Below are 109,403 nucleotides of genomic sequence, written 5' to 3'. Positions count from 1 at the left end.
ACACCAGCCCACCAGCCTTCATATTTCTATACACGTTTACTTTTTTTTTTTTTTTAAGTCACTTCTTTTGCTGACCTCCCCAAGCAGGGACAGCTACATATTGATGAGGCCCAGTACAAAATGCAAACATAGAAGAACCCCTTGCTTAAAAATGAAGAACTCCAAAGGGACTTCCCTGGTGGTCCAGTGGTTAAGAATCTGCCTTCCAATGCAAGGGACACAAGTTCCATCCCTTGTCGGGGACGGGCCTTCCCTGGTGGCTCAGACGGTAAAGCGTCTGCCCGCAATGCGGGAGACCCGGGTTCAATTCCTGGGTCGAGAAGATCCCCTGGAGAAGGAAATGGCAATCCACTCCAGCACTCTTGCCTGGAAAATCCCATGGACGGAGGAGCCTGATAGGCTACAGCCCATGGGGTCGCAAAGAGTCGGACACGACTGAGCGACTTCACTTTCACTAAGGTCCCACATGCTGTAGGGCAACTGAGTCCCCATGCCACAACTACTGAGCCTCTGAGCACTCCGGAGCCCATGAGCCACGTGAAAGATTCCGCATGCCACAGTTAAGACCTGATGAAGCCAAATAAATTAGTAAATTAAGAGTTCCAAACCAGGGACAGCAGGACATTCAGTGAGGTACAGAGCCCCGCTTAGTGCACAGGGGCCCGGCTGTGGGCCCACCCGCCCCAGCGCACCTCAGCCTCGCTCTCTGGACCCCACCTCTTGCCACCTCATCCTCCTTTCATATTCTCACAAGGTCCACCTCTGAGGTCTTCACCCCAGGCTTTTGCAAAGGCTGTTCTCCCTGCCCTGAACACTTTTCTCAACAATTCTCTCATGAGGTCCTTCTCATTGTTGAGCTCTCAGCTGGAACGCCACCTCCTCAGGGGGATGCGTCCCTCATCCCCCAGCCTCACGGGGCCCCCACCCTTAGCTCTGCATCATAGCTGCTGTTTATCCCTTCCTAGCAGGCATCTATCTATGCCCTCAAGTGTAACTTGTCAGCTTACTGTTTACTACCTAGCCTCCCCGGGAGATCCCCAGGGCAGGGCCGTGTCTGTCCTGTCCAGCACTGAGTCCTAAGGGCCCAGTCCAGTGCTTTGGCCATGGCAGATGTTCAGTAGCTATTTGGAAAACAGTGAATGAATAAATGAATGGACACAGACACCCTTCTACCCCATCTCCCCGCTACGTTGCCTCTCCCTCTGCCTCTGCACCCCAGAGAAGCACAGGAGTGCTCCCTGAATGTCCTGGTGCTCCGGATATCCCAACACAGAGAGCTGAGAGACTGAGGGGGGCAAGCGGATCCTGAGGCCTTGAGATGGGGACAGACAGAAGAGGCAAGGCCCGGAGGCAGGGAGGAGAGGGGAAGAGGAGGAAAAGTGCAAAGAGAAAGGAAATGGAGCCAGAGGAAGGAGAGACAGGCACACAAAGAGGGGCGAACGAGTTGGCTGGGCTCGGAGATAATTCCGTTTCTCCTCTTTATTTGTGAAACTAATAATTACTATTAATACCTGGCCCCTCCCTGGCCCTTTCATCCAGGCTGGTGGGGAAATTTCAAAGATGAAAGTCCAGGGAGAGGGAGGTGGTGCTCTCAGAGGCAGATACCAAGGCTTCACAAGCACTAATTAAACTTGGCAGCCCCTTCCAGGTGGGAGCACTCCCTGGGCCTGGCCCGCCTCCCCTCCTCTGCAGGAGGCTCACTAACTGCAGCAGGGGGGTGGGGCGGTCAGCAGAGACAGTCGTGGGGGAGGTGCCAGAAAGAGGAACCTCACACCAGGTGGCACTGAAACCCAGGAGCCCGGCCCCCAACTGAAATTACAGCCCCATCCCAGAAGCCGCCCTCCCCCCTAGCCCGGGACCAGGGTCTGTGTCCCCGGGGCCATCTGCCAGATGGTGGTGGGGGAAGCGCTCCTGGGAAGGAAGGTCTCAGCAGACAAAGAGGCAGAGTCAGCAAGTCCGGCTCCTCCACGTGGCCCCAGGGCCACCTGAATCCTGGTCTTTCACATCCTCAGGGGCCATTTCCTTGCACCACCCTCACAGAGGCCGCCCCTCTCCACCAGTCATCAATACATCCAGAAGGCTGCCCATCACACCTGAAGCCATGGGGCTTTCCTCACAGTCTCCCATTATTGAGCTGCCTGGACTTTGGGCTGAGTGAGCTCATCCAGTCCCTTGACATTAAGTTCAATCTAGGGACTTCCCTGGTGGTCCAGTGTTTAAGACTCCATGCTCCCAAAGCAGGGGATCCAGGTTCAATTCCTGGTCAGGGAACTAGATCCCACATGCTGCAACTAAGAGTGTGCGTGCTGCAACAAAGACAGATCCCAAGCACTGCAACTAAGTCTAGGTGCAGCCAAATAAATAAATATTTTTAAACTAATAAGTAATAAGCACAATATACAGACTCCTGACTGACTCACTGGAAAAGACCCTGATGCCAGGAAAGATTGAAGGCAGGAGGAGGAGAAGGGGGTGACAGGATGAGATGGTTGGATGGCATCACTGATTCAAGGGACATGACTTTGAGCAAACTCCTGGAGATACTGAAGGACAGGGAAGCCTGGTGTGCTGCAGTCCATGCGATCACAAAGAGTCGGACGCTATCTAGCGACTGAACAATGAACAACAGAGGCTCTGGAGATTATTTCAGCGGCCTCAACCTTTCCAACGAGCCCCAACTGCCTGCCCCATCTTTCTACTAGGATTTCACAGGGATGGCTTCAAAAATAACAGAGCCTGACCTTGTTTCCCATCTTCCACCCAGCTCAGGCCCTCCCCCAGGCTCTCCCACCTTGGGAAATGGCCCCACTGTCCACCCGTTGCTCATGCTTGGAACCTGGAATCATCCTCACCCCTGCATGCAATCCATCTGAAAATCCTGCTGATTCTACTTCCAAAGTACCTCTCAAACCTAGACACTGTCCTCCACCTTTGCAGCTGCCAGCATGCTCTGAGCCACCATCTTCTCTCACCTGTGTGGTCATCTTCACCCGAATCCTAAACAAAGCCAGAGTGGACTTTGAAACGCAAATCACACTGTGCAAGCCCTACTTAAAGCTCCTCTCCCTTCTTACGGTATGTAGATGATAATACACACCCCTCACCAGAGTCGTCAGACACCCTCTCCCCCCACCCCCCAACTCCGCCCCAGGGATGACCTCCCCTCCCTCCCCTCTCCCCCCAAGCCCCCCATCTCCCTGCAGTCGCTCAACACTTTTCCGCCTTGGCAGCTTTTGCATGAGCTGTAGCCTCTGCTTCAACTGTTTCTCTGCCCGCCTCATGGTTGCACCTTCTGACCCTGAGTCCTGTTGCTGCCCTTCTAAGACTGAGGCTCCCTCACCAACCCCCCAACCTTCTTGGGTCTGCTTATCAGCTGGCTAACTCCGGCTGTCTCCCTGACAGCCTCCATGTCTGTTACCAGTTGCTTTATTGTTCACCAATGCCCAGCACGGTGCCTGGCACATGGTAGTAGGTGTTCAACAAACATGCTAAATGGATAAATGCCCAGGATTCGTATCCCGGTACCACCAACCCATTGGACTCTGTTCTTCCATTCAGAGTGACTCAGAGCAAGTCCTTCACCAGTGGGTCCTGCCACGTGGCTGGTATCTGTCCTAGGACGCCTGGTGGCAATCACTATTTACTCCACTTTGAACCAGCCAAGTGACCTTGGGCATGGCACTAACCTTCTTCTGTCTCAGTTCCACTTTGGAGAAGTAATAGTCTGAGCTCCTGAGCTGTGACAAGGCCCTAAGGGAGAATGTACACCAAAGCCGAATCACAGCCGTGTCCCAAGTAGATATCCTGACAAACGTGAAGATTTACACACACGCTGACTTACGTTTACACTCCCCAAGCAAGCTCGGGGCTCGGATATTACAAAGCTTACCGCCGCCCCACTCCTCACTCCAGTGTACCAGCCCCAGCCAAAGCCTTTCTGTCCCCCCAGAGGCCTGGTGATCGGGCGCCATCTAGTGGACACCCAGGGGAAAGACATCATTCCAGCCCTCTGCAGTCCTCACGGTGGGCGGGGCAGCTCCCTGGGACCCCACCCTGACCATCCTCAGTTCAGTTCAGTTCAGTCGCTCCGTCGTGTCCGACTCTTTGTGACCCCATGAATTGCATCACGCCAGGCCTCCCTGTCCATCACCAACTCCTGGAGCTCACTCAAACTCATGTCCATTGAGCTAGTGATGCCATCCAGCCGTCTCATCCTCTGTCGTCCCCTTTTCCTCCTGCCCTCAATCCCTCCCAGCATCAGCGTCTTTTCTAATGAGTCAACTCTTCGCATGAGGTGGCCAAAGTACTGGAGTTTCAGCTTTAGCATCATTCCTTCCAAAGAAATCCCAGGACTGATCTCCTTTAGAACGGACTGGTTGGATCTCCTGCAGTCCAAGGGACTCTCAAGAGTCTTCTCCAACACCACATCTCAAAAGCATCAATTCTTCGGTGCTCAGCCTTCTTCACAGTCCAACTCTCACATCCATACAGGACTACTGGAAAAACCACAGCCTTGACTAGACAGACCTTTGTTGGCAAAGTAATGTCTCTGCTTTTTAATATGCTATCTAGGTTGGTCATAACTTTCCTCCAAGGAGTAAGCATCTTTTAATTCATGGCTGCAATCACCATCTGCAGTGATTTTGGAGCCCCAAAAAATAAAGTCTGACACTGTTTCCACTGTTTCCCCATCTATTTCCCATGAAGTGATGGGACCAGATGCCATGATCTCAGTTTTCTGAATGTTGAGCTTTAAGCCAACTTTTTCACTCTCCTCTTTCACTTTCATCAAGAGGCTTTTGAGTTCCTCTTCACTTTCTGCCATAAGAGTGGCGTCATCTGCATATCTGAGGTTATTCATATTTCTCCCGGCAATCTTGATTCCAGCTTGTGCTTCTTCCAGTCCAGAGTTTCTCATGATGTACTCTGCATACAAGTTAAATAAGCAGGGTGACAATATACAGCCTTGATGTACTCCTTTTCCTATTTGGAACCAGTCTGTTGTTCCATGTCCAGTTCTAACTGTTGCTTCCTGACCTGCATACAGGTTTCTCAAGAGGCAGGTCAGGTGGTCTGGTATTCCCATCTCTTTCAGAATTTTCCACAGTTTATTGTGATCCACACAGTCAAAGGCTTTGGCATAGTCAATAAAGCAGAAATAGATGCTTTTCTGGAACTCTCTTGCTTTTTCCATGATCCAGCGGATGTTGGCAATTTGATCTCTGGTTCCTCTGCCTTTTCTAAAACCAGCTCGAACATCTGGCGGTTTACGGTTCACGTATTGCTGAAGCCTAGCTTGAAGAATTTTGAGCTTTACTTTACTAGCGTGTGAGAGGAGTGCAATTGTGCGGTAGTTTGAGCATTCTTTGGCACTGCCTTTCTTTGGGACCATCCTCACCCAGCAGAAATGGCTAGGCCTAGGAGTGGAGGAGCTGCTCATTGCCCGTCAAGGCCCTCAGCCTCTCCCCAACAGCACAGAGGCCTAACCCCGAAGCCCTGAGGGCCCACCTCCCCACACTTCAAGCTTCCCACAGGCTGTTATCTCAGCCTGGGAGCTCTCCCCACCTTCTTCTTTCTGTCTTGGCTGACCCTTGCTCGTCCTCTGCACCCCTACTCTAGGCACCTGCCTGGAGGCCCCTGACCAAGCCAGAGCTGCCCCCGGGGACCCCATAGGCCCCCTCACCGCCTGTTGCTAAACCTGATGCACACACTGTTGTTTCTTGCCCGTATTTATCCTTTGTTGTTACTGTTCAGTCGCTCAGTCGTGTCTGACCCTTTGTGACCCCATGGATTGCAGCACACCAGGCCTCCCTGTCCATCACCAACTCCCGGAGCTTGCTCAAACTCATGTCCATTGAGCTAGTGATGCCATCCAACCATCTCATCCTCTGTTGCCCCCTTCTCCTCCTGCCCTCAATCTTTCCCAGCATCATGGTCTTTTCAAATGAGTTAGTTCTTCGCATCAGGTGGCCAAAGTATTGGAGCTTCAGCTTCAGCATCAGTCCTGCCAATGAATATTCAGGATTGATTTCCTTTAAGATTGGCTGGTTTGATCTCCTCGCTGTCCAAAGGACTCTCAAGAGTCTTCTCCAACACCATAGTTCAAAAGCATCAGTTCTTCGGTCCTCAGCCTTCTTTATGGTCCAACTCTCACATCTATATTCCTCCTTAGACAAAGACTTTTTTTTAGCATTTGTTTTGTACAATATTTTTTTCTGTGCTGTGGGAACCTTAATTCTCTGACTAGGGATCAAACCCACGCCCCCTGCAGTGGAATCATGGAGTCCTAACCAATGAACCCCCTGGGAAGTCCTAGACAAAGACAATGATAGCAGACCCTGTAACTCTCCCCTCTGTATGCTAAGTACTGGCAGAGTTCAGTCCCATAAGCTCAGGTGAGTTCTGTAAAAATCCAAAGCAGGTGGGTCACAACCGGTGGAAGATGGAAACTGAGGGTTTCCAGGAAGGATTCAGGGTGCTGCTTCAGGCTGGGCCCCATCTTTGAGCCCCAGCTCCCACTGAGCTGCAGTTACTCTCTGACGTCCGGCAATGTTTCTCTGGTGAGCTAACACTCCCTCTCTGGGCCACAGCTTCCTCTGCCCACTATCCCCCTTGCTCCCTCCAGCAGAACTTCCCTCCAAAGAATGAAGCCCATGGGCAAATTAAAATACACTCTGCTGCGAAGAAAGGGAAGCAGGGGGGCTTCCAGGTTGTGCTCCAGGGTGCAGGAATAGGCTTGGATTTCTCGAGGTTAATTCCCAGTTCCTCTTTCATCCACTCGACAAATACGTTAAAAAAAAAAAAAAAAGCCTGGATCTGAGATTAAAAGTATTGGGGCTCTGGAGTCAGACTGTCTGGGCCGCAGTCCCAGTACCACTGTTGACGGCTGTTGGCTGCTAACTAGTTTCCTTAGCTGTAAAATGAGGGGACAAACATTGCTGCTTCGCAGAGTTATCGGGAGGATTCAATGAGAATATACATGCAAGTCATGGGCACGGGGTCTGACTTTAGTGCGTCTTTGATGGAAGGGCTTGGTGCCGCCGTCATTCATGGAATAGCTGCAGTGCTGGGTCACTGGTCTCACGCTGCCTTTCTCCTCCACCTGGCACCCAGGGCCTCCCTTGGCCCAGCACTCTGCTCCCTATGGGCCCTAGGCAGCCCCTCCCCAGCGCCCCCGTCGACAGAACACCTACAGCGGAACCCTTCTCTGAAAGCGCTCGTCTTGCCCTGGGATGTCTGCTCTCCTCTGAGGACAACGCATTCCCCTGCAGGCCTCCCAGTGGCTTTCTCTTCTACAGCCTGGGGACAGGAGAGAAAAGGGAAGAGGGGAGAGAGAAACCACGGGCTGTTCTCCCTGCTCTTCATTGTCCCTTTCAGGCCGTTCTCTGTCCCTCCTCCCCAAAGGATGCCCGTTTTGAATCCTGTCTCCGCACTGCAGCACCCAGGCCTCCACCTCGGGGCAGACGTCTTCCACCCTCTGGGCCACAGCCTCCCGTCTCTGAGGGCTTGCCCCTGGCCGCGGTACCACCCTCAACCAGTTTGTTCCTGTTGTAGTTCCTGGTTATTCCAATATTCACAGAGATGCTGCTGCCATCACCCAGGCCTCTGGTCCCTTGACCTGTCCCTAAGGATATTATCCCCTCCGCCCCAATGTCAACCACTCACTGCCAAGGTCTGAAACTCCGCCCCAAACTGTTATCTCAATCTCATGCCCCCCGCACCCCCATCCTTGACCTCCATCTCAAAGTATCAGCTGGTACCTGGACTTCAGCCCTCCCTTGCCCCATTGGGCCCTCAAATCCATTTTTCCCACCATCTTCCTGCTGTCCCTCACCCCTGATGCTCTCTCTACCCCAGTTACCCCAGTTTTAGCACCTGCTCAGTGGCAGTCACAGTTTTGATACATTCACCTTCCAATCCCCTGTTCCTCTCCCAAGTTGTCTTCTCTTGGCAAAACTGCAACCCCAGTGAAATCCAACCCTCTGCTGACCCTTTGCCTACATCCAAGCAGCTGAACATGGCTGAGAAAACATCGAGTGGACCTTTAAGCAAGGCCCAGAATCACCCTCTCTTCCCTCTAGTTCTTGGTGAAGTTTCAAACCTTCTCTCACCACCAAACTTCAATATTCGCCCACCCCCAGCCTCACATCTGTTCTCGCCCCACTTCCCTGACTAGAACATTGTCAGGCTCCACTCCCACGTGCTCACCCTCCAGCCCCACCCCTCTCCCCGTTTGCACAGATCGGCTATCCACGCTCCTCTCTAAAGCTGCTACCTCCATCTGTGCACTAGAGTCGGTCACCTCTTCCTACTCAGGGACACAGCTCCATCAGCTTTTTCCACTCTCTACTAGACCATTCCCACTGGCATACAAATATCTGTTACTGATATTTTTCTGTTTTATTAAAGTAGGAAGAAGAAAAAGAACCTCTTGATCCTGCTTGTTCATTCTGCCCTTCGGCACACCTTCGCAGTAAAATTTAAGCACCGTCTGTACCTCCGTCTCTTTCTTTCTTCAATCAACTCCATTCAAGCTTTTGCACTCCCCTCCTCTGCCCCTGCCACACACACCCTGACCACTCGCCAAGGTCCCCAGTGGCCTCCGAGCTGCTACACCAGTGGTCACTCTCGGTCCACATCTCCCTCAACCTCTCTTCATGTGGACATAGCCCCCACTCCCTCCTCCTGGCCTCCCTTCCCTCTCCCGGCTTTCTGGGCATTCCCTGGCTGGGTTTTCCTCCCATCTCACTGCTCCCTGCTGCTTCTTCCTTGGCTATCTCTTTCCCTCATCCCCACACTTTGAAGTTCAGTCCCTGGATCTCTTCTCTATCTACACTCAGCTCCTGAGTGGTCACAAACAGTCTCATAATTTTAAATATCATCAGGATGCAGAAGACTCCCAAATGTACACCTCCATCCGAAAGCCTTGCCTAAATTCCAGACTCATCTACCCCCAAAACTTTCTTGACATCTCCACTTAAGATATATAACAAACATCTCAAACTCAGGCCTAAGACTGAACACCTAATATTCCTCCCAAAATTTACTCCACCCTCAGCCTCCCCAGGACTTCCCAAGTGGCGCAGTAGTAAAGAATCCACCTGGCAATGCAGGAGATGCAAGAGATGTGGATTTGATCCCTGGGTCAGGAAGATTTGCTGGAGAAGGAAATAGCAACCTGCTCCAGTATTCTTGCCTGGAAAATCCCATGGATGAAGGAGTCCGGCGGGCTACACTCTACGGGGTCACAGAGAGTCGGACACGACTGAGCCACGGAGCATGTGTGCATGCAGCCTCCCTATCCCAGCTGATGGCGACTCTGTCCTTCCAGTTCCTCCAGCCTTAAACGCTGGAGGCAGCTTTGCCAGCCCTTTCTCTCATGGCCCGGGTTTCATCTGCCAGGGAATCCTGTTGGATCCCCTTTCAAAATATAACCAAATTTTGAGCACTTCCTTCTATCTCAACTAATGCCACTTTGGTCTCACCGACCAACCATGTTTCACCTCTTAACCGCGACCCCTGCTTCCACTGTAGTCCCTCACGCCACCCCACTGAGAGACTAGCCTCCACAGAGCATCCATGCTGATCCTATTAAAACATGAGTCACATTCCATCACTTCTCTGCCCAAAACCTTCCAGTGCTTTTACTCAGAGCAAAAGCCAAAATCCTTACAATGACCTAAAGGCCTATATAATCTGCCCCTGCCACTCATTCTCTTTTCTTTTTCTAAGTTTTTTAAAAAAAATTTTGGCTGTGCTGGGTCTTCATAGCTGTGCAAGGGCTTTCTCTAGTTGTGGTGAGTGGGGGGTTACTGTTCGTTGAGGTGTGGGGGCTGCTTTTGTTGCAGGAGCACAGGTTCCAGGCGTGGGGGCCTCAGTAGCTGCGGCGTGCAGACTTACTGGTTGTGGCGCATGGGCTTTGTCCTCCCATGGCATGTGAACCTTCCCGGACCAGGGGGCCAATGTCCCCTGCATCCACAGGCAGATTCTTACCCCAGGACCGCCTGGGAGGTCCCTCCACCATTTTTTTCCTCATCGTTACATTGTTACACCTCCACCTCCCCTCACTCATTCACTCCAAATCCAGCCGCCTGGCCCTGCTCGTCCTTCAGTACGTCACTGGTACTTCTCTACCTCTGGGTCTTTGTACACACTGCTCCCTCTGCCAGTAATGATCTTCCCTTAGTTTACTGATGATAAAGGGAAGGCCTGCCCCTGTCCTCCTTCATGCTTCTGCTCAAATCTCTCAACGAGGCTACTCTGCCCTCTCTCTCTCTCTTTTTTTTAAATATTTTTAAAATTAATTTTACTTATTCAGCTGTGCCAGGTCTTAGTCACAGCGTGTGGGATCTAGTTCCCTGACCAGGGATTGAACCCAGGCCCCCTGCGTTGGGAGCATGGAGTATTTAGCCACTGGACCACCTGGGAAGTCAGTGGCTCTCTATTTAATTCTGCAAATGCCCCATCCGCTTTCCTACCTGTCCCACCCCCTTTCCTCAGACACCTTGACACACTTTTCCTTGCTGGACTTCTTTTTTCATAGTGCTGGTTATCTTCTAACACAACAGAAAATTACCTTAGACAGTATGTCTGCCTTTCCTGCCAGAAGGTGAACTCCAAGATAGAATGGATCATTATCTAGAACAGGACGAGATACATACTACGTGATCAATAAGCATTCATCGAACGCATGAATCAGCAAGGGAGGTGCTGGCAGACATAGCCCCTGTGCTCACAGTATTGACGGCACGTGGGGTGGGCTGGGATGGGGAAAACAGACACGGCAGAAGGGAGGTGAGAGCCCTCAGACAGTGGCTCCAGACATTCCTCCAGCCTGACCTCCTGTCCGTCTGCCCTCACACACAACAGCCTAGCTGTTTTTAAATCTTCAACTCTCGAAATGCTTCCCACCCCAGGACCTTTTCTTATACTGGGGTCCATGCTCAGGCCATTCTTCCTGCCTTCATTTAGGTAATTCCTACTCTGTTCTCAAGTCTTACCTTAGAGCCATTATTGCTGTGTTTCAGAGCTTGGCACTAAGTCCCCTATAAAAATATGTCTCAGTATACATTTCTTTTTTAAAAAATACTGTTATTATCCCACTCCACAGATGACAAAGCTGAAGCCCAGAGAGGTTACAGTTTTTGCCCAAGGACCCACAACCAATAACTCTCTGTTGAAGTAATAAACATGTTGATTATAAAATGACAGTGGAATCTGAAAACAGTGACTTTGAAGGCTTCTGGCACTTTCCTGTGGAAAGATTTGTCCTGAGGTGACTGTGGGCTGCCTCTAGCCACAATATGAAGCCGTGCTCCCTTCATCAAGCCTTCCCTCACTGAGGTTTAGAGATCTGTTTGTTCAGTACATCTCTTTTATTTGTCTATTTGGCTGCATTGTGTCTTAGTTGCAGCATGCAGGATCTTGCGTTGCAGGGCACAAACTTTCTAGTTGTGGCACAAAAGCTCAGTAGCTGTGCTGCACAGGTTTAGTTCATCCCCGGCAGATGGGATCTTAGTTGCCTGACCAGTGATCGAACCCATGTCCCCTGCATTGTAAGGCAAATTCTTAGCCACTGGACCACCAGGGACATGCTTAAGACAACTCTATCCAAAGCAGAAACTTACTCAATAATGCTCCAGTCTCTGCTAACATACCTCCTCCACTGGGGAACTCAATACCACAGAACAAAATGGTTCTTTCTTTCCAAGGATATAAACAGACAAATCACAAAAGAGATGCAAATGTGCAAAACAATCCATAAAGACGTGTCTGACTTTACTAATTACAGAAGAAATACAATACAGTAAGGAGGTAGATTTAGAGTCTCAGTTTAACAGAAGTGAAAATTGATAACAACTTTCTGGAGGGCAGTTTAGCTACAAATATCAAAACTTAAAGTACATACTGCCTTTGACTGCTGGCAGTTTACGCCGACGAAAGAATATCACAAGTGTGTTCATGACACTTCTATTTATATTTCAAAATTCTGGAAATAAATGTCCTACAATACATAACTGGTTAGATAAATAGTGGGACAGCTATAGAGAGGAATATCATATGGTAGTTAAAAAAAAATGTGATACAGGGATTCATGAAAGTGAAAGTCGCTCAGTCGTATCCGACTCTTTGCAACCCCATTAACTATACAGTCCATGGAATTCTCCAGGCCAGAATACTGGAGTGGATAGCCCTTCCCTTCTCCAGGAGATCTTCCCAAGGTTTCCCTCATTGTAGGTGGATTCTTTACCAGCTGAGCCACCAGGGAAGCCCAAGAATACTGGAGTGGGAAGCCTAATCCTTCTCCAAGGGATCTTCCTAACCCAGGAATCAAACCAGGGTCTCCTGCATTGCAGGCCAATTCTTTACCAACTGAGCTACAGAGAAGACCTACAGCGATTCCTGGTTGCTTGCAAAGAAGAGAACTGGGTTTCTCAGGACAGGAGAGGAGTAGGGTTTTTCTTAAGCAAAGGGAGAAGAGTTTAATATTCAAATTAGGCATAAAGTTGTAGCAGCCTGAATGCAGGGAAACCACAGGCCCCTGGGATGTTAACAGCAGGTAATGTCACCTCCTGAGAATGGAGGGAGTATTTCTAGACCTGAAGACAGAGAAGGGGTATCCCACAGAATCCCAAGTCACAGGACCCAGCCAGCTTGCAGACAGAGACCAGGGAAATAAGTCTGCCCTCTGCTTCTCCCTTCCGGTCTCTTCTGAGTTCTAACCAGAACCAGAGGGCAGGGACATAGTCTGAGGTTTTCAGGACAGCTCAGCCCCCTGGGCCCTAGGACAGAGTGGAGAGGGCGATGCCAGGGGAAGAGCTCTGGTATGTTTAATTTTTTAATTTGTATGAATGCACTTAATATTCAAAATAATAAATGAAATATTAAATATCTGTGAAAAAATGTTGTAGATCTCTATTTGTTGTTATGGGAGGATGTCCACAATGTTGAGAGAGAAAAAAAAGTCACCACATGGCATACAGAACACAATTTCATTTACATAAGACTGTATATTATAGGTACAGATACAAGTAAACAAAATTATTTCTGGAATGATCCTCCAGTTTGATAATAGTGATATCTAGAGAAGAAAGAATTTAGAGATGATTTTTACTTTTTGCTATTTCTTTTCTGCAGTGTGAGGATTGTTTATAATGAGCATGCTTTTTTAATACTATCAGGGAAAAATGTTGTAAAGTTATTTTCTTTTAAAAAAGAAGTACCTCCATACACACTACTGTATATAAAATAGATAACTAATAAGGACCTACTATCTGGCACAGCAGAGTCTACTCAATACTCTGCAATGGGCTATATGGGAAAAGAATCTAAAAAAGAGTGGACACATGTATTTGTATAACAGATTCAGTTTGTTGTACACCTGAAACTAACACAACATTGTAAATCAATTATACCCCAATTTTTTTTTTTTTTTTAAATGTGCCTCTTCTGTATGCTTGGATTGGCCAAAACATTTGTTCAGGTTTTTCCACAGTATCTTACAGAAAAACCTGAACTAATGTTTTGGCCAATCCGTGTGCAGAGATGGTGTTTGGAAAGAACACACACCAAGGTATTAACAGTGGTGGATAAGACTGTCGTTTCTTTTTTTCTTCTTGCTCGCCACTCTGAATATTTCTATTCTATGGTTTTCTTTAATTAATTACTTTTCATAGAGGGGAAAGAGGGCATTACATTTTTAAAAAGAAGTTCTTCCCTGGGCTTTCCTCCAGTGGCTAAGAGGAACTGCCAATACGGGTTTGACCCCTGGTGCAGGAAGATTCCACATGCAGCAGAGCCACTCAGCTGGTGTACCGCAACTACCGAAGGCCGAGCACCCTAGAGCCTGCGCTCCTCAGGAAGAGAAGCCACCGCAATGAAAAGCCCGCACACCAAAACTATAGAGCTGGCCTGCTCACTGCAACTAGAGAAAGCCCATGTGCAGCAACGAAAACCCAGTGCAGCCAGAAACAAATAAATAAATTAAAAAAAAGCTCTTCCTGAAATCAAGCCCAAGTTGTTCAATGGCATCAATTACAGTACACAAAGAGCCACGTGCTATGTTACTAATTGCTATTTTGTTAAAAAATTATATATATATTTCTCTATGTAGGCTTTATATGTACATGTATGTATTGATATATTAATATACACACACCTCTGCATATATACACACACACAGAGCACAACCCATGGCCTACTTTTTGTCCCTTCTTCATGTCTTCATTCCAATCCTTCAGGGTCCTTCAATGGTGTTATTAGAGGGATATATGGAAGTTGTTATTAAACACAGACTTTGAAGTCAGAATTCCAAATTGCCCACAAATGTGTATTTTCAGTTAAAATCGCCTTCTTTAAACGTAAGGCTGGACACTATAAACTCTTAGAGGAAAACATAGGCAGAACATGGGCATAAATCACAGCAATACTTTTTGGATCTGTCTCCTAGAATAATGAAAATAAAAGCAAAAATTTAAAAATGGCACCTCCTTAAATTCAGTCTTCTGCATAGCAAAAGAAACCATTCACAAAATGAAAAGACAGCTGATACAATGGGAGAGAACACTTGCAAATGAAGTAACCAACAAGGAATTATGTCAAAAAAAACCCACAACCCAATCAAAAAATGGGCAGAAGATCTAAATAGACATTTCCCCAAAGAAGCCATATAGAAGGCCAAAAAGCACATAAAAAGATGCTCAACATCACTAATTATCAGAGAAATGCAAATCAAAACTATAATGATGTATCACTTCACATTGGTCAGAATGGCCATCATCAAACAATAAATGCTGGAGAGGGTGTGGAGAAAGGGGGACCGTCCCACACTGTTGGTGGGAACATAAATTGGTGCAGCCACTATGGAGAACAGTATGGCCGTTCCTTAAAAAACTAAAACCAGAGCTGTCATATGACCCAGCAGTGCCTCTCCTGTGCATGTATCTGGAGAAAGCTAGAGTTCAAAAGGATGCATGCAGCTCAGTGTTCACTGCAGCACTGTTTACCACAGCCAAGATGTGGAAGCCTCTCAAATATCCATTGACAGGGGAATGAATAAAGAAGTAGTAGGGCTTCCCTGGCAGCTCAGTGATAAAGAATCCACCTGCCAATGCAGGGGACACTGGTTCGATCCCTGATTCGGGAAGAGCCCATGTGCCATGAAGCAACTAAGCCCATGTGCCACAACTATTTTGCCTGTGCTCCAGAGCCCAGGAGCCACATCTACTGAAGCTCATGCCCGCTAGAGCCTGTGCGCCCCAGCAAGAGAAGCCACCACAATGAGAAACCCGAGCACTGAAGCTAGAGAGCAGCCCCTGCTCAACACAACTAGAGAAAAGCCTGCACAGCCACAAAGACCCAGCACAGCCAAAAATATATACATAAAAATTATTTTAAAATGATAATCTTAATAAAAAGTGGTAAATATACACACTGGAGTATTACTTGACCATGAAAAAGAATGAAATAATGCCATCTGCATGGACTGCGTGGATGACCTGAAAATCATCATATTAAGTGAACTGTGAACTTCCAGATGTTCAAGTAGGTTTTAGAAAAGGCAGAGGAACCAGAGATCAAATTGCCAACATCAGCTGGATCATGGAAAAAGCAAGAAAGTTCCAGAAAAACATCTATTTCTGCTTTATTGACTATGCCAAAGCCTTTGACTGTGTGGATCACAATAAACTGTGGAAAATTCTGAAAGAGATGGGAATACCAGACCACCTGACCTGCCTCTTGAGAAATTTGTATGCAGGTCAGGAAGCAACAGTTAGAACTGGACATGGAACAACAGACTGGTTCCAAATAGGAAAAGGAGTACGTCAAGGCTGTATATTGTCACCCTGCTTATTTAACTTGTATACAGAGTACATCATGAGAAACTCTGGGCTGGAAGAAGCACAAGCTGGAATCAAGATTGCCAGGAGAAATATCAATAACTTCAGATATGCAGATGACACCACCCTATGGCAGAAAGTGAAGAAGAACTAAAGGGCCTCTTGATGAAAGTTAAAGTGGAGAGTGAAAAAGTTGGCTTAAAGCTCAACATTCAGAAAACGAAGATCATGGCATCCAGTCCCATCACTTCATGGGAAATAGATGGGGAAACAGTGGAAACAGTGGCTGACTTTATTTTTCTGCGCTCCAAAATCACTGCAGATGGTGACTGCAGCCATGAAATTAAGACGCTTACTCCTTGGAAGGAAAGTTATAATCAACGTAGATAGCATATTCAAAAGCAGAGACATTACTTTGCCAACAAAGGTCCTTCTAGTCAAGGCTATGGTTTTTCCAGTAGTCATGTATGGATGTGAGAGTTGGACTGTGAAGAAAGCTGAGTGCTGAAGAATTGATGCTTTTGAACTGTGGTGTTGGAGAAGACTCTTGAGAGTCCCTTGGACTGCAAGGAGATCCAACCAGTCCATCCTGAAGGAGATCAGTCCTGGGTGTTCATTAGAAGGACTGATGTTGAAGCTGAAACTCCAGTACTTTGGCCACCTGATGGGAAGAGCTGACTCACTGGAAAAGACCCTGATGCTGGGAAAGATTGAGGGTAGTAGGAGAAGGGGATGACAGAGGATGAGATGGCTGGATGGCATCACCGACTCAACAGACATGGGTTTGGGTGGACTCTGGGAGTTGGTGATGGACAGGGAGGCCTGGCGTGCTGCAGTTCATGGGGTTGCAAAGAGTTGGGCATGACCGAGCAACTGAACTGAAGTAAATCACAGACAAATATCATATGATATTATTCATATGTGGAATCTAATTTTTTAAGGTGCTATGACTCCTTTTATTTAAAAACATTTATTTATTTGGCTGTGTCAGGTCTTAGTCGGAGAAGGCAATGGCACCCCACTCCAGTACTCTTGCCTGGAAAATCCCATGGATGGAGGAGCCTGGTGGGCTGCAGTCCATGGGGTCGCACAGAGTCGGACACGACTGAAGTGACTTAGCAGCAGGTCTTAGTAGCAGTATGCAGGCTCTTCACTGGGTCATGGGCCACACGGCTCTCTAGTTGTGGCAAGCTCTGGAGTTGTGGCATTCAGACTTTGTTTCCCTGAAGCATGTGGGATCTTAGTTCCCCCACAAGGGATGGAACTTGAATCCCCTGCATTGAAAGGCAGATTCTTAACCACTGAACTACCGGGGAAAGTTGCTAATTTTTTTAAAGAAATGATACAAATGAACTTATTTACAAAACAGCAACAGACTTACAGATATCAAAAACACACTTATAGGGACTTCCTGGTGGCACAGTGTATAGAAATCCACCTGCTAAAGCAGGGGATGCAGCTTCCATCCCTGATCCGGGAAGATTCCACATTCCTAGAGGCAACTAAGCCAGTGCAGCACAACTACTGAGCCCCAGTTCTAGGGCCTGTGCTCCTCAAGAAGAGCAACCACTGCAATGAGAAGCCCACACTCTGCAAGGAACTGTGGCCCCCACTTTCGGAAACTAGAGAAAGCCCTCATAAAACAATGAAGACCCAGCGCTGCCAAAAATTAAGTAATAAATACATAAAATTATTTTCAAAAAGCCAAACTTCTGGTCACCAAAGGGAAAACGTGGTTGAGGGGGGCGGCGGTGGATAAGTGAGGTTTGCGATTAAGGTACACACAATAATACATGGGAGGAGGGCATGGCAACCCACTCAAGTACTCTTGAGGGGAAAATCACATGGACAGAGAAGCCTGGTGAGCTACGGGCAGTGGGGCTGCAGAGCTCGCAGGCACTACTATATATAAGATAAGTAAAAAACAAACAACAATGACCTACTGAATAGAAAAGGGAACTCTACTAAGTATTCTGATAACCTATATGAGGAAAAGAATTTGGAAAAGAATGAATATATGTATAACTGAATGACTTTGCTGGACACCTGAAACTAACACAACACTGTAATACCCCCCCAAAACCCCAAAATCTATACTCCAATAAAATGTTTGTAAAAATCTCTTTCTTTAAAAGAAAAGTCAAATAGTATCTATTTAATAGTATCTATCTGTACAAAAAGATCTTCACGACCCAGATTATCACGATGGTGTGATCACTCACCTAGAGCCAGACATCCTGGAATGTGAAGTCAAGTGGGCCTTCGAAAGCATCACTATGAACAAAACTAGTGGAAGCGATTGAATTCCAGTTGAGCTATTCCAAATCCTGAAAGATGATGCTGTGAAAGTGCTGCACTCAATATGCCAGCAAATTTGGAAAACTCAGCAGTGGCCACAGGACTGGAAAAGGTCAGTTTTTATTCCAATCCCAAAGAAAGGCAATGCCAAAGAATGCTCAAACTACTGCACAATTGCACTCATCTCACACGCTAGTAAAGTAATGCTCAAAATTCTCCAAGCCAGGCTTCAGCAATATGTGAACCGTGAACTTCCTGATGTTCAAGCTGGTTTTGAAAAGGCAGAGGAACCAGAGATCAAATTGCCAACATCCGCTGGATCATGGAAAAAGCAAGAGAGTTCCAGAAAAACACCTATTTCTGCTTTATTGACTATGCCAAAGCCTTTGACTGTGTGGATCACAATAAACTGTGGAAAATCCTGAAAGAGATGGGAATACCAGACCACCTGACCTGCCTCTTGAGAAACCTGTATGCAGGTCAGGAAGCAACAGTTAGAACTGGACATGGAACAACAGACTGGTTCCAAATAGGAAAAGGAGTTCATCAAGGCTGTATATTGTCACTCCATTTATTTAACTTATATGCAGAGTACATCATGAGAAACGCTGGACTGGAAGAAACACAAGCTGGAATCAAGACTGCCGGGAGAAATATCAATAACCTCAGATATGCAGATGATACCACCCTTATGGCAGAAAGTGAAGAGGAACTAAAAAGCCTCTTGATGAAAGTGAAAGTGGAGAGTGAAAAAGTTGGCTTAAAGCTCAACATTCAGAAAACGAAGATCATGGCATCCGGTCCCATCACTTCATGGAAAATAGATGGGGAAACAGTGGAAACAGTGTCAGACTTTATTTTGGGGGGCTCCAAAATCACGCAGATGGTGACTGCAGCCATGAAATTAAAAGACGCTTACTCCGTGGAAGGAAAGTTATGACCAACCTAGATAGCATATTAAAAAGCAGAGACATTACTTTGCCAACAAAGGTTCGTCTAGTCAAGGCTACAGTTTTTCTTGTGGTCATGTATGGATGTGAGAGTTGGACTGTGAAGAAGGCTGAGTGCCGAAGAATTGATGCTTTTGAACTGTGGTGTTGGAGAAGACTCTTGAGAGTCCCTTGGACTGCAAGGAGATCCAACCAGTCCATCCTGAAGGAGATCAGCCCTGGGATTTCTTTGGAAGGAATGATGCTAAAGCTGAAACTCCAATACTTTGGCCACTTCATGCGAAGAGTTGACTCATTGGAAAAGACTCTGATGCTGGGAGGGATTGGGGGCAAGAGGAGAAGGGGACGACAGAGGATGAGATGGCTGGATGGCATCACTGACTCGATGGACGTGAGTCTCAGTGAACTCCAGAAGTTGGTGATGGACAGGGAGGCCTGGTGTGCTGCGATTCATGGGGGTCGCAAAGAGTTGGACACGACTGAGCGACTGATGTGATCTGATCTGATCTGTTATTGTGGTGAGGATCAAATGAAGCAATGCATATGAATATAGGCTGGCATAAAATGACAAATATTGAATAATTTATTCTTATTTTGCCAAGTATTCAGTAGTTAGAAGGGCTTTCCTGGTGGCTCAGACTGTAGAGAATCTGCCTGCAATGCAGGAGACAGACGTTCGATCCCTGGATCAGGAAGATCCCCTGGAGAAGAGAATGGCAGGCAACCCACTCCAGTATCCGTGCCTGGAGGATTCCATGGACAGAGAAACCTGGAGGGCTACAGTCGAAGGGATTGCAGAGTCAGAGACGACAGACGAATGACAAATTGCCATTTACCTCCGCACCGCGAGGGGAGCTGCCGCCCTCAGGCTAAGCAGGCTCCGGGGTCAGCGTGGTGGAAGTTGGTCTAGCCGCGGTCACCGCCATCTTAGAACACAGGCCTTCCACACCCACGGCGTGTGGCTGCTTCCTTCAGTCTTAGAAGCAGGCCGCTCGTCAAGATACCCAGGCCCTTACCTCCTCAGGCGCTCCCTTCAGTAAGCCGTGTTCTCCAGGCGTTTTAATGTCCTTGGAAACGCTAAAATCGGCGTCTTCCGGGAGCTGTCCTCGCCCCGTGACCTCAGACGTGCACTTCCGGGACAAGAGCGTGACCCGTCGCCCCGCCCCCTTCCGCCCTCTCTTTCCGGTGGCGGAGTCTGGAGAAGACGCGCAGGTAGGATCCCTGGACAAGGAAAATCGGCTGGCATCCTGCGGCCCGGGGGCTCATCGGGGCCGAGGGCTTGGGGCTGAGGTCTTTCTGCGGGAGACAAACCTAGTGCCGGGCGAGAGGAGCACGGCGGGCTGACCCAGACTCTGTTTCGCGCCCTGTCTCGGGAGGCGGCGGTGTTGATTTAGGAAAAAACCTGTTAAGTGTGGGTGAGTTCGGATCTAGCCTTGAAGGCGTAGGCCCCGCGCCACGACCACAACTACCTTAACCGGCAGCACACCGTAGTTTGGAAGGGTCGGGTAATAAGTTGGTCTGATGTGAGTTCCCACCTTAACCGGTTATTTCCTGGGCAGTCTCATCCCGGGCCTCTGATCTCTGAAGTTGTCGAATCTGGAAAGTAGAAATAATCGTCTCATGAATCCCGTGGGGATGTAGTGAGGATTCAAGAAGGGAATACAGAGGAAACGGCCTTTCGTTAGGTGCTTCCTAAGTCAGAGTGACTGCTGAGTCGGGCACATTGCAATTTTTGTGCAGGTCTCTCAGAGCCAGTAAATGAGGCTAGGGATTGCACATCGTTGTTTGCTGAACACCTATCACGCGCCTGTGCCCTGAAGCCAGAGATGAGGAGCACTCTGCTCTTGGCAGGGTGGGTTGGGAGTCACCTGGGAGCCCTGATTGCTGCTCCTGGCGGCCTGGAGTGGGAGAGCCAGAGCTCTTCAGTGTCCTGCTCACCTTTCTCGGGGAAGAAGTATTCCCAGAGTTGTAAACACCTGGGGTTTTGTTGTTAAGGTTGGAATTTTTTTTCTTCTCCTTAAGAAATGGCACCTCGCAAGGGGAAGGAAAAGAAGGAAGAACAGGTCATCAGCCTCGGCCCTCAGGTGGCTGAAGGAGAAAATGTATTTGGTGTCTGCCACATCTTTGCGTCCTTCAATGACACTTTTGTGCACGTCACCGATCTTTCTGGCAAGTGAGTTAACCCCCGTGGGGAGGCACAGGACCCAGATAGCAAGGGCTGGGGTTAGAAATGACCAGGGAACTGAGTAGCACTTTAAGGGGATCTCTGGAAATAATTTTTATTAAAGATGTTCAGATAAGGATATGTGCTTGGTTGATTAGTGCACAGATACTGTAATCTAGGTGCTGGGGTTCTAAGAGAAAAGGAGCTACATTTTTTGCCTTTACAGTCTGTGGACTTCTTATGTAAAATGAGGAGGAATTACTCCTATTACTCGAGTAATAAGATTAAAGCTAAGAGTAAAGTGTTGATGCAGTGTTAAGCTGGGATCTGTGAACACCATCACTGCAGAACCTAGGGCGGTCTTGTGGGATCAGGATGCTTGTTCAGATTGACCTTCATCCTCGGCCCTTCCTGGGCAGTAGTGCTCTGTATCTTTAGGGTGTGATATGCACTCTGAATCCTTGATGGGTAAGAAAGAAAGGATCCTGTGCTTTGTTCCCAGGGAAACCATCTGCCGTGTAACTGGTGGGATGAAGGTGAAGGCTGACCGAGATGAGTCCTCTCCATATGCTGCCATGTTGGCTGCCCAGGATGTAGCCCAGAGATGCAAGGAGCTGGGCATCACTGCCCTCCACATCAAACTCCGGGCCACAGGAGGAAATAGGTAAGGCTGGGAGGATAGTGAGGCCACTGAGCTTGGGCAAGGCATCGTAGGTACCTATGTAAATAATATGGGCATACCTCAGAGATACTGTGGGTTTGGTTCCAGACACCACTGCAATAAAAACAGTATCTCAGTAAGAATGAGCAACACTGTTTTCTCAGTGTGTATAAGAGTTAGGTTTACACTATATTGTAGCCTATTGTGTGTGCAGTAGCATCCTGTCTTTTTAAAAAAATGCAGCATACCTTAATTTTAAAATACTTTATTGCTTTAAAAAAAATGTAACTGGGACTTTTTAAAAAGGGCATGATTTGTGAAGCACAATTAAATGAGGTGTGCCTGTAATTGGTTTCTGCACTCACCCTGCCCCAACTTACTGTGTTAATTGAGCATACACAGCATATGAAGTGCTATGTTACAAGTACTAGAAGAGAGTGATAGGGAAAACAGTTATTGTTTCCATCCTCTGTGGCTCTCAGTCTGGCAGAGTTAGGCTTTAAACAATATAGAGCAGGGGAGCGTATGGTTCCTTTTTGCAGCAAATGTTGGGAAGCAGAAATGTGTCAGGGCTGGGTTGATAATAGAATTTAAATGAAGACCTAATGTGATATTAGGAATTGGTCCAGTGAAGGGAGGACAGAGGAGAGTATTACAGCCAGGGACAACTGGAAGGAAAAGGTCTTGGAGTGGAAATGAGCTTGGGACATCTCTGGGCATGAAAACTTTTTAATAGTAATGATTTGAGTTTGAGGTTGGTTGGTTTGTTAAAGATGGCCGCTGTGTGAGACCAGATAGGAAGTTGTTAAGTGATCCACTGATCTTGGGAGGGTGGGAAAGGACAGATCACCAAAAAGACTTAGAATCACAGCATGTGACGAAAGGGAGCACTTATGTTTGGCAGAATACTGTAAAGCAGTTATCCTTCCATTGCAAATAAATATTTTTAAAAGAGGGCACTTCCTTAAACAGGCTGCAGGCAGAGCAAAATACAAACTATGGCCCATGGTGTGGGGGAGGTATGCAACAAATAATGACTTGGCCAAAAGCTTTTCTTAATTTCGATATTCGTTTTCTAGGACCAAGACTCCTGGACCAGGGGCCCAGTCAGCGCTCAGAGCCCTCGCCCGCTCAGGGATGAAGATTGGGCGGATTGGTGAGTACCCCTCTTTGGCTGATGCTTGGTTTTGTTTCAGGTGTGACCCCAGAAAGCATGCGGTCTGTGCAGTGGACATAGGCCCTGGTCTGCTAACTTTTGGCAGTTAGATTTGTTAATGGGCTGTGCAAGAGGTACCGAGTGACATAAACTCTCTACGTGAACACTCATGCCACCTTGACCTGAATGTCCTGCATTGGAACAGCACTGTCTCATTTCTGTACTTCTGTGCCTGATAGTGGCTGGTGGAACTAATGGGAGATAAATTGTCCTTTCTATTGTTTTCAAGGGAGTTGTGTTCAATATTTTGGGGGGCTGACTACTGTGTATTAGTAGAGCGGGCTAGTCATTGTGACAAAAATATATGGAGGGGGCAGTGGCTCCCATGGTTAAGAATCACAGCAGTTCTCTATACTTGCATAGCGTTTATACCCTCGTGTCTGGCCGTTTATAGCTCTTAGAAAGATGTTAGCCCTTCCCTGCTGTTTCTGTGATAGCGTGTACTGATCCCTCGACCTGATGGTCCATCTCTCTCTCAAGATTTTTTTCAAAACATTTTCAATCTTCTTTTACCTATTAAAAAGGAGCTGTTCTTCAGTTTGAGAGGATTTTTCCACTAGAGTCAGTGGGCTAGGTATCAGAAACCTGGATTTGTCACCTCCCTCTGACATCCTATTCAAGTTGCCTACTCTGTCTGAGCTTCAGTTTCCCCTTCATGGAATTTGAGTTCAAACTACATGAGAAGTTTTGAGGAGGCAGCTCGTGGGTCAGCTGGACCCATCTGCTACATACTGAGGACTTAACTTGGGAAGCAGTAGGATCCACTGCTGATCTGTTTGACCACTGGCCTCGGGCAGCCTGCGCCCCTTCCCATCCAGCTCCAGACAATGATGTTTTCTCTTCTCCCTACAGAGGATGTCACCCCCATCCCCTCCGACAGCACCCGCAGGAAGGGGGGTCGCCGTGGTCGCCGTCTGTGAACAGGACTTCTCAAATTATTGCTTTCTGTTAATAAATTGCTTTGATGTAAGCTGTTTTTGACTCCAGTCATCTCTCCTTTATGTAGGGGCCATTGCTCGGGGGTACTTGATTCCTTTTTCCTGTCTGTGTTTAACCAGGGTATGGGGCTGTCTTGAGGTCACGGGTGCATTGATAAACCAGCAGCCATTTAATAGATACATTGCTTCAGAGAATGTATATAACCTGTCAAAGAGGAACATGAAGTGTTGATCCAGCCCCTGCCCTGGGACAGGGTGAGCCTGTGTTCTGTGAACTGGTTTCCTGAGAGGAGGAGCGGAAGGAGAGGTGAAATTCTGGTGCTACAGTTGGGTCTTCTCAACACTACTGTTTGTGACATTAGTTGCCTCAGTCATCTAAAGAGACCAAGGCCTTGGAGACCTTGTTTTGAAAGTGGAGATGTTGATTCCAAAAATGGACCAATTCTTAAAGAGCGGGAGTGGAGTGGAAACTGTTGAGCCCAGTGTAGCCTGAGCAGAAGAGCCTTCCAGACAGCCATATATAAACACGTGTGGGTGGGTACTCACCCCCCACACCTTCTGTGCAAGAAAGGGAGTGCACTGTCTTGTATCTTTCTTTTTCTCACTTGGCAGATCTAGGAGGCTGTTCCACATCAGTACATAAAGTACATAAAGATTCAGTCACCCACAAATACACACCAAGCCCTATTTTCATCAGTGATAAAAAAGTTTGTGCTTTCCGGAAGCCTGCATCCAACTCCAAGGACCCAGTGGCACCAGATGGTCCTGAGTGTTCTGCAGAGGATTAGCCCAGGGCCCTGGGATGGTGACTTCTACTCGGAGGCAAGACAATGACGTAACACTTTGAGGGTTCATCCCAGCAGACGTGTTTCAGTACTTCATTCCTTTTTATTGCTGTTTAGCATCCATTTCCCAGGTATACATCTGTTCACAACTCCCATCCCACTTGGAAGAGCCCTGAAGAGGTGAGTCTTGCCATGGCTCCTACCAACTTACTGTGTGTGATGGATTAGCCATAAAAGAGTCTGTTCATCATCTTTAAAATGACTAATTACAACACAAAGTATAAATGAGTCCATGCTGATTCAGGTGATTTTAAGATGAAGGCATAAATCTTACAAAAACTAAAAATAGTTGCTCCCCGTTCCAGGAATTGAACTTACCTGTGGGCTAGGCTTAGTGACTCACTTTCCAAAGAGTGGAACATGGAAGATGTTAGCTTTGGAGAGATGAACTATTAAGGGTTGCTGAACACTTGGATAAATCATGTTTCTAGTACTCTGACTTGACAAGATGATGAATACTTCAACTGAAGTTTAAATTTCTGAAAACCCATAATCTAGTTAGAGGGCATTCTACAACATATCAACATTTAAATTGTCAAAAGTTAAACCAGGACTCAAGACCAGAAGAGCTGAAGGAGGTGGAATAAGGCATTGGATCCTGGACCTGAAAGGGCATTAGTGTAAAAACTAATAAAATATTAACCTGGGGACTTCGCTTGTCCAGTGCTTAAGAATCTGCCTTCTGATGCAGGGGAGGCAGGTTTGATCCTGGTTCAGAGAACTAAGATCCTGCATGCTGCAGGGCAACAAACCCCATGTGCTCTAGAGCCCATGCTCTGCAACAGGAAGGCCAAACACCCTGCAATGAAGAGCCGGACACCACAGTGAAGGCCAGTGTGGCCAAAAAAAAAATCTGAATCTGCAGTCCAATTAGTAGTAATGTACCTGTGCTCCTTAGTTTTGACAAGTGAATTGTTAAAAATGTAAGATACTAGCATTCAGTTCAGTCAGTTCAGTTGCTCAGTCGTGTCGGACTCTTTGCGACCCCATGAATCGCAGCATGCCAGGCCTCCCTGTCCATCACCAACTCCCGGAGTTGACTAAGATTCACGTCCATCGAGTCAGTGATGCCATCCAGCCATCTCATCCTCTGTCATCCCCTTCTCCTCCTGCCCCCAATCCCTCCCAGCATCAGAGTTGGAAACCAAATGAGTGATATACAGAAAGGTCATATCTTGCAACTTTTTGGTAAATCTAAAAGTATCCCTAAAACATTGCAGGGATGGGGGGAAATGAGGGTGCTTTTCTACTGTTGTTCTGGTTTCGAAGGCAGGGCATGGTACACAGACCTGCAAGAGGCAGGTATTCCAGGGTGGAAATCCCAGTTCCCCAGATTTGGACTCAACCTTGGGCAAGTTATTTAACCTCTCAGCCCTTTAGTGAAAATTCCTATGATAATGGCAGCCTCATAGTGCATCACAAGAAAGATTAAAGCGTTTAATCTGGCACTGAAGAAACTGCTCCTATTCTTAATGCCTGTTCAGTTCTGCCAGGCATCATGAATGACAGCTGGCTGGAATCCTGGTGGGAAGATGCTGGCGCTCACTGAAGCGTTCTTTTTATTTCCTGTGATGGGACTTTGCAACTTGTCCTGCTGTTTCCTGGTAACCAGGGATGTAATCAGGAATTTTTGAAAGCAGTTCATTTCTAGGTTTTGTTTGCAAGTTGCAAAGAGCTAGTTGGTGCAGTCCAGGTTGGAATGTAAGTGGCCTATTGGCCACTGAGGTGGACAGGGCAGGACTTGGCCTGTTGCCCACCTGAGACTGCAGACCATGGAAGCCCAGCCACTGACTGTAAGTGCAGCCTCAGTCAGGGCCATAGAGATGGTCCCTACTTCTCACTCCTTTCTCATACCTGAGCTCCTGCAACAGTCTTTCTCCTAACAGGTCTTCCTGTCTTCCCTCTGTTCTTTGGTCGTAAGTCAAGCAGAGACATTACTTTGTCAACAAAGGTCCATCTAGTCAAGGCTATGGTTTTTCCAGTAGTCATGTATGGATGTGAGAGTTGGACTATAAAGAAAGCTGAGCACTGAAGAATTGATGCTTTTGAATTGTGGTGCTGGAGAAGACTCTTGAGAGTCCCTTGGACTGCAAGGAGATCCAACCAGTCCATCCTAAAGGAGATCAGTCCTGAGTGTTCATTGGAAGGACTGATGTTGAAGCTGCAACTCCAATACTTTGGCCACCTGATGCAAAGAGCTGATTCATTTGAAAAGACCCTGATGCTGGGAAAGATTGAGGGCAGGAGGAGAAGGGGATGACAGGATGAGATGGTTGGATGGCATTACTGACTCAATGGACATGAGTTTGGGTAAACTCCGGGAGTTGGTGATGGACAGGGGGGCCTGGCATGCTGTGGTTCATGGGGTCACAAAGAGTTGGACATGACTGAGCGACTGAACTGAACTGAAGTCATGTCCAACTCTTTGTGACCCCATAGACCAGGGCCTGCCAGGCTCCTCTGTCCATGGAATTTCCCAGGCAGGAATACTGGAGTGGGCTGCCATTTCCTTCTCTAGGGCCTCTTCTCGACTCAGGGATCAAACCCACATCTCCTGCGTTGGCAGATGGATTCCTTACCACTGAGCCACCAAGGAAGCCCTGTCTTCCCTCTGGCCCATGCCTATGCCTAGGCCACACTACAACTGTGTGATCTAAAATTAATTGGATCCTGTCACACATACCCCTGCTATTTTATCCATGCCTCACTCTTATCTTCAGTCTAGAATCCAGTCTCCATGAATCTCCAGTATTTTGTCTAACCCTGCCATACCCTTCACCCTCTCTGTCCAAACCAAATCCAGTTCCTTTCACTTTGCCAATTCTCCATGCCTTCAGTCTGACTCCTTCAGTATCTTCTCTCCCCTTGGCCTCACTACCTACCACTTACCTGTTGGAATCAGTTTTTCATCACTCTCTCAAAGTTATCTTCTGGGATGTCCCTCAAGGTGCTTCTCCACTCACTTCCCCCATCACTCTTACTCCCCTCGTGGTACCACTAGTCTCCCTGTATCCTAATAGCATATTGCCCTGCTAATCTGCTAGCTCTGAGGGCAGAGAATGTCTTGTACAGTGTCTGCCAGCCCAGCTCCCAGTCTGCAAAAATAGGGGCTCTATAAAGACTTGTTCGATGAATCATTGAAAGAACTGCCTTCACCTTCTGTAGTTTAGTCAGTTGAAGGACTTTTCTAATAGATTCTAGATACGTTGCAACAAACATGCATTCTTGGGTTCTAAGAAAGTTAAGGAAATTCCCAGGAGCATTGAAGAAATGGGAAAGAAAAGGACATCAAGATAAAATGCTTTAGGGAGCTGAGAGCTATAGGAAAGAAAGCTGGGGTAACCCTTGGGGCAAATACTGGAGTTAGTGCCGGGAGGTTAAGTAAGTTTAATCCCCTAAGGGCTCTGCTCTCAGCCCCAACCACAGCCCCAAGGTGAGGGAACTGAACTTAACTTTCATATTAACCCAGAAACCCTCATTTCAGAGCTAATGTGGTCACAGGTGGGAGTGTCTCTGGGCTCTTTGTAGAAGAGCAAGTCCTCTTTGGAGAAAGTGAAAGTGTTAGTCACTGTCATGTCCAACTCTCGTGGCACCACCTGCCAGCCTCCTCTGTCCATGGGATTCTCCAGGCAAGATACTGGAGTGGGTTGCCATTCCCTTCTCCAGGGGATCTTCCCGACCCAGGGATCAAACCCAGGTCTCCCACATGGCAGGCATATTCTATACTGTCTGAGCCACCAGGAAAGCCACCTACAATTGAGGTCTTGACAGTTGTTTTTTTCTTCCAGTTAACTCCATTGACCTGGGTGATGGTGTCATGGCTCCCTTTTGCCCAGGGGAATACTATCAAGGCAATTCTCAGTCTCTTGATGAAAGATCTGGGAAACCTTTCGCAAAACATGGCCTCAGGGGGAGCATTGCTGACCTTAAGTGGTCCAAAGAGAAGATGTATAAGGAACTTCAAATAAGTTAAGTTCTGTCTTGGTGCATGTAGTCCTAAGGTGGTGGAACTTGGCCAGTGGGTAGGTAGGAGTTGTAGAGAGATTTAAGCATCAGATAAAGGAGAGTTTTCTAAAAGAGAGCCGCTAAGAGGAAATAAAACTCCTTCCTAATCATTGGAGGCATACAAGCGTAAGCCAGGCCCCCACAGGCTAGCGAATCAGAATCAGTGTGGCAGAGACAGTTGTTTCCTAGTGCTCCTTCATCTTCTGTTATGAATAGTAGCAGCCTCAGTGTTTAGCTGGATGCATGGTTGATCAGAATAGAGATCACTTTTCCTAACTATAGTCACCAGGCTATATATTACAGCCCCAGGACTTATAAGAAAATTCTTAAATAATGTCTAGATACTTGCTTTCAGATCTTTGCCGGAACTTGTCACCTGATCAAACAGACCTTCCTTGATCATCACAGATCAATTAATGTTTCTTCCCCTGCCCCACCTCTAGTCATCATTCTCAAGCTGTTTACCTACCACATGCATAGCACTTAACCCGAGTGAAAAAGTTGGCTTAAAGCTCAACATTCAGAAAATGAAGATCATGGCATCCGGTCCCATCACTTCTTGGGAAATAGATGGGGAAACAGTGGAAACTGTCAGACTTTATTTTTCTGGGCTCCAACATCACTACAGATGATGACTGCAGCCATGAAATTAAAAGACGCTTACTCCTTGGAAGGAAAGTTATGACCAACCTAGATAGCATATTCAAAAGCAGAGACATTACTTTGCCAATAAAGGTCCGTCTAGTCAAGGCGATGGTTTTTCCTGTGGTCATGTATGGATGTGAGAGTTGGACTGTGAAGAAGTCTGAGTGCCGAAGAATTGATGCTTTTGAACTGTGGTGTTGGAGAAGACTCTTGAGAGTCCCTTGGACTGCAAGGAGATCCAACCAGTCCATTCTGAAGGAGATCAACCCTGGGATTTCTTTGGAAGGACTGATGTTGAAGCTGAAACTCCAGTACTTTGGCCACCTCATGCGAAGAGTTGGAAAAGACTCTGATGCTGGGAGGGATTGGGGGCAGGAGGAGAAGGGGACGACAGAGGATGAGATGGCTGGATGGCATCACTGACTCGATAGACATGAGTCTGAGTGAATTCCGGGAGTTGGTGATGGACAGGGAGGCCTGGCGTGCTTCGATTCATGGGGTCGCAGAGTCGGACACAACTGAGCAACTGAACTGAACTGAACTAAACCCTAGTGTGGAGTCTGTGACTCTTGAGTCCTGTGGTTCTCAACCTTGAGTGTGCATCACATTCAGTAGATCTGGGATGGAGGCCTGAGGACATGTATTTCTAACAAGTCCCCAAGCAGTGCTGACATCAGTGGTCTGGAGACCACGCTTGGAGAACCAGTGGACGTGTCTGTTTAGGTCACTGCTGTATCCCAGCACCAGGAGCTCTACGTTAAGTTGTGGTGTTTTCTACATGTTTGTGGACTCATTTTGCAGATATCGCATTCAAATAGATTTAAGGCAAGTACTCTTATCCACATTTGACCTACAGAGAACCTGAGTGTCAGAGAAATTGAGTTGTCCAGGGGCACATAGCTAGAAAGGGTCAGAGCAGAGATTCGAACCTATGCTTGTCTGAAACCACAGAGTGTGCCCTCCTCAATCACTGTGCTGGCACACCCTTGGTGGGCTCCAGCTCAGTACAGTCTGGTTGAGGATTAGGAAGAGGAGGACCCTCCCTGTCCTTGCATGAGATTGGGAAGTAGAAGGCAGCAGGGGGCCGCTCCTGAAGGAGCCCGGCGTCTGTCGCGTTCTCAGCCACCGTGTACTGGTGGCCACCAGGTGGCAGCAGCATACAGACGGCATGGCGGGGTCTGGGTTCTGCCGCCCTTAACTTCTGTGGCCCTAGATGTTTCCCCTTTCTCATGGTCTTTGGTTTCCCCATCTTCACAGATAGAAGATTAGATCTCTGTAATATCTAAAGAACCCTTGCAGCTCAAATACCATCTATAAGAGACAGGTGCAGCCACTGGAAGTCAAATGCCCCCAAACCAAATATACTGTTTCTCTTCTCCCACACTGAGAAATACCCTCAAACCGGAATTCCATCACTAACAACCCCCCCCGCCCCGCCGACTGCTGCAAACCCCCACTATACTATCACTGTCCAGAAGAAATATGCAAGCCACAAAACTTAGCCACATAATTTCAAATTTCCTAGTAGCTTATTAATAAATATAAAAAGTGACATTAATTATAATATATTTTACTTAACCCAATATATCCAGTGATTATATCAATGTATAATCAATATGGAAAGTTATTACCAAGATAGTTTATATTTTCTTTCTGAGCTACACCTTGAAATCCAGTGTGTATTTGTCTCAATTCAGACTAGCCATGTTTCAAGGCTTCACCTGCGACATGTGGCTAGTGGCTGCCCTGGTAGACAGTATAGTCCTAGGATATTAATGACAAATATTTATTGAGGTATGCACTATACTGTCTTATATACATTTCTCAGTCCTCATAACACCCTATGAAATAGGCAAGATTACTATCAGTCTAATTTTGTAGATAATGAAACTGAAGTTCAGGGAGGCTTTTTGGCCAAGATCACAGAGTAGGTCAGCAGAAGAGTCTGGATTTGAACTTGGCTCTGTCTGGTGCCAGAGTGTGGCTCTTTATCTTGACATAATCCTCCTGGTAGGAGATGTTTAGGATATGCAGTCGATGGGACCCACTGACTGGGATTCCAAATCTAGGGAATGCAAAAGCCTGGGAGCCAATAAGAAGGCCTGTGAGGGCAGTAGATGAGAGGCCTTGAAGCTACCGTTCTCCCACCCTGAGTTATGTGTTTGGCAACGTTGAGCTTGCCCAGCTAACAGCCAGTGACTCTGTCAAGAGGAAATCATGATCTTAGGAAGATCATGTCAGTGTAATGAATAACTGAGCTTGCCAAAAAAAAAAAAATCTGGTATCAGGAGAAAGTGAAGACTGAGAAATGCAGGAATAAGCTGCAGGGAGTGTGGGAGAGGGTAGAATTTCAAGGGACGGGGCTAGGCCCAAAGTGTGGAAGTTATAGGGAGCAAGTTGTAACTCTGCCTCAGGAAAAATAACAATGACAGTGTCAGTAGCTAGATTTATTAAGCACTTACTAAGCAACTTAGACGTAGCACCTTATTTAACCCTCATCATACTAGGAGGTAGGTACTACTGTTCTACCATTTTGCACGTGAAGAAACTGAGGCACAGGGTGCTTGTAGGAGCAGAGTTGAGATCAGCCAACTAGTGTCGACACTGCACTGCCACACCATCCACTGCCTCAAATGGGCTGCTCATGGAGGTGCGGAGCCCACTGTCTCTGGAGGCATTTCAGCAGACCACCAGAGATGTGAGGAAATGCTCAAACAAGGATCATGCCTGAGCGGGACAGAACTAGTGAACTGATAGTGAAGCTTGTCTGGAGAGTAACGGAGGTAGTACAATTGCCCACAAAGATTGGGAAGGAATCCTGTCTTTCTAATCCATTACCTTGCGAACAGGGGCTATAGGAGGCACGACCGTCACTAAGATTGGTCACAGCGAGTAAGGGGTCTGTGGGAAGCAGCATGGCAGAGTAGTTAAGAGAATGGTCTCTGTTGATAGCTTAAACCTGGGTTCAGATCTTGGGTGTCCCACTTGCTGGCACTTAGCTAGTATTTGTACAACTCACCTAATCTTCCTGAGACTCACAGGGCTATTGTGACAGTAAAATGAGGAAACACACAGAATAGTTTATACTCAGAGATGAGACAAGCTCTGCCAAGGCAGGAAAGTCAGGAGCCAAGGCCTTGGTGTAATTCAGAAAGCTTCACTTTGCCCTCAAACCCAGTGGACAGGACTGATGCTGGCAGCATTTGCAAAATGAGCTGCCAGGGTGAGGAGGCAGGTCTGAGAGGAGAGCAGGAAAAGAGAGGCGGCAGGGAGTTGGTGCCTAGGAGGAGGAACACTCCAGGACCACTCCTGCCTGGTGGGGAGGCTGGTCAGCCGAGTGACACTGCTGGGCAGGGTGGCCCTATGGAAGCGCCAAGGACTCGCTGTGCGGGAGCCCAGCAGAGCCGCCGCTCTGCAGCATCACCGGTCCCTCCCCCCTGCTCCTGAGGTGCTCCCTTCTGGACAACAGGTTCAGACACCATGACCTGTATCCTCTTCCAGAGGCTACCCTCACCTCTCTGCTCCGCCTCCCGTGCTGGTTTCACTTCTTCCCTCCCAGACACCTCCCAACCCAATTCTCAGACCTGCTTTTGTCAAGATCTCCCATGCCTTCCGGGTGGCCCAGTCCAGTGGGCCTTTCCCTCAGCAGTGTTTGACACAGCTGACACTCCTTCACTCCCCTGTTGGGATCTGTGATCACACCCTCTCCCTATTTCCCTTCTGCTCCCTGACCACCCCTCTGCACTGTTCAGAGCTGCTCCTCATCCCATCTCTACACATCAAGGGTCTCCAGAGCTCAGCCCTGTCCCCTGGTATAAAACTGTCTGCAAGCCAATCATTTACAAACATGTATACTCACTCCAAGTTTCAGTCTGGGACGGTCAGTCATCGATGATGTCTCCACATGGGTGTCACACAGGCTATAGCCACAACAAAACTCTAGGGTCTTTCTATCCCAGAATGAGTTCTCCTGTCTCCTCCATCCCAGTGAATGCCACCATCCAGTGTATAGCTCTAAACCCGGACACCATCTTTGACTTCACTCCCACAGCAAGTCCTGACATTTCTACTTTTCAAAACAGCTATCGAATCCATCTGCTTCTCCTTGTCTCCACACCGTCTCTCACTTAAACGATTTTACCCCTAACTGATCTCCAGACTCCCACTCCTGCCCCTGGGAAATCTGTATGCCATACATCATTAAAAAACATAAACCAGCCCCAGCCCATCCCTGCTTGACACTCTTCACCAGCTTCCCATTTTCTTGGAATAATACCTAAGCTGCAGCCCAGCCTGTCCCTTCAACAGCATCCGAAACCACCCTCCCCCTCACTCACTAGGCTCAGACGCACTGCACTTCTTTCTGTTCCTCAAATGTGCCAAGGACTTCTTGTTTCTGGAAAAGACATCATCTCCGCTGCCCAAGCCAAAAAGCTCAGCAACATCTTGGTCTCACCCCTCTATCCATATTCAGTTTGGTCTGAGTCCTGTGGATTTTCCTCCTGACATTTTTATTCTTCCTCACCTTTCCTGCAATGCTTCCAGCCGTGGCCCCCAACAGGCCTGCCTCTCCAGCTTGACTTTTCACCACAGCTTCCTGACTGATCTCCCTGCCTCCAGCCTCAGCTGTGACCTGACCCCTAATCCCAGCCTCAGCCACTGTAGCCCAGTCTCTGACCGAGACTGGGGATCATTCGTCGCCAGGTGTCTCCATATGCCCCTGTGTCCTGGTGAGTGGTGCAGAACTGGTGCTTGATACATATTTGCTGGATGAATGAATCCTAGGAGAGGGCTTGATCAGTCTTGCTCAGTTGTACTAGCTGAGATCACATGTCCAAGGGCCATACTATTAACTTACCTGCCATACTATTAACTTACCTACCAGACAGCAGCTGGGAGAAGAGTCGGGGAGTCCCAGATCCTAAATTGGTTGTAGGACATCTGACCTAGGGCAAATCAAATCCTCTCCTCACTCAATTGTCCCTTCAGTACAATGGGAAGGAGCAGAGCAACTAGTCTCTTTCTCCCAGAAACACTGTGAAGTGAGCAGAAGTGAAGTGAAAGTCGCTCAGTCGTGTCTGACTCTTTGCGACCCCATGGACTATACAGTCCATGGAATTCTCCAGGCCAGCATACTGGAGTGGGTAGCAATTCTGTTCTCCAGGCATCTTCCCAACCCAGGGATCAAACCCAGGTCTCCCACATTGCAGGCGGATTCAAGGCCATTTGTTACAAAATGTTTCCTCACTCTGGTCTCCTTGGACCTTCACAGCAGTCCCAAGAGGTAGTGGGGACCATCTGCCCCTATTGTACTGACTTTCAACACAGCCTGAACCACCCTTTTAAACCGCAATTTGGATAATGACACCTTTTGCTCAAAGCCTTCCCATGGTGCTTTTTTCTTTCTTTTCTTTTTTTTGGCATGCAGGATCTTATTTCCCCATCCAGGGATCAAACCCACGCTCCCTTCAGTGGAAGCATAGTCTTAACCACTAGACCACCAGGTAAGTCCCAAAGCCTTCCCAAAGCTCTTGATTTTACTCAGAGTAAAAGCCAAGGTTGTGACCATGGCCACAAGATCTGGCCCAAGACCTCGTTTACCTCGTGTCCTGTCATGCCCCGCCTCAGTGGCTCCACTCCAACCGCTCTGGCCTCCTTGCTGTTCCTCAGCCAGGTGCATCCCCACGCTGGGATCTTTGTCCTGGCCGTTCCTTCTGTCCAGGGAATCCCTCCCTCAGACATGGCCTAGGTTAACCACCTCATCTTCAAGCCTGTGCCCAAACCTCGCCCTGTCAGTGAGGCCCAGCCCAACACCCTATAAAGTACTACCACTTGCCCCCATCCTGCAGTGTAGTAATACCTTTTGTTTCCCCATCTCTGCCATTACTCTTTAACAAACATGCTTACTTGTTTGTTTCCAACTAGAATGCAAACTCCGTAAGGGCAAGGATACTGTCTGCTTCATTCATTGACATAGCCCAAGGACCTGGCACGGAGTAGATGGGCAATAAATAATTGTTGAATGTGTAAATGAGCAAGTGAGAGGAGTAAAGTAAAGGGCTTGCCCAGGCCAGGCGTGACAGGTACAGGACTGTAGCGTGGGCCTGCTCCTTCCCCATAGAGAGGACCTTTTCTGGCCTCTTGTTCATGGCCAAGATGTGCTAGGATCCAAGGGGCCCCAACACAGAAAGGATGGCCTGGCCATGTGGGGTGGTGGACAGGGCTGGGCCTACACTGCCTACCTACCACCTAGGGTGGCTCTTTCCTCTCCCAGGACTTGGGGACCAAGAAGGAACACAAGATGGTTAGAGGTCCTGAGGGATTCCACCTCCTGGCTCACCCAAGTGAACTGGCAGGAACTCACACCTCTGGGGCCTGGAGTGCCCAGACCGAGGGAGAACAGGCATCTCAACCTAGACCAGCTCAACAGGGGCACCATAGGAGGAGACCCACAGGATGATCCTGGTGTGGGGATAAGGGCCCCTCTGGCTTTGTTGTGCAGCTCCAGATCTCTGGGAACAGTCCCAGATTCAGCAAGTTTGCAGAGGGGCTTCCCTGGTGGTTCAGGGGTAAATAATCCACCTGCCAATGCAGGAGACATGGGGATATCCCACATGCTGTGAAGCAGCTAAGCTCATGTACCGCAACTACTGATTCTGTGCTCAAGAGCCCAGGAGCTACAACTGCGAGCCCACGTGCTGCAACTGCTGACGCCCTAATGCCAGCACTCTGCAACAAGAGAAATTACCGCAGTGTACCACAATGTTACTTCTGCTTGCTGCAATTAGAGAAAAGTCCACGCAGCAATGAAGACCCACTGCAACCAAAAATAAATAAAATTATTTTTTAAAAGTTTGCAGAAAAAAATTCATCACTGAACTACTTAATGCTTATGGCACACTTAATCTCTACATCAGGCATATGTATATTAATTCATTCAATTATCCCCAAAAGCCAATGGTTTAAGTTAGTATCTATTAGTATGCCCATTTTACAGATGAGGAAACTGAGGCACGGAGGAGTTAAGTCATTTGCTCAAAATGACACATCCTGACATCCTGTAGTAGTGGAGCTGGAATTTTTTTAAAAAATATTTATTTGGCCAAGACAAGTCTTACTTGCAGCCCAAGGGATCTTTAGCTATGGCATGTGGGATTTAATTTCCTGACAGGGATCGAATCCAGGCCCCATGCATTGGAAGCACAGAGTCCCAACGACTGAACCACCAAGGAAGTCCTTGGAATTTTTTTCTAATCAATACAAAACTTTGGATAATTTCTGAGAAATTTCAAGGAGGACTACAACATACATTTTTTGCTTATGCTGTGGAAGAGCCCACTGTCAGTGTAATAATATGTCAAGGGAACAGTGGTGGAAATATAGTGTCTTCTGAGCAGCTAGCACAGTTTTTATATAGGAGGAGATTGGATTTGTACACAATTGCTTTTAATTTTTTCCCAACCATTTATTATTCAAAATTTCAAACATAGAGATGTTTATATATTGCACTTAGATTCACCTATTGTTAATTTTATCTATTATCTTTTTCCCTGAGCTATTTTGAAAATAACTTGCAAACCACATTTCATGTCACCTCCAAGTACTTCATTCAGAGTCTTCAGCCTCTAAAAATATTTTTTTCTAGCAGACTAAAATTGCATTATTGCACCTAAGAAAAGCAATAATAATCCCCAAGTATCAGCTAAAATTCAGTCTATATTCAAATTTTCCCAGCTTCACAAAAATATCTCTTACAGCTTTTTTTCCCAACCAAAATCTTGTCAGAATATACAAATTGCATTTGGTTATTATGTTTCTTTAATCTTTTAAAATACAGAACCCTCTCCACACCCACACAGGCGTCTTTTTTCATGACATTGACTCTTCCTTGGGCACTGTTGTTCTTTGGTGACTGAATTCTTCTGTTTATTCATAGTTTTATTTCATTTGTTCTTCTGTGTCTGGTAAATTAGAATTTAGGTCTAATGGCAGGTTCAGTTTAATGATATTTTTAGCAAAGATACTTCCCAACTGATGCTGAGTATCTTACCTCTTTAGGAAACACAAAATGTCACAGTGCTCTGCGATCGGTGATGCTAAAAGTCCGATCATGTGGTGGCAACCGCAGGACTGCCCCATTGTAGGGCGGCTTTTCCTGTAAACAACCAGCGAGGACTCTGGACAGGTACCGTGGCAGGTGGATATCCTGTGTCCCCCAGCCCTTTGTCTCATGATTTTGGCATCCATTGGTGGTTAACTATTACACTGGAGATTACAAACAGGTGATTTTCTAATTCTGTCTTCTCTTTTACATTAGTTAGCTTGCATTCTTCTGTAAAGAAAAAAAAAAAGAAAGAAAAACTCCTTATAAACTGGGATTGAACTATATAGTTCCTTTTGAAGAAGCAAGGTAAATTATTCTTATTGATGCTGGAATTGTCTCATATTCGGCTGGCAGGTGCTCTTTCAAGTTGGCTCCAGGGTCCTTCTGACAAACACCAGTGGTCCTTGAGCACTTCTTTGCTTTCTGAGGGAAAAAAAAAAAAGATGCTTGCGACCTCACCTGTGTTTCCCTTCCTCAGCCCTGGGATCCACCATTTTGGCACTGGGATGTTATTCCAAGAAGTTAGCCTCAGAACTCTTTTGTTTAGACCAGATCCAGGTCTGTGTGACCTTGGGCCTGTTCCTTTCCCCTTTCCGAGTCAGACTTTCTTCATGTGAACAGTGGGGGAGCTGAATCCTGCCTTAACCCTGGGTCCCTCTCAGAGTGTGGCAGACACCAAGGCTTGCTGCTTCCTGTCGTTCTGTCTCCATCTCCAGCAAGAGAATGGGTAGGACAGGACTCCTCCACTGGGCAGTGGGGCCTGTGTGACACCTGAGACCTCTTACCCTACTAGAAGAAGAGAAGGGAACCATCATCCTGTCCACTCTTATAGCTGGAATCATCTCCAGCCTCTTGTGGGCGAGGACAGGATGACCTTTGGGGTCACCCTGAACTTTGTCCGAAAGCTGCTTCGCAAGGAAAAGGTGTTTTTTAAGATTGCCATTTTGTTATCACAGTCAACTCAGAATCAACTGACTTTGATGTTAAACGGAGTTTTACTCTGTATCAAAGTTATAAATTCACATATTTAAATAATCAAATCCTTCTAAAAGGCTGGCTGCAAAAAGCGGAAGTTCCTTACCTTCCTTTCCCCACCACTTTAGAATGTTTTTAGCCTCTATGTCTCTCAATAACTTCTGGTACTGTTACTTCAGATTCTTTCAGTTTTAAACATGATCTGGTTGGCTTCTCACTGTGGACACAAGACCAAGATTTAGTCCTCTTTCCTTCTCTTCTAAGTCACTTTTCCTATCCTCTCATCCTTCCCAAATGCCTCTACTGTATGTTTAGTTAGATCAGTATTCAAAGTTCGTCACATTATGACAGTAAATGCCATTTATAGCTGTGCTGTGTAGTATGGTGTGATGACTATTCATTTCCTATAGTTTTTTGTTTTCCCCAAAATTAATAATTGTCTTGGTACAACTTAGCAACTAAACAATAGCAACAAAAAATACTTGTCTTGGTTTTTTTTCATTTGCTTAATTTTCTGTGAAATTTATCATAATTCAACCTCATTCTCTTCAAAAAATGATCTAAATCATCTCTCAGTATATTCAGATCTATCAGCTGTCTATTAATTTTATCTTATTGAAGAAATGTCTTTCAGAGCTTGTGGACCTGATCCAGTACGAATCTATTGCTTTTCTCTTGGGATTTCTCTGTGCCATCGTTCTGGGGAATCCCCGTTCCCTTTTGTGAGTTGAATTTCAGCTTCCTGTATTTCAAGTCTTCCTTTATTTTTAGTGAAGACCTTCATTTTGGCAGAGCATACATTCGTGAAGCTTTCTGAGGAAGAAAAAATTTTGAGATAATGAATGTCTGAAAATATCTTTACGATACCTTCATACCTACTTAATAATTTGGCTCAGTAAATATTCTAGGATGGAAATAATTTTCTCATAGAATTTTGAAGGTGTTGCTCCATTATCTTCTGGTTTCCAGGGTTGCTCTTAAGTCCAAAGTCATTCTGATTCCTGGTCCTTTGTATCTGTCTTGTTTCTTTCTGTGAAATTTTCTCTTTGTCTTTATTTTTCTATAACTTCACTTGATGTACCTTGGTGTGAAATTATCTTCATACTTTGGTATTCACTAGGTCCTTTCAGTTTGGGAATTTGTCTTTGAGTTCTGGACAATTGTACCGAATTTTTCCACTGATTTTTTTTTCACCTTTGTTTTCTCTGTTCCCTATTTCTGGAACATTGATATTTGGCTATTGGGCATCCTGGATTGGTCTTTGATTCTTTTTTCTCCCAAATTCTTTTTATCTTGGTGGTCTACTTTCAGGGAGATTAAAAAACTATCTTTACCTACTGATTGTTTAATATCTACCCTTGTACTTTTAATCTTTAAGGTATGTTTGTTGTCATCATGGTTCTAACAGTACATTTATCTTTATAGCATCCTATTCTTATTTCATGGGTGCAGTATCTCCCTTATCTCCCTAAAGCTGTTAATATCTATTTGTTTCCTCCATGGTTCCTTTTTGAGATTTGGTTATTTGTTTTGTTCACTCTCTTTTGTGTTAGAGGTTTTCTTCAGATGTCCCAAGAGCCTTGATTGTCTAGAAAATCAAGTGGAAGCTGTGACTAATGTGAAGGGCTTATTGGCTGAGGTCTTCCCTGTAGGGTTATTTGGCTGGGTTATTTCATCATTGAACCCCAGTATCAGAATCTTTAGTTCATTCCTTGTGGAGCTCTCCAGAGAAGGATTCTCTCATTTATTGCCCAGAAAAAGAAGGTCTGGCTTCTGGCATTCTGGAAACTGGGTCGGAGAGAAGGCTGGGACTCATCTTCAGAGCTGGGCCCATGCCCTGCACTGTGCCTGGGGATAAACTTCCAGCCCTCTTTCAGGGAGGGAGGAGTAGTTGGGGAGGGACAGGCCATGGACAGTGTGTCTAGTCCTCAATTCCTGAACCTGTTCTACCACATAAACTGGTGGATTCCCAGCTTTTCTAGCTGCAGGTTTAGAATTAACCTTTCTTGGGTCTGTTAATGACTACTCCTCATCCATTTGCTTTCCAGCTTCTAAAATTCTGCTGTTTTCTCCTTTTCTTTCTGTCCTTACAGATCTACACTTAAAAAAAAAAAGAAAAAAAGAAACTTTTTGTCATTTTAGTGACAGAAGCCAAGTGAAAGAGGAAGCAAACATATAATGTGTTTTAACCATCATTACCAAGAAATCTTTTTTTAAATTGAACTATCAATTTCACATTCCATAATATTCAGGCTTTTAAAATGGTACAGATCAGTGGTCTTCCTATGTATCCACAAAGTTGTGCAACCAGCATCACTGTCTAATTCCAGAATATTTTCATCACCCTGAAAGGATATCCCATACCCATCAGCAATCATTCCCCATCCCCTTTCCCCTGGCAACTGTTGATCTACCTTCTGTTTCTATGGCTTGACTAGACACTTCATATAAATGGAATAGTACAAGATGTGGCCTTTTGTGTCTGGCTTATTTCACTTATCATGATTTTTTAAAATATATATCATGATAATTTAATGGCATTATTAAAGTGTATACAATCCAAATTTAAACACTTAGCATCTAATCTCAGTTTCACTTGAAATAGATAAGCGAATTTTATTTATGTATCAATACTTCTTACTCTTTGATGATTTAGAACAGAATTTTCTAAAACAACTTTTGTCAAACTTTGTCTCTCTTCAGATGTTTGGTCAAATTCACTTAGCATGATGCTTTCAAAATTAATTTTGTGGCATGAATCAGTACTTCATTCCTTTTTTTTTTTTAAAATAAGACTTGTATTGAGACATTAATTCTTCTTTATGGCTAAATAATGTTCCATTGTATGGATATACCACATTTTGTTTACTCATCAGTTGATGAATATTTGGGTTGTTTTTGCTTTGGGGCTATTATGAATAATGATGCTATGACCATTTGTGTATAAGTTTTTCTATGGATACATGCTTTAATCTGTCTTGTGTAGATATCCAGGAGTGGAATTACTGGATCATATGTAACTCCATATTTAACTTCTTGAGAAATCGCCAAATTGTTTTCCAAAGTGGCTGCACCATAGTACATTCCTGCCAGCAATATCTGAGTTCCAATTCCTTCACATCCTTGTCAACACTTGTAATTATTTGTCTTTTGATTACAGCCATCATAGTGGATGTGAAGTGGTACCCCATTGTGGCCTCAATCTTCATTTCCCTAATGACTAATGATGTGGAGCATCTTTTCTTGTGCTTATTGACCTTAAATTTGCTGAAAATTTAAACATACACACAAAAGACATAAAGATTAATAAAACAAATATGGTCTATAAGACACAGATAGTGAGAAATAAAATCATGCCAACAGTTAAACCTCCCCTGGGTACCCTTTCCCAGACCCTCTTCCTTCCCTCCCTGTAGAGGTCTCCACTGTCAGGAATTTGAATGACATAATTTGAGCATTAGGAAGCAGAAGGGTGGAATGGTTAAAATCAAGAGATGGATGCATGATTCTGGGCAAACATGTAGCCTCTCAAAACCTCAGTGTCTCTATCTATAAATGGAGATAATAAAATAAAACAGCCCTTAAAATGTCACTGTAAAGATTAAATGAAACAAAGCATGCAAAACGATTAGCACAGTGCCGGCTCAAAGGAGGGCTGGGTAAGTGCTGGCAAATATTAGTACCAGAGCCTTAGAACCAGGGACTCGGGTTCATAAAATGCTTATATTAGCAGACAGCAGAGAGAACACTGAATCCAGCTTTCCTCCCCTGGCTCTGAGATGACATAACTGAGGCCCTGAGAGAAGGAAAGGAATTTGTCTAAGTTCACAAAAGGGGGGCAGCCCCTTTATGTACCCACTCATCTACAGGTGAGAGGGGAGACAAAAAGAATTTTCGGCTTTTTTTTTTTGCTTGCTTCAAAGTGATTTCCTATCTAGGGAGTGAACAGTTACCCGTTTCTTGAAACCTCCAAAGAGCCTTATGAATCCACAGGTCTGCCCAGAAACAAGTGACGCGGGCCCTGTGCAGCCAATGGAAACATGCTGGCCTTTTCACCTGCCTCAGGGGGGGCTCCCCCTACTCATCCTGTCCCATTAAAGGCAACTTGCTGAAGTGAGGGTATTTCCAGCTTTGTGGCTTTCACTTCCACTTGTACCAGGTGGGCGGAGTGGCCTCCTGTAGACGAATCAGATTCCTCCTCAGCCCCAACTTCAAGAGGTGAGCACGGGGCTCAGCATCCCAGATACGCAGGCAGCGGCAGCAGCAGCAGGAGTGGGAAAGACCAGAGGTCAGAAGCATGGAAGACCAGCGTGACCTCATCTCCAACCATGAGCAGCTGCCCATGCTGGGCCAGCGCCCCGGAGCCCAGGAGAGGTATGTGTGAGCAGTAGGAGAGAGCAGCCAAATCTTGGACTGCACAGACGTACGTGCACAGGCGCTACAGAAGGAGCACTAGACCGGGAGTCGGACGAGTCATGAACTTAGGCTCTGACTCCCACACTACCTGGGTGGTCTGGGGCAAGTCTCTGGCCGTCTGGCTTCAGTTCTCCCACCTGTGAAATGAACGAGTTCCTCTAGGGCAGGGGTTTTAACTTTCTTTGCATCACATACTTCTCTTCTGAAAATCAGAAAGCTCTGTACTCATTCCCTACAGTTTCCCACAGTATCAGGAGCTTCCCAGAGTCCCTTGAAGCTGGGCCATGAGCCCTAGATTAGAATTTTGAAAATATTATGGATCCTGGATGGAGAAGCAGATTTTCTAAAAGAGAATGGCAGAAGCAGTTCATCATAGAGGAGTTTCCTCCTAGTTATCATAAGTTGGTGTATGTGTTTATATCTAGGGAATTATAGTTGCAGGTGTCTGTAGAGTAGATGAAGATGTTTGCTATCACAGGAGGGAATGAGAGATGTTGGAGGAGGGTCAAAAAAGGGTGAGGTGGGGGGCTCTGGCTAAATTTCTAGAAGGGGCTGTGGGTTGATCTGGGTGATGCCCTGCCCATGCCCCTCTCCCTTGCAGTAAGGGGCCAGCACAGCCATCCAGAGGACCCTTTCCCAGATCCTTATCCATCTGTTTCCCTGAAAAAAACATGGGGAATGGTTAGAATACAGCTACCCCAATGTCCCTGCCCCCCCCCCCGATAATTTGCATATTACAGAGACTTGTTGTGATGTCAGCAGTTGCCAGGCAGAAAGGGGTTTGGGAGAGACTCTCAGAGATGTCATGAGGAACTTCATACTGTGGGACATGTAACTAGAGATAGACCATTAGTGTCTGGCCTGTGAAAACCCTGGGGAATCCCATGGCTAGGAGAGCCAGCTCTTGTGAGGGCTGGATTCTGGTTGAGGTTCTGCAACTGTCATGTATGACTTGTATAAATCACAGTTTCTCTCTGGGTCTCAGTAGTAGCAGCAGCAATAATAACAACAGTGGTTATAATAATAGTTCCTATTCACTGTACACTTGTTACCAATCCTCAGTCCCTGTTAGATATTAGTATGATTAGTTTTGTGGTGGGCATATAACTAAATGCTAAACTCAATCATAATTCTTTTACTAACTCTTTAAGTTGGGTACTTTTATTATTTCCCTTTTTACATAAGAGAAAATGGAGACTCGTATTAACAAGTGAGTCACCAAAGTTATTGCAGCTAATGAATCCTGGAGCCAGAATTTGAACCCAGGACTAGTCTGATATTAAAATTTGAGTTTGTCTACCATCTGACCCCCTTCTAGAGGCACAGTTTGCAGGGAGGGGAAATGGGTCCCCTCTGAGCACAGGCCACCCAGTGAGTTGCAGAGCCAGCGTGGGCTCAGTGAGCAGAAAGGGTGCCCCCTTGTCAAATCCTTGTCTGGTTTTCCCTCAGTTCAATCACTGCTTCTAAAAACTGTCCTGGCCTGTTTTGGACCCTTTTGTGAACATTTCTGCCTGGCAACATTTGTACCATGATTCCTCCCAGTTCTGGTTGGCTCCTGACTTTGGCCAATTACTTATTCAAGAAAGAGGCAGTAGAAAGGAGGAAGTGACAAGAGTTGGCACTCATCCAGAACCAGGAGACAGGCCATCAAGATGCATGAAGAAGAAGGAAACCAGATGCTAAAGTTAATTATTAACTCCCTTGAGATTGGTGCTCAGTGTTACAGACTACTAACTAGGTGCTAGGTACGGAGTCAAGAGCTTTATCCTGATCTCATTTTATATAACAACCCTTTGAGTAAGATATTCTTACCTCACGTTACTAAGAGAGGTTGAGTGACTTGCCCCTGTTCCCTGAGCTAAGGGAATGACAGAACCAGGATTACAATCCAGGTTACAGGGTCTCGTCTTTATTATGACTCTCTAGATTCTTAGACCTTATGAGAAACTGAGGTTCAGAGAAGAGACAGTGGGAGGCACAGCTGGGACTCAACTTGGGTGTGGGGTCACTGAAGAGGTGAGGTCATAGAACTTGAACTCAGGAAGAACCAAGCTTGGGTGGACTTTTCACCACTTCAGAGACCAGGCCGCCCCTCTTCCTTGGGAAGGCCAAAAAGTAGGATTTGTTTTCCCCTCCTTTCTGGTTTTCTCCTTTTCTCCACACAGGAATTTTACATTCTCCTTTCAGAGTAATAATCCCCTGGACTGGGCCTTGGTCCAGAAATCACAGAGGACTGGCGAGCAGAGAGGCAATAAGAATGAGCCATGTTTGTGATGTCATGAATTACTAGGCAGCAGGGTCTTCCTGGGGTTTCCTCAGCTGTCCTTGCTGGTTCCCTCGAGAAGACAAGGCCCTCGTTCTTGGCTCTTCCCCACACAGGGGCAGCTCCAGGGTTTCTACCTGGGAGGGCTATAGGGGCAGCAGTGGCTGGAGGTAGGGGGTCAGGAGGATATCGTCAAGCTGTAAGTTCATAGGCACTTATTTGTGCTTAAAGCGTGTGTTTGTTAGGGGCAGCTGAGGGCAAGGGCTGGAACTGTGGGGGCACATTCCCCCATTCCCAGCCAGTCCCCAGGGCAGTCACTTCTGTGGACTCTCCTCTGACCTATGTCCCCCTCCTCCCCTCCACAGCAAGTGCAGTCGTGGAGCCCTGTACACGGGCTTTTCCGTCTTGGTGGCTCTGCTCCTGGCTGGCCAGGCCACCACTGCCTACTTCCTGTACCAGCAGCAGGGCCGGCTGGACAAGCTGACGGTCACCTCCCAGAACCTGCAGCTGGAGAACCTGCGCATGAAGCTTCCCAAGCGTGCGTGCCCTGCCTCTGTCCTGACAAGCCCCCTGCCCCTCACCTCAGAGAACCCTCATTCCCGCCCCAGCTGGGCCCCCTGTCCTCGCCCTCTGGTCTGGAATTCCAGCCCCTCATCTGGGTCTGAGCTCTCGGTCCCCGTGTCTGAGTACCCTCTTCCCTGGGCACTGGGGCCATACTCATGCTGTGCCTTCTGCCCCTACAGCTGCCAAGCCTATGAGCCAGATGCGGATGGCCACTCCCATGCTGATGCGGGCGCTGCCCATGGCAGGCCCAGAGGTAAGGCCAACCCCAGGGCAGGAGAGGGAAGCTTACTCCGCCTGGAGAGGGCAAGTGCCAAGGGACAGGGGAGGACACCTGGCTCAGGAACAGCACAGCTGGAGAGGGGGACCTGGCTGTTGGGGGGAGGAACAGGAATTCCAGGGGTGAAAGAGGAGGAAAGAGCCTCTTGGGGCCCTCTCTGGGAGGAAGGCCCAGCCCTCCACAATTATAAAGTGCTTCTCATTTCCCAGAGCGTCTCACAGTCCCTCCTATTTTCAGAGCCCTTGATATATAGATGATGTTTCTGTTCACAAAACTATCTCCTGTCCACAAAGCCTTGGGCAGGAAAGCGTTTGCAGAGTAAAAGAACAGGATATTGAGGCAGGAAGGTAACAACCTGCTCAAGCTCTCACAGTGGGACGTTGTAGCGATGGACTTGTTGAACATCTGGGAATCCAGACTCTCACCCAGACCCCAGCTGCTGGCTCTGCTCTGGGCCCCACCCCCAGGGGCCAGTCCTGGGAACTCCTCCCTCTTTCCTTCCTTCCACAGCCCATGAAGAACGCCACCAAGTACGGCAACATGACACAGGACCACGTGATGCACCTGCTCCTGGTGAGTGGAACCTGGCTAGGCAGCCCTCACCTCCCACCCCATCCCCATAGGCCCCTGGCTGGGGCTGTGTTTCAAAACCTGCACTGGGCCCGGCTCACAGCGGACGTTCAACGTGGGCTCCGCAGATTAGTGAAGCAACACAAATGTGGCCCTTAATGTTCTATGAAGTTCAGCCCCACTGCTCCCCACTTTTTTGTGTTTGAGGTGGAGAAACTAAGGCCCAGAGTCTGGAAGTGACTTGCTCAAGATGCTTTATTCCTTCCCAAATTTTTACTGAGTAGCAGCACCAGGCACTGTGCAAGGCTCTGGAGCCACAGTGGGGAGCAATCAGATCAGTCCTAGTCCATGGAGATCTCAGGCTAGCATGGAGACAGATGGGTGACCAGGTGATGAGGGATGTGCAGGGGCCTTTGAGAGAAAAAGTGGCCAAGGATCTGACTTAGCTGGGGCAGGAGTGCTGGGATGAAGTCGAGGGTTTCCTCTGAAGGAGGTGAGACCTGGAAGATGAGTAAGAGTCTGCAAGGATCAGAAGACTGACGACTGTTGGTAGAACTGGGCCTGGAACTGGGTCTCCCGACTCCCAGCCCTGGGGTGTTGTAGCTGGGCCCCTGGATTACTTTAACACATCCCCTTCCCCATTAGCTCCAGTGTGCTGAGGTCTGGGCTCCACACCTCAGAACCAAAGATCAGGGCAACATGAGCTGTACATTAAACCTTGCCTGCCTGGAAGCTTTTTAACCTTCCTTCCTGCCTTGCTACCCTGCAGAAGGCAGACCCCCTGAAGGTGTACCCGCAGCTGAAGGGGAGCCTGCCAGAAAACCTGAAACACCTTAAGGACTCCATGGATGGCTTGGACTGGAAGGTCAGCAGCTTTCCCTGCACTGGTACCCTGCCTCCCTGTCTAAAGCAGCCCTGGGACGAGCGGCGTGAGCAGGGAAGCCGTTCTCAGGAAACTGGAGGCGGCTTCCCAGCACTTAAGAAGCTCCCACCATGGGAGAATGCTTGGACTCAAGGAACCACCTTGACCAAACACTGGGGGGTGTCTGAGGGGCAACCAGGTCCCCACTGGCCCTCCATGTCCCAGGGGCACAGTCAATAGGGTGGGAGTGGGCTACTAAGCCTGACTCTTGGCCTTTATCTCCATTAGCTCTTTGAGAGCTGGCTGCATCAGTGGCTCTTGTTTGAAATGAGCAAGAACTCGCTGGAGGAGAAGCCCTTTGAGGGTCCACCAAAAGGTAAAGGGAATGTGAATCTTGGGGAGGTGGGGTTTCTGGGACCTCCCTGATCCAAGCACAGGGCTCTCCCAGCCTCTCAGCTCTCACTCCTGTTTCTCCTGCCTGTTCTGGGCTCGTCTGCCCCCAGCCCCCATCCTGTCCCTTCAGGAGGTGACCTCCCTTGTGGAGGACGGAACTGCACAAGGAGGCCTGGAGCAAAAACCACCCAAAACATCCCAGGAGTCATAGCAATGATCTTCCTCACCCAGCACTGCATCCTGCAGGCTCACAAGGGTTGGGCTCATGATTCCCACCCTTCCAAGGGACCTCTCCTGTCACACAGCCACTGCTGCTAGCTAAGAGGGCCTTGAGGTTCTTCCATCTCATGGGCAATGTGTACCAGGGTTTTCAGCTTGAAAGCCTTTATGGGTGCTCTGTTCTCATCCTGGTGCTAATTGGCTATGTGACTTTGGGCAAGTCTCTTCCCTCTTGGCTTCAGTTTCAGAAGTGGAAGATCAGGGGCCCACCCTTCCTGAACTCCAGGATTCTCCATCATGGATTCAGAGAGGGCACCTTGCATGTTATCTTAACCAACTTCCAGCTAATGTTCAAATCCCCTCTATAACAGCCTCATCACATGGTAACCCCCATTTCTACTTGGATACCGCCAGTAATGGGAGCTCAGACTCGGCAAGGAGTCTACTGCTTTTCTCTAGAAATCAGAATCATAGGTGCAATTCTAAACTCTAATAGGTACCGAGTGTCAGAAGAAATCATCATGTTCTGGGATGAATTAGCAACACAGCCATGCATTTCCTCTCTGATCCTGGACCTGGTTGGTCCAGGCCTCAGTTTCTCCATCTGTGCAATTGGTAGAGCAAGTGCAGCCACTTGGACAGAAGGCATTAGGCACACAACAGTGGTATGTGGACCTCTGGTTCTGCTGAGACCCTAGCCCAGAGCCCGCTCACTCACTGTGTTCACCGTGCCTGTCGCTTCAGTACTGACCCAGTGCCAGGAAGAGGTCAGCCGCATCCCTGCCATCCACCCGGGCGTGTTCAAGCCCAACTGCGACGAGAACGGCAACTATATGCCGCTCCAGTGCTATGGGAGCATCGGCTACTGCTGGTGCGTCTTCCCCAACGGCACCGAGGTCCCCCACACCAGGAGCCGTGGGCACCGTAACTGCAGTGGTAAGCGGTGGCCGCTGTGCCAGGAGCAGGAAGGAGCAGGACGGCTGAGGGGCAGGTTGTCCCCCGGCACACCATGGGCTAGGACACGCAAGGTGCCCTCTCTGGGCAGCAGCCACTCAGCCATGCATCCACCCACTGTGCATTCCTTATTTATTTGTGTACTATTATTTCTCTCCTTATGTCCACACTCATCTACTTAACTCATTTGTCCTCCAACCCTTCCACTCTACCCATCCACGAGAGCATCCAGGGTCCTCCAGATCCACCCATCTGATTTCATCACCCGCTCCTTGGCCTCGCTCATTCAGTTCCCCAGCCACATCTCACTGCTGCTTGCAGCCATCCAACAAGCGTCCTTCCATTCACATCTGTTTTACCAAGCACCAGGCTTGTGGCAAGGTTGGGAAGAACTAGCCCACCCAGGCTCCTTGCCAGTGGGCACAGTAGGCTGGACTGCAACTAACGAGTGGACTCTCTGCTCCTTTGCAGACCCAATGGAGATGGAGTATCCGTCATCTGGGCTGGGGGTGTAAGCAGGATTTCAGTAAGGTAAGCACCCTTGCAGGGCATCTAGTCCCCAGTAGCTTATCCCCAGAGGGGCCAACTCACTCGTGGATGATGACCCCAGGCCATTCTCCAACTTCCTTCTCACAGATGAGGACCAGGGCTGGGGGTTCTGGGGCCATGGCAGTCAATTTTTGTATCCAAGCAGGAGGCAGTAGAGGGTGAAGGGCCCTTGACTGCTCCGAGGCCACAGGATGCTGGGAGGGGGCAGGGACAAGTGACTCCAGCCCTAACCTGCTGCTTCCCTCCCTGCAGTCGCCCCGTGAGCTCAGCAGACGCAGACGCCAGTACCCAGACAGCCCTGCAAGGCCACAGCTTCCCTCCCTGCCCCAGCCCCTCTCCTTCCCTTACACACCCCTTCCCTTGCTGTCTCCCACCCTGCACCTCATTCTATGAGACTCTGCCTCTCCATCAGCCTTGGACACAACTATCATATCAGAACGGCATAGATTAGTGGTACGCTTGCTGCCCAAACTCCCATCCACTAGCAGGAACGCAAGGCCCAGGGACATGGACCATGAGAGGCTGACCCCCAGTGCTGACACCACAGCAGGCTGACACGGAACTCCAAGATCATGGAAGTGGTGGGCAGGTGCAGGGAGAAGGGACGGCACTGTCCCAAGTCCCAGGACGGACACCTCTGCTGTCCCCTCCCCTCCAGGCCTCAGTTTTCCAGCCCTTTAACTGGGGGCATGAGCCACCCTTTCCCTCTCCCCGGCATCATACACCCAAGAAGAACGAGCTCCCCCAAACTGCAGCCCCTCCCCTCACTTTCTGCCACCCCCTAGTTCCCTCTGCACAGCCAAGCTTGTCATCAGCCCTCCAGCCACGGCTCCTGTGAGAATAAAAGGTAGTGAGTAGAACACGCCCGGCTCTCAGCTGTTCTTTGGGTATGGTCTGTCTACCCCAAGGGGGTGAACTGAAGACCTGGAATCCTGTAGTCGAGGAGGGAGGTCACAGCCTGGGGAGCCCACTCACAGATGCCGGGCTGAGGGGCTGCAGTGTTTGGACACAGACCACTTCTCCATGTTTCACACACAGGAATACTTTACTTCCAAGAAGAAGAAACAGGCTCTTGCCCATAATTCTTTAAGCACCAGTTCTTCTGGGTCCAGCTTCTCCTGTCCCCGTTTTCATTTCTATACTAAGAACAGTACAAGTGTAATGACAGATGGCAACAACGCAGGCCCTTGTATTGGGACCACCAGGGAGTGGGGGCTGTGGAACTGGGGGCCAATGTCCTACTTAAGGGGTGGCCGCTGTGTGGCCCCAGCCGCTTGTTGCCAGGAGGAGCACAGGCCCCTGTGGTCACATTTCTGGACTTTCCAAGAGGAGCCCTAAATGAAAAAGTTTATTGAAATCTCTCCATTTCTAAGTCTGAAGACTTGCTAGGGGTCAAAGGAACCCAACAGGACAATGCTCTGCAGCCTCTCTTCTAGCCAACACACTTAGGGGAAGAGAGGCGACCTGGGAGGGGGTCCTTGCCCAGGGGCCCCCAGTTAAGGGTACAGTTGGCTGTCACCCTGACTCTCCCAGACCCCCCAAGCTCAGTGCTGTTTCTGCATGGACTCTCGCTGTCTCCAGCAGAAGGCTAAAAGCCTTGGACCTTCACACTGCTCTGGGCCCAGGGAAGTGGGCTCCCCCATCACCGCCATCACAAACTCCTGTGGATGTCACCCTGACACATCTTTCGAGTGCCTCCACTTCTTGCCTTCATCATAGCAGAACCTTTGTAACCTAGCCTGACCATGCCCAAGCTCCCCCTTAGCTTAGATGCCACCTCCTCCAGGAAGCCTTCCCCACCCCATCAGGGCCCTTTGCTGAGTCTCCTCCTTTGGCAGACAGGGTGTCACTCACCACAGTATCCCAGAGTCTTGATACACCGTCAAGAATAAATCCTGAGCAGATGAGGTCTGTTCATCTCCCAGTGTCAGTCAGACTCTCCCTTCCAAGAATCAATCAATTGCAGAGCGTTTGCCCAGAGGCACTAGGAACTTGCACCTTTCCTTCAAGTCTTTTATTTTCTGAGTTCTTACAAAAAAAACCCATACAAACAAAAAAGGAAAAAACTGACAAAAGGAGGACAAAGCCTCAGCATCAGCCGGAGACCGGGGCATGAAGGAGCCACAGACTGAGCCTCACTGGGTCTACAGAGCAGAGGCAGAAAGCCTTGAGGCCTCTGGGCATGTTGGAGCTGAGAAGGGAGGGGCAGGTCACTTAAAAAAATATATATATACTGTACACGTCCATCCATCCGAGGCATCCTGCATTGGAGAGAATTCAGTGAGCAGAGGTCATGGAGCCAGGCAGGCTTCTTCCTCCTCAGACCAGCCTCTTTGCAGGGCTCGCTGGTTTGGCCAGCATGGACATCGCAGCTGGCCATCGTCTTCTGGGGAGGAAGGGGAAGTTAAAAATTCAATTCCCACCCTTGGTGGGCAGAGGGAAGAAGCATGGGGCTGGCCACCACTTGGCTAAGAAATCCCTGGGAGAAGAAGATATAAGACTTCCCCAACTTTTTCTCTACCAAGGAGAACAAAATCAAATCAAAAGCTCTCCCTATGCAGGAGAGGAGCATTAACTAACCACAGTGGATACCTGGTGGTGCTGACTGTGTCCCAGGAACTGGGACGAGGGCTTCAGAGCTTAGCTTCTCTGAAGCCTGACCACCTGCCCAGGCCTGTATCACCCTGTTTACAGCAGGCTGGGGCTCCCTCAGCTAGGCGGAGCATTCCACCCTTTCACCACCACCTGGGAAGCACAGAGGATCAGAATGGCTTGCTTTGAGTAAAACATGTTACTTCCCATGAGGAAAGGCCCTCGAATTACAAAATTAGAAAGAAAGGAATGACAGTGGCGAAGGAGACTGAGCTGTCCCCAACCTCAAGCCTTACCCTCATGTACAAGGATTAAGCTTGCCAGTGTGCCCCTCCCCCACCACACCCCAGCAACCCCCGCTCCCTCCGCCCGAGCAACTCAGTGGTGGTCACTGTCCAGACTCTCCTGGATCCTTGACTCTGCAGCTCTGATTCCCGGCATCACCCACTGCCCTTGAGGAACTGAACCCTCTTTCTCCAAAACCCCTTCCCTGAGGCCCACCCCCGAGGCCCAGTCTCACTCCTGAGGACCATGGTGGGTGCTGGAGCTGACCTCCCGCCCTCTCCAGCAGGGGTTCCCAGGCCAGGAGTGTACCTGCCGCCTGGCGTCCCTCAGACGGTTTGCTCTGCTGTCTTCTTCTGTGAAGAGAGAAGCAGGAGAGGCTCTTGGACCTGAAGTGTCTCCCCACCCACGCCACCCCCACCAGGAGGGGCTACGACAGTCCCCTCCCGAGGCTCTGTGGCTCCCCCAGAACAGATACTGGGGACACACAGATCCTGAGGGTGCGGAGGGTGCCCCTGAGCCTTGGAGGATGGAGCCCAAGACTCTGCAGCAGCAGATGCTCGGATTTTCTAACCATGACTGTGGCCTTGCTAGCCATGTTGAGAACCACATCTGGGTATGAGCAGCTGAGGGCCCCTGGTCAGGTGGTCGGCCCTTGACACGCATGACGCAGATGGTGAGTGTTTCTGCCGTGGGGATACCCCGCCAGCTGGGGCACACACATCCAAGGGAACTTTTTCTCTCACCCAGAAACCTGCACAGCCTAGCTAGTCTCCGGGCCCCAGGGGGGCTTCTCTTTTCTTCACTTGTCATAATAGCCTCCTACCTCACAGGCAAGACAGGGCCGCTCCATGGCTCCCACATGCACAGACCTTGGGCCCCTCAGGGTGGGCCCCACCTCCTAGCTATTCTCTAGTGTTTCACAATACACACGCTCCTGTTCGGGACCCTGAGAACGGTAGGGGCACAGGGACTGGGTCTGGCTTATCCCACCCCCTACCCTGACATCCAGAGGCTGGGGCGGATCACATTCACCTGGGGACTGGGTCTGGGTCCCCTTTTCTAGCCCAAGACTCCTTGGGACTCACTCTACCTTTCTCTTCTTTTTCTTCTGTGATGGTGAGCCAGGGTCTTTGGTTGAGGCCTTTTTTGCTTTCTTCTTCTTTTCCTTTTTCTCCTTGTCTTTTTTTTCTAAGGGAAGAAAGTAAAATTGCTAAACCACAGATGTTAATCTTAAGGGTTGGGGTCAAAGTGGGCAGACAGGGCAGGTCTCCAGGGGCCCTAGAGCTCTCTCCTCTCTATGCCCCACACCCTGGGGAGCCATCGAAGCACAAGTCTTATGATTTCTGCCCCCATGGAAGCCCTGGACTGTTACCATTTTAACTCACTTTGTAAAATTTCTACACTGATTTTAAAAAGACTTTCAATCTGTAAAATGGGAATGAGTGATCACCCATCAGACAGGACTGTGGTGGGGGTTAAACGTGGCCTGGCTGCACGAGGACTCCAGCACAGAATGCAGCAAGGGGCAGCTGCTACCCAGGAGCCTGGACCCCAGGAGCCTGGGCTGCCAGTGTGCGTGGCTGTGGCTGCCGTGAGGGAGCACAGGGCTCTGCAAGCAGAACACGCCCTGCAGCTGCGAGCGCCATCCTGGTGGTGGTGGCCCCACTGCTCCAGGACCTGGTTCTGGCTTTGCCCATCCTGCTCCCAAGACGGACAAGACATTCTCAGCCCTCTCTGTGCTGGCTGAGGGCCACCCACCTGAGTGGTGACTGACAGCCCTCAGCAGGACCAGGGAAGTGTGCTTTGGGCTGCAGCAGGCACTTACTCTTGTCAGATTTCTTCTTCTCTTTCTTCATCTTAAGGTTGCCGTGGTCTCCCCCGTCACCCTTTGGAGTCCCCAGCTCCCCTACTGGCTTCTCCTTGGCCCCTTGAGAGCCGGGAGACTCCTTCTCCTTCTTCTCCTTGACGTCACCACTTGCTCTGTCCTTCTTGGATTTCCCTTTGACAGTCCTGGGGGCCTTTTCTGAGGAGACGACATGCTCCCCACCATCTGCAGCTGCCAGCTGCTTCTTTTTCTTGTTCTTGGGGGCCTTGGGGGCTGTCTGGTCTTCGGACAGCTTCCGCTTATGGCCCAGGCGGCCCTTCCGGCTGCCTTCCTTGGCGGTGTCCATGGCCTTCTTCCTCTCCTGCTCCAGCAGCTCCGTGAGCACCTTCGCCACCGAGGCCTGCACCTGCGCCTCGCTCAGGGGCCAGGGCTCGCTCAGGAGGCGCTGGGTGATGTTGCTCTGCAGCGCCAGCATGGAGGCCGGGGGACTCCCGAGCCCCTTCCCGGGCTTCTGAGGTGTGGCACCAGCCTCTTTTCTGCCTGTGGAGAGAGGACCCGGGGTCATGGACCTGAGAGAATCGGGGACTAGACCTCTGGTGGCATAAAAGCCAAGGGGGTCCAGCATGACCTGACATTCTCTGATGTGGTACAGATGGGACCAGGGAACCCGCTGGGTCTCCTGCCCACAACTCTCCACCTGCTTCTAACTTACAGCTCTTTTCATGTCTCCTCACACTGAAAACTCAAGTTCAGGCTGGAAATTAACTCCAGCATGTTAATCAAAGGGCTTGTAGTATTAGTTGCTCAGCTGTGTCCAACTCTGAGACCCCACGGATTGTAGCCCACCAGGCTCCTCTGTCCATGGAGTTCTCCAGGCAAGAATACTGGAGTGGGTTGCCATTTCCTTCTCCAAAAGGGCTTGTAATCCGCCAACAAATCAAAGAATCTATGGGACAGGATAGACGGCACCTTTCAGTCAGGAGCCCAGGGCAGGGAGACAGGATGCCTGGGCCCTGGGTCTGAAAACCAAATTCAGTTCCCTGTTTATAAAATGAGGCATTGGATGAACACTGAATCCCCTCACTGTTCTAAACCACAGATGCATAAAAAAAAGCCAAGGTCATGTAGCCATCCAACTTATGCCCACTTGTACCCTGGGGGTCTGTAGCCCTCTGCGGTCAGGGGTCCAGGTGGCTTGGCCTGGGGGTGGGGGGTGCAGAGAATACGCACATGGTGGCTGACTAAGCAGGTTTACTGCTGCCAGAGCGACTTCTGCTGCAGCCTTTGTTTAGAATTTTCCACGCCTCTGCTCTCCTTTGATAATTGTGTGCTGACTACACGTGTGAAAAAAACCTTCCACAGCCCCCTCTAAAATGTCTCCTTGTCACACCCGCCTCTCACAAAGAGAAGAACACTGGGGAAGAAAATGAGCAATGACTCCTCTTGCTGACCCAGCACTGGGCAAGCTGCAGCTAGAGGCCCCAGGACTGGGGGCTGAGCATATGTCCCGGCACTGCCCCAACTTCGCAGGTCCCTTTGGGGTCTCACAGAACAAGAGTGGCGACACCCTGGGCTCTGGGAGGTGCTGGTAGCTTGGCCCTGGCTCCATAGCCCCAGGGGGGCTGGGGAGGTGGGCAGAGGGGGGTCCCAGGGCAGAGGGAGGCCCACTTCAGTCCTTTGGTGCTTCGTGGCAAGAACAGGAGTCAGCTAGAGAAGGGAGCCAAGGAGAGCACAGGGTGCCTCAGCAACCCACTTCTCTGCCTCCTGTCTACCACACACCCTAGAATGCCAAGGCCAGGGAACCTTGAGAGCTGGCCCAGGCAGACCCTCTGAGACACCTGTCCCAGAGTGCTGGCACAGTCAGCAGTGGCTGATACCTAGGCCAGGTGACCTGAGCACTCGAGTCTGCCCTCCAAACACCACGTGACTTTCTCCACATGTGCCATTTTCTGTATGTGCCACCAATGGATCCACCAACCCCTGCCCTGTATGGTTAGGGCACCAAGGTCCAGAGTTGCCATGGGCTTGTCTGAGGCTTCAGAGCATGTCAGTCCTTTGCCTGCGGTCTTCACCATGTGCAGAAGACTTCTTCAAACGTGACCCCATCTTCTGTCTGAGCTATCCCAAGTACCTACACCCTGTACCAGGAGCCCACTTGTTAGGAAGAAAAGTCAACAGGAACAGCTAGAGAGAGCCGAGGCCTACCCTGTGAGTCCAGGTGCACATCCTCTAAGGTAGGGATCAGCCTACACGGTGCACCAGCATCCCTCGGGGCTGGATAACCCGACCTCCGGGCGGCCCTAGGCTACAGGAGCCAGACTCTAGGGCACAGGCCCCTGCACTTTTGACGTGCACCTCCAGGCCTGATGTAGCGGTACCAGACCTCACCTGGGGAGGCCCTGCTGGCAGACAGGACCATGTTGGTGGGACTGCTCCTGAGGGAGGCAAAGGGGCTCCTTGCCTTGTTCTTCCACATCCTGCTGTGTCCTTCCTGAGGCCCTCGACTCACCTGTTTTAGGGGACATGGTGCCTGCTGCTTGTTGGGGCTCCACTTCCTGCTTGCCCTCTGGGGCATCTCTGGTGGCCGGAGTAGAGGAAACAGAGGGGCTGGCGTCTGGTTTGGGAGCGGCCTTTGAAGTCTTGGAACCAGCTGGAGTCAGCCCAGGAGTCACAAAACCTGAGAGGAGAGACTGAAGAAGCCCAGTGTGAAGAAGCCCAGCAGTGCATGGCCCACTAGAGGAGCTCAGCCCCGGGACCCTCAGGCCAGCTGGGCGGCGGGCACACAGCCCTGTGTACATACCGCCTGCACTACTATAATTAATACATATTTTAAATGGGCTCATTTAAAAAGGAAACTTATTGCTAATGCAAAGGGAAAAGCCCTAGCACTTGCCACATACAGATGATAACCTTAAAAGAAATCCCATCTGTTACCTGTTAGAGAATGTTTTTATCTGGAGATCACCTAAAATCAAGGTAAACCCTTTCTATAGACTCTAAGAGTCTGCTTCTCACAGCTTTATGCTGAAGTGGGACCTCAGGAGAGGAGCCATGCAGTCAGGACCCTGCCCAGGGCCCCTGGAAAGAGGACGGGCCTGGTCCCAGACCCATGACCCAGGGCATGGCCTCAGCCTACAACTGCATGGTAGGTTAGAGCCTGGCCTGGGGCTCCCACCTCAAGGCTCCAGAGACTGCCAGCCCCTTCCCTTGCAGTTACCTGGGAAGGTGCCACCACCTCGTCGTCACTGGACTCTGTTGTGGTCTCTTCCACCAAGGTCTCCCTCCTGGAGGGGGCTGGGCCTACGGGAGAAGCACAGATAACTGTTGGGAACCCCGGGTTCCCTCTGCCCGCTGGACAGGTCAGAGCGCTCCGGGAGCAGGAGGGCCCCGAGGTGGCCTGGTCCCTCTTTACGTGCCTCACCCTCTGATCTAAGGCATCATCTGCCCCTCATTGCTCCCTTCCATGGTCTATTGCTATTCACAGCATTTCCAGTGAGACACCTGCATGCACAAACCTTCTAATCCCCAAGAGAGGTATGGTCTTGGGAATCTGGGGATCAGTCAGGGAAGCCTGATCCCAAAAGGTTGGGCGTGGCCAAACAGTCAAGTAAAAACGTTGTTCATGTTGTGTGGACCAATTTGGTCATGGGGTTGTATAGCTGGGTAACTGAGGTCCTGCATGAGATGCCTAGGTCAAAGTCGTAAAACATGGGCAGATACAGAGCAGAGACCTGAGCCCAGGGCTCCACCAGGTACTCCAGCATTTCTCTCCCAGGAGCCTCACCTGGCCTGTGGGCTGACGGGGCCGCCTGGGACCCCTTGGCATCGTCCTCGCTCCCTGAAGAGCTGCTGTTGCTGTCATCTGAGGTTGCAGGGGCCTTGGCTGTGGGGTGTCCCGAGGGAGTGGCTGTGGCCTGCTGAGCTGTAGGAACCTCAGGCTTTCTGAGCTTGTTGGCCATTCTGACCTGGGTAGGGGTGCTCTGGGGACTTGCCGTGGAGAGTGTTCCCACAGCACTGTCAGTCTGATTTGAGGAAAGGAGAGAGAATGGAAAGGGAAAATTAGGGGAAATAAGATCTGGTGCTTACTGAATACCTCAGGGAAGGGCCAGGCACCACTAGAGGCTTCACACACAGGCCCCATTTAATTCTCCCACTACTCTCTAGGATGGGCAGTGGGAGACTCCCTGGCAGTGATTAGGACTCCAGGATTTCACTGCTGAGCGCCTGTTAGGGAACTAAGTTCCCTGGTTAGGGAACTAAGACCCCTCAAAAAGAAAGTTTGGGTGCGGGGGCATGCACAGTAGAAGCCTGGGAAGGTGAATGCGCATGCTGAGGTCACAGGGTAGCTAAATGCTGGCGCTGGGACTTGGGCCCTTGCCTGCACCCTGCCTTCTACCTCCTGTGTCTCTGAACACTATCCCCTCCGGGGTGAGGCCTGGCCCCCGACTCCCCAGCTCACCCCACTTGAAGACGGGGTCTTGGCAGCAGGAGATTGGGCCTCACTGGCTTTCTGGGCAAGAACCTTCAGGGCAGCCTGTGTCAGCGGGAGGTTCCTCTTGGTCACCTGTGAAAGGCAAAGGTGAGGAGCCAGCCTGGCTCCATGTAGATAGGACCCTGCCCAGGGCCCCCAGAAAGAGGACGGGCCCAGACCCATGACCCAGGGGCTGGCCTCAGCCTAAGACTGCACGGGTGGGTGAGAGCCCGGCCTGGGGCTCCCAGGTTCTTGGCATGCCATCTAGGCCACACCCTGGTCACATCCTGCCCGGCTCGGGTAGGAGGGGACCCATAGCTGCCAGAGGAACCTGGAGGTGGAGTGGAGGGCTGAGGGGCGGTTGAAGGGGTACTGCCACTGACTGGGCAGAAAATAAGCTAATAGTATCATTCTCAGAGGATCCACAGACAGCTCCCAGCCCAGGGGAGGGAAGGGGCTCAGGCCCCCCCGGAGGCTCCACCACTGAGTCTGAGCCTCTAGACTAGCGGCTGCAACAGACTCCTCAATAGGCTCCCTGGGGCCACTCCTGTTTCCCACACCTGCCAGCAGCCAAGGAGAGAATGGAACGAGAACTGGGTGTGATCCCTTGTTAAAACCTCCAGGCCCCCTTCAGCCCTCACCATGGGCCATGAGGCCTGGCCCCTCTGCCCCTGCTTCCCTACCTTCTCCCAGCTCTCACACCCCAAGCGCTCCCCCAGAGGCTTCTGCGCCTGGGTCTCCCTGCCTGGAGGGCTCCCCAGCTTGCCCAGGCCTGGCTGCTTCTCTGGCCCCAGCGTTGTGTCCTCTGGGAGGCCACCCCGGCCTATCCTTTCTAAGTTAAGTCATCCCACTGTTTCTTGCTTATATCAATACTACTCCCTTCAAAGCACCCACCAGTTGGGGTGAGTACTTTAACTCTCGGTCTCCTTGCTTAATGGCTGTCCCCCGCCTTGGGAATTCCATGAGGGCAGGGCCCCTCCCTGTCTTCTTCCTGCTGTACCCCCAGTTCCCAGCACGGACAGATGCTCAGCACCATCTGCTGGCTGAAAGGCCAAATGGATGCAGGTTGGTGGGTGCAGTGACCACAATCCAGCCACCCACTCAGCAACCATGCTCCCAGGAAGCTCTTTTTGGGTCAGAGGTCGTGATGAGCCCCAATGAGTGGCGGTGCCCAAGTCCTGCTTTGGCCTATCCAGCTCTCACTCCCACCATCTCAGGAAAAAAGGGGGCGGGTGCAAGGGCTTGGGAAAACAAATGGCTATGGCCCCACGAGCAATGGGCCCAGAAACAATGAACTAGGATCCAGGAGCCCTGGGTTCCAGCCCTGCCTGATCCTGGACACGCCTCGACCCTCTTGCTGAGGGTGTGGTGCTCAGCTCCATCGTTTGAACAATGAGCCATTAATTCTCCCCTGCTTGGTTTTTAGGTTCCAGCAAGGACCCGACTCAGAGAAGGCAATGGCACCCCACTCCAGTACTCTTGCCTGGACAATCCCATGGACAGAGGAGCCTGGTAGGCTACAGTCCACGGGGTCACTAAGAGTCAGACATGACTGAGTGACTTCACTTTCTCTTTTCACTTTCATGCATTGGAGAAGGAAATGGCAACCCACTCCAGTGTTCTTGCCTGGAGAATGCCAGGGACGGGGAGGCCTGGTGGGCTGCCATCTATGGGGTCACACAGAGTCGGACACGACTGAAGTAACTTAGCATAGCATAGCATAGCAAGGACCCGACTGAGTGATTTCACTTTCTTTTCACTTTCATGCCTTGGAGAAGGAAATGGCAACCCACTCCAGTGTTCTTGCCTGGAGAATCCCAGGGACGGGGGAGCCTGGTGAGCTGCTATGGGGTCGCACAGAGTCGGACACGACTGAAGCGACTTAGAAGCAGCAGCAGCAGCAACAGCAAGGACCAAAGAAATAAAAATGCACTGAAAATAGTGAAGGCTAGGAAGAACACTACTGGTCACTATGATGAACATTAACAAAGGGCAACTTTTGTTCACAGCAAACCGTGAGAGAAAAATCAAACCAAAAGCCTGATATTGTTGGAGAAGCTGCTGGAGTCATGCTGGTTCTTCCCGGGGGGCTACATGCCAGAGGACGCTTCCTGACCTTCGGGGGCACGGATCAGGGCTATGGCCAGGCCCAGAAAGGCCCTGGATTCCACGGGGTGGGTGAGAGCAACTACAGTGCCACCCAGCAACCCTGAGTGGAAGTGGTGTTGAGGAGGGGCCCCTCAGCCCGCTGGCCCGGCAGAGCCCCCTTGCCCACCAGGTACCTGAGTGGCTGAGGCCTCCTGCTTCTTGCCTTCAGACCCCTGACTTGTGTCCTCACTGCTGGGAGCCCCCACCACACTGGCTCTGAGGGCCGCCTTTGGGGGTGCCGTGGGCACAGTCACCACGCTGGTCCTAGTGGCTGGGATGGAGGGGGAGGGGGTATGTCAGGGCTGAGAAGCCCCGTGGCCTCCTCCAAGCAGCAAAACCCGCTCTATCAAGCCCATCCTGGGAACCTCGTGCAGTGCCCAGGGCCCATGTGCTAGAAGCCCCTTAAACTCCCTCCCAAGCCTTCCAGGCAGGAGCAGCTGCTGTCTCCATGTTTTATAAGGAGATGAGACGGCAGCTGTGGGCAACACCCCAGGCCTTTTCCTCAGCCCCTCCCCTCCTGCAGTCCCCCTCGCTGGCTAAGAGGACAGGCAGAGCACTGGAGCCAAACACGACTCTGCACATTTAAAACCCTCTCTCTTAGAAAAGCCTTGGTCATGTGTAGAGGCTCAATCACATGTGTTCACTGCAGCACTGTTTGAAACAGCCCAACACCCCAAATAAAATCCTTAGCTTCCTCCACCTCAACACTAGCTGAAAAAACTGCAGGATTCCCAGGTGACCACTCTGTAGCCAGTGGGGATCACGCTGTAACTACGGAACGTCACAACATACCAAGATTACTGAGCATATGTACAGTATGGTCTCACTAAAAATACTCAGTGTACCTTTGGTGTTTGTAAAGTTAATAGCTATAAAATGTTAACAGTGATTATTTTGGACAGTGGGATTACAAGTGATGCTTTTTCTTTTGTGCTAATCTGCATTTCTTAATAAACCCGCCAAGATCAGGTACTAATATCCTCATCAAAAAGTGTCCTGGTAACAACACCGATAATGATTACCCATTTCCTTGCTATCACTGTCGGAATCAGATTGTCGAAAGTCAAAGAAAACCCAGATCTGGTCTTGTCTCCAGGAACTCCTCCCTACACCTCTCTGTTTAGGGATTACTTGATCTCCTTCACATGCCACCAGGAATGAGAGGCTCACTACCCTGCAGCCCTCTCCAAGTTCAGTCAGCCAGCTGTTACAAGGCTCCTCCTGAACTACAAACCTGGTCAATGCAGCTTCGAGTCTCTAGTCTGGGTTCTACCTTTTGGAGCCCACGCAGAGAAGCCCTGGCACAGTTATTGCTCAAGCCAGATCCTCATGGGAATGAGCCAACATAGGGTCGAGACCTTGCCCTAAGCCCCTCCAGACCAACTACTTGCTGAGACTCAGCCAGTGTCTTCTCCCTTTGGCACCTCAATGGATGTGTGTGCGCGTGTGTGCGTGTATGTGTGTGTGCACACGCCTGGCAGCTGCAGCCAGGGAGTCAGCCCTGCAGTGTGGCCCGTGCTCACCAGGAGTCGGGCACTGTGTAGCGGGGATCACGTCCTCGTCCTCGCTCTCAGAGGAGCTCCTGGCTGTGCTCTCCAAGGCCTGAGCCTTCCTCAGGGTGCCTGTAGCCTGCGCTTGGGCGGGGGTAGCAGCTGGACCAGCTGGACTACGATTAGGGTCGACAAAAATCAGAGGGGTTTTAATCACCTTGAAAAACAAAAACAAAACACACCCCCCCAGTGATTAACAGCTTGGCCAGGGGAAAGGGAAGGTGGGTAGGGGAGGGTGTCACAAGGCAAGGGTTCCAGAGAGCTCACAAGGCTCTGCCAGCTCACTCCCAGCCCAGGTACCCGCCAAGACCCTGCACAGCACCTCAGAGCTCACAGGAGCCCACCCAACCCTCAGAGGAACCCCTGAGATCAGCAGTATCAACTCCATCATACAGATGGGAAAACCACAAGTCCTGAGGGGAGGGACAGTTGCCCAAGGTCACAGAGCCTAACTGAAGCCAAGTCAGGCCCAGAATGTGGAGGTCAGGCTCCTTCCTCTCGCTGACTTCAGAGACACACACCTGCTGTGCGGGGCGCTCTGAGCAATGCCCCGTTAGCTGCCTGACGGTTCGCCTAGGGGGCTGTTCACAGTCTAGTTGCCCCCATGCCCAAGACTCTGATGCCGCCTCCTCCCAGGACACAGGAATGTGGCCCAAACTACACGGGCCCAGGATCTTCAACAAGTAAACTGCTCAGGGAAAACCAACTAAGACCAAAGGGACCAATGTAGCCGGTGGCCCTTGTCTAGATTCCTATTTGACCAGATACAGAAAACGTCATGAGGCAACTGGGGAAATGGGGACGCTGACTAGGTGGGCCAACTTTTTAATGACTGTGCTTTAAAGAAAGAAAAAAAGGAGGAATCTAGTGGTGTTGGGGAAGAGAGTGAAGATGTGGATGAACCAAGACTGGTCACAAGTCCAGAACTACCAAAGCTGGGATGGTGACTGGCGACTCTACACTGTTCTAGCTTGGGGCATGCTCTGCATTTTCCAGTAAGACACTGAAAAAAAAGAGAAAAAAGTAACACTCCCTGTGGACTCTTGGCGGACGTCTGGGAACCACAGCTCCAGTGAACATGCCCACCACATAGAAGGACACCCAGGGAGCCTATGTTCCACTCCCCAGAAAGCTGACCTGGTCTGAGTTCTGCCCCCACCCCCTGACCCCACAGGGAGACAGAGTGCAGAAGAACAGAAGGGAGCTGCCCATGGCCATGGTCTGGAACCCAGGTCTCTGCCCACCCCACTGGGCCTGACTTCGCGTCCTCCAGGGTGCTACGGGAAAGGCAACACAAAATGGAGCAGAAAGGGGCCCGCCCGAGGGGGAAGCTCTGCCGGGCCCGGGCCCTGCCTACCCCTGCCAAACAGCCTCCCCCACAGCCGCTCTGATCTGCCACTTCCAGAGACTTCCTTCCCACGTGATGAAAGAGAGAAGGATGGAAGTGGGAGAAGGCTTTCAGTTGAGGGAGGGGGGATCTATATATATGTGAGAAGACAGAGGAACAGATTGTCGGGGACGAAGAGAGGCAGCGAACCCACTGAGGCAAACAATAGCGTCTGGGATATTAAAAGCAGCTCTGCAGCAGAAGCCTCCGCCCTGCTCTACCTGCCCACGCTGCCCGCCCTGCCTCTGAGCTGGGGTGGGGCATGGAGCCCTGGATGGGAGAGGAGGGTTCAAAGGTGGGGTACATGGAGCATACTTCTGACCCCATCTCTGCCACGACCTCGCCGTGTGGTCCAGCCCGAGATTCGTGAGCCTCACTCTCCCACCTGCTGGAAGGCTCTTAGTAACCCAGTCTGGGCTCTCTCACCAAAGAGCTTCTGGTCTGCTTTGGAAACCACAAAGCACAATACACATGGGATGACAAGGACCTTCTTTCTGGGGTGGGTCAGGAAAGACTCACTGGAAGCGGAAGCAGCCTGAACACCTGGCTGGACCTCCACTCCGCCCCCTGTAGGTGCTGGGCAGTGAAGGCCCAGAGGGAACACACAGTATCCCTTTCTACTGCAGGGGTCAGTGCCTGCAGGACCAAACCCAGTGGCCTTCCAGAAGTCACAGCTGTGCATCACAAGAGTGCCCTCATTCAGGTCATGGCGGGTGGGGGGGCAGTGGGTTGGCCTAGACTGCTGAGCCCAGGGACAAGGGACACAAACACGAGGGGACCTGAGCTCTGGATGGCAGCACTTCTCTGAGGCCTCTCCCAGAACTGTCTGGAGCTGGTAGCACATCCTAGGCCCACACCTGAGGGAGCTGAAAAATCCCACTCCTGGGCATGTGGCCCAGAGCCTCCATGGTTCACCAGCCCTCAGGGAGTCTCACCCCAGGGGTTGAGAGGGCCAGTGGCCTCACCCAGGGTAACCAGCAAACTGGTGTCAGAGCCAGGGCTGGAAGCTGGTCCTCCAAGCACCAGACAGGAACTCCTAGGACCAACCATGCTAGACTTTAGATCTTTGATTTAACACCTTAATTTCAGCTTCTTAGAGGTCTCTTCTTTCTTTCCAACTCACCCTGGAACTCTAAAGGCAAGGCCTTGTCTGTTAAAATTTGGTACCTACCCTAGGCCCTGGCACAGACTCTGGCCTGGGATTAATGCCTACACAACAGGGCTAAGCCATGCAGGGACCATCCCCTGATCTGTCTTTCAGAGCAAAGACATAAGCCCAACCCCTGCAGCGGGGGAGACTAAGGCAGTGAGGGGACCTGGGAATGGACCCACAGCCCCTCTCTGCCTCCCAGCCTGGGGCTCTGCCCACCACCCTGGTATCAATTTCTTACTCTCAGTGATGGGCTAATAATAAAAACAGTGAAACTCACCAGTAGAGAAGTACTTGATAAATGCATAATAACGATAATAATCATAATTAGAGAGCTGGGGATTAAGGAGCTAAAAACCCCCAAAGTTGGGAGGAGGCTGCAGCTCCCCTGGGCTGTGCCGGCTTCCCTGAATCCTTCTGGGGAATGCTCAAAGCGCTGAATTTTTTTCCTTTTTCTTTTCTAACAGGGACTCCAAAACCTTGAGGACTAACGTACCAATTAAATGGTTCAGTTTAAGCATGATGTTCATTTTAATTGTGTTAGTCCGCCCCCGCAGAGAAGGGAGAAGCGGCCCCCTCCCTCCCAGCTGTTTAGATTCTGCACAGAGAAGGCAGGCTCTGAAAGGCTCCACGGAGAGCCCGAGGGCAGGGCCCGAGCCCCGCTGCCACAGGGAGGGGAGTGTCAGGGCAGGGCCAGGGAGCGAGCAAATACGGACAGCCTGGGTTCTGACACCAGGTCTGTGCCCTTATGACAGCAATGTGATGCCAGGGCAGCTTGTCCAACCTCTCTGGACTTGTTCCTTCCTCCTCAAAATGGTCATAAAAGAAGCACCTTTCCTCATAGGGCTGGTCTGGGGATTAAACAGAAAAATGAAAATATGGGGACCAGCACTGTCCTTGGCCCTCAGGAAGGGGCCAACGGTAGATGGAGTTGTTCACAGTTACTCTTCTAATCTGGGCTATTAAGGAGAGAAAGACAGTGAACACCCCAGCACCACGGGTGTGCATGACACCTGACCCTGCTGATGGACTCATCAGTGTGTGATATGACATTTAAGGGGAGCTGGATAGGGAGACCCCACTCATCCGGCGGTTGGGAACTCCGGCATCTCTGAAGGACCTGGCGGCAGCTTCTAGTACCTTGGGGCTAGGGGAGGACAGAGGGCAGTGCTGGCTGTGGGAAAGGCCTGGGGCTCACACAGAAACCCAGATTCCTGCCAGGTGAACGCCAGCAAGCCTCTGGAGCTGGGGAGATGGGGGACTTGGTTCCGCCCTCAGGGGTGGAGCCAGGGGAGGATGGCTGGCAGCCTGTGAAGATGGGCCGTAGCTTCCTGAGCGAGGTCTGGGACCAGGCCCCCGGGGCTCTGACAGACCCTGCAGAGAAGGCTCCTGGGTCCTAACAGGAAGTGGGGTACACATGGAACCAGGGACCAGTGCCTGCCTCTTCCTGGGCTTCTTACGGGTCATAGGAGTTTGGGAGATCACTCCAGCTTGTTGGGCCTCGATTCCTGACACAGCACGTGCCTCCCGCAGTAAAAGGCTCTCCCTGTCAGGCGGCATGCTGTGTACCTGCGCCTCGGGGCTGTGGGAGCCAACTCTGACCCTCCATTGGCAGGCTCTGCTACCTGCCTCCCAGGGTTATTGTGGAGATGAAAGTGTTAAAAAAAAAGAGAGCTCGGGAAATGGGGAAGTGCTGTAAGTGGGATAGACCTGCCCTCCCCGTGCCCCAGCCCCCGCCATCTCCCAGGCGCATCTGCTCAGCTCTTAGCCTAAGTGCCCTTAGGGACAGGCCCGGCCTACCTGGCTGGATGGCAGGTCCTCATCACTGCTGGTTGAGGACTCCTCTGCTTTCTTCTCCAGGGACGCTGGGGCCAGGGTCTTGCTTGTGGCAGTTTTGGAGCTACCCTCTTTCTGAGGGGACAAGAACATGGTGGGCAAGGGGGCGTTCGTTAGCAGAGAGGAAGCACAACTGAGACCGGTGAGCAACGATCCTCTCTCTCCTGGGAAGATAGCATGACCCCCTTTACACAGTGTGTGCGGCGGGGTGGCCAGCATGCCCCACAGACGCCGGGAACACAGGCCTGCACGCTGCCGATCCTTCCTCCAGAGCTGACTCCAACCGTGAAAGGGATGTGTGAGTCAGGCACTACTAAAACCCAAGGGCAGGCGTGCTGCTGGCGAGGCGTCTGAATGAGAGGTGACAGCCGCCTAGGACAAGGTGGCAGGGGTGAGCCAGAGGCCCCAGCACAGCTCACATCCGGCTGTCACATCCCCAGCTAAAAGCAGGAGCCGGCTGAGAGCAGTTCAACCAGCTGTTATCCTCTCCTGCCAGCCCAAGAATAAATGAGGGGGGCTGGCTGGTGATGGCAGTCAGGAGCCAGAGGAGGACCTAGAGCAGGGACTAAACTGAAAGGTGCTGGTGGCGGAGGGGAGCCCAGGCCAGGGCAGAGGGCAGCTCTGTGCTTCCCCATTGGTGTGAAGGTCCAATTTTTACTACTCAGAAAAGCAGGACCCACACTGCTGGGGCCTCCAGCTTCTTGAACCCACCTGCCAATGCAGGAGAGTTAAGAGACATGGGATTGATCCTTGGGTGGGGAAGGTCCGTTGGAGGAGCGCATGGAGCCCACTCCAGTATCCTTGCCTGGAGAATCCCATGGACAGAGGAGCCTGGTGGGCTACAGCCCATAGTGTTGCAAAGAGTCAGACATGACTTGAGCGACTTAACATGCACAGAATTAATCCATTATTTATTTGGCTATATTGGGTCTTAGTTGCTGCATGTGGGATCTAGTTCCCTGACCACAGGTTGAACCCAGGCCCCAGCACTGGGAGCGCAGAGTCTTAGCCACTGGACCACCAGGGAAGTCCCTGGAGCCTCCAATCTCTCAAGAAAAGCTAGAAGATTCTGATTTGGGCGTGCACTTCCCAGTTTTTCACTGGGTCAACTACAGTGCACACTGCAACAGCCAAGTCCCCGTGTCTTCCTTGCTAACACGACCTGTCTCTGTTCTAGTGGCCCCTACCACAGGCTTTGGAGAGGGTGGCCCTTTGTCCCAGCCAATCTCGGGAACTGCAGGCCCCTCATCAGTGAGTGGCTTTTTTTTTTTTTTTGCAGGGGGAGGGGATGGCAGAGGACAGGTAGAACACATGCCTTAGATCTGGTCAAGGAGCTAAGTGGAGGGGAAGTCAACTGGGGGATTTTCTCTTTAGGAGATGCTGCAGCCCTGCTGTGACAAAGAGGCAGACGAGGCATGGAGAGAGAAGAAATCTGAGTCACCAATGATGCTGAGCTTAAGGGACCACCTTCACAGGAGCCCTACCATGAAACTTCATGCCCTGAGATGACCAACCCCCTTAAGAACCATCTGAGCTCTTGTGAAGTAGCTCTTGTTTTCTCTTGCAGATTAAGATGTCCTGACTGATAGAATAACCTGATTAAAACTTTACAAAAAGCATCACGGTCCAAAACATGGCTAGGACCCTCGTGTCTCATTCTGGCATTTAGGCTCCCATAGATTTTATTGGTAACAAGCAACTAGAAGTGACTGCTGCCTGCAGGACAGCTGGCCTTTGCTGAGCCCACCTGACTTCAAAACCCCTCTCCTTTCCACACTCTCCCATCTCCTCCCTGGGGAGCCTCTCTCCACTTTAGTGTCTAGCGAACCCCAGGTCTTCCTCTAAGCTCAGCTCAGTCATCTCATCCACCCTCTCAGACACTCATTTTCCCAGCTCCATCAGGAACATGCTCCAGTAACCCCGTCACCTTGTCTCGCCCTACAGACTACAAGTTCCTTGAAGGCAGGGCCAACGTCTTTCATGCCTTCATCTCTATCAACAAGACACCATGCTCAGTAGTTGATCTGCTATACCGAAGGCAGAGAGGTTAGTGCTATGAGCACTTACACCTCTTGGTGCTTGTTTACTTGTGAAGAAAACATATATCTAGGAGGGATTAGAGCTCAGCCTGGAGCAGGGATTGCCAGCTTCCCTTAAGGAATGGAAGATCTAGCCACACATGTCCATTAGGTCACAACTGGCTGGAGCCAAAAGTGGCCATCTTTCTAGTTTGCCCTTGTTGCCACCACTCCCTCGGTCCCTCCTGACACCAAGGCTTCATGTCAGCTGCCATCTATCACCTCCACTAGGTCTGCACCACTCTCTGAGCCCTGTGAGTCCTGGAGTCTGTCACCCTGAACTACAGGTTGTAGCCACTCCTACAAGCAGACAGAGGAAAAATCATCCAGATAAAAGTCGGGTCCTCATTCCTTCTCTCTCCCCACTCTCTAGGCTTCACACTGAGCTAGAAGAAGAACTCTCCCTGAGAGATACACATACCAACAGGAGGCCCCAGGCCCCATTGCCTACAGGACGACGGGGTGAGAGATTTGGCTTCCTCCCACCCCCCAGGGCCTCATGGTACCTACACCACATTGAAGCCCCCTCCTGGTTCTCTGACTGGGACATCCTTGAGGGCCTGGCCTGGCCTCCCACTGGGCTGGTGGGACCATGTGCATCGTGGAGGCCTTGGCAGATATGGGAGTACCAAAGCCACCTTTTACTGGGGAGGCCCTGGTTTGGCGAGGGACGGGGGTTATTTGTAGGAGGTTTTACCCAAGGAAACATTGGGGACAGCAGCTGGGGGAAAGGTCCCTGGATGCAGAGCCTAAATCTGGTCTTGCTTCTTCACCTGGCCCTGAGCCCAAGTTTTGACATGGGAGCAGGTGGCAGAAGCTTGGAGGCCTGGCACCACAGCTGCTTCCTCATGAGGCCTCACCTGGGCTGGAGGTGCAGCAGCTGGCACGTCCCCATCACTGTCCGACTCCTCCTCGCTGCTGCTCTCCGAGTCCTCCTCCTGCCTCTTGGCCTGGGTGGCTGGGGGTCCTGCCTTCCCAGGGGGTACCGGGGCAGCCCCTTTCTTGGGGGACGCCTTGGTGGGGGCTGAGGCAGTTCTGACCTGGGGGGTCTTTCCTGAGGGCTTCCCCTGGAGACAAAGAAACAGGATCAGGAAAGGAGGGTTAGGAGACGGCTGGGGCACGTGCAGCTGTGCTGTGGGTGGCTCCTGGTCCAGAGGACAAGCATGGGGCTGCTCTCCGCCCCCCGAGGCCTCACCTGAGGAGGTGCCTCTCCCTCACTGTCCGACTCCTCCTCACTGCTCTCCGAGTCCTCCTGTGAGCCCTTGACAGGCCCCGGCTGGGCCTGGGCTGCTGCAGCTGCTGCCTTCCCCACAGCCGGCACAGACACCTGGCCCCTCCCAGAGACGGCGCTACTCTGGGGGGTTCTCGCTGGTGGTTTTACCTGAATCGGGAGGAGGGAATGGTACTGAGGGAGGAAGAGGAAAGCACGGTTCCCTTTAGGTGAAACCCCACCCAGGGCACAGTTCTGGGGAGGTCACTCCCACCTGTGCGGGACCCTTGTCTAGGCTAGGGCCATTGCACCATTGCTTGGTCCTCCCCTCCATTCCACCCCAGCACCTCTTTTGGCTCTGGTCCTACTCGCCTTGGCTGGGGACCCCACTTTGGCTTGAGCAACAGCAAGGCCCCCCTTTCCAGGAGCTGGTGCTGCTGCTTTGGCTGAAGCCACTCTGGTGGCAGAAGAGTTGGCTTTGGTCTGAGGGGTTTTCACTGAAGTCTTCACCTGGAAGGAGAAAAGGGAATTAATTACATAAAGGACATAAGCAGTTAGCCAAGAATGCCGATTCTGGAGTCAGATGCCAGAGTCTGGATTCTGACTCCTCCAATAACACCTGTATGAACCTGGGCAAACCATTTGACGTCACTGGACTTCACTTTCTTCCTCTGTAAAATGGGAATGAGGAAGGGTGAGGATGAAATGGGAGATACCACAGTGCTTAACACAGTGCTGGCACACAATAAGCACTCACGCGTTACTGTTGTGAGCGCTTTTTCTTCGAGTTAGCTAAGCATAAGACTACCCTGAACAAAGGTTTCCCAGGCTCCCTTTCAGCTAGGTGGCCACGTGATTAGCTAACGAATCTAAGTCAAGCATACATTTGACTTTCTTACACATGTAGAAGATGTGTCTTCTTCCTTCCCGCTGCCTGGAATACTGAGGCAATAGCTGGAGCTCAAGCAGCCATCTTAGTCTATCAGGTAGAAGCCAGGTACTCAGGATGGCAGAACAAAAAGGAAAACCACTGTTGTCTGAGGTTTCTTCAGCTTAACCTAACCTTAACTGATGTCCAAGGAATCCCCTAAAAGTTTATCAGTGTCTCCAGCAAATACAGACCAGAAACTCAAGAGCAACAAAAAGCAAAATCCTTAATAAGAGTGTGAAAGGAAACTTTGCTAATGTGAAATAGGATGAGGGATCTGGCAGCATCTCAAGGCCCATCTCATTCAGAGATGTCATCTGAGCAGAGATATGCCCCATAACTTGGCTTCCCTCATTTATATAAGACCAAGTGAAATTAACATTCATCAATTGAACAAAGAAACCAGTCTAAAGCATAGCCTATGTGTGATGAAGAAAGGAGCTAATCAGCACAGAACTCAAATTATCAGAGGGGAGTAAAGTCTTTGACATAGACTTACAAAAAACAAAAGACACCATGTCTAAGTTGCCCTAGTCAGTAAGTTTAAAAGGATTGAAATCACACAAAATATATTCTATAGCCACAACAGAATTAAACTAAAAATCAACAAAAAACAAATCTGTATTAATTCCATACATTTAGAAATTACCCCACCCTTTTTTTTTTCTGGTGTGTGGCCACGTTGCGTAACATGTGAGATCTTAGTTCCTTAACCTGGGATTGAACCAGCCTCCCTGCAGTGGAAGCACACAGTTTTAACCACTGGACTGCCAGGGAAGTCCCTCAACACACTTCTTTTTTAAGATATTTACTTGTCTGCACTGCATCTCAGCTGCAGCAAGGAGGATCTAGTTCCTTGACCAGGGATTGAACCCAAGCCCCCTGCATTGGGAGTGTAGAGTCTCAGCCATTTGACCAACAGGGAAGTCCCAACCCACTTCTTAATAATCCATGGCTCAAAGAATAAAATTAAAAAGACAGTACTTTAAAATTCATGGGACAAAGCTAATACAGTCCTCAGAGGGAAATTTATTGTGTTAAATGTTTAAATTAGAAAGAAAAATCTAAAATTAAAAAAAAATCTAAGATTCCATCTTAAAAGGCTAGAAAAGGAAGAGCATATCAACTCAAAGTAAGGGAAGAAATAATAAAGATCACTGGAAATTAATGAAATAGAAAACAGGAAAATAAGAGGAAAAAAAAAATCAATGAAGCCAAAAGTTATTCCTTTGAAAAGAATGAAATTTGTAATTCTTTAGTTAAAGTGACCAAGTAATAGGACAGAAGACACAAATTACCAAAAATTATTCCTATGGATATTAAAAGGATATAGAAGAATATTATGAACAAATTTAAGCTAATCAGCTACACAACTGAGATGAAAATGGACAAGTTTCTAGAAGGGCACAAATTATTAACTGTGCACAGGGTATTAAAAGGTACAAAATATAAACTAATTCGAATACACCAACATCAGTTAGAGAAACTGACTGAGTCATTAAAAATCTTCACCCACATACACAAAAAGGCTAGGGCCAGATGGCTTTACTTATAAATTTGAATTGTGTTAAGAAAAGAAATAACACCAGTGCAACACAAACTCTGAGAAAAGAGGTTTTATGAGGCAGGATCACACAATACCAAAGCCAGGCAAAGATATCACAAGGAAACTACAGACCAATATTCTTTGTGAACACAAGACACAAAAATCCTCACAAATAATTCACAAACCAAACTCAGCAACAAATAAAAAAGAGAATGCACTCTGACCAAGATGGATTTATTCCAAGAACGAAAGATTGATTTAATACCCCTAAAACAACTAATGTCATACATATTAACAAAAGAAAAAAAAAATCACTTTCATAAAGAAAAAGCACTTGACAAAAAGCTAACTCCAATTCATGATAAGAACTCTCAACAGATTAGAAATAGAAGGAAACTTCCTCAATCTGATCAGAAGCATCTATGAAAAACTTAGAGTTAACATCACACAACAGAACGCTTTACTTTTAAGATTAAAATTGAGACAAGGATGTTTGCTCTCACCACTACTATTCAACCTTTTACTGGAGGTTCTAGCCAGGCCAATAAGGCAACAAAAAGAAATAAAAGCTACCTAAATTAGAAAGGAAAAAGTAAAACTGTCCTTAATTTGAAGGCATGATCTGTATATAGAAAATCCTAAGGAGTCTACAAAAGTCACTAGAACTGATAAGCAAGTGTAACAATGTCACAGGACATAAGATCATATACACCACAAATTCAGGCCCAGAAGGCACCACACCACTTATTTGGCCATTCATCAAACACTGAACATCTCTCCCCTGCCTTTCTCACACCAGGGCTATCTTTCTATTCATGGCATTTAAATTACGAATCATCTCCTTTCTGAGTTTCTGGGACATTTGGTTTTCCAGAACCCATCCTCTGACTGTTAATTTGTTTGTTTTGAACTTCAGCTTCCTCAGTGGACAGTTTACTTTCAGCTGGCTGGGTATCTCTGAGCAGATCAATTTCTGACCTCAGCAATGCTGAAAACACTGATTAGAAACCAGTTAATATGTACAGCACTGAGGGAGATGCCAAACAAGTATTATCTCATTTAATCCTCATAATAACCTCACAACAGAGGCAGTTATTACCCTCATCCCTTGGATGAAGGTGAGGAAAAGAAGTTGGCCAGTAAGACTCCTTTTATCAGTCCTGCTTGTTTTAGCAGAGGCTCGTCAGACCTCCTGAAGTTAGGAAAGACAGTTTCGTCTGACAGAGCACCAGGCTATAAGGCTAGGCCCCTGGAGAGGGACTGGCTGCTCTTTTTTTCAACCCAAGAGAATACGATGCCCCCAAATCTGACTATTTGTGTGGCTGGAAAAGTTGCGGTAAAGATGTAGCGGAAGGGGACTTCCCTAGCGAGCCAGTGGTTAAGACACTGCGCTTCCACTCCAGCGGCATGAGTTTGATCCCTGGTTGGGGAACTAAGACCCCACAGTGCATCTTGGCCAAAAAAACAAAACAAACAGAACCTTAGTAGAAGGAAGTGGGAAAGGCTTTGGAGTCAGGGGCTGGTGGGGCTGGATCAAATTACCAAACAACTCCACTACACTCTAATTTCCTTATCCAGAAACCAAAGCAAATGAACACTGTCTCATGGGACAGGTGGAAGGCTCAAATGCGAAGACTTAAGTGACGTGCTTAAGTGATCAGCACATTGAAACTTTGAAGGCACTAGTCAAATGTGTCTGTAGCTTGAAAAAACAGAATAGAAGCCTATTGAGCTGAGACTCTGGGAAGGCCAAGAATAGCTTAAAATTTCAGTAAAGGAATTACAGGACCTTGGGTCCCACAAGATAACAGTGACAGCAAGACAAAAAAATTCACAGAAATGTGTACTCTGGTACAGGGAAACAAGAAATGACTAATTTGAGTGGTTAGTGAAAAAAAGAGAGACAATTAAAAATAATAAACGGTGGGTGGGTGAGTGAGCAGGGAGTGAGCTATCTTCACTTCTCCCCGCTTTCCCAGTCTGGAAGACAACTCTTGAGTCTGCTCCCTCGAGGGAAATGGATGAGAACTTGCTGTGTGCAAGCCCCTTGGCTGGATGTGACAGGTAAGAGCTCATCAAATTCAACTCTGTGCAGGTCGATTTCCAATTTACTGAAGAATAAACAGAGGCCCTGATGGATTATAGCACTTGCTAGGACGTGGAGCTAGGACTTGAACCCAGGCAGCCCAGCTCCAAACTTCCCACCACTTGCCATTCACATGGTCTTCCCTAGTGAGCCCACCAGAATGCTCTGCTTGGGGAACTCAAAAAAGCCAGGCACTCTCCTGGCTTCCACACAGGCTGGTTTCTCTGCCTGGAAAACTCCACGTCACCTGGCCAACTCTTTCACCCACAGTTTAGGTGCCACTTCATCCAAGAGATCTTCTCTCCTGAAAAGGCCCTAGATACCATCGTCTGCCATGTTCTGGGGCCTAGGCACACACCCTCCATCTCAACCCTGTCATACATGCTGATACAATCTGTGTACACATCCATGTCCCCCATCTAGGCTGGGAACTATGAGAGCCAGGGCCTAAGGAGCCCCAGACAGGATGGACCTGGCAGACGGAGTACTCAACAGAGCTGGTGTAAAAAGAAATCTCAGTGGGAGCTCAAAAGGCGATGAAGGAGACCCTGGAGCTCAACCCTGCAGTTCTTACAGGCAGAGGAGATGAGTGGAAAGTGCAGAATGAGGCTGAGCTGAGGGTGCCGCTCAGGCTTCTGCATACCAGGGGCAAAGGCAGCCCGGGTTAGCCCATCCTCAGCCCTGTCCCAGGCCTCACCTGTGCGGGAGTTGCAGCCGCTTCCTCATTGTCCGACTCCTCACTGCTTTCTGAGTCTTCCTGCACCTCAGCCTTGACCTGTGCCACTGCAGGTCCTGCCTTCCCAGGGGGCCCTGGGGTGGTCCCTTTTCCTGAGGGCCCCTTGGTGGGTGGTGAGGCAGCTTTCACTGGGAGGGTCTTCCCTATAGACTTCATCTGGAATGACACAGAAGAGAGGCCTATCACAGGGGCCAAAGGACCAATGAGGGCCAGCCCTGACCCAGCCAAATGAACTTGGTCTCACCTGTCCCCCTGCTGCAGCAGGAGCTGTCTCCTCCTCGCTCTCGGACTCCTCGCTGCTTGAAGAGTCCTCCCCTGGCTTCTGGGTGTGCCTGACTATGGCTGGGGATGACGCGCAGGTGGGCGTACTCACTGCTGCTGCTGTCCGGGGGGCTGGTGTGCCGACTTGCACTGGGGGGACCCTGGCAGATGAGGGTGTAATGGGGGTGCCCTTCCTTGGGGAGGCCTTGATCTGAGAAGTTTTCACAGCTGATTTTGCCTGAGGGGACACACAATTCAGAAGCTCGAGAAGGATCTTGGACTCAGAGCCCCCATGTGCTCAGGGCTGGAGCTCACTGCCATCCTTCGTAGAGCCCCTCATAGAGCTGACTGGTTGGCGGGGGCAGTTAAGAGTCAGGCTGTGCAGCCGCCCCTCCCGAGACCCTACCTGGGCTGGAGTCTTGGCTACAGGAGCTTCATCCTCACTGTCTGATTCCTCCTCACTGCTCTCCGAGTCTTCCTCGGCCCTTTCAACCTTGACCTGGGTGGTTGCAGGCCCGGCCTTCTGAGGGGGCCTCTTGGTGGGACCGGAGGCAGGTCTGATCTGGAGGGCTTTCCCAGAGGACTGTGCCTACAGTGAGACACAGAGATGGAGAGGGTCACCCGGTCCAGGGAGTGGAGGTGGGGGAAGGGGAGGGGGCTTCCGGCACTGAGCAGGAGAGACAAACCTCACAGGCAGAGGACTCACCTGGGCTGAGGTCCCTGCCTTCTGCATCTCCTCCTCGCTGTCTGACTCCTCCTCACTGCTGCTCTCTGAGTCCTCCTGCTTCCCATCCTGGGCGGCCACAGACCTTGCCTTCTGAGGGAGCGCTGGGACCGTGCCCTTTGCCGAGGGTCCTGCACCTGTGACTGAGGCAGCTCTGACCTGAGAGTTTTTCTCCAAGGGCTTTGCCTGGGAGTGACAGAGGACAGGACAGGAGGCTTAGCGGGGAACGTGTGAGGTAAGACAGGAGGGGAGGAAGGCAAACGGAGGTTCTGGAACAGAGGACAAGAGGCCCACAGGGTCTCTGCAGGCGACTCCCAGGGCTGGGCTGGGCATCCTCCAGCCTCACCTGAGCCAGGCTTGTAGTCTGCTGCATGGCCGTGGGCACCTCGCCCTCGCTGTCTGATTCCTTGCTGCTGCTGCTGCTGCTCTCCTCCTCCTCCTGCTTCCTGGGCTGGGCTTGGGTGGCTGCAGGCCCTGCCTTGCCAGGGGATGTTGGAGGGGACCCTTTCTTAGGGAAAAACACCTGGATTTTTGGTGTGGAGGCAGCTTTAACCTGGGGGATCTTCCCAGAGGGTTTTGCCTGGAGAGAGAGAAAGAGAATTAGGGGAGAGAGCCCAGATGGTGGACTCGAGGAAACAGGAGAGCAGATGGGGTCGAAGACCACAGACTCCACGTGGCCCTGTGTGTGGCTGGCGCACGTGGAGTGGGAGAATCAACCCTCAGAAGACTTCCTGGGGTGGGTGCCAGCTCCGGGGCCCTCTCTCCAGGTCCCACCTGCACTGGGGTCTTGACAGCTTGTGTCTCCTCCTCGCTGTCTGACTCCTCGCTGCTGCTCTCCGAGTCCTCCTCTGGCTTCCCTAAGGGCCCTGCCTTCCCAGGGGGTGCTGGGGTGGCCCCTTTCCCAGGGGTCCCCTTGGCAGGACTAGGAGCAACTCTGATTGGGACGGTTTTCTCCAAGGCCTTCACCTGGTAAAAGAGAAAGCATGGTTTGTTCATTTCTTTCTGAAAACTCTCTTGTGATGTCTTAAGAATAAAGCCTGAGCCCTTAGTGAGACTCATGAGACCCCTTGCTTCTCTCCCCACTCCCCGCTTTGACTGACACTCCAGCCAGTGTGACTGACCAGCCAGATGGCCATATCTCCTCATTCCTGGGGCCCTCATACCCCCTGTCCATCTCACCTGACCACCAATGCCTCATCCCCTGGGTACCAGATAAGATACCAGTTCCTTATACTAGTTTTCTGTGATGGCCAGGGTGGATAGGCTCCTCACCTGGGCAGGCTCAGGGCTCTAAGGGCCTTTTACCACCAGTCTGACCCCTCATCCTTGCTGCTCTCTGATTCCAACAGTTTCCCAGTGCCTCTGGTTTTCCCTCAGGACATGCCTAGCTGCAGCTCTGGCCACCCATGCAAGAAGGAGGTCCAGCAGATGGAATAGAGCTGGATTTCTGTTTGCTAACAAGCCATGATTTGGCCTGAGAAGCCAGAGGGCCAGGTAACTAAAACTTCTCAAGTTCCTTCCCAGCAGGACCAGCCGGGACAAAGAGAGCAGCCTGTTTACTAGACAGGGGAACTGAGGGGAAGGGGGTGGTGGGCGGGGTTCTTCCCTTTGGGCAGGAAGGGCAATTTCCAGAATCAGCTGAAGCAGAGTCAGGTGACCTTGCCCTTCGCCTCCCAGAGCCCCGCCTCCCCCTCCTCAAACCCCAGGGCCGGTGTCCTCCGGCAGCGGACGTGCTCTTTACACAGCCGCCCGGGACAGGGGAGCAGGCCTCCCCTGTGCCTCACCTGACTGGGTGTCCCCGCAGGGGCGGCCTCCTCACTCTCGTCGGACTCTTCACTGCTCTCTGAGACCTCTTCTGGCTTCTTGGCCCTGCTGGCTGGGGTCACAGCACCGCCTCTGACTTGGGGTGTCACAACCCCTGCCTTCCCTGGAGTCGGGGCTGCACTTTTTCTCGGAGACTCCTTGACTGCAGTGGCTGAGGCTCTGACCTGCAGTGGTTTTACTGCGGCTTTCGCCTGGAACAAGAGCATGGGATCAGAGAATAACCCTGTCTAGCACAGAGGAGTGTAAGATGCTTCATAGTCTGTAACGCTCTGTCTTAATGTCATCTCGTTCTCAAACAACTCCCTAAGATACCACCTTTACACCCATTTTCTGGAAAAAGACAAAAGGCTCAGAGAGGTTAAACCACTAACGCTGATAGTAAGGGACAGAGCGCTCAACCACAAACCTCCTCTACCACCTGGCACACAGGGCTCAGTGGAGGGGCAGCCTCTCGCAAGCAGGACAGCTCATACTTGTCTACCCCTCCAAATATTAACACAGTGTCTGATCACGGTGGCTACCACAAGGGCCAAGAGGCCAGGACCTGAGCTCTAGTCTTGGCACCAGCCTGCTGAGAGTCCTGGGGCACCCTCCCTCCCTCTCTAGGCTCTGGTCCACTGAAGCTGTGTGTTTGGCTGCTGGCTTCCAGGGCCAGGAGTGTGCCCCTTCCCTTGACAGAGCCTGGAGATGGAAGCCCAGGGTACCTTTATAGCTGGCTGTAGCTAGGGCCCAAAGGTGGGATGGAATGTGAGAAGCAGCCCGCAGTTAGGGCTGCATCTTCAGGGGTTTCTAGCTGAGGTGGAAAGGGAAGGTAGGAAGCGCCATGGGTGCCAGGTCAATTTGATCCCCAAATCCTATCGTTCTCTCTCCCCATCTCTCTGCTGGGTGCCCTGGTGCCAGCTTTCAGCATCTCCTGCCAGCATTACTCCAACAGCCCTCTCAACCATCTCACTGCATTTATGAAGCACCGTCCTCCAACCCAGGCCACAACCAGCGATGTTTTGGAACCATAAATCAGGCCATCTCACCTGTGTGCCTGCAACCCTGCAGTGGCTTCCCACAGCCCCCAGGACAAAACCCAAACTTCTCTCAGTGGTCCTCACGGTCAGGCACCGATCTGGCCCCTGCCTCCCTCGGACTTCATCTTACATCATTTTCCCCTTCATTCATGAAACTGTGGATCACTTTTCCTGAAAAGCATCAAATCTGCTGTGTGTCCATCCCTGCCATGCTGTCCCTCTGCCCACATCGCACCCCTGTTACTGCCCCTCATGGCTTTCTGGATCCTCCGTTCGTACCAACCATCACCACTGCAGTTAAATTTCTGAGGGTCCCTTTCACTCCCCCACGGCAGCAGGAACCTGCCTGCCACTTGGAAGGTGCATGCTAAGGAATAATCTGCAGGGACTCCAGGCCACGGTTCACAGAAGAGACAAGGCCACGGACTTCCTCAGGCAGTGCTGAGACCCAGAACCTCCTCAGCAGCCTGACCCCAGACAGCCACACTCCTGAGCCCATGGCCTTTGCTCGTGCAGCTTTTCCTGCTCAAACACTCATGCCCCGACATGCCCACCCGGTGGAGCCCCCTGTGCGTCAGGCCCTGGTCCCGTGCCGCCTCTCCCAGAAAGTCTGCCCCCACCTCACAGGTAGGATGGTGTCTCTCCCCACCAACTCCAGGCCCTCTTCCTGCCCAGAGCACAGTGAAAATCTGGCTCCCAACCTGCCCAGGCTCAGCCTTCCAGCTCCTGGTCACCCCAAAACACCCACTGAATGGGGAGAGGTGACACTGGTACCACTGGGAGGTGAGGCCTCTGGCCAGGCCCCAGGAGGGTTAGAGGTTTGCAGAAGGCCACTCTGAGGGTGGCTGGCAATTACCTCCAAGTCCGTCTCATCACTCGAGCTGGTGGTATCCTCACTGGAGCTGTCAGCCTGGTCGGCGGATGCCATTCCTGAGGGATAAACAAGGAGGGGACTGAGGGCCAACCCTTTATAGACCTGCCTGCCTCTCGTTGGCACCCTCCATGCCAATTACTCAGGGACAGGTATGAGTACTGCTCCCTCCCCCCATGGAAGACAAACAGCTGAGGGGCATACCACACTCCCCCCACTCTGCTCTTGCACAGCTGAGGGGCTGGTAAGAGGTGTAACAATAGGTCCTGACACACAAGCGCCAGCACCTGGGGGCTTAGAAAACCTTCCCCCATCACAGGGCAGCAGGCAGGGCAAATGCCTATTTTACATGCGATGCAGAGGCAAACCCAGGCCTCAGCTTAGCGTCTAAGCCTCTGTGGAAGGCGCTGGTCCCTACCTGAGAGCAATAAACCAGAAAACGCTCCAACCCCACCCTGGCTGCTCACACTCCCTCAGCCAAGCCTGAGGTGTCCCTGCAGCAGATTCTCTCTCACCCAAGGGAGGGGAAAGTGGCCTGAGGCGGGGGTCCTCGCCGTCATGGAAACAACCGCCTGAATTCCAGAATGTCCCGGGGGCCTGACAAAGCAGTGCCCAGGTCTGCCTCCCCAGCCCGCCCTCGGGCCTGGCCCTAGAGGTTGGGGCTCCTCACCAGGCGTGGTGGCGGTTCTGAGGGCTGACACGCTGCCCTCCTCCTCGGTTTCTGACACCAAGACAGCATTTGCCGAGGGCCCCGATGTCTTCTGGGGTGACTTCCCAGTGAGGAGGTGGGCCACTGCCTTTCCCGGGGCAGGGTGTGTCGTGGAGTTCACCGTCTTGCTGGCTTTCGTGGTCTTTGCCTACAGAGAACAGGAGTGACAGCCACTGGGTATGGTCAGGTGGATAAGAGCACAGACCACATTGGCTCCCACCTCTGCCACTTCCCAGACCCTTGAGCTTGGGCACATGACCTCCCTGAACCTCTGTTTCTTCATCTTTGAAGTTATGGCTTCATCACCAACCTGTGGCCAGTCAAGGGGGGCACTGAAAATGGTACCTCCCCTCGCAGAGGTGTGAACTGAATTACAGTTCTTAGGACACAGCAGTTTTGCTAAGCGGTTAAGTAGCAATTTATTGTGGATGTTATCATGGCCTCGTGATTATTTCTACGTATTTTTTTGCTAATGCTCCAGTCAGTATCATGGACACAGTCCTTTACATGTCTGAGACACTACTTTGAGGATGACCAGAAAATGATATTCTGCCTTCCAAGTAGTTTCCAGTCTAGAAAATGTTTCTCGAGTTTTCAAAGCCACAGGTGTCTTATTTGCTATGGTGTCTCCACTGCCTCACGTAGTACCTGGAACATAACTGTATTGGTAATGACTCGCTGAATGAAGAGCTGAATGCAGGACCGAAGGAGGAAAGGAGCCGTGTACCCCAGGTATGTAAGGTGCCCAACAGCTCACAGCAGTAGGCACCATCACCATCTTACAGACAAAAACCTGAGGCCTGGAGAGGTGCATGGGACACACCCTGATCACACAGCTGGTGACTGAGATCTGAATCCAAGCTGGGCAATTACCCACAACCCAATTCTTCACTGATGCCAGGGAACGTGTCCTACAGGGCACCTCACCTCCCATGGGTGACAGCCTGGAAGATGGTCCCACTCACCTTGGCTTTTTCTTTCACATTTGAAGACGAAACTGTCCCTGTGACTGAGGAGTTGGTAGCTGCTAATCTCGGGGCTGCAAGACACAAATACCCGTTGGGTGAGCCAGACCAGCCTTTTCTCAGGGAAGAAGAAAGGTTTCAGCTCACATAACAATTCAATTTGTATGGCTGCCCGGTGTTGGCGTAAGATTTGAGGCTGAGCCTGGACTGAGGAAGGGCTCAGTGGTGCTCAACCACATCCCCCAGGAGCAAGAGAGGAGAGTGGCGACATGAAAGTCAGCTGACTGCATCCCCAGTGGGGTCCCAACTCCCTGGAGGCTCGAGATACTGAGGGCCCCAGAGGAAAAGGGATTGGCTCCCAGACCTACTGCATACTACCCTGGAGGCCCGAACAACTCCAGGGATGCCATTCCCACAGGCTACCTGCCACACTGCAGCCCCGAATGCCACTTAGCAAGACAGGGGCAGGTCATGCAGCCCCAGGTCCACAGAGATAGCTGCTCGAATTTAAACCATTTCCCAGTGGGTGGGGAGCTGAACTACATGACTGGAATCTTGTTAGATGTCGGTTTCCAGATCCTTGTTGCCTTGATACCAGGATACTGTCTCCTTTGAGTTCAGGTTAGGGAAAGATTTCTAATGTATGCTGTGAAATAAAGAAGATGCTGTTGGGGGCTTCCCTGGTGGTCCAGTGATTAAGAATTCGCTTGCCGATGCTGGGGACACAGGTTCAGTCCCTGGTCCGAGACGATTCCACATGCCACAGAGCACCTAGGCTTATGCACCACAACTACTGAGCCCGTGCCCTACAGCCTGTGCTCTGCAGCGAGAAACCTGTGCAACCAAACAAGAGTAGCCACCCCCTCACCGCAACTAGAGAAAACCTCGAGCACAGCAAGGAAGACCAAAGACAAAGGAATAAATAAAGCCAAGAGAAAACAAGTGTTGATTAGGTTAAAAATACGATGCTGTTGAGAGGAATGACATGATCTAATTCTTTTCCTGACATTTAATTCCATCTCTCTTCATTTTTTTTTCCAATTTATTGGCTGAGCTGGGTCTTTGTTGCTTTTCTCTAGCTGCAGAGAGCAGGGCTACTCTCCAGTTGTGGTGTGTGGGCTTCCCATTGTGGGGGCTTCTCTTGTTGCAAAGCACACGCTCTAGAGCACAGGTTCAACAGTCGTGGTGCACGAGCTTAGCTGCTCCGTGGCATGTGGCATCTTCCCGGCCCAGGGACTGAACCGATGCTTTTTGCACTGGCAGACAGTCTCTACCACTGAGCCACCAGGGAAGCCCTTTGTTGATTTTTAATTATGGAACATCTTAGGCCCATTCATAAGTACCGAGGAAGAGGACTAAGCCACCCAGCCCCAACCATTATCAACTTGTAGCCAATCTTATTTCAACTGCACCCCTCATTCCTCCATCCCCAGTGAGTATTATTCTGAAGAATACACCAGACATTGTATCATGTTGCCCAACAATATTTCAGCAGGTTTCTCTCAATGAGGACTCTTAAAAAGTATCATTGTAATTCCATTATTACAGCTTAAAAAATTCATTAATATTGAGTAACCAGTCAGTAGGCAGTTTTACAGCTTTTGTTTCAAGTAGTTAGTAGGTATGGATGTACGCCTGTACGGATGTCTATCTGAGTGCAGATGCAAAGGGGAGCGTCGTCAGCATCATCAGGCTATTTTCCAGGAGATGCATTTAGGGAGAGGAAAGGGAGCAGGCAAGGGGAACAGGAAACCTCCCACTTCTCTTCTGTATGTTTTTGTAGAGTTCACAGCGAACTTGTTTTGCATTATAATTTTCAAAGATTAAGCAAAGTATAAAATACATATTCAGTATGATCGCCAATATTTGAAAAAACATGCTCAGGAAAAATAAATGGAAGAATAATTTGCCAAATTATACATGGCCAAGAATATGGGTAATTTTCCCCTACCTCTCTCAAAGTCATTTTCACATATTCTATAATGAATATAATGAAGCCTGTATTTCTTTTACAATTAGAAAATATATTTAAAAATTAAGAAGTTACCTTCTATGTAAGTAAAAACCAATACTGCAAAGAAGAACGGTAATTCTTCTGTGGAGCTGTGACCACTGTTGGTTAAAGCACAAACTACCCGGAGAATGGGGGGAGGAGGGGCTGTGACGGCCTCACGGGGGACCCCTGCCAATGCACCGGAACCGGAGTGCCTGGGACAGCGTGCAGGTGCTAGACCTGCTCACTTCAGACGGGCAACTGCTGAAACAGCCCGAGCACACAGGAGAGGGGCCCGCCGGCTGTCGGCTCTGAAATCTCTCTAGCAGCTCTTCTGAAAATGTGGGCTGCTTTTCTGGTTTTACCAGAATTATCTCGAAGGCTTAAACAAATGCAGTTCCTGGACTGGACTGGAGAGGCGACTCGACATGCCTCTAGACTCTAAGAGCCCGTTCATGTTTTTGTTCACCACTGGATTCCTAGCACCTGGGACACAATGTCTGGCCCAGAGGAAGGGCTCAAATCAGACTGAAATAGGTATGTGGGGCTCTTACAACCTTCCCTTTAAAAGGACCTGGTCCTCCGAGGGCTCACGGAGGTGAAGCTGGAGGTGGACTCTCCCTTGGAACAATCCAATATACAACAGCCTGTCCCCGAGAGGTGCAGGGTACTGTACCGAGCCCCCAGCGCAGAAACGGGGCCCTCTCAGCACCCAGGGCTCTTACTGGGTTTGGTGGTTTTGGCTTCTGCCTCCTCCTCTTCCTCCTCCTCTTCTGAGCTTTCTGAGCTGCTGATGGGGTCTGACACACGGCTCCTCTTGGCCTGCAAGGCCGCATCTTCCTCTGCCTTCCGTTTCCGGCCAATCTCCGAAGTTCTGCAGGACAAGGGTGACTGGCAAGCTCAACCAGGGGGCAAGAACAACCCTAGGAGAGTTGAAAAGGAAGACCTCCCACATCCTCCCTGACCCCAAAGAGAAAGTGTATAAAGAGACTTTAAACAGTGATGAAACAGAGTGCAGAAACAATTTCGTGTTGTGCATCTTCACTCATTTCATTGTATTTTTATAGTTTATTCATCTCCAAACACTCAGGAAGGGCGGACAGTATTTTCTAACAGCAGCTAAGAGTCACAGAGCTCTAAGTGCCGGCACTGTATACACTTCACAGAACCATCCAGGCTCCTCCTTCCTTCAGGACTTGTGGCACCCCAGCCACCTCCTCTTGGAAGACTGCCCAGGTCTCTGTTGTCCCTCAGGCCTCAACTGCAGTACAGCCTTCTCGGAGAGGCCCTCCCCGGCCACCACTGTCCTCTAAGATATTCTCTGCCCTGTTTCATTTTCTTCAGAGCACTTTTCTCTCTCCTGCTATTTTACTTACTTCCTACTTGATGCCCCCACTGCATGCCCAGGGAGGGGAGGGCTGGCAGAACCTTTTCCAGCTCACTACAGTACCTAGAGTACCTAGCCTAAGTCTCACGGCTAAGTGACCTGCCCAGAGTCACAGTCTGAGGCTTCTGGGGAGGATAAGCACCCAGAATTTTCAAGCATCACTTCCTCTGAGCCCAGCCTCCTGCCTGAGGGGGTCACTGTCTGTGTGCCACACTCTCCATGTGGGACAGATGTCGCTCTGCCACAGTTTGGGATGTGCTGCCTGGCTCCCTTGTTCCCAGGAAGGCCACTTGTTGGGAAATCTTCTGCAAAAACATATTTCATTTATCACATGTATAGGTTCACTCTGCCTCTCTTCTCCCCGTAGAATGTAACTTTCACAGGTGCAGAGATTTTTTTCTTCCAGTTTGTTTCCAACGACATGGAGAACAGTTCTGTCCCAGAGTAGGCGCTCACTAAACAGAGGCGAGTAGAGAGCTAATGCCTCCATTGGCCAGGTTTAGCACTTTATTTCCTATTATTATCTTAATTTTACTGAAGGAGACAGACTTGGGGAGATCAAGTTTGTCCAAGGTCACACAAGCTGGGTTTGAACCACCAGGTTAGGCTGGCTCTCGTGGGTGTGAGGTCCTTGTCCAAGTCAGTACCCCTCATCCAGAGAAGGGGCTGGTGGTAGGGGAGGGCATGTGGCATGGCTCAGTGAAGCAGTTCTCCGGGGGCAGGAAGTGCTGCACAAATAGTCAGACACCTGGGCACATGGAAGAGGAAGTAGGGGGTGTACCCTGTGCTTGCCTTAGCAGCAGAGGAGAGCCAAGAACTGAGGGCTGACAGGGCTTGCAAAGACCTTAGCTCTCTACTGGAAGCTGGGATCCCTTCTCTACCATGTCCGCTTTTGCTTACACACCTCTGATGACAGGGATCTCACCACTCTACTGTAGCCCACCTGAGTTTTGAACAGCTTTGATGACCCACTGCTTTTATTCAGAAGCTGACACTTGTCTTCCTAAAGCAGGTTCACATGGGTCCCACTTCAGTCTCTCAGGCCCAGGGAACACCCCACTCCCTTTGTCTCCTAACATGTGCAGATAGTGGTCCCTCCACTGCCCCTCTGCCATCTCTTTTCCACCCAGACAGTTGCGTATTCACTATCATTCCTCATGGGCCACAACTGCAGGTCCTTCACTCCCGTAGTTGGCTGTGGTCAGGCCAGTTCACTGAGGGAACAATTATCCCCTCCTTCATTTTCAAACCATTCCTCTGTTGATAGTCCTTGGATTATACCCCCTCCTTGTTTTGCATGTTTCACAGGCATTTCACATTCAACACGTCTTTGAAATCTTTCCCTCCATGTTGGGTTCCTTCCATTCAAGCGTACAAGTGAGACACCTGGGAGTTGACTACACTGCTTCTCCAAACCATCTGCAGACCCTCATCTCATCCTCTAGTATTGCTGCAAACTGTTTCCCTCCTATGTTATTCCTGCCTCAAGCCCCATCAGCTCTTGTCTGGAGGCCGATATCCACAGCCTACCCAGTCGAGCCAGTGATCTCACTCTCTCCACTTCACCCTTCCATGGCTCCCAGGGCTCTTGGGGCAAAGACACAACTTCTCCTCATGGGTGATCAGGCCTGTCATGGGGTGGTCCCTGATGATCGTCCAGTCTCGTCTGCACTGCACTGCAGTTACAGGCCTCAGACCAGCAGCTCCCTCTGCCAGCTACACTCCATCAGCCTTTCCACACCTATTGCTGAGTTCACTTCCCCATTCCTTGCAGGTTTCAACTCAAAGGTTACCTCAAGGAAGCCACCCCTAAACACCTAATGAGGTGAGGCAGTTTTGGCCCCAGGCACCTCTTTTTCATAATCCTCACCACCACTGTAATTTTATACTCATTTGTCTCATTCTCCGTGGTATGCTTACCTCCCCGATTCCAATGTTAGCTCCAGGAAAGGAGCCACCATGCATGTCTCACTCACAACAATATCTCTGTACTGAGAGCCTGGCATTCAGTAGTTACTCAATAAATGAGCGTTGACTGAATGAATAACAAGCTGCCGAGAAGCTCTTGTCCTGCAGAGACACTGCTCACAGCTCTCAGTGTCCTCTCTACTACCAGAGAGACACCCGTATCTGTGGCGTAGCTTCCTAGAGGTGATAATAGTATCTACAGTGGGTTATGGGGACAGATCTTAGACCAGATTAGTAGCTGATTTCATGCTGAGAGCTTGGGGTATCCCTCCTGCACTCCCTCAGCCCCATTAGACTTACTGTTGCCAGTGTGTATAGATGTCCAGAAGGGTTACAGGCTGACTCAGGAAAATTTTCTGCAGAGAAGCAAAGAGAAAGCAGCAATTAACCCTCCTGAGTACAGCAAGGTTCCTCCTTGGGCCCCACTCTCATGACATCATGATCCACAGAAAGATGGCTGAGAAGGGGGTCTTTCTGCTCTGGGCAATATGTCTGCTCGGCTCTGCCAGGACCACCCGAACCTTTCAGAGACACGCAGGGCAAGTACTTCCAACTAAAACCTTTTAAGACAATATTCTGGTGAGAAGTACCTTTGACAGAGTAAAGTGGGAATATTCCAGGCTAGCATTTATCTAGCCCCCAGCCTCCCTGTCACTCTCCAGGCTTAGGTGCCACAAGACAGGGCTTTTTCCACCCCTGACCTTTCAAAAGTCAGGCTGGTCAATCTCCCCAGGCAGTATGAACCACAGACTAGACACCCACGCTGTCTGCTGACCCACTGGGCACAGACTGGAACCAAATGGTGCCAATCCTTTGGTAGAACAAAGCCCTTTGGAGCCAAGATCAGAAATCTATTCTCTCTGCAAATGTCAAGAACCTGGGACGTCAAGTGCCCCAAGGAGGCTGAGTGAGTAATGCAGGGCCAGGGATTTAGGCAGAGTGGCCAGGAGGGTGCATCTGGGGTCAGGCAAAGAGAACTTGTTAACTGGATAGTCTACTGCCTTCAGCTCTTTAAACTTGCAGGTTCTTTCTTTATATGGGGATAACAGTAGTATCCATCTAAGATGCTGCTCTCAGGCCTGAAGGAGACAATCTACAATAGTAACTGCACAGCACAGCAGCCAGTAACATTCAGACTGTAACTGACAGTGACTGAAAGTGTCAGTTTCACTTTCCTTGGCCCCAGGCACACTGGCCCTCAAATCTGTCAGGGGACTCCGCCCCCATCGGGGCTGGCTGTTCTTTCTGTCTCGAATGCTCTCTCCCGCCAACTATATGGCTCACTCCTTCACTTTCTTCAGGTCCTCGCCCAAAGTCACCTTCTCATTCGGGTTTCATGACCACCCTATAGATAATTTAACTCTGACATTCCTTATCCCTTCTACCTGCCTTATTTTTACAACTAGCACCTACCATCACCCCACACACTGTATCATTAACTTAAAAAAAAAATTCAGTCATTTGTCTGTTCCTGCTGGAATATATGCTTCATAAGGGCAGGATTCTTTCATCTAGGCAAACGCCCCAAAGAAGATAGGTACTCCCTTTTGTTGCCTGTAGCTGTTAAGTGATATAACTGAAGAAAAGCTACCGAGGTCCAAAGATTGGGAAAAGCAGAGATGATGTCTTATTTGTCATCCTTTAGTCTCTCCCAGAGGTCCTGAGAGCAAGTATCATGGCCAGAGCCTGCCAGAGAGACACCAACTAATCAAGTCCACAGCCACCACACCAACTTAACACCTTCCAGTGGCTTACCACTACTTTACCAAAACCAAAGGAAGCCCGCTTCCTGCCTCTGTCTCCCCAGAGATCTCTGTCAGCCTTGAACTCCACACTTCAGTCATAAGAAACTTTCTGGCGGCCAGTACATATGCAACACTTTGCATTCCTACTTGGAACATCCACTTCCTTCTCTCAGATCTCAAAGCAGCATTCACTTCCTCAGGAAAGCAGTTCTGGATATCCCTGACTAAGGCAATCTGCCATTCCTGTCTTAGCACCCTATGCTTCTCATTCTTGGCAGTTGATGCAGTGTTGAGAGCACAGGTACTTTTGCGGTCCTTTGATTTATGTCCATCTCCCCTAACAGATTTAGCCTGTAAACTCTAATTAGTGAGCCCAGGGACCCTCCTCACTATTCTATCACCAGCACCCCCACTGCCAGATTAACAGCTGCTCGAGGAATGGATGAGGTAAGAATGACTACACCACGAGTTCAACTCCCAATCAGTACAGAAAAGCTGCTACGGGCTTGCGCTCCAGCTCAGTTTAGTAGCTTCAGGCCCTTCTCGGGGCGCTCTTTCGCTCCTTTCAGGGCTGGTAGCGGTCCTCTCCTCCGACTCGCAGCTACCTTTTCGCCCTAGGGGGCCGCGCCGAGCCACGTGGCCCGACACTTCGAAACTTTAAATTGTCGCTCCCGGAAGGGGGTGGAGGTAAGGGGCGCGGGAATTATAAAGCCCAGAGCGTCCGGTCTCACGTCCCGGCCCGCCCACTCCACAGATAAGGAAACTGAGGCCCAAAGGAACTGGGAGCCACAGAGGTGCGGGGCAGAGGTTGCGGCCCCTTCGGCACCCCGGGCCGCGTCCCAGAGCACAGTGGGATCCGGTATCTGCGCGCCCGCAGGCCGCCAGAGGAAGAGGCGCGGGCCGCCTCTCCATAGATCTTGCACGCGGCCCTTAGACACGGCCCGCGCACGCTTACCTGGCCGCTCTGCTCCTTCACTTCCCGCGCCGCACGCACATAGCCCGCCTGCAGCAGATGCTGGTAGATCAGGGGAAGGAGCTCTCGCCGCTTCCTGGCCTCAGCCATGCCCGCGACCCCCGGCCTGTCCGTTCACCTGCACGCCCCCCTCAGTCCCCGCCCGCCACTTCCCTTGTGCCCTTAGACCTCGCACCCCCCACTTCCGGCTCCTCCTCCGCCCGCCGCGCGGCACGCCGGGAAGCGTAGTCTTATCTCCAAAGGTGGCCGGCCCCGCCTCGGCGGGTGAAAAGGGAGGAGGCCTGGGAGGCATTGAGACCGCCTATTGGCGGGGAGGGCGGGAGTCGGATCCGGACACGCCCCCTGGGCCGCCTAAGATTAGAACGCCTCCCTCTTAAATCCTTCAGACTCGCTCCTTGAAGGCATTTGTCTTCCTCTTAGCTGTGTGACAGCTGCGATCGGGTTTTACTCATCTCTGAACATCCTATTCAGCTCTCTCTAGACTCGAACTTCCACTTACCCACTCATTTAATCATTTCACAAATCTTTTTAGAACACATGAACCGATGCTATTTGTCATCGTTCATTCATTCATTGAATAGTTATTGAGCGCCATACCTTCGACAAGCGCTTAGGCTAGGACTGCGGGATATATAAGATGTGGCAGCTGCCCTCAAAGCTCGCAGGAAAGAGAGAGGCTGGTAATCAAGCAACTATGGTTCAGTGTCTTCTGCACATTGTCTGGGGCAGGCACAGCCTATGGGAGAAAGAAGGGGCCCCTAACCCCAAGGGGATATCTAAGCTGAGGCTTAAAGACAGAATAGGAGTTTCTAGGTGCAGAGGAGAGGGCTGGCATCCCAGGCAGAGGGCACTGCATGAATATAGACAGGAGAAACCACAGGCCAGGAAACCCAAACATAAAACGCGGTCTGTGCTGCTGGACTGTTGAGTTGGAGGGTTGAGGGAACCAGTGTGGACACAGAAGGATGGACAAGTTAACAGGGCCTACAACACCCACTCCCCCTGGTCAGAGTTTGCACTTTGCTCCAAGGGCAATAGCCAGTCTCTGTCTGACTCTATGCAGGAGGGTGACTTGGGTGTGTGTTTTTTAAAGATTGCAGTGGGGACTTCCCTGGTGGTCCAGTGGATAAGACTCTGTACTCCCAATGCAGGGGGCCTGGGTTTGATTCCTGGTCAGAGAACTAGAACCCACATGCCACAACTAAGACTTCTCATGCTATAACTAAACAGTCCACATGCCTCAATGAAGATTGACGATCCTTCGTGCTACAACTAAGACCCAGCACAGCCAAAAAAAAAAAAAAAGATTGCTATGACCAACACATAGAGGATGGATTTGTGGAGAACAAAACTGGATGTGAGGGTGTTGTAGTTGTGGAGAGGAGATTGGCAGGGAGAGAGTGAGTTAGGCTGGGGAATATTTGAATCAGCTATTCTTTTTTTTTCTTTTAACATATATTTAAAATTTTTATTTGGATGTTCATTTATTTATTTATTTGGTCTTCTGCACTAGGTCATCATTGCTACTCGCAGCCTTTCTTTAGTTGTAGTGCTTGGGCTTCTCATTGTGGCCATGGCTTCTCTTCTTGCGGATCATGGGCTCTAGGGCACTCTAGGGCTTCAGTAGTTGTGGTATATGGGATCTAGAGCATGGGCTCAGTAGCTGTTGGCACACGGGCTTAGTTGCTCCATGGCATGTGGGATCTTCCCAAAACAGGGATTGAATTCATGCCTCCTGCATTGGCAGGCGGATTCTTAACCACTGGACCAACACGGAAGTCCTGAATCAGCTGTTCTTAACTTCATGTGTCTATCGAGAAAATGAAGAGAGCAAGAAGCACCTAACGTTTGCTGTAGAAAATTCTGAAGGTGTACAGACACATAACGTTTTCCGCCCAATTTTAGGATACGGGGTAAGCACATACCTGACCATCCTAGGCTTAGGAATGATTCCTCCAGGAAGAAATAGGGAACAGGACCAGGTAACTGATGGAATATGGTAAGTGAGGAAGAGGGAGGAGACTAATCTACATTCAGCTATTTAGCAAATATTTATTGAACAACTACTGTTGGAAATAAAACTGTCTCTACCCCAATAGAGCTTATAGTCTAAGGGGGAGACACAACCTAACAAATACATTTAATTTGTTACATGTATTTTGTTATTTATATGTTTTTGTTATTTAACAAACACATACAAATATATTGTTACAAGTGGTGAATAAGTGTAGAGAAGAAAGGGATAGAGTTTTTTTCTTATGGAAGAGGAGTATTTAAAAGCTATGCTGGAGTCATTCTGCCCAGGTTCAAACTCCTGCTTTGTCTCTTATTAACTAGGTGACCTTCGCTAAGTTATATAACTTCTTGGTGCCTCAGTTTCTTCACTCATAAGATAGAGGTAATTATAATTTCTACCTAATAGGGTTGCCATGAGGAGTAAATGAGTTCTAAGCAGAAACACACAGAAAAGTTCCAAGAATAGTACTGCACTTGTGTGTCCATTAGCCATTACCATGAAATAGTCCGACAGGATGACAGGATCTGTCTCTGCTTGGGGGTCAGGGAAGGAGTCCCTGAGGAAGTGATCTCTGTGAGGACCTCTGAACTATGTGCAGGGGAGAGTGGGGTAGGGGGAAGAATCCTAGGCAGAAGAAAGGACCTGTGCAAAGGGCCTGAGGCGAAAGGTACCACTGAGAGAAGAGGTGAGAAAATACCTTCGTGACAGGGCCCAGAGGGAGAGCAGGGGGACTGGGGAGTTTGGAAGGAGGGCAGAGGCAGATTCTGTATCGAGGCTCTTTCTCTTCATCCTCAGAGATTTAGGAAGCCACTGACAGTGTAGGTCCAAGAAGGACAGGATGACATTTGCATTTTATTGTGACCCCTGTAGGTAGAGAGTGGAATGGGGTGTATGTGTGTGTGTGAGTAGCTGCAAGATGACAGGTTAGGGTTAGGAGGGCAGGCAGGCATCCAGGGAGAATATCACAGGGGTGGTGCTGGTGGCAGTACAGGTGGAGGGCTGTGGAAAGTTCCAGGTATCAGGAAGTAAAATCATCATAGAGTTGTGTGGGAATGGAGGGGATGGAGAGTGAGTGTCAGGACGACCTCTGAGGTTTTCATGAAAACAGGCAGTGGTTTTTCACTGAGATGGGGAAAACTGAAGGTGAACTGGGAGGGGTTGCTGGGTGAGTGAGGATAAGAGGCTGTGGAGGGGGTCATGAAAAATCCAAGTTCCACTTTAGACGTGTTGAGCTTGAAAGACCTTTGGGACCCTGGAGGTAGATGTTGAATAGGCCTGGGTTTGGAAGCACATGAGGATGGGAAGTTGTCAGGAGACAGATGATCACATGGCTGTGGTTGAGAGAGGAGAAAGTGCCCCAGGATGGAGCTGTGAGGCACACCCACAGATTGCGGCTGTGAAAATGAGGGTGTACCTGCAGAGGCTGCGAAGGAGGGCCCAAGAGGTGGGAGAAAACCCAGGAGAGTGGGCATAGGGAAGGAAGCCAAGGGAAGGAAGCTGAGAGTTTCAGGCAAGTGGGAAGAGTCAAGGGGCAATGCTCTGAGATGTCAGAAGGATGAGGATGGGACCAGCGGCTTCAGTTATTGACAGACATGGGGACTGTTGGTGGTGATTTTAAGGAATACTGTTTGTGCAAAGTGATGGAGAGGGTCAGATGGCAGCGATCTGATGAGTGAAGGAAGGGTGAGGGAGGCAATGGGTCTTTTGAGAAGTATTTGTGTGAAGGGGAGAAGAGAGATGTTGTGATGGGCTCCGTGTGTGTGTGTGTGTGTGTGTGTGTGTGTGTGTGTGTGTGTGTGTTAGGGGAGGGGAGGTGTGTTAGAAGGTGGAAGAGACCTGAGTTTGTTTTCAGGCTGATGGCAGATCAAGGGGAGAGATTAATTAAGGGTGTGGGAAAGAGGGGAGGCAACCAGTGAGCGATGTTCACAAGTGTGTGCGAGGGGATGGGATCAGGCGCGTAGATGGAAGGGCTGGTCTTGGAAAGAAGGAGGGATGACTTCTCTAGAACCAAAAGAGGGAACAAAGAGAGGATGGGTGCAGATGTAGATGTAGGTTTGTAGTGGGATGTTAAGGGAGATTTCATCTTCGGCTTCTATTTTTTCTGCAAAGTGGGAGGCAAGGTCTGCTGAGAGCTGGGGAGAGGTGGTGAGGCGTTTGGAGGAAGGAGGAGAGTGTGCCTTCAGAGGAGCAAACTTGCCCACAGAATTCCAAATGCCTGACAGTGTTGACAACCCCAGTGTGTCCTGTCCTGTTGGCAGGGGGATTTCCCCACTGCGGCTCACCTACCCACATACAAGCTGTGCCGGATGGGTGGAGAAAAGGGCATAGGGGTCTAGAATGTTGGCACCTAACCTTTGGGCCCTGGCATCTAGGCTGGGCAATGTGGAAAGTGAAGACAGATGCAGTCCATTTTCAGGGAGAGAGTGGAAGCCTTCGTGGACTGGGCAACCACAAGGTCAATTACCAGGAGCCTGAGCTCAGAGGGGATTGGCAACTCAAATTGATGACTATGCCCTGGCCCCTGACTGGGTGGCTGGCGGAGCTACTCACTGAGATGGCAAACAGGGTGATGAACATGTAAATCATTAGGAAGATCAGTTTTTTTAACCCTTCCAAGAACCAGTTTCAGCCCCTTGGGGCATTATGGCCCCAGTTAAGAATGCCTGCCTTAGTAGAATGTAAACTCCTTGAAGGCAAATTGGTGGTTCTCTTGTTGGCTGCATTATTCCCAGCCTTAATCCATAAATACTGGCCAGTGCAAGGGTGGGTACAGCCTGCCTCCTGAGGAAGAGGGGAGGGCAGAGCAGACGGGGCACATGTGAGTACAGACCTGGAAGCGGAAATGTGGGAGGCTTCTAGAAGTCAGTGGAGAAGAAACTGAGTCTTCTGTCCTTGGATGACCTTGGGAGAAATGGAGAATTGGTATTAAATTAAACAAAAACCAAACCAAGACAGTCTAATACCTTTTGTCTGGCAACAGGTTGTTTGTTTTTGTTTTGTTCCTAATAAAATTCATTTTAGGCACTTATGCTTTGTCCTTGGCTCCTGGGAGGCTGCCTCTTCTGTGGACAATTTCTTTATTTCCTTGATTTTCCAAATCATACCCTTCACTGAATTGCCTTGGGGGCCCAAGCATAAAATCAAAACATTAAACTGATAAAATATAACATGGCAACAATTAAGGCCGCAACAAACAAAACAGTGCATCAAAAAGAAAAAAAGAGAACAAATCAAAACACACACAAAACTGGCCTCAGAGCATTTTCTTCCACTTAGAAAAAGATGTCTTTCTTAGTGTTAGAAGCCAGAAGCTTCCAGGCCACTCAACTGTGAGTGACTCTTGGGTAGGGTAAGCCGTGCGCCTTGCTTATCTTAACTTCTTGAGCAGGGCACTCAGGAAATGAGTGCAGGAAGGAATGTTAACAGAAGGGAAGGAAGCTAAACAGGTAGGACTCTACTCCCTTATTTTCCCAGCAAAAGTGGCTCCTGAGTGGAGGTAGCTCAATATAAGGAAGGGGATCCTGGGCCAGGAGTCAGGAAACTGCTTTTTTTGACCTGGCACTGCTGTGTGACCTTGGGCTAGTCTCTTGCCCTCTCTGATCTTCAAATTTTCTTTTCTTCTTTGGAGAAACTGGACTAAAACCAACACAAACACTCTCCAGAGAGGCTCTCTTTGCCCCCAGCACCCAAAGTTGGCCCCCTTATCCACTGTGACCACGGGTTCTCCCTGGGCCAAGTCACTTGGGCCAGCTGGTTTCCCACAGCTTTCTTCTCTCTTCTAGGATGACAGTTTCTCTGTTTCTTTTTTCCTTCAGTCTCATTGGAGTTTTTAAAGGTTATAAAAGATTGAAAAGTTCTTACTGAAGTAACAAGTCAAACAGTTTATAGATACATAAAGACTGAGTTAATCTTCTCTCTTTCATTCATTCCCAGCCCACTTCCTCCCATCTAAGTACTAATCAGGCCTGACCCTGCTTAACTTCTGAGATCAGACACGATCAGGCACATTTTGGGTGGTATGGCCATAGACCCATCCCATTTCCTGACACCCAAGTGAGGCCCTGTGGGGCTCCCGGGTACAAAGTCCCTTTTGTCTCCTGTTTCTTATAGACAAGACTCCAGCTTCCATGACTTCCCCTGAGTTCCAAAGGGCAGATTTGAATGGCTGCCAATTAAGAGAGGCACAGCAAAGTTAAAGGGACCAGAGAATCTCATCAAGATTGGAGGCCACCTGAGATCAGATTAAGCCCTGCTCACACGTCAGAGACTTCACTTTTGAACCATTGGTATATCACCTTCATCACACCCTCCCAGGTTGGGGACTTCCCTGGCCATCCAGTGGTTAAAACTCTGTGCTTCAAATGCAGGGGGTGTGAATTTGATCCCTGGTCTGGGAACTACACATGCTTGATTGCACGGCCAAAAAAAAAAAAAAAATCCTCCTGGGTTGGGACACATAGTCTTTCAAGGCAGAAATCCGTGTGTCTCCTTTTGCTTGGCAAAGCCATAAAGCTGTCCTTTTCTGCTTCACCCAAAGCTGTCTCTGAGATTTGATTCAGCACCAGTGTACAGAGAGGCTGAGCTTTCAGTAATATTCCCTATACTCAGCCCACTTCAACAGCTCAGGGGCCTGGCCTCATGTACTTCCTTGCAGACAGACACAGGCATCCTTGGCAAGGTTTCAGTTCCCTAGTCCACACTCTCTTTTTTATTTTACACAAGGGGGTCATGCTAAACACAAAAGTCCACAACTTGCTTTTTCAGTTAATAACATATCAGAGCTGTTTCTCCAGACGTTTGGCTCTGCCACGGACTTTTGAGTAATCGTAGCAGCTCACATTTGTAGAGTGGGTACCATGAGACTATGGGATGCACCGTAGGAAGCATAGAGCTAGTTATCAGCCCTGTTTTTGTTGTTGTTTTATTCATTGTACAGCATGAAGGATCTTAGTTCTCTGACCAAGGAATGAACTGATACCCCTGCAGTGGAAGTGTGGAGTCCTAACCACTAGACCACCAATAAAGTCCCTAACAGCTCTCAGGTAAGAAAACTGAGGTTCAGTGAGGTCAAGGCCTCAGCCACACAGCCAGGGAGTGGCACGCCTTGGACAGGCTCTGGCTGCCAGAGTGCCCTAGCCAGCCCCCGGTGGGGCAATTGACAGAGGCAGGAGACAGCACGATACAGTTTAGTGCCTTCTAGTTGTTTGGCTAAGACAACGGTGCCACTCAAAACAGCCTAGTAAATACATCTGTACAGACTGGAGCTTCAATTTTTGTAGAATGGAATCAAAAGTGGGCCAGAGGAGATGCATGGGTTTATTTTAATAGCTAAAGCCAGATTAACTACTCAAAGGCTTGTAACAAACCACAGTCTCATCGGCATAATTTCTTCTTTATGTGATTTTCTTTCTCAGAGCTGAAAATGTCCTTGGAGAGCAAGGAACCCAGTTGTCTCTTCTTGCCCATAAAGGTACAAGCCCAGTGGTAGGGACTGACTTGGAGGGGTCCCCAGGGGAAAGGGACAGAGGTAGGCCCCATCCCTCTTGTCTTGGACCACTGCTACACTGTTCTTCCCTCCAGGCAGTCTCTGCCCTCATGCTCTTCTCCTCTGTCACTCTCTTCTTGCCTGTCCTTTTATTTATCTTTTAAAACAATATTTATTTATTTGGCTGCACCAGGGATCTTAGATATGGCATGGGGGACCTAGTTCCCTGACTTGGGATTGAACCCAGGCCCCTTGCACCGGGAGCACAGAATCTTAGCCACCAGACCATCAGGGAAGTCCCTCTTCTTTGTCTGCTCTTCACACCACATTTGGCATGACACTACTCCTCTGCTTACCAAATCTCCCCCAGATGAACCACTGACCATGGGATCCTATCACAGTTTTCTAATAGACATTCAAGCTCATCCCAGTCCATTCATCCTTCAAAGCCAAAGGCAAATGCCGCCTCCTCAGTGATGCCTTCCCAGACTATCCCAGCTTCTCATCTCAGCATCGTTAAATGCAGCTAGGCCTGCTCTCCAGGTGGCTCCGTCCAGGTGGAGCCACATTACACAAGGACCGGCCAGGAGGGGGCAGTGCACAACCAAAGGACTGTCTCTCTAAAGGTCAAGGTCACCAGCGTGCCTGGAGCCCGTGCCACCCCCCCACTGTGGTGTGTACCCCTTAGTCTCTCCAGTGTGTATGCCTGTAGGAATATGAGGTTCCACCCGGTGGTGTGAACAGTGGCAAATGCCACCTCTCCCTGCGTCTCCCTGCATCTCTGTAAAACAACAGGGATGGACTGGTTTGATGTTTCTCAAAAGTGGAGAGAAATAAATGGACATTTAAAAATGAAAATCATTATGCATTTATTTTAAAGTGTATTAGACCAAAAAAATAACTAGCACATCAAACCTGTTATTTCACAGATATTATTGCTTAGAGTGGGGCTAAAGTAGGCATTCAAGTAAAAAAAAAAACAAAACAAAAAACAGTGAGTCAATGCAAAAGAAAGTATCAATTAAATAATAGTACAGGTAGTAAGATGACGGTGAATGGCTACAATTGGAAAAACACTGGTCTGCCTCTGATCTTCTAGAATTCTGTGACTTGCAGGGACTCCTGTCCTCACTGGGGTGGAGGCAGGGAAGAAAGGAAGGAGCTGCTCTAGGAGCTGGGGTGCTGTGTCTTGGAGTGGAGGGACAGGAATTCGGCAGATGGGCCGTGTCCCCACCACCAGCCCTTCCTTTTCCCGTGGAGGGTAGGGTTCTTGCCCTCCTCCCCGCCTTCTTTCTCAGCTTCCCTGCAGTTACTAAGGAGTGGGAGGCTGCGAGGGGCTGTGTTCTGAGAGCTCATCTGCTCCCTCATTCTCACCCAGCACCCTGTTTGGCATAAACTATTCAGGGTGATGATTAACAAGGATGCAGGAAGGCACTGGGGATGGGGAGAAAAAGCAAGGTGGTGTGGTTAGCATTTGCTCACAGACGTGGATGTCCAACCTGGAATGACCATCTAAGGATTCCCAGACTTGCCCAGGCATCATCGTCACTGGAAAATTCTTTAGAAAGACGATTCTAGGGCCCCACCTTAGGCAATTCTGATTACGGGGCCCCAGCGTCTGTGTGTTACAAAGCTCCCCAGTCCCTGCTGAAGCTCCTAGGTTTACTTCTCCCTCAGTGTACCTGGGGAGACACCAAAGCTCAGAAAAGTTGTGTCACTTACCCAGAGTCACACAGCAACTCAGCAACATGTCCTGATGACTCCCAGCTCATTTCTCCCACTGAGTATCCCTTACTGAATCTGGTCCACAGTCTGCAAAGAGAACGCCACTGGCAAACATAATTTTTTTGAGCATCCTTTGCCTCTGGGCTTCTTAAGGATTTTCCACAGAAAAGAACATGCTGTGTGAGCAGCCATCTGCTGAAAGGGCCGGAAGGGTTGGTGAGGGGTGGAGGAGGGTGGCAATGGAAGGGGTGGCTGGGAGATGTGGGTTTCTCTCTGCAGTTGCCAGCCTACACAATTAGCCTGCTGAGGGCAGGAGCCAATTCGGATGACGCCATCAATAGTTGGGTTTTCACATGGGATCCTGAAGGAGCAGAATTAGGAGCAGTGACTAGGATACATTTCAGATGGGATTTTCTAACAGTAATTAGTGACCTGGGAGACAGTTGACCCTGGAGCAACTTCCAGCTCCCTGCTTTTCTTTATTATAAAACATTTAACATGAAGAAATACAGGGCCAAATACATACCATGTTCCCAGGGACCTAGATTGTGAGGCATGACATCACAAATAAACCGGGGCTTCCCAGCCCATTTCCCCACCCCTGCCCACCGCCCCACCCTGGAGGGTCACCACTGCATTCCCTGAGGTTGCTGTGAATCACTCCTGTACATGTTTTCATATTTATGCTATGTATGTATGTATTCATAAAACACATAAAGTTTTGCTTTGCAGATTTTTCAAGTTTTCGTAAATGATATAATATTGTACGTTGCCTTCTGCAACGTGTTTTCATTCAACATTTTGTTTGAAATTTATCCACGTTAATGTGCAGAGCTCTGCAGAGTACATTATCAGTGTTCTAATCCTTTTCACTCTAGGTACTACACTTTATTAATCTTTTCTTTGGTTGATGGGCATTTGTTTCCAGTTTTGCACCGTACAAACCACACGGCTATGGACATCCTAGAATCTGAAAGTCTGGCTAGTTTCTTCCATACCCCATCTAGGCTTAAGCTGCAATCATCAGACTTTGGAATTTATGTCAGTCTGAGAGGGGCCAAATGCCTCTCCTTTATATTTTTTAATTTGTATGTCTCTGATCATTGGAGCTGAAAGATTTTCATCGTTTTATGGGTCTTGTGGATTTCCTCTCCTGTGAATTGCCTTTGCATCCCAGGCTGTGTTTCCTTGGGTTGTTTGTGTTGTTCTTATTGATCTATCATGGCTCTAATCCTGGGTCGGCTGTTACTATCTTATGCCAGTCAGTGGCTTGTCTTTTCGCCTTATTTATGGAGTCCTGATGCACGAGGGTTTTACATTTTAATATAACCAGCAGCATCAGTCTCCTCCTCTGTGGTCTGGGCTTCTGTTGGCTGTAGAAGCTGAGCCTGTTTCTCCAGTGTAGCATCCCCTCAGGAGGCCTTGTGGTGGAGTGAGAGGTAGGTGGCTTTTCCAGCTGGGCCAACCTGGGCTGAATTCAGCCTGAGAGGTTTATGGGCTAGGTGAACTTGGGAGGAAGTTACTTTACCTCTGGGTTCCAGTTTCTTCACTTTTAAAATTGGGATGAAGGGGAATTCAATCCTAGAGAAAATCAACCCTGAATATTCACAGGACTGATGCTGAAGCTGAAGCTCCAAACTCTGGCCACCTGAAGTGAAGAGCCTACTCATTGGAAAAGATCCTGATGCTGGGAAAGATTTAAGGCAAGAGAAGGGAGTGACAGAGGATGAGATGGTTGGATGGCATCGCCGACTCAATGGGCATGAGTTTGAGCAAACTCTGGGAGATAGCGAAGGACAGGGAAGCCTGGCGTGCTGCAGTCCACGGGCTTGCAAAGAGTTGGATAATTTAGTGACTGAACAACAACAACTAGAGGTTAGGACTCTGTACTTTCACTGCCGCTCGCAGGGTTCAATCCCTGGTTGGGGAACTGAGATCCTGCAAGACTCACAGCGCAGCCAAAAAAAAAAAAAAAACAAACTAGGGCTGAGGGCAGTCTCCAGTTCTCTGGGAGGTGGTGGGGAGGAGGGCAGTGGCACGAAGTACTGAGGCCCCCAAGGAGGACTCACTGAGAAAAGTCTCTGGAGAAGTTAACCCCTGAGACCCATCCAGTGTGTATTCCCCTGCCTTGTCTGGCCCAAAGGGATCAACACAGTCTCCTCCAATCTAAGTACTGGTACATCTCAGAGTGGGGCTGCACCTTTGGAGGAACTGGAACATGGGAATCCAGGTCTGCCACCCCTGGGTCCTGGGCCATGCTCAGCAGCTCTGGAGGCAGGGACATGAGTGAGTGGCATTCCTGGTTCTGGCAGGAGAGGAGGGAGCACGCACACCACAGTGGCCAAAAGCGGCCCATTCAGCGTGACGGCAGACTTGGGAGAGCATCTGATGGTTCCAAGGGAAATATTTGTTGGGGAAAGAAAGGGGCACACAGGCCGGGTGACTTTCAGTCACATGTGACCACATGACGCCCACACAAACGGGTCTCTTGAGGCCAGAGCAGACAGGTTACCCCTGTTACCTCCATCCTGGGTACAGCACCCCGTGGGGGTGGGATCAAGCTGGGAGTGGGTGGGCAGAGCCCTCTCAGGTCAGCAGCCTCTTGGATGAGGCCACAGAGCTGTAGTCTGTTAACAAGGCCAGAAGATGCCTATTTATTCATCCTACTTACTGACCCCGAAGCACTACCACTGACACCATTACCACCATGGACGGAGGTTTCAGCCTGCTCAGATGACCAGAGCACTGGGGTGGCAGTCGGGAACACTTTTTACACTGAAACTGATTTCTGGAGTAAGCAGTACATACTCATGCAAAATTGTAAAGATGCAAAAAGGATGCAGAGAAAAGTAAGTCTCCCAGCTTCCCACCCCTCCCTTAGATTCCTAGGAGGAAGCAACATTACTGCTGAGTATATCCATATATGTATTTATGTGACATTGATAGTGGCACATTATACACACAGTGGTAAACCTTCTTTTTGTTTTCCTACCTTATCTTGTCTCTCCAAAATTCAGGACCTGGAATATAACAGGCAGGAGTGAACGTTCAAAGAATGGTGGATTAGTGAATGGGGGGTGGTGGATGAGTGAATGACATCCATCCAGGTTTAGGCCTCTCGTACTCGGTATTTTGAGACATATCCCTAACCTCGGGAGGTTTCCTCTTCCCTTGGCATGTTGCTTCAGGTGGAAAATTCAGGCCTTCTTGACCCTGGCACAGAGCCATAGTGGGGGAACTAAGTGAACAAGGCTGCTGAACAGCTTAATTGTCATTTCCACCAGCGGATGGTTACCAGGGAGACTCAAAGAATGCTAGAACTGGGAGGGCTTTTTCAGAGACATGGAGGCAGCCTGACAAAATCTCAGAATTGGGGTGGGTCATTCCACCAGTTCTGTATGACTTTTTAAATGTTCATTCCAGTGATAATCCAAAAGAATTAAAATTTATATTTTTGGACCATCTGATTGTCTGTCCAGTAATGTTGCATGGCCATGTGACTATACCCGTGTTGGTGTTTGTGTTTATGATTATATGAGCACTGGGAGAATCAAGGATTTCACAGCCCACTGAATAAAACAAGGATTTCATGTAGATCAAACTGAGCAGGTTCTTATATTCTGTGTCTGCAGAGCCCCACAGTCAAGATCCCTTGACATATTCTTAGGATCTTTAAAGGCATCTGGACGTTACTCTAGTACCAGAAACTTGGTGAAGAAAAGAGGACGCCAGGCAAGGGTTGGGAGCCTGGATGTGAGTCTTGTCTCTGCCTCTGATTGACCGGGTCACCTGGACTCTCCTGTCTCTTCTGTTTTAATTTCTCCATCAATAAAACAGGGATCAAAACGCCTTCCTCACAGGATATTACGAAGGCAAAATGAGAGAGTAAATGTGAAATTTCAGTATTTATGAATGTGTTCAGCCCTCTCATTTCATGAAGGAGGGAGATGAGGCGGGAGGAGGTGAAATGACTTTTTCAACATCAATTACTGGCGGAGCTAGGCCGGGAACCCAGGCTCCTAACCTCACCTGGTTCTCCTCCACTGCCCCGGGCACCGAGGCCATTAGCAGTGATGGTGTGATTCTAATTCTGGAAAGTGTAATAATAACATCTCAGAGGGGGTCTGCCACTGTTTGGGCAAACACACTATCTTTATTTTTATTTGTTAAAGAGATTGAATTAAGGAAACCAAAACAAATAAATGAGCACACTGAACTCCCCACAACCACCCTTTTCTTCCTGGAGCAAAAGCAAATTCTTCCTTAGGCAAAAGGTCAGACAGGAGACAGAATACCCAAACAAGCCCTGTAGTGCCTGACACTTTGATTTACCAGTTGGCTGCGGTGAAGGGCCACAGAGCTGGGTATGTGTTTCATTTTCAGCACCTGCTGCTCTGGGAGATGTGGTTTCAGGGTCAGGGTCATCCAGGGCAGGCTTTGAGCTTCAGAAGTCAGGGACCATGTCTGGTCAATGTTGTTTCCTTCAAGCTCAGCTCAGGGCTTTGCATACAGTGGGTGCTCAATCAATGTTTTGAGAAGGAAGGCATGTGTGGCTAGTATCACGTTCTTGTTGTTAAAGATTTGGAAGTATGGGACTTCCCTGGTGGTCCAGTGGTTAAGAATTCACCTTCCAATGCAGGGGACACCTGTTTGAGGGGCTTTCCTGGTGGCTCAGATGGTGAAGAATCTGTCTGCAATGCAGGAGACCTGGGTTCAATCCCTGAATCAGGAAAATTCCCTGGAGAAGGGAATGGCTACCCACTCCAGTCAGTATTCTTGAGCAACTAACACTTTCACTTTTTCCTTCACAGGGAACTAAGATCCCACATGCTGTGGAGCCCCTAAGCCCTAGCATCCCAACTAAAACTTGACACAGTCAAATAAATAAATATATTAAAAAAAAAAAAGATTTAGAGGGCCCTCTCAGTGAAGACATGTCTCAAAACTCCCTGTTCAAAACCAGGAGGTCAGGAAGCAAAGGAGTCAGGGCGGAAATGGCCTGAATTTCAGGGACCCGGCAAGTGGTAAGCAAAGAGTGAGGCCCAGTCCAGAGGCTGAGGTCAGACACAACAGGATGATTGATTGACTGATTGATTGATTGGATTGAGTCTCTGTGCTGAGTATATTCCATATGTCAGGCTCTGGGCTGGATGCGAGGGATCCCCAGTGGAGAATATCTTACACCCCAGGAACCTCCAGTCTGCGATGATGGGCACACAGTAGTGAAGATGAGTTTGGGCTCAAGGTCCTACTGTCCAGCACAGGGGACTCTTCTCAGTGTTTCATGGCAGCCTGGACGGGAGGGGAGTTTGGGGGAGAATGGATACCCGTATATGTATGGCTGAGCTCCTTTGAGTCCCTGTCAAAACATTGTTAATTACCTATACTCCAATTTAAATAAAAGTTTTTTTTTTTTTTTTTTTAAGAAGAGTTTGGGCTTTGGAATCAAACAGACAAGAGCACAAACCACAGCTCCACAACATGTGACCTTGGACAAGCACCTTTACCTCTTCTCTACATGTTGGTTTCCCTCCTTGTAATATGGGATGGAGACTAGTAACTGCCTCCTCTGCTGGTAAATAAGATACAATCCAAAGGCACAGAGCACCTGGCCCAGAGAGATTGCTTTGTACCTGCTATCCAGCATGGCCATCTGATGGGGCCTGGACCTGGCTAAGTGTGGGCCCTGCTCCTCCCTCTGCCTGAGCCCCCAGCAGCTTCTCTGACCCAGCTGGAGGAAGAAGCTCTGATGGGCATCTCCTGTCCGTGCACATCAAGTTATTTCTAGTTGATTTGTTATTGTGGTTGTTGTGGTTGTTATTTCTACTAAGAACATTGAGCTATGAATAAACTGTGCATTTTTCTTGATGAATGTGGAAAAGAGATTCTCTAGGGTGTACATAATAATAATTATAATAATAAACAACTGGAAAAATAAGGGCATTGAGTGCTCAGGATGAATGCCATGGAGCTGGAACCTGGTCCTGGAGGTGTTCTGAGAGGCCAGGTGTTACCCTGGTAGTTGCTGGGTCCTGGAGATTTGAGGGGGCAGTCCCCAGGGTAGGAGCTGGGGCAGCCAGTGCACAGGGCATCACGTGGTCAAGGGATTGGGGAGAGACTCAGAGTAGTGGCTATTTATCAGTCGGTATTGGTTGGTTACCAATAGCAACATGGAATTATTTCAAAATTTTAATAATCAGTGGGGTCAGAATGGTAAGCATTGGTGAATAAATACCTGGGGGTATGTATCTTTAAGAGTAGACTTGCTAGGTTGTAGAGAAAGTGAATGTTCAACTTTATAAAATGTAATAACAGATCATTTTCCAAATCACTTATCCCCACAGACATTTCCTCTAGCAGAAAGCATCAGGTTGATCCCCATCCTTGCCAACATTTGGCATTGTCGGGTTCCTTTTTTTTTTTTTTTGCCAATCTAGTGGATGTAAAATTATATCTCATACGTCTTAATTTGTATTTTTCTGAATCCTAATAAGGATAAATATCTTTTCATGTTTATGGGCCAGAGTTATTTGCTTAAAGGACCTGGGTCTCTGACACCACAGAGAACATTCTGCTCCCTGTCTTGATCAACAGCCAGGTGGAACAGTAAGAGTACTGGGTGGCAAGCCAGGAGACCTGGGTTCCAGCCTCAGTATGGTCACACATCCACTCTTTGACCTTAGGCAAAGTAGTTGCCTTTTCTGAGCCTCAATTTTACCATCAGCCATGTTGCTGCTGCTGCTAAGTCGCTTCAGTTGTTTCTGACTCTGAGCAACTCCATAGACCGCAGCCCATCAGGCTTTCCCGTCCCTGGGATTCTCCAGGCAAGAACACTGGAGTGAGTTGCCATTTCCTTCTCCAATGCATGAAAGTGAAAAGTGAAAGTGAAGTCGCTCAGTCGTGTCTGACTCTTAGCGACCCCATGGACTGCAGCCTAACAGGCTCCTCCATCCATGGGATTTTTCAGGCAAGAGTACCAGAGTGGGGTGTCATTGCCTTCTCTGCAGCCATGTTGGGGAGACCCTTATTCTGCTCACAGTTTGGGCAACTAATAGATCAAGTGAGATAATCGAAGTAAATATGCTTTGGGGACTGAAAAATCCTGCACCAGGCAGGGATACATATGCATTCCCTCTTTGAAGATGGTTTGAGAAGGCTGTGAAGCCCAGCAGGGCAGGAGCAACCAGCCAGCCTCCTGGAAGCAGAGAGCACCAGCTCCAAGGCTTGAATGAATGCGTCCTTCCTTCTTCTTGCCTCCACCCCACCCCAGGCACCTCTCTACCCCCATCAAGCAGAGAAGAAACAAATCCCTTCAATTCCCAGCACTAACATGCCTTAGGTACCCCAAGGGGCTTTGGGAACCCAAACTTACGCTCAGGCTGCTCAAATGTGAAGACTGTGGGCCCTCTGGGGTCTGGTGCTAACCTGGGAGGGTTGCTGAACCGGCTGCTGGGCCATCAGGTGGCCACGGACTTGGCTGAGCAGGCTGAGACACAGACGCAGACACACCCCTGCGTCTCACCCTGAGGGTCATGGCTCTTTCTTGTGCTCCTTCTGGCCTCACATCCTTCACCTGTTCAACAGCAGGAGGGTCAGCCTAGGCAGGCATGTCTCAAAGTGTGTGCTATGGAATACCAGCCATCATATGCAATTACTCGCCCAGTAATGCCTGACTCTTTGCAACCCCATGGGCTGTAGCCCACTATCATGGACTGTGGTTAATGAGGGGAGGAAAGATTCTGTGGTGAATGGAGCATTGAGTTCAGTTATTTTTGCAGCTAACAACATTTGGTGAACGTAGTAGGCACTGGGTTCAGCACTTTACAAACATTTTCTCATTGACCTCTTACAATTACTCTGAGGCCCTATGGCTGGCTGCATTTTACAGATGAGGAAACGAAGGCTTGGCAAGGTTAGATTTACCCAAGTTCTCTCAACTGTTAAGCGGCAGAGTCATGATTCAAACCCAGGTGGCCCATGTCCAGATCTCTTGTTCTCAATCAGGTTGAATTAACAGGGTATGGTGATGGGTGACATTGTTGGGGGAGAAAGGGGAAGGAAGAATTCACATGCCCCCCTCCTTTTTTTTTTATTCAACTCAGTGTCATATAGTGTCCTGGTGGGTGGTGGAGAAATACAATGAAAAAAAAAAAAACAAAAAACAAACCACCCACTCTACCCCTTAGAACTTCAGACAAGGAGGAAGATTAAGCAAAGCATGAAGCATGCTGAGTTGGGTATGGGGAAACAAGTCTTCCTGAAGTGGTCTCTTTTTAAACCAAGACTTAAGGGACCATTAAACATGGGAAGAGGGCAGGAGAAATGGTGTGTGCAAAGACCAGGAGCTGAGGTAGAGCATGGAGATTCAAAGACACGGTGGACTGAAGGGGCATGGGTCTGGGAGATGAGAGCCTGGATGTCAGCAGAGGGCAGTCACTTGAGGTCTTGACTCTGAGGCTTCTAGATTGGGACTGGGACAAGGGAGGGGAGAGAATTTGAGGAAATCCTGGGGGAACAGTGGTCTGCTGGCTGGAGCTAGGAACATGGGTGAGGGCAAAGGAAGTGGTGGTAATGAGCTTGGTTTTGGTCTCCCGAGTGCTGAGAGGGGGGTCACCGTTAAGGTCTTTTCCACTGCTGACCTTCTCAACTTCCCTGGAAGGAAGGAACATCTCCCTGCGGCCCCTCCACCCCCAAATATTCTGGGCAGGAAGGAGCGGGATCTGTTTTGTCAACGCAGCTTGCAATAAAGAGTCTCATTCAGGGAGGCAAACAGCTGCTTGACTATTAATAGGCAGGGCCTCAGCCGCAGCCTGCTGGGAGGGCTCGGCATGCAGTTCTGGAAAGGTGAATCTCTTCCATCTGCCTGTCTGGAGTTTGCACCCCATGGTGGAACAATAGGCCGGGTGCTCATTTCTCGGAAGGTCAGTCACCCTCAGATTTGGCTAGGGCAGCTCCAACACATGTGGCCAGGCCCTGCTGGGATGCTGACCCTCCCCCTGCTTCATGTTGGATGCAGCCAGAGGGAGAGGGAGCCCCGAGAACCTGGAGCTGGCCCGAGAAACAGACATCCATGTGGAAGGGGGAATGTCTGGTTGGGGTCTCCACCGATGCTCTTGTGGCAGTTCAGGCACCCGTCCTGGAGGGGGTTGTGGAGAAATCAGACTGGGGGCAGCTGGAAGGGAAGGGGGGTGTCAGCCTAGAAACAAGAGAAGTGATGAGGGGATTTCCCTGGTGGTCCAGTGGCTAAGACTCCATGCTCCCAATGTAGGGGGCCCAGATTTGAATCCTGGTCAGGGAACTAGATCCCATACGCCCAAAGTACGAATTCACATGCCACGACCAAAGATTCCTCAGGCTGCAACAAAGATCGAAGATCTGGCATGCCGCAGCTAAGATTGGTGCAGCCAAATAAATACATTTTTTAAAAGTTTAAGAAAAAGAATTAAAAGAGAGAGAGAAAGAACCGATGAAAGGAACTGGAGGATACAGGAGGTGGAGGTTGAGCCAGGGGTCAGAGTGAGCCCACGCTTAGGGCATCTCTTGTCATGATCTGGGCCAGGGTTCAGAGGAGTCTGGAAGTCCAGACCTCAGAAGGTGAGGCCCAGAGAAGGCCACAGGTCCCTTCTGGCTGTCACCATCGTAACACATGACCTCATGTGCAGCCAGCCAGGTTGCCTCTCCGAATGAGCCTATGAAGAGGGTGGCTGGGAGCGAGCTAATGGAAACCCGAAGGGCATCCTGGGCCACACAGAGGCCAAGTCCTGCCGTGTGAGCAGCCCCATGGCGCCGGCTTGAGCGGGCACAGGCCTCACAGGCTGGCTTTGTTCCCACTCTCTCAGGTGGCTGCTTCAGGTGGTGGCCACTTCAAAGAAGCCCCATTTAAAAGCAGGGCCTCGCCTCAAGTTTCCTAAGGGTCTTGTCTGGGCTAATGAGATCATTAAGAGGCTCCTTGTTAAATGGGTTTAAATAGGGTTTGCCTGTACGGCCTCTGGCTGAGCCCTGCACTCTGGGTGCAGTTGTTTTAAAAAATTTTTTTTAGTTAATTTTAACATATGTGCATTTCTATCTGCGGACATACTTAGCAATGAGCTTGAAAGTGTAGGCTCTGGCCTTGGACTGCTGGGGTTGCACCCTGGCCCCTCACTTTCTGGTAGTGTGACCTCAGGCCAGTGACCTACCTACCTTCAGGGGCTAGGTTTCCC

General features: G+C 49.7%; 3 protein-coding genes and 2 long non-coding RNA genes across 15 annotated transcripts in view; 4 read left to right on the top strand and 1 right to left on the bottom strand.

Annotated features, from left to right (window-relative positions):
• LOC139184200 (uncharacterized) overlaps positions 1-8,509 on the top strand; it is a 12,433-nt gene extending 3,924 nt beyond the window's left edge. Inside the window, exons 3-4 of one of the 2 annotated variants that reach the window (XR_011567753.1) lie at positions 2,938-3,075; positions 8,413-8,509. This is a non-coding gene — a long non-coding RNA (uncharacterized lncRNA). Of the gene's footprint in view, positions 1-2,937; positions 3,076-8,409 lie in introns of both variants that reach the window. The other variant, XR_011567752.1, reaches the window with a different exon arrangement.
• Positions 8,510-20,090: 11,581 nt separating this feature from the next.
• RPS14 (ribosomal protein S14) lies at positions 20,091-24,098 on the top strand. Its single transcript, XM_019965245.2, has 5 exons — positions 20,091-20,299; positions 21,110-21,260; positions 21,754-21,915; positions 22,992-23,068; positions 23,981-24,098. Exons 2-5 carry the CDS (start codon positions 21,112-21,114, stop codon positions 24,046-24,048), a joined length of 456 nt encoding a protein of 151 aa, XP_019820804.1. The 5' UTR covers positions 20,091-20,299; positions 21,110-21,111; the 3' UTR covers positions 24,049-24,098.
• A 7,302-nt stretch (positions 24,099-31,400) lies between these two features.
• On the top strand, positions 31,401-37,754 carry LOC139184199 (uncharacterized). Its single transcript, XR_011567751.1, has 3 exons — positions 31,401-34,291; positions 34,990-35,065; positions 37,620-37,754. It is a non-coding gene; the product is annotated as an uncharacterized lncRNA (long non-coding RNA).
• A 5,013-nt stretch (positions 37,755-42,767) lies between these two features.
• Positions 42,768-50,569, top strand: CD74 (CD74 molecule). 2 transcript variants are annotated; one of them, XM_019965243.2, is made up of 9 exons: positions 42,768-43,014; positions 45,685-45,857; positions 46,063-46,136; positions 46,671-46,733; positions 47,500-47,595; positions 47,881-47,968; positions 48,949-49,140; positions 49,630-49,689; positions 49,960-50,569. In XM_019965243.2, the coding sequence occupies exons 1-8, from the start codon at positions 42,938-42,940 to the stop codon at positions 49,671-49,673; spliced, it is 807 nt and encodes a 268-aa protein (XP_019820802.1). In that variant the 5' UTR covers positions 42,768-42,937; the 3' UTR covers positions 49,674-49,689; positions 49,960-50,569. The 2 variants fall into 2 exon arrangements, with proteins under 2 accessions (XP_019820802.1, XP_019820803.1); XM_019965244.2 differs by lacking the exon at positions 48,949-49,140.
• Positions 50,570-51,706: 1,137 nt separating this feature from the next.
• On the bottom strand, positions 51,707-90,117 carry TCOF1 (treacle ribosome biogenesis factor 1). 9 transcript variants are annotated; one of them, XR_002181148.2, is made up of 27 exons: positions 89,957-90,116; positions 87,557-87,612; positions 84,627-84,775; positions 81,909-81,982; positions 80,905-81,091; positions 80,220-80,293; positions 78,305-78,535; positions 77,295-77,486; positions 76,867-77,100; positions 76,503-76,706; positions 76,203-76,385; positions 75,780-76,034; positions 75,497-75,691; positions 70,612-70,749; positions 70,225-70,410; positions 69,890-70,096; positions 66,916-67,026; positions 62,552-62,735; positions 61,163-61,299; positions 58,869-58,973; positions 58,194-58,431; positions 57,627-57,709; positions 56,919-57,099; positions 54,410-54,949; positions 53,675-53,772; positions 52,852-52,937; positions 51,707-52,093 (listed from the first exon to the last, which is right to left on the bottom strand). XR_002181148.2 is itself a non-coding variant. In XM_019965239.2 (27 exons), exons 1-26 carry the CDS (start codon positions 90,062-90,064, stop codon positions 52,911-52,913), a joined length of 4,377 nt encoding a protein of 1,458 aa, XP_019820798.2. In that variant the 5' UTR covers positions 90,065-90,116; the 3' UTR covers positions 51,707-52,093; positions 52,894-52,910. The 9 variants fall into 9 exon arrangements, 7 of the variants coding, with proteins under 7 accessions (XP_019820798.2, XP_019820799.2, XP_019820800.2 ...); XR_011567750.1 differs by having other exon boundaries at positions 51,707-52,090; XM_019965239.2 differs by having other exon boundaries at positions 52,894-52,937.
• Between the last annotated feature and the right edge of the window lie 19,286 nt (positions 90,118-109,403).

This window comes from Bos indicus, chromosome 7 (genome assembly GCF_029378745.1).
Source record: "Bos indicus isolate NIAB-ARS_2022 breed Sahiwal x Tharparkar chromosome 7, NIAB-ARS_B.indTharparkar_mat_pri_1.0, whole genome shotgun sequence".
In the NCBI taxonomy this organism is placed as follows: Eukaryota; Metazoa; Chordata; class Mammalia; order Artiodactyla; family Bovidae; genus Bos; species Bos indicus.
The sequence above is the reverse complement of the archived record's forward strand: the minus strand, read 5'-3'. Positions and strand labels throughout refer to the sequence as shown.

Excerpts from the sequence above, each read along its gene's own strand:
- TCOF1 (XM_019965239.2), bottom strand. The coding sequence starts at position 90,064 with ATGGCTGAGGCCAGGAAGCGGCGAGAGCTCCTTCCCCTGATCTACCAG. Across the intron at positions 70,750-75,496 it reads CGGCTGCAACTCCCGCACAG|GTGAAGACTTCAGTGAAAAC; the intron begins GTGAGGCCTGGG and ends TTCTCCTTCCAG. Across the intron at positions 57,710-58,193 it reads CCCGTCAGCCCACAGGCCAG|GCCCAGCCCCCTCCAGGAGG; the intron begins GTGAGGCTCCTG and ends CTTCTCCCGTAG.
- RPS14 (XM_019965245.2), top strand. The coding sequence starts at position 21,112 with ATGGCACCTCGCAAGGGGAAGGAAAAGAAGGAAGAACAGGTCATCAGC. Across the intron at positions 21,916-22,991 it reads CGGGCCACAGGAGGAAATAG|GACCAAGACTCCTGGACCAG; the intron begins GTAAGGCTGGGA and ends TTCGTTTTCTAG. Across the intron at positions 23,069-23,980 it reads GATGAAGATTGGGCGGATTG|AGGATGTCACCCCCATCCCC; the intron begins GTGAGTACCCCT and ends TTCTCCCTACAG.
- CD74 (XM_019965243.2), top strand. The coding sequence starts at position 42,938 with ATGGAAGACCAGCGTGACCTCATCTCCAACCATGAGCAGCTGCCCATG. Across the intron at positions 46,137-46,670 it reads TGCCCATGGCAGGCCCAGAG|CCCATGAAGAACGCCACCAA; the intron begins GTAAGGCCAACC and ends TTCCTTCCACAG. Across the intron at positions 46,734-47,499 it reads ACGTGATGCACCTGCTCCTG|AAGGCAGACCCCCTGAAGGT; the intron begins GTGAGTGGAACC and ends GCTACCCTGCAG.